This window comes from Scardinius erythrophthalmus, assembly GCF_964197995.2.
Source record: "Scardinius erythrophthalmus genome assembly, chromosome: 14".
NCBI lineage: Eukaryota > Metazoa > Chordata > Actinopteri > Cypriniformes > Leuciscidae > Scardinius > Scardinius erythrophthalmus.
Genome location: NC_138234.1, coordinates 28,725,864 through 28,870,042, shown reverse-complemented (window position 1 = coordinate 28,870,042; position 144,179 = coordinate 28,725,864). Strand labels below are relative to the sequence as shown.

The 144,179-nt window shown below is 38.5% G+C and overlaps 1 protein-coding gene and 1 long non-coding RNA gene across 16 annotated transcripts; one reads left to right on the top strand and one right to left on the bottom strand.

Moving 5' to 3' along the window:
• Positions 1-53,414: 53,414 nt before the first annotated feature.
• abi3bpb (ABI family, member 3 (NESH) binding protein b) lies at positions 53,415-108,319 on the bottom strand. Of its 15 annotated transcripts, none has more exons than XM_081385587.1 (22): positions 80,691-80,933; positions 75,045-75,220; positions 72,874-72,942; positions 72,559-72,691; positions 70,576-70,757; positions 70,431-70,483; positions 69,516-69,552; positions 68,717-68,788; positions 68,446-68,520; positions 66,511-66,711; positions 64,976-65,146; positions 64,346-64,411; positions 60,838-60,906; positions 60,516-60,623; positions 60,255-60,344; positions 59,918-60,127; positions 58,944-59,049; positions 58,258-58,337; positions 56,637-56,666; positions 55,875-56,033; positions 55,660-55,782; positions 53,415-54,783 (listed from the first exon to the last, which is right to left on the bottom strand). In XM_081385587.1, exons 1-22 carry the CDS (start codon positions 80,783-80,785, stop codon positions 54,668-54,670), a joined length of 2,421 nt encoding a protein of 806 aa, XP_081241713.1. In that variant the 5' UTR covers positions 80,786-80,933; the 3' UTR covers positions 53,415-54,667. The 15 variants fall into 15 exon arrangements, with proteins under 15 accessions (XP_081241713.1, XP_081241705.1, XP_081241712.1 ...); XM_081385579.1 differs by having other exon boundaries at positions 60,516-60,626; positions 80,691-80,927; XM_081385586.1 differs by having other exon boundaries at positions 60,516-60,626; positions 75,045-75,224; positions 80,695-80,927.
• Positions 93,161-101,359, top strand: LOC308702610. Its single transcript, XR_014031627.1, has 5 exons — positions 93,161-93,359; positions 95,055-95,315; positions 99,550-99,584; positions 99,782-100,046; positions 100,397-101,359. It is a non-coding gene; the product is annotated as an uncharacterized lncRNA (long non-coding RNA).
• Positions 108,320-144,179: the final 35,860 nt, after the last annotated feature.

Below are 144,179 nucleotides of genomic sequence, written 5' to 3'. Positions count from 1 at the left end.
GAGCCAGATTGCATAGTGGGTGTGAGCACAAACCCCCTTGGTGATTTATATAGGCGACTACCGAAGTGTTGTCCGTATGTACGAGCACATGGTGTCCCCTGAGCTCTGTGATGAAGCTCCTCAGAGCCCGGAAAACAGCCAACATCTCCAGGCGATTTATATGCCATGAACGATGATGGTCTTCCCACAGACCTTGAGATGAGCGACCCTCCAGAATCGCTCCCCAACCCATGAGGGAAGCATCTGTCGTTAGCAGTTTGCGACGACAAGGAGGTCCCAACACCGGGCCTTGGGACAGGAACCAGGGTTTCTTCCACATAACCAAGGCACGTAGGCATCGCCGCGTGACCTTGATTGTGCGAAATGGGTTGCCCCTCGGGGAGAACCCCCTGGTCCTGAGCCACCACTGCAGGGGCCTCATGTACAACAGTCCAAAAGGTATCACATTGGAAGCTTCTGCCATGAGAACCAACAGTCTCTGGAACTGTTTGGCAGTGAGTAGCTGGCCTAGCTTCACACATTTCACAGCTGCAAGGAGGGACTCTATGCGTGGAGGAGACAGGCACGCCTGCATCAGCACTGAGTCCCAAACTACGCCCAAAAAAGTGGTCCTCTGGAGAGGAGTGAGCACACTCTTCTTGGCGTTCAGCCGTAACCCCAACTCTTTCATATGTGCAAGAACGACATCTCGATGTTGAACTGCCAACTGATGCGACTGAGCTAAAATCAACCAATCGTCGGTATAGTTCATTATGCGAATGCCCTGGAGGCGCAGAGGCGCCAGAGCTGCATCCACGCATTTTGTGAAAGTGCGGGGTGATAGTGCTAGACCGAATGGAAGAACTCGATATTGGTATGCTTTGCCCCCGAAAGCAAACCTCAGGAACTTCCAGTGACAAGGACTGATAGAGATATGGAAATATGCGTCTTTGAGATCTATCGTGACAAACCAGTCCTCGGACCTGATTTGTGGCACGATCTGTCTCAGTTTTAACATCTTGAATTTGAGTTGCATCACAGACTCGTTCAGAACTCGAAGATCCAGAATGGGACGCAAACCCCCGTCCTTTTTTGGAACTATGAAATACCGACTGTAGAACCCGGTTTCCCTGTTGGAGGGAGGTACATATTCTATGGCCCCCTTCTCTAACAGAGTGTTCACTTCTTGTTCCATAACCAGAACCTGCTCGGGGTCCACCACTGTGGGTAGGACCCCCATAAACCGAGGTGGGCGAAAGCCAAACTGTATTTGATACCCTTTCCCTACGGTCTGCAGGACCCAACGAGAAACATTTGGCAGTAGCTTCCACGCTGCCAAAGATTCCACTAAAGGTATCAGTCTCTCGAGACTGACTACTGGGTTTTGTTGTTGTTGAGTAGTCGGTTCGTCGCCCTGTAACGGCGCACCAGCAGGGAACGACTGAACGGACTGCTCTAACACCCTCCTCAGAGGGGGCGGGCATCCCGAGGCCACTACGTTTCCGGGTGGTCCTTGAGATATGTGCTCGCCGGAGACCGCTGCGCCCTGAAACACCGAAGGTGGCAGGGTTGGCAGAACGGTCCCCTGAGGGCACCAAAGAGAAACGGGCACCGTAAGAGGAGGTGTCGACCGCTCTACTTCGGGGGGGACTACCCTCATGGTCCTGAGCCCTCGAGCGTCAGGATCTTTTCCCCGCAGCCTTCTTAGCGGTAATAACGGTCCTCAGATCCGCTCTACCCTTCGAAGGCTGGGGTTGAGAACGTCCTCCCTGTCCCCAAGATCTTTGTGGGGGAGCACGGGAGGAAACGCTCTGCTTTTGAGATGCCCTATGGTAGCTCGAAGTCTGAGGCTGTTCCCGCACGGCAGCCTCAGTATGTGAGCGACGGGGGAGCAATTTTTGGAACGCTGCAGCGTGTTTAGAAGCTTCTTGAAATTTCTCAACTGCAGTGTTGACAGCGTCACCAAATAACCCAGACGTAGCAACTGGTGCATCCATTAATAAGTTCTTCTCCTTATCTTGAATGTTGCTTAAATTGAGCCACAGATGCCTCTCAGTAGCCACCAGGGCTGCCATAGACCGGCCGATAGATTTAGCCATCTCCCTTGTTGTGAGATCTGATATTATCTCAACTCCTGATTAGCCTTATAGTAACTAAAGTTATCTATAATAGCCTTGCGCTGTCAGGTCAGATTTATAGGGTTGCTTTCCTTTGGCTTGTCTAATACATATCAGCAAATCTAGGAATATTAATACCCTAAAGTAAACAATACAAGACTTTTTGTATCAAACCTATAGATCAAAGTTCATGCTTACCTTCCAGCAGAATTTCATCCAAGGTCGGCTTCGTTGAAGATGAGCACTCTTATATTTTATTATAAATCTGCTCTGCTGCTATCTGATATAAAACTATATTGTGAAGAGCTGAGAATATGAAATAGAACAGTACTTGTCTTTATAAAATAAAATTTATTTATACAAAAGATTAAGATACTGGTTATACAATACAAAAATGGTTAGCAAATCAACAAAAGGTTACAGGTTGTAATAATTGCAGCTCTATCCGGTTTCAGGGCAGTCCTGAGTACGGATTCACAATGACTAAAATACCTTATATTCAGTAGCAGCAATATTGAATTACTTGTTCTCGTCCGAGGTCTACAAGTTAAAATATTCAGCGGAGCCAGATCAATCAAAGAGTCTGAAATATAAGCTGAAAAGGTGTTAAGTCCTTTTCAGGGCTAAAAGACAGCAAAATCAAAAAGCAAAGCCTCATACAGAAGCACTCATATATATAGGAACGTTTTGTTACATCAGTTCCTGTGCCTAGTGTTAGGTTGTTTCCCACAAGAAGTGAAAACATGTGACATCCATAATTCATGCAACAATGTGACTTTTAGTACTCCATTTGTGGCAGGTCTAATGAGATATATCCTGCCTGCAGGTGGCTGATTAATTCATTTGAGCTCGTCCTATCAGTGAGCTGTAGTAGCGCATATAAAAAAGCTGGTTAGAGTGTATGGTGCCATGAGGCACCGCCCCTTCCCGTGTCGTCATTCAGGGCGACATGCAAGCTTTCGCGGCTGGCATTCGGCTGAGGTTGTACTCTTGATGGTCAGAGTATGGTTGTTTATACTTCATGTCCGGAATGCTTAGTTATTGCCGACGCGCACGTTGTTCACCTGATAGATGGGATGAGCCCACATGCATGTTGTCTGCCTGACTGAGTTAGTCCCCAGAGATCGCACCTAAAAGGTATGTAGTTTTAAAATTGCGCCTACGTTAAATGGCAATCTGTTGAGAGAAACAGCTTTTATTAATTGTTAGCAGTTAAATCACAGAGTTTGTCTGATTGTTTATTTGTAAATTTATAGATGTAGTACGGACCAACGGGTCGCATCTGCACCACCGATTAGTTTCTGTGCGGTTGACTGCGTGGGACTATTTCTGGAGGCGCTGCTGCTTTGCTGCTCTGCTGCTCTGCTGCTTTGCTGCTCTGCTGCTCTGCTGCTTTGCTGCTTTTGCTGTTACTTTGATCCGCTGTGGACAAAGGACTGAAAACACTGTCCTTTGTGTTTATTTTAGTGTGTGTCTTCATGTGAGCCCTTTATTTCGGGGTTGTCTCTGTGTCCTGTGACACCAGGAAAGTTTTCTTTTCATTTGTATTAGTTTTTATTTTGTATTTTGACTCAGAATTTTGTAATATGTTTAACGTGAAACTGAACATCTCTACTCCAATTTCTGTCTCTTGGAGTGACAGTTCTGAGTGTGTTTCAACAGTGACAGTTCTGAGTGTGTTTCAACAGTGACAATTCTGAGTGTGTTTCAACATTGAAAATTCTGAGTGTGTTTCAACAGTGACAATTCTGAGTGTGTTTCAACAGTGACAATTCTGAGTGTGTTTCAATAGTGACAGTTCTGAGTGTGTTTCAACAGTGACAATTCTGAGTGTGTTTCAACCGTGACAATTCTGAGTGTGTTTCAACAGTGACATTTCTGTTCCAGGAGCTGAGTGCACAAAGCAGGGGCGGATTGTTGGTGGTGGTCTCCCTCACGAGTGTGGTGTGCTGAGTGGTGTGAGTGTGTGTACTTGTGTGAGTGTATATGCACAGGCGTACGGAAAAGGTGACTTGTCGTGGAGGCCTTATGTGCCCTTATCCACTGCTCTGCCTCGGCTCCTGTCCTGCTGACTCAGGTCGCTCCATGTGTGCTCGTGGAACCACAAAATTGTCTACATTGAGTGCTGTTGATGTTTGTGCATTTTATATTGATTATTTATCTTTAATAAAACAAATTTATATTTTTGTACCCACGTCTCCTGCCGCCTTACTGTGGACGAACCTGTGTTTCCTTAAATAACAAACTATATTTTATTGTCCCTGGCAAGATTCCAGGGTGGCGTAGTCGTTAGCAGAGATAATTTATGCTTAAAATCATTTCATCCCATCCTCGTGCCGCTACACATTGTTTTAACTCTTAGAATTCTGTTACCACAAATGTGTATTCATCTCAGCATTCTTTCTACCTTTCCTTCTTTTCCATCGTGGGAATCGTTGTGTATGTGTTCTAGAGTATAGATTTGGAAATGGGGATGTATTTGTTAGCGCATCATACATTTCATTGCTTATAGCATCTTCTCTTGCACCCTCAAAACTGGACAATTGCAGTGTTTGTTCCATCATCGGGACGGAAGAAACCGCATTGCGTGCTTCCAAACCCTGATGACAGACATCGGGTCTATCAGGTAAGGGCTGAGATAGGGCAGAGCCCGTCTCAGACCCCGCTGATAGATCCATTTGCGAGCCCCAGGACTGAGATCGCCTCAGTGCCTCGGCAGCAGCGGGACCCGAGCCCTGGGGAACGCGAGCTTCCCGGAAGAAACTCAGCCGGGATCGGAGCGAGCGCATGGGCAGCGCCTCACAATGCACACAGCCAGCAGCCTCGAGTGCTGACTGGGCATGCTCCTCTCCCAAACAAACAATGCACAGAACGTGAGTGTCCCTACCCGTAATAAAACGCGGGCAGGGATGCACACACATTCTGAACTGATCGCTGGATTGCATAATGGTGACAAGACAACAATAAATAGACAGAGACAGATTTCACATAAAGCGCTACTGAAGACACAGAAGCTTTCGCTTTCTGTTTTTGGGCAGGCTTTATAGTTTCCTGGTATGTGACGTCACCCGCCTCTGACGTTCCGCCACGCCATTGGACTGATTTTACATGTGCTTCAAGACATCATCACGCAAAGCATTCCCATAGCGTCAATCTCGACGCAACGCGAGTTCCATTGAAAGGGAACCCGGGATTTTCTTTAAGCCCCGATCTTTATAAGTTGGGGTGTGTCAGTGAGCAACATGGCGGAATACCACAATACTAAAAGGTATTTAGCAGTGATATTGTCAGGCTTTTCTATTTACAGCGAATGAAGCTAATTGCCGGCACAGAATATGATGCATTATAATATGACAATGTAATACGTAACGGCAAAGTTTGCAGTGGCTTCATAAATTAATTTAAAACAAAAAAGCAAAGCACACCTGATGCACCTGATTATTTGTTCTTAATTTTTTAGAACTAGAGTTTAAGAACCTTGCTGTATTTTTGTGTAATTAATTAAGAGAAAGTACACCGCCATCTTACTCCGACAAAAGTGACTTGAACACACCTGCTGTCGTAAACACGACTTATCACCTCGTAAGTAGGCTACTCGAACTTCCCAGGAGGACTTGAATGCACCATAACACTGCTCGTCAATTTCAAAATGTTTGAGATGACCAATCAAATCAAAATAGGCGGGCTTTATGTTCACAGAATGCCTCGAGCCGAGCCGACCGTGAATTCCAGCGCTCTCAAGAAGATAGAGAGAAGGTGATGGAGATGAGAGAGAAAGAGCAGGTATTGTATACTGTGCCCAGGATGATGTTAACATTATTACAATGTATTCCTATTTAACACAGATATACTGTATGTTCTTTGCTAATTACAGTGGAAACTAAACTCAATTTAACAAACAAGCACCTATTAAATAGATTGCCATTTTTATTGTATAGGCTAAATATAGGCTAGGCTATATATTTGTATACCTTGAATGTGTTTGAATATTGAACCATTAATTGAAGTTGAACAGATTAGTCCAAAAACATTGATTAATTCAGAAAAGAAACAAGTTGCTGAAACCGTTCTTTGATGCTCATGGATTGCATTGGCATTTGACTGAAATGTAACATCTATGCAAAATAATCCTTGTAACATTTCTCATTTAAGGCCATTCCTGTTTGGAATATGTGATTGTGTATTGTCAACAATAAGCATAAACATTCTGAATTTCCATTTTGCAGTGTGGATCATTCATTGCAACATTTAAACTGATTATCATGTTTAAGAATCTATAATCTTCTTGACAAATAATTTATGCCACTGCCCACTGACATGCTCCTAAAGCTACTATTATCAAAAAATGCCTTCAAACATCTTAAAATGCATGTGTAGATCAGGAAAATTAGGCATGTCCTCAGAGATTTGTCGGCTGCACATCCATGATGTGAATCTCCCCTTCCACCACATCCCAAATGTGCTCTACTGGATTGAGACTGTGGAGGCCATTTGAGAATTGTGAACTCACTGTCATTTTCAAGAATGTTGCAGCAGAAATCGAGACTCGCCAGATTACAATCTTCTATTCTCCAAATTTGGTGAACCCAAACAAATTGTAGCCTCAGTTTCATGTTCTCAGCTGACAGGAGTGGCACCAGTGTGTCCCGGTGTGTGCTGTAGCTCATCTGATTCAAGGTTCGACGTGTTGTGTGTGTTTAAAGATGCTCTTCTGCAGACCTCGGTGGTAACAAGTGCTTATTTGAGTTACTGTTGCCTTTCTATCGCCTCAAACCAGTCTGGTCGTTGTCCTCTGACCTCTGGCATCAAGAAGGTATTTTCGCCAGCAAAACTGCTGCTCACTGTATATTTACTCTTTTTTAGAAAATTCTCTGTAAACTCTAGATAAAGTTGCCCTTGAAAATCCCAGTAGATCAACAGTTTCTGAAATACTCAGACCAGCCCATTTGGCACCAACAACCATGCCACATTCAAATACACTTAAATCACCTTTCATCCCTGTTCCGATGCTCAGTTTGAACTTCAGCATATTGTCTTGACCATGTGTGCACGCCTAAATGCATTGAGTTGCTGCCATGTGATTGGCTGATTAGATATTTGTGTTAACAAGCAGCTGAACAGGTGTACCTAATGTAGTGGTCGGTGAGTGTATATCACACTCATCTCCCTCATAGAACCAGAAGTGTGCCCACAACATATTATAATGCTACTCTATCAGTCCAGAGTTGTTTTGAGAAATTCTTTCTCTTCATTGTACAGGATATTACAGTCTTAGCAGTCGCCACAGTCAGTCAGCTCCTGAGCGCAAGTCATGAGATGTACTCTTCTGTCGACCATGCTGCAATAAATGAGTAACAAAACATTTCACTGACACTGACATACAGAACCATCTCAACCAAATTCATAAGCACTTTCTTTTTGACCTGCTGTCTGACTTTGGATTGTGTTTGTTTAGACTAACACAGACTCTACAGAAACTCTCTCTGCGTGAGGAGTCAAATCCATTGCTGGTGCAACCGAACATGGCAGTGCTGTCACTGAAGGGGCAAACTCCAATCCGACAAGTGCAATTAACCTCTTTTAAAGGCAAGTTTTTGGCCATTTTGAAGCTTTAATATACAACAGAAGGTACATTCACGCAATGTCGAAAATTAAGAGATTACGAAATTAAGAGAGTCCTTGTAGAACTGGTAACTACATGTAAACTATTGTACTATTGTACCGGTATTGTACCCATTGTAACTTAATTTTAGTATTAATAATGTTGCATAGAAATGCATGATTCGGAGTCCAAGGATGTGAACATTTCACAATATTATTGTTTTTACTGTATTTTTGATCAAATAAATGCAAACTTTGTGAGCATAAGAGGCATCCAAAACCCTGAAAAATTCTATTCAAAACTTTTAACAGGTAATGTGGGTAAAGCTAAAATAAATATCATTTTGGACAGTTAGCGTGTTCCTAACAGTCATATTTATCTTCATTTCTTCAGGGCAGAGTGATACCTTTTCACCTGACAGAATAAAACTGGATACGACACAAGCTGAGATTTCCAAAGATAACATTGACCTTCAAATGAAAGTCAATTTCAGTGAAGGTCTACTTTCCCCCTTGTTTTATTTTGTGATTATTCCACATGAAATTATCGGTTGAAAGTGATATTTTAACTATAGTAACTTTTTTCACTCTTTCTGTAGATTTTGATAAAGATGTTGGGTTTGTCCTCTATGATAGTGATCAGTTCTTTCAGTCAAAAAGCTTTCAACCTTCTCTGGATACCAAGAGAAGAGTAATATCTGCTAACCTTCAAGAAAATCTTGGATTTGACCACATTGAGTTTGCATTCACACCATCGGTGAGCAGCTAGTCCAACATCACACTCTGGGCACACTTTTGTGGATTGCACCTTGCTGTAGCTTATTAATAATGAATAGAATAAAGAATAAAGAAAAAAAAAAACTTTCTCAGGCCTTACACTCTTAAAAAGAAAGGTTCAAAAAGGGTTTTTAAATTTTTTTAAAAAAATTTTAGTGATGCCATAGGAAAAAAAAAAGTTTGGTTCTGTGAATAGTTCTTAACTGTTTTTCTTCTTAGTGTGAAGAACATTTTAATATTCTAAATAAACTTTTTATACCATAAATAACCTTTTGTGCAATGGAAAGGAAGAACCTTTTGTGCAATGGAAAGGTTCCATGGATCCATAGATGCCAATAAAGAACCTTTTTTTTAAGAGTGTACCGCAGGAAGGAAGCATTTTTCTAAATAACTATAAAGTGATGTTCCTCGTTATCAAACACATTGAAAGAGGTCGGCACAAGTATGGTGTTCATGAATTAATACATTGTTGAACTTTCAGGTCGATGTCACACTATCCCTCAATGACTTTGCATGTGTGTTTTGGAGTTACACTAAAAATGACTGGAGCACAGAAGGCTGCACCAAAACAAATAACACTTCAGGTCTTGCAGTATGCAGCTGTAATCCGAAAAAATTTGAAAATGCAAACTTTGCCATTCTGATGGTGAGATATTTGCAACAGGATGTAAATAATTGATATTTGACACTCTGAAAAAATAAAGGTGGTTTTCAGAGCAGTGCCATAGAAGATACATTTTTGCTTCACAAAATAGCCTTTAACTGAACAGTTCTTAAAAGAACCATTTATTTCTTAGTGTAAAGAACATTTTTTTAATAATCAAAAATAACCTTTTTTTCCACTACATAGAGCGTTCTGATCAACAGAAAGATTCCATGGAATGCCAATGAACCAAAGATGCCAATAAAGAAGCTTTATTTTTAAGACTGTAAAGTCTACACTCTCTTAAAAATAAAGGTTCTTTATTGGCTTTGGTGGTTCCATGAAGAACTTTTAACATCCATAGAACCTTTCAACATTCTTTATAGTGGAAAAAGGTTCTTCAGATTAAATGTACACTAAGAAAAAAATCGTTCTTTTTAATAATTCACTTTATTAAAAACCTAAAAGGGTTCTTCTTTGGCATCACTGCAAAAAAAAAAAAACAACTCTGGAACCTTACATTTTAAGAGTGTATGATGCTGTGAATTAATAGCAATTTAACTAGAATTTTATGCAGCTGCCTTTTTCTGCAGACATTTTATATCAACTATCAGTATTCTGAAGCCTTGCACTGGATCAGCATCACCGGCTGCGCTCTTTCTATATTGGGTCTGTTTGTCACAGCTGTGTACCAAATCACAACCAGGTAAAGGATTACACTGTTGCTTACACGGCTATTGGCAGAAATGGCTTTTTGCAGTGGTGAAGCATTTTTTATAGCTTATATTCATACACTTTCCTTTGCAGGAAGTCAAGAGGAGGCAATCCTACTCTGCTAATGGTGAACATCTGCACGAGCATGACGGTTTTCTACCTTCTCTTCATCTTCGGCATAAACAACCCCGTCCAACATCTGAGTGTGGCAAAGTTGTCTGATCAGAACATAGTTCCTGAGTCAGACCTTCACAAGTACCCAGATGAGGGTCCCTGTACAGCATTTACAGCTCTGCTTCAGTACTTCCTGTTGGCCACGTTCACTTGGAACACAATGTATGGCATTAATGTCTTCCTCATCTTCAAAAACGGAGTGTCTGGAACACCCCCATGGTTTCCAAAGGTCTCCTTGGCTACTGGATGGGGTACATTGAATTTATTTACAGTATGGGTTAAAACGATACATGTTTAAATGCAGGGCCGTAGCTAGAGGATTCGGGGCCCCTTGAAAAAATATTGATGTGGGCCCCCACCACCCTCCACCAATATCATATACTGTACAATTAGAGCTGTAAGGATATGCGATATGAAACCTAAATCGCGACACTTAGACCCACGAACCTGTGTCGCGGTGTGAGAAGGCAGAATCGCGACACACCCTTTCCAACTCCCAGAGTTATCCTTCCCGTCCAGATCCAATGCTACCACATCTTTAAATTACAATTATTTTAAGTTAACATTATAAAATATGTAGACCTACACCACAAAACTAGTTGAGGATAAATTCTTAACAATTGGGCAATCCGTTACGGACATGACCGCTCTGAAAGCGGCACTAAAAGACTGCTTTTCACAGAGACCTCTAAAATTTTCACAGAGACCTCAAACAGAAAGCACAAAGCCTTTCTATAAAGTGAATTTCGTTTTGTATTAATTATTTAGCATTATCTATTTTAACCATGCATTTCAAGCATGTTGACCCATTAGGTCTAGATAATCGCCAAAAGGTTTACAGTATGTTTACGAAGGTAACAAAGGTTGAGAGGCTTCAGAAATAACTCATCTTCCTTAAACTAAAAAACAATTAAACTAAAAAACAAGTCTTGCTTGAGTAGAAAAAAACACACTAATGACTCAGCGAGAAGATATTATAAAACTGCATTTCAAATAATTGTTTAATTTTATTGATCAAGTTGCTTTATTGCATTGTACATGACTGAATAAAAAAAAAAAATCCGTATTTTCTAACTACTTTTCCAAAAAAGAAAGAAAGAAAGAAAGGTAATGTATTGTAAAGGTAAAGGTAGTGTAATGTATACACCTTGTGTATATTGTTATCAACCAAAATTTTAAAGAAAATTGCAAAATAGTTTTTTGCCTATTTCACCCATCCCTGCATCCTTAGACTAAACCCTAAATATGAAATAATATTCCCAGTGTTAACAATCACACTAATATACAATGCCATTAAGTGTCAATAAATATTTTTCTCTTTAGGTCTACCAGCTGTTATTGTTGGTATCTCATTGGGTTTCACCTACAGTGTGAAGGAGCCTTTAGGTTATCGCCAAGAAGAGTTGTAAGTAACAGATATTTCAATTTGTAAAACTTAAATTTATTACTTTAATGCCCAGTTTCACAGACAAGGCTTAAGCCTAATCTCAGACTAAAATGCATGTTTGAGCTGTTTTAACTGAAAGCAACTTGCACTAACATATCTTAAAATATGTCAGTGCCATTGTTTTGTCTAAGGGTGCTTTCACACCTGCCTCATTTAGTTTGGTTGAATCGCACTAGAGTTCGTTTTCCCCATTGGTGCGGTTCGTTTGGGCAGGTGTGAATGCGGCAATCGCACTCGGGTGCGCACCAAAAGCGGACCAAACAAGCGTACCGAGACCTCCTCGAATAGGTGGTCTCGGTACGCTTTGAAACGAACTCTGTAGTGATTCGTTTGTGGTGAGAATGTGGTCCAACCTCGAACAGAACCAACTGCCAAACAACTGCGCATTTTTGGACTAAACCAGTTGCCGTAGTCAGCTGCGCTAGGCATTATGGGATGAGGAGAAATGTTTTGCACTTTAAGCAAGCTTGCAGCTTGCAGCTTGCAGCTTGCAGACAAACTTGGAGTTGTGAGGAGGTGCGGAGCCTGATAGAAATTATTAACATTATTTTCAAGCCGCATCCTCGCTTCATTCTCAAATATTATTGTTTGTCTAAAGTGGTGTAGACTATATAATAAAATATGACCAAGGATACAATCAGCCCACGCAGTCGTCTCTCCATAGTAAACAGCGGCGTGTTGTCTGCCGGATTTTCCACCTCTTTGTTTACTTCTGGGAGTTCTGTTGGAATTTTCCTGCACGTTAATTCTGAACAATCGAAGTGCAGTTATGGAAATGCATTCAAGACACATCTGGGCAACGAGTGATGTGGGTGTTGTCACGTGACTGCATTTTGTTTTGTTTTGTTTTATCAACTCATAAATTGATTTGGACCAGAGCGATCAGTGTGGTGTGAAAAGGAACCCAAACGCCTGAAAAATGCTACAAAGTATGATTTTTCGCCCTTGGTCTGGACCAAATGAACCGAACTACAGATGTGAAAGCACCCTAAAGATGCACACTAATGTTTTAGTCAAAAGTCTTGTAGACACATATTTAGTATGTGTTTTGTGGCCTTATTTCAGAGACTTAAATTTTATTTTTTTCAATAACCATGCATAAACATTTACATTTCATTTAGCAGACGCTTTTATCCAAAGTGACTTACAAATGAGGAGAGCAGTAGAAGGAATTAAACTAACTATAGGACAACAATATGCAAGTGCTGTGACCTTTCCCAGTTTCCCCATGTCTTTAAAAAAAAAAAAAAAAGATTTAGAATAGAAGAGAAAAGAAAAGAATGTGTAAGCATCAATGGATCAAGTGTTGCCAAAAAAGATGCGTCTTCAACTGTTTCTTGAAAATGGCTAAAGACTCAAAGTAGCTCGAGTTGGGCAGGTCATTCCACCAGCAGGGAACAGTCAAGGTGAAGGTCAGAGAAAGAGATTTTGTGCCTCTTTGAGATGGCACCACGAGGCGATGTTCACTTGCAGAACGCAACTGGACGTGACGACCTCCTGAACATCAGTGATGTAAGAAAGACAGCGGTCATTAACGACGAGCTACTGAGACTGAAGGTAGATATAGCAGCTCTGCAAGAAACACGCCTGGGTGAATCGGGATCTTTGAAAGAGAAGGATTACACCTTCTTCTGGCAAGGAAAGAGTGCTGAGGACCGCAGAAAGCACAGAGTAGGGTTTGCAGTGAGGAACACCTTGTTGGAGATGGTTGAACTAGGTGACAAAGGATCAGAATGCCTGCTAATTCTCTGCCTCCATACCTTTAAGGGGCCACAGTTACACTCATCAGTGCCTATGCCCCAACCTTGACCTCCATACCTGAGGCAAAAGACGAGTTCTACACCAACATGAATGACGCCATCAAGAACATCCACAGCAGAAGCTTCCTCCTTGGGTTCCTTCGGAGTTGGCAAGATAAACGAGAACAGGCAGCGCCTGTTGGAGCTTTGCTCTTAGCATGGCCTCTGCGTGACCAACTCCTATTTCCAGACAAAGCCACAACACAGAGTGTCATGGTGGCACCCTCGATCCAAGCACTGGCACCAGCTAGACATGGTCATCGTCAGACGTACAAGCCTCAAGTATGTGCTTCTCGCCCGCTCATACCACAGTGCTGACTGCGACTCCGATCACTCACTGGTATGCTGCAAGATCAAGCTGCTACCAAAGAAACTCCACCGCTTCAAACAAGAAGGGAAGCCATGCATTGACACGACTAAGATGCAACATCCAGAGAAGCTTGAGGAATTCACAAAGTCTCTTGAGGATGCTCTGTCAGTAGGCTACCCATATAACACTGCTTTCATGTCATGGAACCACCTGGGTGAGGCAATTCAGAAATCAGCTCTTGCTACCTATGGGAGAAAGACCTTCAAGGACTGCAACTGGTTTGATGTTGCGGAGGTGTAACTGGCCCCTGTTATTGAAGCAAAGCGTGCTGCCCTTGCTGAATACAAGCGCTCACCAGGCTGAAAAGCCCTTCAAGCACTCATATCAGCCAGGAGCAAAGTACAGCAGACAGCAAGAAGATGCACCAACGAGTACTGGTAGGAGCTCAGTCATGATATTCAGAATGCAGCAGCAACAGGTATCATCAGGGGCATGTACAAGGGCATCAAGAAAGCTCTCGGACCAACTCAAAACTGCACCCTGAAAACCAGCTGCGGAAAGGTGATCACCGACAAAACCAAGCAGATGGAGAGATGGGTGGAACACTATTCAGAGCTCTACTCCAGAGAGAACATTGTTGTCACCTCAGCACTGGACGTCATCAATCCTCTACCCACCATGGAGGAGTTAGACGCTGAACCAACACTGGCAGAACTCAGCAAGGCTATCAACCGCTTAGCCTGCAGCAAAGCCCCTGGGAATGATGGCATCTCCAGAGACCTGATCAGGCACTGCAAGACCACCCTTTTGCAGCCTCTATTTAACATCCTTTGCCAGTGTTGCAGTGAAGGTGGTGATTCACAAGACATGAGAAACACCAAGATTGTCACCCTGTACAGGAACAAAGGCGACAGGAGCGACTGCAACAACTACAGAGGCATCTCCCTCTTGAGCATCGTGGGCAAACTGTATGCAAGAGTGATGTTTGTGCGTCTTCAACAGCTGGCAGAACGTGTTTACCCGAGTCCCAATGTGGCTTTCGTGCAGAACATTCTACAGTGGACATGATCTTCTACCTTCGCCAACTACAGGAGAAGTGCAGGGAACAGCAGAAGCCCCTCTATGTCACCTTCATAGACTTGACTAAGGCCTTCGACCTGGTTAGCCGGGATGGGCTCTTCAACATCCTCCTGAAGATCGGATGCCCACCGAAGCTTCACAGCATGATCAGATCTTTTCACGACGGTATGAAGGCAACCATCCAGTACGATGGCAGCATGTCCGAACCATTTGATATCAAAAGCGGCATGAAGCAAGGCTGTGTCCTTGCTCCAACCCTCTTCGGCATCCTCTTCTCCCTTCTTCCGAAACATGCTTTCAGGAATTCAACCGAAGGGGTGTACATGCACACAAGATCAGATGGCAGACTCTACAACATTGCAAGACTCAGAGCAAAATCCAAGGTGCGTGAGATCATCATTGGAGATATGGTCTTTGCCGATGACGCAGCAGTCACCTCTCACACTGAACAAGATCTACAGTGTCTGATGGACAGATTCTCCCAGGCCTGCAAAGACTTCAGTCTAACCATCAGCCTAAAGAAGACCAACGTGCTGGGCCAAGATGTGGACACACCACCTGTCATTACCATCAACAAATACGAACTTGAAGTGGTCCACCAGTTCACCTACCTTGGTTCCACCATCAGCGACAACCTGTCTTTAGCCCTCTCGGGACGGATTGGGCGGTACCGCCCAAAATGGCATCCTTTTACAAATGTGTAATTATCTTAAAAACTATTAATGATAGAGAGATGCGGTCTTTAACGACGAGCTACTGAGACTGAAGGTAGATATAGCAGCTCTGCAAGAAACACGCCTGGGTGAATCGGGATCTTTGAAAGAGAAGGATTACACCTTCTTCTGGCAAGGAAAGAGTGCTGAGGACCGCAGAAAGCACAGAGTAGGGTTTGCAGTGAGGAACACCTTGTTGGAGATGGTTGAACTAGGTGACAAAGGATCAGTATATTCCACACGCAAAGACCAATGGAAAAATTGCCGCTGGGAGGAATATTTTTCTTACCCAATCAGAAGAAGGTTACCATGACTTATTCTAGCTAATCAGAGGACTCTGTAGCCTTGCAATGGGTGGTACTATAGTAAGTGATATGATGCAAACAGCCGCGTCGAGTGGAGAAGGAGACAGAGCGAACGGAGCAGCGTATTATACACAGAGATTTATATGAGAGACAGAACGATTATAATATTTATATATATTAGCTTTATTTAATATTTATAGCATATTAGCAATTATAGCATTATTATTTTATAGTTTTAGCACTTGTATGATGGCAAGCAGTGAAAGATTTACCTCAGAACAAGCTCTGGAACAATTACTGGAAAGTGACGTGGATAAATCCGAAGCTGACAGCTTTTTGAAAAAAAACGCTGTATATAAAGTTCATTATTTCATTGTTCTTTACACTTTTGATTGAACAATTACAAATATCTGTCTAGCAAAGGGTTTGAAAAATATATGTTTTGTTCAAAAACTGTTCTCTGTTGTGTGAGGTGTGATTTTCAGTAATAAATGACTAAAATAAAATTTTCGTTTTTGAAATTCTCTAGTTTATTGTAAATTTTTTACTCATACATCCTTTATAAACACATTACATGCATTCTTATGTTAGCTTAGGGTCTTCTGAATCCATAGATACCAAACACATGATGTTCCATCTCCATTAAATATGGTTTATAAGCCCAAATGTAAAAATAGAGAAAACGGACCAAAAAGGGCTTAGTCCCCAGAGGGTTAGATGCGGAAATCAACAAACGCATCGGAAAGGCCACAACAACCCTAGGACGACTGACCACTCGCGTCTGGGAGAACCCCAAGCTGACCACTCAAACCAAGATGCCAGTGTACAAAGCCTGCATAGTCAGCACCCTCCTGTATGGGAGTGAATCCTGGAAAACATATGCCAAGCAAGAGCAGAAGCTGAAAAGTTACCACATGCAATGTCTCCGCCGCATCCTTAGCATCAGCTGGAACAAGGTTCCCAGGTTCTTGCCATTGTCGGCCTCCCCACCATGTACACGCTGCTCAGACTGCAGTGGCTTGGCCACGTGCGCCGTATGGAAGACGAGCGGATACCCAAGGACATCCTTTGTAGTGAACTGGCATTCGGCAAAAGACCCCAAGGTCTCCCCCAGCTGAGATATAAAGATGTCTGCAAGCGTGACATGAAAGCCCTGGACATCAACACAGAGATCTGGGAGGACACTGCAGCTAACCGCAGCAACTGGCACTGCCTGCTCAAATAACAGCTAAATACAGGCGAGGAGAAGATCTTGAAACTAGCAGAAGAGAGGAGATCCAGGGGGAAGGCACGCGTGCACACGGACAGCCACCCACGACCAACTGCATCTGCACTTTGTGCAGCAAAGACTGTCACTCCCGCATCGGTCTCACCAGCCACCGACGATCAGAGGTGTAAAATACTTGAGTAATTTTATTTGATTACTGTACTTAAGTATTATTTTTGGGGATTTTTACTTTACTTGAGTACAATTAATAATCAATACTTTTACTTTTACTTAATTAGATTTTTTAAGAAGAAAAAAAAGTACTTTTTACTCCTTACAATTTTATTTACAGTCAAAAAGTACTTCTTTTTTGGAGATCACTTCATTCTATTTTCCCTTGCTATTACCAAACCAATTGAATTGCGCTAATGCACAGTTTAATTTAAATGTTATTTATTCTGCCAATGGGATTCGTTTTCACATTCCATGAAATTGGTCAGACATGTTCATTGGTCCTTTGGAAGTGATGTCATGTCACATCTATTATCACATTGCACAGCACCTTGACCTGGAAATTAGAGAAATTATAACAGTCAATCAGTGGAAGAAAATGGAGGAAGAACGTGATTCAGCTGCGAACACGGTCCAAAATCAGCCACAGGATCAAGAGCACCCGTGCCCGTACCTTAGCGAATTATTTTCTTTTAGTGGTAAAAGCATGTTTAGTGGATTGTTTAAAGCATGTTGCATACTGGCATTAGATAGTAGTCTTATAGTTTGATAATTAAATACAATTAAATACAAACAGTTCTAAAGCAGGATAAAACTTTGTATGTGCTTCATTCACTTCATGTTTTTAGAGATTAAAAGCTTAAACAAGAATCTCTAGTTTTCATTCTTGCTGTTACTTTTACTTCTTTAATACTCAAGTACAATTTTAATGTGGTACTTTTTTACTTTTACTCAAGTACGATTCTGGCTAGATACTTTTACTTTTAATTGAGTAAAATTTTCCCTCAGTACTTGTACTTTCACTTGAGTAACATTTTTGAGTACTTTTTACACCTCTGCCGACGATGCTGTTTTAGTCGCAACACCACAAACTCTTAGGGCGCAATATCCATGGTTGACAACGACCGAAGGAGGCCTACTACTACTTTTGTTCTATACCTGTAAGATTTTCATTCAACTTCAAAACACAAATGAAGATCATTTTAAAGGCACAATATGCAAGAATTGTACCTTAATATAACAGCTTCAAAGTCATTTCGGTGGTAAACAAACTCATAGTAGGGTGAATCATCCTGGTAGTAAAGATTGGGGGGGACGCCGCTGGAAAAACCAGCAATGCAAGTTTGAGAGGGACAAATCGACAAATCTCGCGAGAATCACGACTTGCTTTACGGCAACAACGTCACACACATCAACAACAACATGAAGCATGAAGATACTTGCGCGCATTTCAGACGTGATTCTTTGAAGACTCGACAATGGAAAAAACAAAGAAAGCGCGGTCAGAAGAGTGTAGGAAAAGGAAGAGAGAATCTGACCGTGTGAGGAACCGGACAAGAGTCCCACTCGGTCAGGCTTTCACTCGTTGGCGCGAGCTAAAAAGCTGCACTGGATGCAACAGCGATGCTGACCTAACGATATTGTTGATGGACTAGTAAGTTAATCTCTTATTTGTAAACGACGCTGTTGACGTTGATTCCTGCGATTATCATGAGAACAGTTGTCAATATCTCACACAATTATCAGGACATAAATAAGCCTAGAGGTTGTAAATAGTGTAAACGAGCACAATTTACAAACTATTATGATAAATTGCAATAATCATGTCTAATGACATCATAACGGCCAATGTTATGAAATAATGCGACGTACATTTAACTTTATTGATGTCATCTGGCATTTTGCAATGTTTACATTACAATCAAAAACATTATGTCAAGTCTAACACTTGACATAAACTTATTATTATCCTATTACCATCATCAGTAGTTCAGTAGACTATGCAATATGCAGTAGCCTAATATTTGTATGAATTCGTAAAACATTACCTGGTCAATATCTTCGGAGTCTATCTGTGCCTGTTCCATGCCCGACGCTTCTATCCTACCGAACAGGTACCGGCGTACAGTGAGGGGGTGGGTATTTACGACAGTATTCCAAGTGCAAGTATTCCACAGCGACTCTAGGGGTCGCTGTTTGACAAAAACACAATTTCTGCATAGTGTGCCTTTAATGACAAATGATATATTTCTGTCCCTCCAGTGACAGTCTATGCAACAACCACTTTGACACTTCAAAAAGTTCATAAAGAGATCGTAAAACGTATCCATATGAATTGAGTCAAAATTTAGTGCGAATATTCAATGATGAATGAATTGAATTTAGGCTTTTATTCACATATAAATATTAACATATTTAAATTTTTTCTAACTCATAACATTCAAGAATGAACCTCATTGGTTCTCTCTGAACCTCAAACGTGCTGCATAACGTGATGATGAATGAGTATATGTGAATAAAAGACTAAATTAAATCTGTTCATCATATAAAGCGATGGAGTCTAACTAACCCTTTAAATGTTTTAAATAATATATACTGCAGTGATATAGCATTGTTCTCTCTGGATTTTAGTCATTCAGTTGTCTCTCTTCTTTGATGCAGTTGCTGGCTGGCTTCACTGGACCACAAACAGAAGTTCAGTATGTGGAAACCCATGTTTTGGGGATTCTTGCTCCCATTAATGCTCATGCTGCTCTCAAGCATGGCAATACTGGTGCACTTCTCTCACAACATCTGCAGGACCAACCCTAACTTAAACAGGTATGTTTACTTTGGGACAAGAAAAGCTCAGTTATCAGTTATCAACCAAAAGGCATTTATGAGAATATATTTAACCAATAACACTGTTGCTGTTTAGATCACGGAAAACTCCTCTAAAGAAGAAGATTTTGAGTAGTTTCTCTCTGGCAGTGATGCTCGGCCTGTCCTGGGTCACCGGTTACATTTTGATCATCACCCATGAAACAAATCTCAAACTTATTCTGAGTGTGGTTTTCTGTCTCTTAAACACAACACAGGTGTGTTAATGCACATTGCACAAAAATGCACAAAATCTTATAATGGATTATAAATGAAATCAGCAATGTTTCTGTTTTTCTTTTTTATTTCCAAAGGGTGTTCAGATATTTATTTTATTCACTCTGAGGCCGTTATTAAACTAAAAACCAGCATTTCTGGACGATCTGTGTGCATCAAACATAGGCTTTCATAAAGGGAAGACTTTCCATTTATGAAAAAAATAAAGCAACGAAAGTTGATCCACTGATTCCGAATTGTCCTGATGGGCCATCAAAGGTAATAACCAAAAGATGATTATTTTGAGACTTAATTTAATTTGATTCCTGCAATGAATGATGACAAGTAGGAATTATGAGCTTAAGTCAGATATTTTTTCTTGGTGTTCGTACTAGCAATTTTATGTGTATGTGTTAATTTTGTGTGGGTGTGTGTATATATATATATATATATATATATATATATATATATATATATATATATTTATATATACACAATGTTTTATTGTATGTACATGTCATTAGGAGCTTTTGGGGCTTTGTTCACACTGTACACAAAACTGATTTGGCTGATTTAAATTTTTAGGACTGTTATGAAATCTGACCTGCTAATTACAAAAGTATTAGTAGGCTATTCACCACGTAATGAATGTCATATAGTTCACATGAAAATGTGCCACATTCCAAATGATGATAAAAACTGCTTGAAATCTGATGTGAGAGTGACACACATTGAAAATAACAACAACAACAATAAATAAAGCTTTGTTAACACCAAAAGTCTTATATATATGTATATATATATATATTGCTAAAATATTTGTTGTTGGACATTAGATGTGCCTTATTGAGAATTCTAAACCTACAAGTAAGTGTATTTTATGATAGCAATAACTGTAAAGTGACTATTGTAATGGGGTAATCAAATGTAGGCTAATATACTGTAGGCCAATTAATAAGTTCAGATTCATCTTACCAGTTAAAATTTAGTCAGTGCTTTTGTTTTTATTTTAATTTTGTGATTTTAACTTCTGCATTAAAAGCTTTTTTGTTTTAGATTGTAATGTTCTAATGTTCTTTTAACAACCATAAAATGTACTACAGCTGCCAAACAAAACCTGAGAGAAATGTATTCATACAATTTTAATGAGGTTATAATTATTTCATTGGCTTTATTTGCCGTTCAAATGAAAGAAACTAAAATTGTTTAGATCTGTTAGATCAACAAAGCTTGACGACTACTTCAAGTTTATTGTCAGCTGCCAGGTCAATTTTTTTTTTTGCCATGTTTGATTTGCTCTAATGTAAAATAATATAAATGTACTGTGAACACACCAATCTTCACACCAAGTTTGGCTCATTGCTTCTTTTTTACTAATCACTGTTGACATATATTAAACATTGATGAAATGACACATAGACTGTTGGGTCTGAATTCATGTTTTCATGATCTTAATGAGATCACTATGAGAGTTTAGGAATTTCATTACTTTAGTAACCAGAGCAATTTTAGTTTAAATCATATTAGTGGTTAGGAAGTTTCTGTAATACGGCCTTTCTGTAATACCCTAAAGCCAAGTCAGGAGAACGTTTCCACCAGGGGGAGCCATTTACAAGAACATACTTTTGTGATGCCTATAGAAGCTACATAAAGTGTGGTTGATCCTAGTTTGCATTATTATTTCAAATCATATCTGATGCAGATCAATTTTGCATTGAGACAATTAAAGCTAAACATATGGGAAGTTGCTGTCACGCAGTTCATTAGAAAAGAACATCTTTAACCTTTTAAATGCTATATTTTATATATATATATATACGCTATATCTAATCAATAAAATTGTGGCAACAGATTACAAGCAATATTATTAATTAAATTTAACAAATTAGAATTGAGTAATAATTAATCAAATTAATTCCTTAAAAGCTAACCATTTAAAATAATTTCCAACAATTTTTTTTTAAACAATTTTTTTTTATTGCCAACATTGAAGACACCTGATGTTAACAAGCAGAATCACTGAAGGAGAAAAACGTAATGGTAAGTTACCATTATGGTGATCAGTGTTTGTTTTAGTTGGGCTCTTGACCTTAAATCATTGACTTTAGATTTTGTTTGGCTGCTGTACCTGAGTTATAACAGCCAGATGAACAAAGAGAAAATGTGATCTGATGGTGTTGGTTGTGTTTTAACATAATCATTATTTCACAATCATTTGACCTGAATCTGAATTTGATTAATTATTACTCAATTCTAATTTGTTAAATTTAATTAATAATATTTCTTGTAATCTTTTGCCACAATTTTATTGGTTAGATATGGCGTATTCATTTTTACAGTGTATGTCTGTAGAGAGAGAGAGAGAGAGAGAGAGATTTTGAGATTTTTAGAGATTTTGCTCTTCTATGCTAGGGGGGAAAAAAACATGGTGAGGTTATTCATAGTTCTTGGTATTAGCAAGTGCCGAGGTTTTGGAGCAAGTGCCAGACCACTCTGGTTGTTTTTTGTTATTTTCTGTCCTCACAGAGAAGGCAAATATTACTCTCGTCCTACAGTTTAGCATTTAAATAAAACTGTTCTGTATAACTCATAATTCACTATTTATAGTTGGTAGTCCACACAGACGAAAGCGTTTTCTCTTCCTTTGTAGACGATGACCTCATGGCCGTCGTCAGAGCGGTTCTGACCTGTTCAGCCATGTGTGTAAATGCTAAAATACGAATGGTAAATTGACCCTGGTCAGAATGTCTCTCTCCCTGTGAAACAAGTAATTCCCTTCGTCTGCCGCAAGAGAGTGCACATATTCTGTTCCAGTCAACATCTAAAGAAATATTAATTTCAATGAACTTCATACACACGTTTGTCACCCATGTTGTCAAACAAACAGGAAAACATGAAGGTATGCTGATTAAATTGCATCTATAAATAGCAGGCCTTCCCTCTTGAATATAAAAATTAAGTGTTTTCTGCCTCTCTAGATTTGAATCCTGTAGTTTTCAGGATTGATTTTGAAGAGCCAACTGGCTAAGAACTCCAATTATGTGAACTAGTTGTTTAAACGTGCTCTGGATAGTATTGGGATGTCTGGATGAGAGCACAAAGCACCGGGTTCTCCTTTCTGGACCGCTGGTTTTTACCACTGTTGGGTACGTACTGACCACAAGGTTTTAGAAAACAGCTGACAACACTTTTTTGGGGCCTGTTTTGTTCACACCTCACGATTTATTGCAAAGATAATTAGATTTCCTTCTGTAAGCTACTAAGTTCCTGAATGTACGTGTCTTTCTGAGAGAGCACCGTGTTCTGGGAATTCCTGGCTATCATGTGTCTCTGTGATCTCAATTCATGACGGTAAGTACCGTCACACTCAACAGTCAAACGTACGCTCGTTCAAAATATACTGGCCTTTGTCAGCGTGAGGGATTTGTGTTGGCACACATTTTGATGGCTTATGAGAGGGCAAAAGATTTCCTGTCAGTATGGTGGTTCTTTTAATGGCCTTTTTAATGACTATGACTTGGTTCCGGGATTTTTTTCTGTACAAGGGTCATACGATTGTTTTTTGACTGGTTATATGATATGAAAGTTATGAATATGAATATATATGTGTGTGTGTGTGTGTGTGTGTGTGTGTATATATATATATATATATATATATATATATATATATATATATATATATATATAAAGTATATACTGTTTGAAAAGTGGGCTGCATTTCCCAAAAACATCGTAAGCCTAAATAAATTGTAGAACCATTGACACCAATGGCTACTCACATAGACTAAAAGTTACCTCTGTTTTTGGAACTGAAAGTTAAAAGTATAGTTCAAATTCTGTCATCATTTACTCTCCCTCAAGTTGTTACAAACCTGTATTAATTTCTTTCTTCTGTTGAACACAAAATAATATATTTTGAAGAATATGGTAACCAAACAGTTGATGGGCCCCATTGACTTCCATAGTATGAAAAAAAGAAAAAATAGTTTCAAACCATCAAATGGTGAAATAACACTATAGGGATGAAAGGTGACTATAGCCTGGTTTATTTTACGGCTGTGATTACGGCTAGTCATTATTCACTTTCAAATTAGATCATTCATATGCTTAAAAATGAGTGGATTTAATCAAAGTCTTACCAACACCAGAAGCCTAAAGGCCTGTTCACACCAAGAACAATAACTATAAAGGTAATTATTATGATATTAGCATCCACACCAAGGATAACTTTCTGTTTTATTCTAAATGTGTGCTGTAGTTTTGTCGCCTGTCGCTTTAAATGCTGGAGCTCTTTAAAGTCGGTGGATTCTGATTGGCTGTCTATGGTTTTATTGCTCATCAGCTGGAAAAAATATAATTCTGTGAAAGTGATTCCAGCGATAATGTTCCTCTGTGTTGTTATCATTACAGTTGTGGTGAGGACTTCCCTATACTTATAGAATTAGAACTATTATTCAAACTTTCTTGCTATAGTTAACATCATTGGTGTGAACAGGCCTTAAGTGGAGATTCTTCATACAAAGCATTTATACAAGTATGTGAGTATTCAACCACTACTTGAGGTTTAGAGCAGTTTAGTGCCAGAGATGGTGTAAAGTGTGTTGTTTTGGCCACCTTATGTACATGACCAACTTTATCTGGATAGGTAATGTCAAGTTTTTTTCTGCTGTGGTTCAGGCATCAAGCATAAACAAGTTTTGATAATGCAGGGCTGCTTCATAACTGAGTCATTCAGTCATCTTCGCCAAATATCCCAGTGTTTGTTATGGTTGCACAGCAGGGGGCTCAGTTCTGGGCTCAGGACCAGATACCCAAGAATTAGGGTTCACAGGAATGTCTGGATCTATAAGTTCGTGTGCATGTATGTGTTTGTGTTTTTGGCTGTAGTTCAGCATGTTGTTCCAATACTTTGTTGCTGAGATATGTGGGCCTCTGAGCTTGTGAATCAGTGGGAAAGGATGGGAAGGAACCTCTCCTGCTGTGTTTCTTTTGTTGGCATTTATTCAGGTTCTCAACCTTTGTTGTCTTTCTCTTCCTAGCTGTTCTTCTCCTTTCCAATCTGATAAATTATCCAATAAGCAATGTATGTTAAACACAAGTTTGAAAATCCATATTTCAGTGCATATTTTTCCCATGCCACAATTCATGACGGGCCAGCAAATGCTGTTTGACATCAGCCTATAAAGACTTAGTTGAAGCAGACCACATCTCCTCAAAGTTCTTCATTGTTTTAGAGAGACTGCTGAAACTTTCCAGTATCAGGACAACATAAGAGCATCCAAGGTAAAGAAAGGGGAAAAAACTGTTTAAAAATATGTGACTCTTTTTATTCATGTTTGTTACACTATTTTCAACAAAAGTTTACCAGCATTGTCCAATTGTCCTTCACACACAGTCATCATGAGGGTCTGTGGGGGTTCTCTCTATGACATCATTTCCTGTTTTTTCTTTCTTAAACTGCATGTTTGTGCCGAAGTTTTTTAAATATTTATATCTTCAAACAGCTTCACTGCTTTTTTTTAATAATAAAAGATTAAACCAGACTATTTGGGTTCTGACACAATATTTTTGTCAGTTACTCTAGTCAGATTATGTGTTTTTGAGGCAGATACATTTTTTATCCAATTAGAAAACATGTGCATAAGCTACCATGGAAACACATTTACCGAATAAAATCAAAAAGTAATGCGACTTTGCACGATGGGACAGCATAACTGGACTAACCAGTGCACCGATCTCATTGCACAGCATATGAAATGCTATTTCGGTAATTCTAAAATGACAATGCCAAAGTCTGTCTTCAAAGTGGCTTAGTATAATTTCCTCCCAGAACTATCTTACACGACTGTGTTCCCAAACATCAGGCATCCACCTCTGAAAGTAAGAAAACATGACCGCGTTTATTGCATTTCATCTGCTTGCTCTAAGGTGCAAGTAATTCATTATATAAAAAATAGGCCCACAGAGGCTTCTCCTGCAGAAAATTACATTTTCTTAGTGAGAGTTTATCAGGAAGTGTCAAATTTGTTCTCTTCGTCTCAAATGTTTTTTGCAATATGCCAAATTTGTCTGGAAACATATATACTATCTGCACCATTACCTCAAAATTGTAATGTACAAGTGAAATCTAAGTGAAGGTTGATATTAGCGTAATTTGGGCTGGCAAAGTGTGTTTACCCGGCTGTAAAAGTGGCCTACCTCAGGCTGTCAGCCCAACTGCTTCCCACTTCCTGATCTGTCAATACTTTTCTTTACTCTCAACTTACTTCTTACCTCTTGGCTAAAATTAGAGCAAGAGTGGTAAAATAGCAAAGGAAGGAAAAAGAAAACATTTCCTTCATTTACCAAGGAATTTAGTTTGACCCAAAAGTTTTGTGCTCTGTAGCACACAGCTTTGCTAAATGTTGATGGCACGTGGAGGGAAGATGACCTCACGTGCGCTCATGGAGACAAAACGTGTGTCTGAGAGAGACCACCACACTTCTCTCAGGACGCAGGGAGAGGGAGAGATTTGAACTGATAAGATAGTCAAGAAAGTTTGATTTGGACTGTGCGGTCAGCCTGGAGTGAAACTCCAACTGCCATTGAGATGAATGCTAATGCTAGCTGATTTTTCCAGGTATTATGAACTCCTTTCTTCGACCAGTATGAATTTCTCATGCTGGTTTATACTGGCTAGCGCTGGTTTGGTGCAAGTTACATGGTCTTTCTGCTAAAGCTGATTGACTGAGGGAGAACTTGCTAGTTAAGCCAGATCAGTTGGACACACCAGAACATTAGCATCACATGCATCCAAAACACAACATACACAGGGTTTGCTGCTCTCCTTTTTGCACGCGTTGAAATTAGACCACCCGGGCTTACTCCAGTTTTACCAGCTGTTCTGTACATAAACATAAAATGTTAAAAATAATAGAGATGAAGTGTTAGATTTGTTATTATTGGATGCTGTTGCCGAGCACATGCTGATTCCCAATTGGCCACGGTCTGATTGACACGTCCTCCTGCTTCATCCCAGATAGTGATACATTTGGTTTGTTTGGAGCTTCTGTCCCAATGGACCTCCACTCAGAGCATGGGCTGATGTATGGCATATCACGGATAGACATTGGGGAATGGAAAGAGTGAAAGATAGAGACAGAAACTGCTCGGATCTCTCAGAGTATTTCTAGCTTAGTGAGGAGTGATATTATGTGACTCTGGAGCCTTGGAGTCGGAATACTTACAGTATAATAATTCCCCGAAAGCCATGACAATTGGGTCTTCTTATAGGTGTTGAGTTCCAAGAAACATAACAATGAGAGTTTCCTCTAAAAGTTGGTACTGAAAATTCACTGACCTCCCAGGAGCGTTTTGTCGCATTACACCGTGTCCTAACTAGACGCGTTGCGATTCCAGCGACAAATAATTTGTCTGTCCACACTAGACGCGACAGCGATATGCGTAAAAATCAATCAAAACCCACAGCCTATCAGAACAGCGTGTGGGCGGGATCTCGCGGCAAGTGCACAGCACCAGAGAGTAATCTTGACAGCAATCGCAAGAAAATGGATTAATAGGCTACATAATCAAATATTACACAATTTAAACATTATTAAAAATACATAGGCTACTGAGTTACTAAAACAACCTTGGGACCTTCCATTTTTGTGCCAGTTTCCCAGGAAGTGACGATTTTGTTCTCTTCAACACATTGGATGGAAACGCTGCTTTACAATTTTACGCATAAGTTAAATTCGCAACTTTGGATGGAAACATAGATAATGAGAACTGAAGGGTATCGTAAGATGATGTGCAAGCGTGAATGAAAAGAACCCAACCAAAGCTCCTTTCCTTTGTTTTTTTATTGAGGCACACTCTCATTGGTCAGGTTCTTTCTTGAAGCGAGATGGCTGACTGCTCAACTGATTTGCATTAGCAGGGCAATTAAAGGAGAGATGTTCTTTCTCATGATCCAGATCTGCTGATTATCCACCTTTGGCCTTTGATTCAGATTTGTACTCAGATAAATCTCCCTCTTTGGCTGTAGAAGGACTCACCTTGATGACTGCCCTCCAATCCTGCTTTGTGGATCAGTGAGCTTCAACAAGGTCGCTTTAAGAAAAGGATAATCTCATGGTTTACGGCGCCTAATAAGGCCAAATAAGTGGAAATGTGTGACAGTTGTATTTCTGAGGAGGACTGCTGCCCATTTTCATATATTAGCCTTCTCTAAGCCCTTTCATTGTGTACCGTTGAGATGATAGATCATCCCTTGCTTTATTTTCATCCCTTGATTTGACGTTAAAGCCTCTGGGACTCAGTAAGCCATGTGCAGCGCAGTGAAAGACAAGCTCTGGCTCACTAAAAATGCTACATCTCTTAAAATATATTCCATTATTCAATGCCTCATAGACATTCGAGAAGCTAGTTTATGCAAAGAGATGTATGTGTTGCCAGAGATACTCTGTTGCACCTGCTTGAGCTCATCTTTAGTGGTTAAAGCTTAGGTTTATTTTTATGTGTTTGGTTAAGCTATTTTGGACATGAATGTATTATATGTTATGAGGTGAACGAATGCTTGGCTGGTCACCATGTTGAGTGCTTGACAAAGAAAGTTGGATGGCGGGAGCTTCATTACTGTGATGTAGATTAATGGCTTCTTGTTCTTGGTGTTGTGTTGGAGTCGTGACGAAATGCGATTGATAGTTATAGTGTGTATTTATGGCTAGTGGTGAAGTATATAATGTGTTTAACTCTTTCCCCGTCATTGATGGAAATTTCTGTCATTTATGAGACAACACTTACCCGACGTTGACGGAATTTTCCAGCTTTCCGTGTTTTCACTGTTATTCGATAGGGGGTGCTATTACGCAACTTCTGAAAGAGTACTGAATCTTCTGATCAAAAGACATTTGAAGAAGAAGCAGAAACAAGCGATGGCATATGCAGATGCATAAAATAATGCGATCAACAACATTAAACAGCATATAAATCAAAACTTAGTTATCAAATGAAATGTCAACCCAGGCAAAAAGGTATCAAGTGAGTTTGGATAGCAGCTTAGATCAATGGGTTTCGGAAGAAATGTTTGAGTTTATAGTGAGATCTTTGGACTGCAGTCAGTATTAAGATCTTCCATGAAACTCTTGAAAAAATTTTCATTTGAACAGTGTTATTATTCCATCTATAGTATACAAAATGGTTGCTCATAAACTAAAAAAGTAGGTTTTTCGGAGAATTCAAAATGGCGGACAAATTTTCATGACAGAAAATGACGTCATAAGCCTGGAACACACCAAGCCGATGGTCGGCCGTCGGGCAGTTTCCGTGCGTCGGCCGACTAAATCTTCTCGGTGTGTTCCGCACCGTCGGCTGAAATTGGTCCTCGTCGGCTTTGTAACGGCCGATTCGACATGTTGAATCGGCGTCGGGCCGTCGGTGAAAGAGGGAACTCTGATTGGCTGTAACGAGTCAGTGCACGAGAATAATAGCAAAACAGCGAGCAAAGTCAAAACGGTACAGATAGTTCGGCTGTTCTAATGTTACGTCATCTTACCTGAGTGTTCCTTGGCGAATATTTCAATATTAACACTAGAAGAGTGGAATAAAGAAAGTGTTTAGCAGGTTTGATATTCAAAACGGTAAGCGCGCACTGCTTTGTTTACGTTTGTGTATCTGCAGCCGGCAGCGTCCGTTTCCCTTTTTGAATGATGAATATAGACGAATATATCGGCAAAAATAGACCGTTGTCTCATTTACACGCAGGCGCAGAACACGCTTTCTAGCTGACAGTCGGCAGTAGTTCTCTCTGTGTGTTCAAGTGCAGCTTTTTACCCCGACGCGAGGCGACAACACAGTTGGCTTTCATCAGCGCTAGTTCGTCGGCGTCGGCTTGGTGTGTTCCAGGCTATAGGGTGCAATCGAATCGGCTTAAGCTACTTTAGACAGTTGGAGACTCCAAATTTGCTATGGTGACAGTTCAGACTGTCCTCTTTCAGTGTGCCAAACTTAATAACTTTCCCGCAAGCAGTTCTATGGGCTGGCATAGACTCCCAGAGCGGAAGAAGAAGAAGAAGAAGAAACAGAAGAATAACAATACAGTAAGAACGGCAACAGATACAATAGGTGCCTGGCCCCTATAATGATGTACTGTGCTCCTGGCAATGAGAAGAAAAAGTGTGCTTGTTAATTTTAGGTCATAAATAAAGCCCATTAATCTGTCCTCTCCACTCTCTGTGGTTAAAGGAGAAGATTCTTAAGAATTAAAGTATTCTTGGCAGGTATTGTTTATCTCTCTCATTTTCACATACACATGGCCTTCCTTCCCCTCATTCTCAATTGATACTGCTGAGAGCTTCATTGAATTGGCAGAGTCTTATTGTGTTCACTAAACAGATGAGGAACCCCTCATTTCACTGTTTGGCATCTGGAGATCTGAGGCAGACGGTCTCACAGATGATGGATGGCTGAAAGTCTCATCCAAGACTTACAGGACAGGTATACATCATCAACACCTAATAACCACCCTCACATCACTATTGTTACCAGGAGTCTTAATACTTGTAATGAATGGAAAAAGTATGTTTTGATAAAATTTTTATCGCGTATAAAATTTAAACTCAATGAAAAAATCTTACAAATACAGTGTTGCTTAACTTAACTTTTATAATTTCAAAATAGAACAACATTTCCTTTAGCAAATTACATTTTTCAGCAACATGAGTTCATCTTGCAATTCTGATTTTATTTTCTTGCAATTGCAGGTTTATACCTCACAATTCTGACTTTTTTCTTGCAATTTTGACTTTATATCTAACCTTGCAACTGCAAGAAATAAGTCAGAATTATAAAACTAAAAATATAGTCAGAATTTCAACATATGAACTCGCAATTGTGCAAAAAAAGTCAGATTTGGTTTTATTTCTTGCAATTCTGATTTTATTTCTTGCAATTGCGTGTTTATAACTCACAATTGTGTGTTTAATGCAGTTATGAGTATATATCTTGCAGTTCTGACTTTATTTCCCCCAATTCTGAGTTTATATCTTGCAATTCTGACTTTATATCTAAACTCACAAATGTAAGCAGTGGAACTAACAATAGGACAACAATATGCAAGTGCTATGACTCTTCCCAGTTTAATCTAACGCAGTACATGTACTTTTTTCTTTCTTTTTTTTTAAAGATAATAGAATAGAAGATAAAGTATTAGTATTAATGGATCAGGTGTTGCCGAGTGAATGGATTTTTTTTCATTGAATGGTGGTTGTGTCCACACACTGCAAAGACACATTTATATGCAAAAGTGAATTTTGCATCCGATGACCCCTTTAAATGAACAGATTTATTTTAGCATCAGTTCAATTTTGCCCTAGTTAAATGATGTAGGGCAGGATTAAACTACTAACCTTGATATAACACAGACTTCTTTCCCAGCTGTCAACCTAAGGACTGCACAGATCTTCCAGTATTAGCTGGTTATGTCGAAGTCAGACACTGAAAAGCAGATGTTTGTGCAATATTTATGTGTTCACATCATTCATCAGGGGAGAGCCGCAGATTAATATAGGAAATTTAGATGAATGAGCAAGTAGAGAAAGACATTTAGGACCTTTAGCATGCATGTTGTATAGCTGCTTCCAAATCCATCTGGATTTTGTCCTTGTCGCTCAACGCTCGCCAGTCATTTTGAGGTGAGCACGGTATCTAAGGTTTATTTTATGTTGAGCATCCCATAATGCAGGATTATCCAATCATGAGCTCAACGAAAAATAGTTGAGATCACGCCAGGTCGTAATTACAAGATGGCAACGCTATCAACACCAAAATGAATCAGCAGTGGTCACATGGTACAAGTCAGAACTACAAGTCAGAACAAGAGTTCTTTGGACCCCATTGACTTTCATTTTATGGACAAAAATAGGCGACTGTGACATCATAACAGCTCATCTTCTTAATTTCAAAATATAGTCAGCACTTCATGATGTTATGCGAATGGGGTCCCTGTGGATGTGTTGTAATGCTACGCCACCCATTGCTCTGAACCCCTTCTCCGAAGTCGAGACCACACAACACTGTCCCGCTGCCAGCTTTTCTGCTTCCTCCATCAACAGAGTGCAGCAATACTGCTTCTCTCTGAGGGTTTCTTTTCCTCAGTGTAATGATAAACCTCCCTCTCAGTTTTTCCCTTTTGGAAACCAACACAATCTTTCTGTGTTTTCTTGGACTAGATGCTAAATTTCGTTTTGATTTGTTCATAAAGCAATGGGGTGAGAAAGTCAAAGATGAATAAAATGTATTTTGTTTTCTTGTTTTCTTGTAGTGCCTGCGACGAATGATGTTTTAGGTGATTCTAGGTCTGTAGATACAGTGCAATTTGGGAGTAATTGCGCACAGCTGTTCCTCGCAGGACTGTTGTTGTGGTGTTTAAGCGCAGGGAAACGACATCAATCATCAGTGATCGTGGGTCCTTCTCAGTGACAGTGTAAATTGAGCTGTAACATCAAGTCAGTGCTTGTCATTAAATTATCCAGAAAACGATTTCTTATTTGCTTTCATTTACACACACACACACACACACACACACACACACACACACACACACACACACACACACACACACACACACACACACACACACGCACGCTTCACAGACAAAATAATCACATTTTAAAATATATCAAAAATAATTATTTTACAATGTTTCACAATATTACTTTTTTTTAATCAAAAAGCACAACATTGGTGAGAGAATTCAAAAAAATGAAATCTTACCGACCCCAACCCTTTCAACAGTATTGTGTAAATACAGTCGTGGCCAAAATTTTTTGCAGTGACATACATTTTGTGTTTCACAAAGTCTGCTGCTTCAGTTGTTGTGGTGTTGAGTCACATTGTTTCTAGATTAGATGCATTTTAAATAATGGTTAAAAGCTTCATTGGCCAAAAAAATTACACAAATTTCACAGTTTTTGGCACAAAATGACCAGCTACCATAAATTCACTAATTATATCGGTAACACTTTACAATACGGGTGCAATAATAAGCATTAATTCATGCTTAACTAATGCACAGATAATCATGTGTTAATGTATGACTCATGAAGAACTAGACCATTAATTAATGATAACTGCATCAGCAACTAATAAAGATTCTAAATGATTAATAGATTAAGTAATATATGAATTGTTATTAATTAAATGTGTCATAATGTATTAATTCCTTAATAACTTATGCTAATGGCATATTACTTAACAATTAGTTAATAGTCATGTGCCTCAACAAGTAAAGTCATAACATAATGATACATTTGCAAATCATTAGTTAATGATTAATTAAAGCAGACAACTGGAAGTTGAAGTACATTGCTTTGACCAACTGTGGTAATTAACACATTAATTTGCACTTTTAGTTAATAAAATAAGCATTGCAACTGAAAGAAACATTTACCGGATCAAGAACTTCAAGAAGAGAGCTTCAACTGCACTGAAGAAGGACATCCCAGAGTGTCCAGAAAGTACCAGGACCGTCTACTCCTATAGGAATTATGTCACCACTAGTGCAGAGTTTCCTCAATTTCGAGCATCTGCACACACAGTGAGGCCAAGACTTTAGGACAACAGCCTGATGTCAAGAAGGGCAGCAAAGAATCCTCTCCAAGAAAATCATCAAGGACAGACTGAATTTCAACAGGAAGTACAAGGATTGGACAGCAGAAGATGTTTTCTCTGATGAGACATCTGGAAAATCGACCATGTAGTGCCAACAATGAAGCATCCTGAGACCATGGGTCTCCAGGGTTGCTTTTCATCTAAGGGAATGGGCTCTCTCACATTTCTGTCCAAAATTACTGCCAGAATGGTATCAAAAAATCCTGAAATTTCTCCCAGTGATTCAGGATCAATTTGGTGAGGCCAGCTCACCCTGTGGTCTGTGTGGGTCCTAACACCCCAGTATAGTGATGGGGACACTATACTGTAACAAGCACCATCCTTCCGATGAGACGTTAAACCGAGGTCCTGAATCTCTGTGGTCATTAAAAATCATAAGATGTTCTTCGAAAAAGAGTTGGGGTGTAACCCCGGCATCCTGGCCAAATTTGCCCACTGGATTCTGCCCATAATCATGGCCTCCTAATCATCCCCATATACAGGCTACTGATTGGCTTCATCACTCTATGCACATTGGTGGTGGTTGAGGAGATCCCCCCTTCTATATGTAAAGTGCTTTGAGTGCAGAGAAAAACGCTATAAAAAATGTTACGAATAATTATTATTTTGTCACAAGGTAAGAGTGATAATGAAGTGGCTCAGAGATTATTACATTGAAATTTTGGATCTGTGGCCAGGCAACTCTCCAGATCTTAATCCCATAGAGAACCTGTGAACAATCCTCAAAAGGGCAAATGTACAAGTAGAAGATCACAAATTGTGTTCAACTCCGAGCACTAATAAGGTAAGAATGGATCACCATCAGTCAGGATTTGGCATAGAAGCTGATATCCAGCATGCCAGAGTGAACTGCAGTCAGACTTTATGAAGAAGAAGAGTCAATACTGCACATATTAACTCTTTGCATATATTGAATGTTTTTGCCTATATAAGCCTTAAAACTTGTGAAATGCACATCATTTCCATTACAAATACTGAAGCCTCAGGTTTTTGGAAACAATAAATTTATGTCACTGCCAATACTTTCGGCCACGGCTATTTTAAAATCCCAATTTTGTGTTGTTTTCAAGCATTACTGAAGGGTACATAAGTGATAAAAAGATTGGGAACCACTGAATTACTACGTGCAGTGACATTTCCCTCTGTAACAGCTAGGTGTAATTAATTTCATTTCCTGCTCCTGAAAAGTAATGGATCACAGAGCTCTAACTTCATTTGCTATGTTTCCTGTTCGTTCTCGCTGATATTTACAGGTGGAGCTGGTGAATTAGAGCTTTGTTTGTGTTCTGGTTTGGTTTAACATCTTGTCAGCCAGCGTTTCAGTGAGTATTCATCAACAGAGTGAGATGAGAAGCTTTCCAAAGTGGAGAGATTCCCTTGGCTAAAACCACCTGACAAGTGATGGTGTTTAATTTCCTGGTTCCCACCACAATCCTCGCTCTGTCAAGCTGAGACCCTGGGAAAAAAATAGTACGATTTATTGTGGTTTCTGTATGTGTTTTTATATACAATTATATTACGGTATCTAATATAATAATATGTAATTCAGCCATTATATGAATTTTGGGAAACGCAAGGCCGCAAAGAATCCATCTGTTGTATCCTTCATTGCACGGCAACGGATGCATTTGAAGGAGCTTTCGAATTGGGACGCAGCTTTTATGAATGGGCCATTGAATCATTGGTTCACCCGACTGATTCGCTCAAAATGTGGATTCATTCAGAAACTAAATTCCGCTGTGTGTTGCTTGGAGATGCACAACAGTTCTGCTCTGGCTTTATAGGTAATATTTTCAGTGGCAAAATTGAGCTATTTATTGAACTTTTGTGTTATATCAATATTACACTTGCACTCGTTCTATTCGGGACAAAAACAGCACTCATGGGATACTGTGCGTGTTACTCGTATTGCTTAACTCTCTCATATGAAGCATTTTTTCCCTGATATCTTGAATTTTAAGGGCCATTCTAACGGCATTCTATAGGCTACATCAGGCTGTGAGCTGTTGCCCTGGTTCATGTTCGTCACCAATCAACTTTATAAAATGTAAGATGAACTACATGTCATATGCGGGATGGGACGACATATGCGGGATGGGACGGGTGCGTTAAATGCGTTAAAGGATTCGTCCACTTCAGAATTAAAGTTTCCTGATTTTTCTCCATATTGTGGACTTCAACGGCTATCAACGGGTTGAAAATCCAAATTGCAGTTTCAGTGCAGCTTCAAAGGCTCTACACGATCCCAGCCGAGGAATAAGGGTCTTATCTAGCGAAACGATCTGTCATTTTCAAAAAAACAAAAAAAACAAAAACAAAAAAACAAGACTGAAAGACTGAAACTGCAATTTGGACCTTCAAACCGTTGGTCTCTGTTGAAGTCCACTATATAGAGAAAAATCCTGGAATATTTTCCTCAAAAACCTTAATTTCTTTTCGACTGAAGAAAGAAAGACATGAATATCTTGAATGACGTTGAGGTGAGTAAATTATCAGGAAGTTTTAATTCGGAAGTGAACTACTCCTTTAATGATTTTAACGTGTTATTTCCCCCCCAAAACTAATTATTTAAATTAATGCATTAAATCGACAGCCCTATGATGTGACAAATCTTCGGCAGTGTATCAGATGTCGATGTTTGGGGTTTGTATTTTGAGGCGAAGTGATGTTGGGGTCATATGGAGTTATAGCAGCAGTTTGTTCATTTATAGGACTTTTGAATGGGGTCTTAGGCCAAAGTAGTAATGTACTCATAAACCAGGAGGGTCAGGACAGCCTCAGGCTTACGTTTTTCCCGGTACCTTGGCCTATGTGGGTCTCTGAGGCCTATTGCTGTGGTAAAAGGACATGATATTTCATCCAGGTTTTCTCTCCAATGTCCTGGTAATAAAAGACTGATTCAGCATGCCTCATTAGATGAGGCTGAAGGCCGGCTGGTATGGCTAATGCTCCCTGTATTGTTTGGCTAAAGGAACATTCAGTGTATAAACTTGTTTATGGTGCTTGTCACTGCATTTTTTTTAACAGGGGTGGTACTTTTTAGATGTTTGGAACATATTTGATATGACTTCTGAGATCTGCCTAGTTAATTTATGGGTTTGGAGAGGTCTGCGTTCTCTACCTCAATGGGCTCCTTCTTTTATAGGCTCATGCTTGTTAGCTTTACAAAAAAATTGACAGATATTAGGAGGTGTTTGCTTGTGTTGCCCACCTCTAATGAAGCTGAATCTGAGGACACTCAGTATGTTTTTGCCGATGCTGTAACATTTTCCCCAGAGGGCCGTCTGTTGACAGACCATTTATCTTGGCAAACAGGAAAAGGTGTTTTTTTTCACTTGTCAAACGATGTCCTCCTTCGCTTTATATTCTTCCCCCAAGGTGTGTTTGTCATCTTTAAGGAGGCCCTGCTGAGATTTTTATTCGATACATCTGAAAGCTCTCTGAGGTAAACCGCATATTTAAGAAGCCAACCCGACCGCTGTAACCCACCTTCAGCATAAACTTACCTCCAAACCCCAACACAGCAGTGTATTTTGATATTGCAAGTGCTTGTGGAGAGTAAAACTTGCCCGCAAGCCAGCGTGATAACATCGGTTTGTGTGTTTAGGGTCGTTTTGGAGACATTTGTATGTTAAAAAGCACAGTTGGAGCCATGAGCCTCTAAGACTCAGACCAATATTAGACCCCTCGAGGCCCAGATCCATATCAAAACTAAAACACTCAAGGCCCAGATCCAAACCAAGACCTGTCAGTTTTATAGAACTGAAATAAAGAAAATGCAGCACTCATTACATATACCCATAAGTTTTCCCTTTTCAATGCTTCCTTTTTTCCATACATCACCACCTACTAAAATCTAATTAGTTTACTGAACAGTAATTTGCCTCCTGTGAGATCCTACAGTGTACAGCTTAAAGTAGCTTGGTAATAATAATAATTCATTACATTTACATAGCGCTTTTCTTGGCACTCAAAGTGCTTTACATAGGGGGGGAATCTCCTCAACCATCACCAATGTGCAGCATCCACCTGGATGATGCGACGGCAGCCATATTGCGCCAGAACGCCCACCACACACCAGCTTACTGGTGGAGAGGAGTCCGAGACAGAGTGATGAAGACAATTAATATATTTATATATATGGGGATGATTAGGAGGTCATGATGGACAGAGGCCACTGGGCAAATTTGGCCAGGATGCCGGGGTTACACCCCTACTCTTTCGAAAGACATCCTGGGATTCTTTTATGACCACAGAGAGTCAGGACCTCGGTTTAACGTATCATCCGAAGTAAAAAGATCGAGAACCACTGATTTAAATCAAGGGGATTTAAGGTTTCACAATGGAAGGCCGCATGCCAGACACTTTCAGTGACTCCTGCTGAATGATGAAGATACCCTGCTGACTTGCGGTTGAGGTAATTTTCACCTTTAATACGCTGGAATTAGACTGCGGTCTTGTCCGAGACCATAAGCCGAGACCCAGATCCAGACCAAGACACTGAGTAATGAGACCCACACCACGGTCACATTAATGTGGTCTTGAGATATCTCACAAAACCACAACGTCAAGACTCTGATTCAAAGCATGGTCATTTAAAACTCTTAATTGGAAAGATTGGTACCTGACATGCTAATGGAAAACATTTGGGATGTTCCAGCAATGACTGTGTGGTTCTTGTTCATTTCAATGCTGTCTAAGCGCTCTGATGAGCTGGAGTATAGGTGTGGAGACAGTTAGATGGCAGGACCGAAGCCAGTGTGGTTTCTGCGGCAGACCTACTCTGACAGGTATCAACATATGAAGTTGAACAAGAAAAAAGGGGGATAAAGCAAGTGCGCTAGTGCTAAGAGGTTATTTATGCTATCAACATGAACTGAATAGGCTCTTTGGATTGAAATAATGTCACATAGCTGTATACCTGTTCTAATGCGTCTAATGTCTGACTTCTGGACAGGCTTGTCAAAGTTCAGGGGATTTTAATAATTCTGGTATGGTGAAATTGTGGTGCGGTTTTGGCCTTCTCTCTCCAAGCGTTGCCTGCCATGATTGTGAGGTTCATTCCTTCCTGATGATAATTGCTTTCATCTTGTATCGTGACTGTTTTCAATTCATCACGGTCCTGTCAGCTCAACCAGGTTCACAGAAGTTGCAGGAGTCCCATAAGTCTTTTTTACTGCTGTGGTCTAGGTGTGTAATTAATAAACACTTGTTTTGGGCTCCATTATCTTGTTAAAGTAATTATTTACTTCTTTTAAAATTCTCATTTTTTTTCCTTACTCATGCTTTCACATTCAGGAGTTTTTTGTAACAAGGGCAATTTTCACTTGTATTTTATTTGGATTTGGATTTACGTTTTCAAAGATTTGTTGAGGTTTGGTCTGTTACAGTGTGACATTTTTGTCATTGTGTTACACTACAGTTAAAAAATTTGGGGTTGGTAACATTTTTTTAAATGGTTTTTGAAAAAGAAGTCTCTAATGTACACAGAGGTTACATTTATTTGATCAAAAATACAGTAAAACCGGTAATATTGAGAATTTAAAATAATTCGAATTTTAACATGAATTTATTCCTGTGATGCAAAGCTGAATTTTCAGCATCATTACTCCAGTCTTCTAGCCTGGGTTTCCCCATGCTGCCTTGCACGCAGCGCAATTTTATTCACGCTGCTAGGCAGCCTGGATTCCATGGACCAGACTTTCCCCTCAAAAAGGGAACCAATCACAGAACGGGGAGGGAGCAGTAAGACGATGACGACGTCTATGCGACACACCGAAGCAGTTTGTTTATATCTATGGATCCAACATGGCAGCAGACGCGAAGTTACCTTTTGATGCAGCCTTAGATAGTGTTCTTGTAGTTTAGAACACTATCTAAGTTTATTTCGTCTTCTTCCTCGTCGAATTTCTGCCGCTCTACATACGTCATCTGGTATAATTGAAACGATTGGCTATGAGCTACGTACAGGCGCATTTGATAGACATTCGTAGCGCCCAATAAACGGCTCTGGGCATTCGTAAACCACGCCTCAAATACGAGAAAATGAACTTATGGTTCCCAGACCACGTCTCAATGAGAAAGAGGTCTGACGTTAGCCAGGCTACCAGTCTTCAGTGTCACATGATCTTTCAGAAATCATTCTAATATGATGATTTGCTGCTCAATAATCATTTCTTATTATTATCAATGTTAAAAACAAGTTGTGCTGCTTAAAGGGATAGTTCACCCGAAAATGTAATTAATTACTCACCCTCATGTCGTTCCAAACCCGTAAGACTTTTGTTCCTCTTCAGAACACAAATGAAGATCTTTTTGATGAAATCTGTGAGCTTTCTGTTCCTCCATTGACAGCAACTACCATTTTCAAACCCTAGAAAGGTGGTACAGACATCATTAAAGTAATCTTTGTGACTCCAGTGGTTTAACCTCAACTTTATGAAGCTTCACAAGTGGTTTGTTTGCGCAAAAAACATAATTAACCACTCCAAACGCATGTTCACGCAACAACGTCTGGTAAACTGGTAACATATTTATTAAATAAAGTATGCACAGACAATACTGGACCATGAATAAATGGATGAGGAACTAAAATACACATGGTTATGAACTCAAATACAGACAGGTGACGACTAATGAATCAAATGATGAATAACCATAGTTACTAATGACAAACGGGAACATTGGAACACAGGAAACAGGAAACAAAAATGAGTGAACTAAAAGTCCTTGAAAATGAAACTAAGACAAACTAAACTGAACATACTTAAGGCAAAATCAGATGTAGAACTGCAATGTTACTGTAACAGAACTGGTATATCTGGGACTGACATATTCCAATTCCAGTGTTTGAATATGAAAGTGACTACTAAATGACTAAATAGCTAATAATGAAACACATTCTGGGTTTTAAAATGAGACTTTCCTTGTCATGCATCAGTTTTCTTGCCAAATGCAGGATTTTTTTTCCATTCAGTTATTTTCCATCTACTGTAGATCCCATGAATCTATAAGGAGTACATTTTAGGGTCTTTCCATTATTTTAATTGAGAACATGTTTAAAAAAGTAAAGTTGATGTGGATTTTTTTTCTACAATAAATACTTGTACAGAGACGACTATAAGTAGGTCCATTTGGTGGCTGATTTTTCCAAACATGGCGAATCTGTAGCACTTTCAACATTGGTTTGTTTGACATAAAATATTGGCTCAACCAATGCAGAGTGTTTTTTTTTTTTTTTTGTCCAATTTTACAGCATGACAGTCTGTGGACACTATGAACATTTCCCAGAGAGCAACATAGTGTTGGCCCACATCTGGTACACGTGGATTCCACACGGCCCAGATGTGGGGCGGATCTGGGCCGAAACTATGTTGCAGTCTGGGTTGGAATGACGAAGAAATTAATTTAATCAGTACAGTGAGTGGAAATGCTGATTCATGTTGATTCAAATTACCTAGTAAAAAAAATTCAGCTGGTCCAGAGGGCAGAGCAGCAAATGTATCAGCTCCATTAAAGACTTGCTGGCTTAGCATATGCATAATGAATTATTTTAAGCAGCTCACTTTATTTTTTCTGTCTCTGTCCTCCTGTCTTTTTCCTCTGGCAGCTGACACAAAAGGATGGAGGACAAACAGGAAGACAGATTTTTCCTTGCAGTACCTTGGAAAGAATGAATCTGAAGAAACATATGTTGGGTGATGAAGCTGGTGCCTCTTCCAGTTTGAGAAGGTGACTTTTACAGCACAAGAAGAATGTGCCAACTTAAGCCAAAGAGTGCATTTAATGTAATTTTATTATTTATTGTATTTTAAATATTCACCTCACTATTTTTACATCACGGTAACAGGGTTGACGTTTTAATATAGTCTTTCCAACAAATTAAAATAACAAGATAAAGGAGTTTGCTTCTTGAAAGTATGATGATTTCATTAATGTAATGGCACATTTTCTTTCACATTTCATTTGTTTTAAATTATACACAAATTTAAGATAAAAGTGTGATAGTAACAGGGTTGACATTTTAGTATTGTCTTACTGGCAAACTAAAAAACAAACAAGATAAAGACACTTAACTTTCTTGAAGAGTTCACTTATTCAAAGGTTCATTATGGTAATGACTCATTTATTTTTAATTTATTTTTAATTTATAGAACAAAAATAAAAACATGATGGTAACAGAGTTGACTTTTAGCAGTGTATAGCTGAAAAAAAACTAAAAAACTAAACAAGATTCAGATACTTTCTTGAAGAGTTAACCTTTTGAACATATGATGGTGTCATTAGTAATGTTTTTTTAATATATTTAAAAAAAATGTATAGAACAATTTAAGATAAAAATCTTCAAGTTTTTAAGTCTAATAGCAGTCTGAAAATGCATTTAGTTTTCCATCAACAAAAACGTTCAAATAAAAAGAATTGGATTTTTAGAGAAACCAACTAAAAATAGTCATGTTTACACTAATCTATGTAAGGGAAATAAATGGCACCCATTCTGTAGAACGACCCTGTAACTCAAGAGGGCCTAAAAAAGACTCCATTATGTTTACACGGGAACAACTGATGCTTATTTCTGGATAGATGTGCCTGCAGGAGAAACATGGAGGTTTCTGTTGGAAAGATTTACCTTGCAGTCTATCAGGAGTATCAATGTTGTCCACAGTCCTGTCTCCATCTCAGTACATGACGTTCCTCAGAGACGTGTCCTGTTCAAGGATTGATGTCTCGTGATAGAATCTGGTCTGTTCATTACGATACAGTCAGGGTGAGTGAAAAACATCTCCCTTTGCAAATACACAGTTACTCACCACCTTTGGTGTGTTCTAGGGTGACTTATAGATCAAAAGATTTTGGCAGAGAAAAGAATAAATATGGTTACTTTTCAATGTCTGTCAATGGAAAAACATGCTAGCATGCTAACCAGCCAAACCTTGACCCTTTGTCTGGAACTACATGTAATTCATTGCGGTAAGCGACATGCGTTTTAGTAGTCGATGATAATTTGTTCTAACGATTCCTCCTGATGTTGACTTGAAGAGTTGGCCAAATGTGTCAGCTCTTCCTGAAAGAGTCCGTCAGTGGACGTCAGTGAAGTACCAGGATCATTCGAAACGAAAGATGACGTTCATAGTGAACCCTGAAACAAAGGCGCTTTAATGTTGAGGGACTTTACCCTTCACTTTCAATTCAATGATTCGCTTGCTGTGCATTTGGATGAAGTACTGATGGAGGGTTAAATGAATCAGATTGGCCAGTAACATCAACAAACCATTTTCCCTTCACACCTCAGTGCTGCTGGCCTCATAAATTGAGACTTTGAATTCTTGCACACATGGCTTTTTGCTTGCCAGTAGTCAATATGACTATGAAATGTCTGAAATAAGAGCCTTCATTGAACAGTTTGAGAGTTCATGCAGGCTGCCAAACGCATTGCTTGATGGTCTATTCCCCTCTCGCTCTCACTTACCCTGGTGGTCTTTGAAGCAAACTTCATAAGTTTTTCTTTGCTAGAGGGTGGTGACAAGGTTTGAATCTCCTCTCCAATTCAATATGTACATATCACATTACTCTCCAATGACATACTTGCATGTTGCAGAGTGCAAAATAAAAAACAAAGAAGCGGTACCTTCTTATTTCAATGGACTATTTTTCTTAGCAGAAGAACATTTAGGCATGACCGTGTACGTATTTAGTAAGTCCAAATAAGTACTAACTACTTTGCCCTTTACGTTTTTTTTTGTTTTTTTTTTTTTGATAATGACCATCTTACAGTACATTATGCCTTACATATAATCAAATGTTTCTGGCTAACATTGCCAGATTCCATGTATACTGCTTTAATCAACCACGGGGCTATTAAAACAGCGAAACATTCGAATCTCTTAAAAGATGACTGATCTAAGGATGGCGAGGCAGTGCATGCAGTCCATTCATCAGCAGTAATTACATTATATCACAAGCATGCAAGCCACAAGGCCCCTCTCACTTATGTAACCATCAGTAGTTTCCCCCTCTCTCTATGCCTAAATAAGTACCATGCATGCATGTCTGCAATCCCGTAGATATCGGGAATCATTAACATTGTCATTCAACATTATAAAGACGGTTTGGGAACACAGGACAGCATGTTCTTGTTGGGGTGCAAATTCATTCTCCATTGTTCCTGAGTTTGAATTACAGAACAATTTAAGATAAAATATGCTTCTAACAGGTTTGATGTTTTAATAATGTCTTACCGACAATATAAAAACAAAAACAAAATGAAGATACTTAACTTTCTTGAGGAGTTCACTTCTTGAAAGTATGATGGTGTGGTAGTTTTTTTTTTTTTCAGTGTTTTATTTATTTATTTGGAGAACAATTTAAGATAAAAATATAATGGTAACAGGGTTGATGTTTTAATTTTATTTTACTGACAAAAAACAAGATAAAGATACATTGCTTTTTTCGAACAGTTAATTTCTTGAATGTATGATGTGTCATTATAATATTTTTTTTATTTATAAAACAATTTAAGATTAAATATGTTGATAACAGGGTTGACGTAAACTAGTGACACAACTTCAAGCCTTAAAGTTAAATATGTGTCTTCAAGTTTAATAATACTTTGTCAAATAAATATATATTTTGATTTCATCAAAATCAAAAAGGAATATTAGCTAAATACAGGGGTAAGAATGTAGTGGAATCATGAACATCGTCATTCAACATTACAAGGACGGTCTGCGAACACAGGACAGCATGTTCTTGTTAAGGAGCGAATTCACGCCCCCTTGTTCCTGAGTCACGAATTGAACCCGAGTCTTGTAAGATGGCAGAGAATCTATCATTTTGTATCATTACTTTCTTCTTTCTTTGATGTGTCCTGTTCTTTTACCAACTGAAAGACCTCTAATTTGATCTGCAGACAGCCATCTTAAGTTTGTAAATGGACCGTACCTTTTCTCGATTTATGCGCAATTGAACCGGATCAGAATAGTGCAATTTAGCAAATCTGTTTTCTATATTAGGGAATGTACGGAAACAAACAACGATTCGAAATCACAAGCATATGTAGAGAGGACTTTCTGCTCCTTCACCAATGTCGAATTTGTAACTTCTGAGCATAAAGCTATGACTTGTGCCAAAAGTCAAGATTTCAATCGGTCAAAGGCCTCATTGCCTGATTGTATTGACAGCCAGGTTGGCGGGCACAGAGATGGCCTGCAACTGCAGAGCTCATCAGGTGAAGAGATATTCAGAGGATTTGTTTCCTTCTTCTTTTGTCTGTTTAAACAATTAAGGCCTGGACATGACAGAGAATTGGACGGGCGTCCCCTTCGAGGTCTCTGGTGTAAGATCCCACTCCAGCCGTGATTAAGTGATGTCTTTTGGAGTGCCGGTTTAGTTATTTCTTTTGTTTTGGGCTCCAAGGAAAATCTCCACCAGAGCAGATGGTGGGGTAGGCAGGAGTGAAAGGGAGATGAAGGAAAGCGAGAGAGAGGTGACACATTTTCTCCGGGAAACCTCGGAGGGCTCATCACAGCCTGCTGATCTTCCAACTGCTTCAGAATATTTTAGTGTTTTTCCTTCTTATTGGGACCTAAGAAACTTGCAGAGTTGCAGTCCAGTACATTGCAAGTCCAATAATCATGTCAGATATTATCTACAGCTTCTACTTCCAGAAATATATAACTTTAAAGATCAGGAAGAGTTGAAATGATGCAGTTGTAAAGGGACAAACGATGCAAATAATTTTTTGTTGGTCAGTTTACACATGACTGGAAAATGGCTTAAGTGAAGGTTTAGTTCACATATATCAAATTTACAGGAGCTGTAACAAAATAAAATTTACTTTAAAGGCATAGTTCCCTTTAACTTTGAAATTTCGTACAATGAATTATGACGGGAACTTTCAAGCTTCTAAAAAAGCACAAAAGCACCATAAAACTATCAAAAGTACTTCACATGACTCTTGCAATGTATTCCAAATCTTTTAAACCATGTGAAGATTTTGTAAAAAAAAAAAAATGAAATTCAAATCATCATTCATTGATAATCTAAACATTTTTTGTGAAAAGTTGTCCTGTGCGAGACCTATTGTATGACTCGTGTATTGTATATTGTATATCCCTCGAATTGCATATGGACCACTATTTTTTTTTTAATTGTATAGTGCGTTTTCATACATTTTTTAAACTTGACATCCCCAGTCAATATTCACTTTTATTATATTGTAAACAGGATTGTCTTCAAAATTGTACATTTTGTGTTCCACAGAAGATGGAAAGTCATACGAATTTGATGACAGATTTTTCATTTCACCCAAAAATGTAAATTCTGTCATCATTTACATTTCTGAAGAGACTCGGTCGCTTTTATATGATGAACAGATTGAATTTAGACTTTTATTCACATATAAACATTCATCAACTCACATATCAATTATGGTAAACGGAAGCTCAAGCATGTTCGCTTGACATGCGAGAACCAAAGAATTCTCGTGTTATGCAGCACATTTGAGCTTCCACAAGAACCAATGAGGTTCATTCTCATGTTACACAGCACATTTGAGCTTCTCCAAGAACCAATTAGGTTAATTCTCATGTTACGCAGCACGTTTGAGCTTCTCCAAGAAACATTGAGGTTCATTCTCATGTTACGCAGCACGTTTGAGCTTCTCCAAGAACCATTGAGGTTCATTCTCATGTTACGCAGCACGTTTGAGCTTCTGCGAGAACCAATGAGTTTCATTCTTATGTTATGCAGCACGTTTGAGCTTCCGCAAGAGGTTTGTTCTCGCACGTCAAGCAGGTTTGGCTGACCTTCTTTTTATGTTCCCTGATCAATTTTTAAATGTGAAAAAAAGAGCCTAATTTAAATCTTTTCATCATATAAAGATCTCAGTCTCTTCAGAAAATTGGACTAAACTGTTCAATTCATATGGGTTTGTTTTACGAGTCAAAGTGGTAGTTGCTTAACTGTCAATGGAGGGACAGAAAGCTCTCAGATTTCATCAAAAAGATCTTAATTTGTGTTCCAAAAATAAGCGAAAGTCTTATGGGTTTGGAACAACATGAGGGTGAGTAATTAATGACACCTTTTTGGGTGAACTATCCCTTTAAAGTCGGCATTAAACGGAAGTTGCGATAGTCTTTTCTAATTCTTCCCTATTGTGACGTATATCCTTCTTGAACAAGAAAATATAATTGGTTGGATGGTTGTGGTTTGCTATTGGTCGATCTCATATGTGACAGGTTGTCCCGCCCTCGTGCCAGTACATGCATCATCAGAGAAGAGATGTCACTGCAAGAGGGAGAGGAAGTTATTTTGATGACATGAATAAAAAAAAAAGTATAATAAATACTGCAGCATTCCATAAAAAAACAAGAATTGTCAATCTTGTTGTTTTTAAAGCATGCCATAAAACATCTAGTTTTATAGTTTTTGTACATCCAGAGTTTTTAGTATTTGCATTTTGCTTTTGAAGGATATAACTCCAACTTCCTCTTTCGGAACCTACTCCTACTGCTTTGTGTAATGTAAGCCACTACTGTTCTCCATCATCCTCTCTTTCTTTCTGGCTTCTGGCAGAGGTCTTGTGAAGAATTGCTGTCCACTTTTGGCCTTCAGACCAGGCCAGAAAACAGGTGGTGAAGCCATCTCCAACAGCTTTTCTTTCGATTTAGCTCTCTGCGTAAACGAAAACGAGCCATGTGGCGTGCAGAGGCGCGCTGAAGGTGAAGGCAGGGCTGGGTCAGCACGGGCACAGGATGGAGAAAGTCTTTCAGGAAATTCCTGCGCAGAACAAAACGTTTGACACAAAGCCTGGTCTTAAAACCAATTGCTACATTTCTCTCCCTTTCGCTCTCACACTCTTTCTCTCCAGCGTTTTCCGTGCCATCTGTTTGATTTTCATTTTTTACGTACGAAGAAACCCAATGCCCCTTTTTTTAATCATACTGAGCAGTGCTGCATTGCAAACAGCACTGACCTTTTTACAGGCCCTAACTTTGCTGTTACTGGAGGCCTTCTTGCTAAACGATTTGAACACACATGATGGTAATTGACAGCGTATGTTCTTGTTGAAGTGCAATATGGAAACTATTCCTTCTCTCAAATTTAATTTCAAATCACAGGTGTCCAAATACATGAGATTCTGTGGAGTGTTCCTTCATTCCAGTTGATGGGGTCAAGCGAATAAAGGGGGTGGGTGGGGGGGGGGGGTAATAACAGATGCAGTCACTCTGAAATGACTCCCCCAGAGTACTGTGGATTGGAAATATCTGAAAAATCTCGCTCTGGCTCGCCCCAATGTCATTTATAAGAATTCAAGTGAGTGGCGAATCATACCACTATGGTTCTGGGCTAATGAATGCAGTCCTCAGTGTGAACTATTCACCTTACAATGAAAAAATAACTTCTTAAATGTTCATTTTAATTATTTTTTGAAAATTTAATTAGTGTTCTTTTCAAGTGAAAACATATCTAAATAAATCCTTAAAACATTAAATAAAAAGGTTTTTTTTGGTGTATGGAAACCAGCAATACATGTCCTAAAAACTGATCTTTTCAGCAGGACCCTGTCAAGTGTTCAGGCATTCGTTTGGGGAAGAAGTAATTTCAATGACGTCACATTAGGAAAAACTACGAAGACAGCTCTTGACCTACATGTCAGATAAAGAAATTGAATTAAAGATCATCTTGTAGCGTCTGGTGGAAAGATGGTCAGAAGCAATTTTGTTTAGCATGTAAATCAGGTCAACAAATGATCTTTCTGGACACAGTGTTCCTTTGTTAAAGGAACACGCTGACTTTTTGGGACTTTAGCTTATTCACCGTATCCCCCAGAGTTAGATGAGTCCATACATACCCTTCTCATCTCTGTGCGTGCCGTAACTCTGTCTGACGCATCCACCGCTAGCCTAGCTTAGCACAAAGACTGGAGGTAAACGGCTCCAGCTAGCATACTGCTCCCAATAAGTGACAAAATAACGCCAACATTCAACACTATACAAATCACAACATGTAAACAGGAAAATGTTGGCGTTATTTTGTCACTTTTTGGGAGCAGTATGCTAGCTGGAGCTGTTTACCTCCAGTCTTTGTGCTAAGCTAGACTAGCGGTGGGTGCATCAGACAGAATTACGGCACGCACGGAGATGAAAAGGGTATGTATAGACTTATCTAACTCTGGGGGATAAGGTGAATAAGTTAAAGTCTCAAAAAGTCGGCGTGTTCCTTTAACTGACAAGTGGAAGATAAGTATTTTTCTTATGTTGAAGCATGTGTGGCATTTTTTTAATCCTTAAATTCAGACTTCTTTGAAGGTTTGTTTTCCCTGACCCAGTCTATCTTGCACTTCGGCATCTAGAAAACACCACTGCATTCATCGCATCCATTCTCACAGAAGTGAAAATTGTTAAATTTTAATGAAGTTAGTGAACATGTCACTGGGTGTTAGCGTCATTTTATCATGATCTGTCTGCATACTCGATTCTGATTGGCTGGAAGGTGGCTGTTAGCTTGGTCCATTTAGATGTCGGAACTAGGTCTTTCTTCAACTTCCTGTACTTTTAAGTCTCAGGGATTGTTTTTTATCTACCAGCTTTTAAACACATTAAATCTGTCTTGAAACTTCTTTTTTTTTTTTTTTTGAAGAAACACCCAGCTAAACAGTCTACTACACAAAGCATCTTTTGTCCATCAGGTCATTCAGAAAAGACTTTGGATGCTAAACGCAGAGCTAGAATGTTGCTGGTAGTCATCTGAGGTGAAAATAAGAGCGGTTTCCATCTTCTTTCTCTTTCACATGATTAATGTGCTATAGGAGTATGAGCTTTGGCTTCAACAAATCGCATGCTCTGACTGGATCGATGGAAATAAGTTTTGTGTTGAAAAGCAAATAACATTGTGTTTATGTATGTGTGTGCCATTTCTCTGCAGGAGGGGATTCTCAAGACATTGTTTTGGAAACACTGACTCTGTCTGTTTTTCTTTCAGGTTGACATGCCTATCCCACCGGGTTGAGATTTGACAAATTACATTGAGTGTTGTGGAGGAAATACCCTGATCGTCTTGGTGTCGGGATTCCCTGAGTGAGGGAGCTGATGGAGAGATGGCCTGCTTGGAGAAGACACCTGGTTCTCAAGAAAGCGTGTGAGAGAAAGACAGAGAAGAAACAAGATTGATGGTCCTTGTCTCTGTGTTGATTGGCTGGGTGATCGGTGAGTTGTGTTCATCAGGATGGTAATGGTATTACCGCTCTCTCTCCTGTTTTCATCTCTTCCAGCTCTCAGATCATTTAGCATTAATTGTCCCAGATTCTGACCAGGTTGATTTACTTTAGGGGGCATTTGGCATTTCAGAGGGGACACACATTTGTCTCGTTACCCTACATTATCCAATTTATCCACAATTCATAACATTGAGCAGTGGTGTAGCACTGTTATTATTATTAGTTATTATATAATTAGTTATTATACTAATATAGAATCTTCCGCAGGTGTTTTACATGTATTTTGGAATCATGCATTGCATTATGTTGTGTTTTAGGGTTGACGGAAATTTCCGTAAAATTACTGGGTAATGTTCTGGCAGAAAATGACCTGTACTTTTACTATTTTTGTTTTTTTACAGTGTAGTAGTAGTAGTAGCAGTATTAGCATACTGGAATAATAACGATATATACAATAAATATGAATATATGCAATGTTGTCAATAGTAATTTTTATAATGTTGGTAGTACTGTTATATACTATGTAATTTATTATTGTTATTTTTTTTAATTATGATTACCAACAACATTACCTTGAATACAAAAAAAAATCATTATAAAAACAAAATTATATATAATAAATTGGCATTTTATGCCAAAATAGTTCAGTTTAATGATTTATATAAGTTTTTTTTTTTTTTTTTTTTTTTTTTTTTCACAAAACATGTTGCACTAATGAAATTGCAATTTAATTTTTCAATTTCCTTGAAATGCAATTTAATAAATTCCTCTTCCTGTCATTCAAAGTCAAATTCCAATGTAACATCCTGTGAGATATGGCCATTTCCCTTTAAATTCACACTATTAAATGGTGCAAGCGTCTTTGTTTGTGTATGTGTGACTATGGTTACATTTAATGGGATGAATCATTTGATCACAGAATAAGAGGATAACAGTGAGAAGATTAATAATCAAACAGTACAGGTATGTCCGGTACAGCTGTGGGACAGAAAGTTTTCCTTTGGCTTTAGTACATTTCTCAAATGACTTTCTTGAATTTAATTCCAGGGTGGATTAGCAGAATGTTTGTGGTGCTTATGAGTGTTTGAAGCGTTTATAAAGAACACTCTCACTAACAATATTTCCATCTTGGAAGCATCTTATGAACAAAATGCACATGCACATCTGGTTTTAAGTCTTTGAGGACGAAAAGAAGAAAACAAACGGACACTGCACTCTGCAAAGAAAAAAACCCACATGGCCGATGCAAAAAGCTGAGAAACTTGTTTCAAAACAGGATGAGATAAATGACAAAACTAGTGAAGGATAGTTTTGTGTTACAGGCTGAATCTTTTCATTGCTCATCCGTCTTGTTCACAGACCATATGCTACATATATCACAAGCTTCAATCCAATTGGCTGGTTTTCTGGTAATTCCAGGAGTTAGGGTCAAAGGGTCAAAGTTTGGCTAGTTAGGACATGGTCGTGAGTATATGTAACTACACCATCTGGTTCTGAAAAACATCTTACTCCATTGGAAATATGCTGAGCTGGTTATTATGTGTATGTGTGTCTGTGGTTAAAACCAAATATATATTCACTTCACCACAACTTATCAAGGACATTTAGTGACAAGGACACTCACATGCACACATTAAAAATGAGACCACTCCAGTGAGCCATGAAAATTACCACAGCACGTTTTCATTTGCTCTGTGGGGTTTATTTTGGTTCGGTCTGAAAGTCAGCAGATTCATTCCTCTTCCCTATCCATATTCGCCAAAAACCCTTTGGTTTGTGCGCACAGACTTTGCGCGTGCTTTAAGATTTTGAATAAATCTCATTAAATGATTGGGCAATTAATGAATCTAAATGATCACAATTAAAGGGTTTGTTCAACCAAAAAATAGAATGATCCCATAATTTACTCCCCTTCAAGCCATCCTAGGTGTATATTACTTTCTTTTCTTGTCAGCCAAACACAATGGGAGTTATATTAAAAAATATCCTGCCTCTTCCATGCTGTATAATGGGAGTGAATAGTAACTGAGATTTTGAAGCCCAAAAAAGCGCATCCATCCATCCATCCATCATAAATGTAATACATTTGGCTCCAGTGTGTAAATAAAGGCCTTCTGAAAGAAGCCATGTGTTTTTGTAGGAAAAATATCCATATTTATAACTTTATGAACTATAATCACTGGCTTCCGGTAACAGCTGTACACTAGTCTAGTTCTAGCGGAAGAGTGATCTCTGGCCCGACGCATGACGTATTACGACGCAGTAAACATTATAACAATTTTAGAAATTTCTAATTTCGCACCCAATCCCACCTTTGAATAAATAATAATAATAATTTAATAGTTTTATTTTGCTTGCTGCCAGGATGAAGGGAAAACAATGTAGCCGCCTTGCTAAATGGCAATTTTAAAATGTCCAAATGGCCGCCAAATAATTGTGGCAACAATCCTTTGATTTTCCTGCCGGATTTGAGTACTTTAGCTACCCTCAGGCTTATATTGAGTGATCAACTGTATACACTCAAACTAAAGCTCAATCTGGCAACCAAAGTCTCGTCAGTAAACCCAGAGCTTCTTTAATAACAAACCAATGTGTATTTGTGACCGTTCCCGAGATCCTCCCAGCACGTGTCGGGACCTAAGTTGGACACTGGACTTGTTGCAGGAAGCTTAATTCTTGCTGACAGCCCAGGCACGGACCAAGCAGCGGCTACTTTGAACACAGCTGTGAGAAGAGCGAGGCATTAAAGCGAGCTCTAAAGTTTGCAGAGAGAGAGAGAGAGACAGAGCTGTTGATTTGTGTGAACGCCTCACTGTCGAAAACAGCCAAGTAAAGATGTGAGGGTGGCCTGCAGTCGATGAGTTTAGGTAAAACTTCTCGTAATCTGCAGCTTTATACAGTCGAAGCTGTTCATGACCTCGTCACCCCATTTAAATTCATTCCTTCATTGTCTTCCTGTAAACCTTCAATCCTAATCTGGACTTTAGACCCATGTCCCCACAACCAGAGCATTGGTTGCCCAGTCTGTAGCCGTCATACATCAGTAAATTGGTTAGAAACATTAGGTTGCATAAAAGCAACGTTTTTATGTGAATAAAGTTGTGGAAAATGGTGACCAAACAGATTGTTTTGCCATTTTTGCTGATTTGGACACAGTCTGTTGGCTTTTAATTGTCTTAAACCAAAACTAACGTTTATATCTTTCTATCTTTCTCTTATACGCGCCTCCTTTTTCTTTTGGTTGGAAACCTAATAAAGTCACCGAGAGGCATTTTGAAGTTTATAGTCTTTTTTTTTCCTCTCTAGCTTTGTGGTTTTCAGAGAATGTCCCTGTATTTGGTTTGGCAGGGCAAACTCCTCTCTTTTTCTAGCTCTGGAAAAGTATAGTAATGCAGTAAAGCATGTATTGATATTTATTTTTATAATTTGGGTTGGTGAGATGGGGCAAGTTGAGAAGAGTTTAATGGTGTTCAAATTCCGAAGGGTCAAAGAGACCCAAGTGTTAACAGACCCACCTGAGAGACTGCGTTTCATTGTATTCTCTAGAAATCCATTCAAAAATAGTGCAACAACAAAGACGGGACACAGAGGATTAAAAAAGAAACAAAACTTCTGTTTTTTATTATTGTAAAATACATACAGAAGAGAACAAATCCAGAACAACAACAACAAACAACAGTTTCATCTTACAAACATATTCCATGAAAATACGGATAAGCCAGAGAAACTCTGCCAAGGGATTGGCAGGGACATAACTGTACAAAATATGGGACCCAGACAAGCTCTCCTTGAAGTATCTTAATGATCTTCAAGACTCCTTGAATGTATTCAGTGGGTTAACGCTAAAAAAAAGCGAGATTTATTTTTAAAAACTTGTGTCGTGTTTCACAAGCTTGAGGGGAAAGGATCTTTAATTCTCTCATAGGTTTCCTGAAAAAATACTCTCTCCATATACATATAAATACATTTGTGCTGTGCAAATTGCAAGAGTAAGGTCATCCTTACGATCTAGAACCATTAAATATACCAGGACATACATTGGAAGACAACAGCCATGGTACAAAACATCTGAGTGAATGAGAATTTGCATGTTTTGTGTGTGTAGATTTGTGTGTGCATGTAAAGAATATGATTATGTTCATCCCATTGTAAACATAGACGTGTTGTCGTCTTGAGTCCATTCTTTCTATTCTAGTGTGGGTAAAGCTGACTTGTTGAGCCAGTACAATGTGTTTGTAAAAGCAACATAGCGAAGAGTCCCAGCTATACATATAATCTGACATAACAGAGACCTAAACTAATACAGCTGCCTCTGGTGGTAGACAAAAGCCTAAAGACAAAAGGCTGTCTTTAAAGCGCTTAATAAAAGCCTGGCCCATTCTCACTGGAAGAAAGCCAATGAAGAAACCACAAACTTTGATAAATAATATTACACAAAATATCAAAATAGTTTCAGGGAGCCAGCTTCCCAATATTTAAACAAGTATTTTTTACCTTTCTTTTTTTGTTCATCACTTCAATGTATCCGGTGTTTTTCTCATAATGAACTTTTTTTTTTTAACCTTTGTTCTAGTTACTGTACGATAAATAAAAAGATGAGGCATTGTTTTGCTATTACATGTTACAAATGCCCTCAAAAGTATTCCCTGACTCTTTGATCCTGTACACTATTATACATGGTACGAACTTTTGGTGATGTAGGCTGAGGAGTGACCGAACTCACCATCATTGGTGGGGGGGAAACAGTAAAAAAAAAAAAAAAAACTGTCATGTGACATTAGCAGGCACCGACCCCAACCAATGAGAGTTGCTCTTCAGGGTTCCGTCGGGACACTTGCTCCGGTCCTACCATTTCCCTGGAATCGGCGTACCGCACTCGTACCATGCAACGTAGGTGATGTGGGAGTTTCCACCTATCTGGCCGAAGTGGACTGGCTCTTGTCTCATTGCTCTGTAGAAACCTGAAAATAATCAAGAAAAGCATTAGCCAAGTAATTGGTTGCATCCAAACGTGCATACTTCCTTACTATTTAGTAGGCGAAAAACAGTATGTAACAAATTGATTATGTCCGAATTCACAGTACTCATAAAAGAGTAGGCAAAAAGTATCCGGATGACCAACTTCTACCAGCGAGATTCGGAAGTGTGCATATAATCCACATGAGGCCACAGAGAGGTTTATGAGTGGAAGTGAAGCGACACAATACCCTCATGTTTGAAACCGGTAAGATGTTCTTTAACGCCACGTCGGAATTACCGTAATTACAATTATTATAACTTATGAATTCTGCATTTTCTAAGAGCTCCCACTTGACCACTGCAGGTTAATTTGGCCGTTTGATAGTGTTAGTGTCAAAGAAATGTATAATTCCGAGTCTGAGGATGTGAAAAGATTAGAACGTCAACAGGTCGTTGCCTCATAATTATGTTTATTACGACATGGTGTCGACGCAGCAAAAGTCTGCATGGGGACTGAAGATTTCAAGCTAAGGTATGAGTTTCATAAAAGTGGTTTATATGACTTGTATATCAATATCTATACTGTATATAATATATCTATTACTGTAAATTAAGTTTTCAGAAGTCAATAGATTTGTGTGAATAGCCAAAATTAATTCATTTTCACTGATGGTCTTCCCCTCTAGAGCTGTTAACTGCTGTGAATGGATCATTGATTCAGTGAGTTCAGAAGCGGCTCAATGCAATTTCACAATGAATCATTCAGAAGAGTTTTGTGAACTGGATCAACTGGTTTTAAAAGAAAGCTTCATTCTGGGTTTGGAACTTCAAAAAGGTAACAGTAACATTATATCAGTGTTTTTTTGCAGATATAATACCTTCCCTGGCTGGTAGCTGGTCTGCAGGAAGCTGAGTTCCTGTTCTGCCATCCAGGAATGAGTCCACAAACTGGCAGTGGTCTTCACCGTGACCCGTCTGGTCTCCAATATTGTAGAATTTACCTAAAGGAACAGAGAAGAAAAGAGCTACCAATGCATAATCTATTCCCGCATAAAATGAACCCAATGTATGGATCAGTTTTCAGAAGACTGACCGTTGAGGGAGTTGCTCAGGTAGATCTTGTACCGAAGGGAGTTGCAGAGTTGGATGCCAACAAATTTGCGGTACCACGTCCTCTTCACATACTGCTTCCCGTTGCACTCGGAGTAGGAGTCGGTTTTGAAGGGGAACTGGGTCCAAATGGCATCTTTACCTGAAAAGCATGCCGAGAAACCCCAAGATGTTATTTTACGAACTGACAAGGCCAGATATTATGTTCTGGCACAGATCGAGCAAAACAATGTTTCTTTCAGTGGTCTTTTGAAAAGATTACTGGAGTACAGACCCTGTTTTTGTTTATACACGTGTTAGAAAAGGCTTGCTGGACACTAAGAGCCGAGGGGCTGCTCCATTAGTCTGTGTTTCCATTGGCTCCTGTCATAACCTTGTCTTACTATTGGCTGACTTTGCTCTCTATATCCATTGTTCATTACAATCAATTTCGTGTGGAATAGACAATACACAGGAAGAAGTCAAGGGAGATTCTTGCAATTCACTAAGTGCAAGAAGGCAACCAAGGCCCTTATTTGAGAATAGGGATTGAAGAGGATGGTGTTATCCATTTGCCACTCTTGAGTAAATGTTTTATCTGGCTGAGATCTTGGTATGGAAGAAGTGAACTCATAGGAAGTCTCCACAGCTCCTTTACTCGTTCGTTTTCTTTCCTCTACTAGGACTGCTCATTACATTATCCATTTATTCAACAGATAGGAATTTGTCACCTGAGAGAAATAGGGTGCAAAGCAGAAACACGTACCTGAGACGTTCTCGCTCACTCGCGGATCCGCTGCAAGAGAAAACAAGGATCAAATGAGGAGAAATTAGAAATTATGGTTTTGTTTTACAGCCACCTGGTCATAGAGACGATCAAAATGATCTGTAGCCCGCAGGAAAGTTAAAGACACAAATCGGCCAACTCTGCATTGGCTATCCATGGGTGGGCAGAGTGCCTTGAGCAAAAAAAAACAAAAGTACAATAAATTCCAACAAGCAGAAAATACTGTGCTTATTTTGAATCTCCCTTATGAAGAGAGATCAGCTGGCATGAACTAACCTGCTGGATCTGCCAAAGCTATAGGGGAGAGACTGAGCCTCAGGGGCTTTGGCGGTAAAATCTCATCATTCAGTTTTCCTCTATTTCTTTCCCGTCATCGCACATATGGACTCTCTTTCCTTCGCCCTGCTTTCCATTCTGTTGCTAGACTTTCTTTATGCAGGCCAGACGAGGTTTAAAACTAAAGCCTCCTCCCATAAAACGTGGAAGATATGGGTCTTTATTTGTTCCTTATTTATGATATGTTGTTAGTGAGCTTGTAAGACAGGGAAAGGTTGGCTGTGTGACAACACTCCATGGGTGCATCAGCAGGCAGTGATGGGGCTTAACGTTACGACAGTGCGGGGACATGCTGGAGTCATTATGTTAACTACTAGCAACTCATTACATGTACTGTATCTCTAAGAGATAAAGGAGAGGTCACAAATATTGGCTGACTTGCACAAGCCATGGAAAAGCAATTTGCAGCGTTTCTCTGGGGTTATTTGCATTGTATGCCTAATGTTTGACTTCAAAAACATATTTTATTTTAATACTGGGATTTGTTTAGAATACGACTACTCATGGTTAAACTATTGCCGAAATAAACAAACATTCAGATAGCTCTAGGACATCTATTTCACATTAAATTGTGCATATGACAAGATAAGATAAGATCAAAATTATTTTGGAAATAAAGGGTCTGTGATGTAGGAGCGTCCACAACAAAGAAAAGGAAAAATCTTTTTTTCCTCCTAGTTTAAAACACATGTACCAAAAAAAAAAAAAAATGTTTTTTTGTATTCATGGTTTTATATGGTTTTAAAACAACTTTTATACCATTTATAAGAACGTTTAAATGTAATTACCCCACAAAATGTAATGTAACCATCAAGTAAAAAACAACAACAACAACATACATTATTCAAGGAGTAAGGAAAAATCTTAAGTAAATGTTCACATTTTAAGTTTTTAAATCTACTTTTTTAATATAAAATGTAGGAATGTCCTGAGTCGATCTCAAGGATCTGACTGACTGGGACTAAAGGACTGAAAGACTGGCATTGGGATCGGTGGCAAAAAAATAAATTAAATAAAATAACTTGATCGGGACATCCCTAATAAAAAGTATATATATTTTTAAATATCATCAATGATTAATTCAGAAAAGTCATTAAGTTTTCCAGGAAGTTGCACCACATGAAGTTTTACAACCGGAACTAAGCTTGCCTTTTCCTAAAAGGGTCAAATGAAATGAAATTTGGGGGACAAAAGTTGTTCAAATAAGCAGTAAGTATATTTTGTTAAAATGTTTTTAATTAAGAATTAAGAGAAAACGCATTACCAGACTCCGTGTTGAAAGACACCGGTTCACTGGGTGGCCCTTCACCAAGCTCATTCTTGGGCTTCACCTTGAATTCGTAACTGTAAGGTAAGAAAAACAGAGGTGATGGGACATTACGTTTCTGCTTTGATCCACATAAAACCATTAAGTATATTCATTTCAGATCTTATGTTATGCTTCTGACAGTGTTCTGACAGTGCTTCTGAGTTTGCTTAATCCAAAATTATTAAAATGGACTTCTGTATTGGAATCCTGGTGGGTTGTTGTCAAATTCGGAGTAAAATGAGGTTCTTATTTCCCGTCTTTTGAGCCCTGACACTTGATATATTTATTCTGCAGAGACTGAGGACTCAAATCCTATGCCCCCCTTCTAATGGATCCTCCATGTGTGATGTAGAGACATAACCAAGGCCCACGTGCCTTGAGAAGCAGTCCATAGGAAGCCCTGGTTTATATTGTGTCACCAGATCTTGAGCCTATATTCAGCCTCATTAAAAAGCTAGCAAGCGTGACGGCTCCCCTACAGCCAGACCACAGCGCACACATTCAACACCTTGTCCAGACCTCAGGATGCGTGCAAGTCTTAACACCCCTGGTATTTGACACCCACATCAACTAAAATACATCTATCAAATTCAGCAGAGTGCCTTAAATAGAGAGGTTGGCGTTCTGCATTGAGACTGTACCTGCTCTCTGGTTTGAGGTTCTCCACCGCCGTATGAGTCTGGTTGGTGGTCAGAATAGAAACCTGTTCACCATCAGGACCTTTAGTTGTTGAGATAACCTCATATTCTGTGAAAAGTCAAATGACAAGGAAATGGGTAAGGGACTGACTGGTCACAGTTTGGTTACACCAAAGTTGAGAGTTAGTTTCTGACAGTTCAAAGTTGAGGGTTAGTGTTTTACCAATCAAAGCCAAAGTTTAGTGTTTGACCCATTAAAGTCAAGGGTTAGTGTTTTATAGATCAAAGTCAAGGGTTAGTGTTTGACTGATCAAAGTTGACCAATTACAGTGCAAGGTTAGAGTTTGACAGATCAATGTTGACCAAAGTAGAGGGTTAGTGTTTGACTGATCAAAGTTGACCAATCACGGTAGAAGATTAATGTTTGATCAGTCAAAGACAACGGTTAGTGTTTGACTGATCAAATTCAAGGGTTAGTGTTTTACTCAAAGTCAGTGTTTGTTTGACTAATCACAGTCAATGCTAGTGTCTGACTCATCTAAGTCATGGGTTAGTTTTTGACACATCAAAGTTGACCAATCAAAGTAAAGGGTTTGTGTTTTACCAATCACCGTCGTCAGATAGGTTAGTGTTTGACTGATCACAGTTGTGGGTTAGTGTTTGACCAATCAAAGCCGCGGGTTAGTTTTTGACTCATAAAAATTGACAAATGAAAGTAGAGGGTTTGTGTTTGATCAGTCAGAATTATGAGTTAGTGTTTGACAGATCACAGTCTTGGGTTGGTGTTTGACTGATCAAATCCAGGTATTAGTGTTTGAGTCATACCCTAACTTTTGACTTTGATCCATCAAAGACAAGGTCAAATTTCATTCTAACACCACAACATATTGCGCATTCCATTCCTCAGATACAAATGGGTATAACCCAACAGACATTAGACTTTGGGTTTCCTTTGATAATCCATCCCTCTGTCCTACCTGTTGTTTCATTATCGGTTTTCTCCCAGTCGAGAATAATGAAGGAGGGGCATCCTTCCACGGTTACAACGGTGAGGTTGGATGGGGCTGTTCTTGGAGGGTTGGTGACATTTTGTTCTCCACCCTCCTCCTCAGGGAAGTAACTCAGAGAGGTGGTGATGGAGCAGGGCTCATCTGGCTTCTTATCTGTCTTATAGACCACATGTGGAGCTGGACAACAACACATTTGTGTTTAAATTCAGACACTTATCTTCTTTGCTTTGGCTCTGAAACTCAAATTAGCATCATTCAGAGTTCTTGGCATGCACGGCTACAGTGATTAAGAAAGTCTCGTTACCAATGTAGCGTTCTTTGCCCAGGGCATCAACTTTAGAAGCAGGAACAGAGCTGAATACTGAAGAGTTCTCCCAGGTCTCAAATCGGGGTGCTAGGACACCAAAAATATGAACAGTGTCAATAATTTCAAACCAGTGGTTAACAGATTGTTACCACCATGGTATTTTTATACACCACGTGAAAATGTATTAAAAGAATGTCTAACCTTCAGCAGAATATTGAAGAATATTATAAAGAAAAGAAAAAAACCCTGAAGACAAACCTGTCACTGCAGGAGCAGTTGTCTTTGGTTTGAATGGTTTTGCTGTAACTGGTAGCAGCTTGGGTTTCAAGATAGAATCTTTGTCCTGATTCAGGCCTGTTATCTTGTCTGCTGTGTTAATGAGTTAATGATTAATGAGTGAGTGAATACATTAAATGTTTTAAACATAACATCTTCCTAAGTTGTTCAGTGTTAACTGGCAGAAAAGCCTGTAAAACATTTTTAATTCACATTTTTGTAGTCTAAGGGTCAATTGTTATGACAAAATAATTTTTTGCTCCTTTTTGGTTGTACTTTTAAGTTCAGTTAACTTTTTACCCACCTAATCCTCCAGGCTTGCCCACAAGATTAGGCTTTTTTGGTGGAATAGGAAGGCGTGCAGCTGGAGAACCTGCAAAGATGGAAGTGAAAGTGATGAAGTGAAGTCAGGCCAGAATCAAGTTTCCTCTCCCTTTTCCAGTAATAAATGAACAAACAAGGATGCGCTAAGTCAAAAAATTGCACCAGAAACACAGCAGTAAGAGGTCAGAAGTAGCCCTTCCATCTATTTGCCACACAACCCACTTATTATCTACCTTTTACCTCTTGGTCATATTTTTAAGATATTTTGTATTAATTTCCACTGCTACATGGATGACACTCAGCTCTATTTGTCCTCCTAGCCTAATTATACTCATTGTTCTTCTTCCCTCTTGAACAGTTTAGATGAGATCTAATCCCCATTCTCCTGCAGTTTTCTCAAGCTAAATACTGATACAACTGAGGTTCTTCTTGTTGGAACTAAATCCAATCTGGCAAAATTTGACAGCTTTTCACTTACTATTTATATTTCCATAATTTCACTGTCTTCTCAGATTAAGAGTTTGGGTGCCATACTTGATAGTAGCTTGTCTTTTGAAAGACATGTTAATAATGTCACTCAGTCCACATATTTCCACTTACGGAACATCAGTCGTCTTGGTCCATTTCTTATACCCACTACCGCAGCTATTCTTGTACATGATAGTTACTTCACGGATTGATTACTGTAACTCTCTCCTATTTGGGCTACATCTAAATCTTCTTCATAGTTGGTCCAAAACTCAGCCGCCCGCATAATTACTTGAACCTCTTCCATTGAGCACATCTCTCCTGTGATTTATCAATTACACTGGCTTCCTGTTAAATATTGTGTAGAGGAAGAGATTCAGCTTTTTACTTTTAAAGCTCTGCACAATCCTGTACCCTCATATCACTCTGACTTGCTTCACATTTATACTCCCACCCGCACTCTTAAATATTCCTCATCTGTTTCCCTTGTTAACCAGCTGTTCGATTAACCACTATGGGATCCAGAGCGTTCAACTCTGTTGCTCCTCGTCTCTGGAACTCTCTTCCACAATTTGTATGTGAAAGTGATCTCCATTACTTTTAAACCATGTCTTAAAACTCCATCTTTTTAATTAATTTTAATTTATGGATTAGGCTATCTTAATGCTGATGTTGCTTTGATTGTATTGCTTTCTTGTATTTCATGACTGTCATTAAGTTGTAAGATGTCCTCGATTGTTTTGAAAGGCGCCTATAAATAAAATGCATTACTATTATTATTATCCTGCTCATGCTCTCTTAACCTAAGATTTAATTCTCATGAAAAACAGTGGAACACATCACTACCAGCCTCAACTTGGTTTAGCTAATTTTTCAGCAAAGCAAAAGGCAATACGAGTTTAATGCAAAAGTTCCCTTTCTTATTATTTTTTGGGGTTGAATGAGTTTCACACCTCTTCGATTTTAGGTGATTTTTTTTTTCCTCTTTCAGCTTTTAAAGATTTATATTTTGCGTTTTTGCCTTTATTATGATAGGACAGTTACAGACAGGAAGCAAAGTAGGAGAGAGAGAGAGGGGGACAGGATCAGGAAAGATCCACGGGTCGGGACTTGAACTTGGGTCGCCCGAAGCGCAACAGCGCTGTCGGCACACTGCCCACGAGCCTATCGGCGTCAACGGCTTTCAGCTTTTAAGAAATTGACATCTTAATAAAAAGGAAAGGGAAATAAATCCAATAAGCCAATTTGAAAATGGAAAGGACAAGAAATCTTCTAATATGAAAAAAAAAAGTGATTTTCAAATCCTTGATCTATGGAAACTAAAGTATCAAACTGACTATGATTGTTTACTTTTGAGAACCTGCAATTTGGATGCTTTGCTAAATGGGAGGAGCAGATTGTTCAAACTCTAAGTTAATTGGAAATGAGAGAAAATTGCTTGTTTTCTTTCTCATTGCATGGATCAAGTCTAACCATTGGCACTTCATCCACCTTTCAAGCCTTCAGTTCTCAGTGCCATCTTGGAGTACAGCCAAAAAGCAAACAGACTAGAACATGTGGGCCCTTCCCAGGAAAACTGATTCAATTTACATCCAAGGAACCAGTTGTGAAACCCTCAGTTCATCACAGGGCAATCAAACACAGCTCAGCTCACTAAACCCTATGGTACGAGTTAAAATTGCAAAGCTGGGTGGTGAAAAAGCCAAGCTTTACAGAAAATAAAACTAAAGACCAACAGATGTCATACTTTTACAGAGGGAAAGCAATTTCCAGAGAGGTAGCTGAGGTTTTCGGTGGTGATGCCCAATGTTTTGGGTGATCTGAAACTCTTGTGGTATCATTACATTGGTTAGAAAATTTCAGGCAATCACTGTCAAGCAAATCTGCCATAAGACCCCTCTTTAATGAGAGCCACCACTGATCTCCACAGATCTCTGGCTTTTGATCAGAAGATAGAGAATCCATGCCAACAAACTGTGCTAATTTAAATGATCCGTTTTGTTGTATTCCACTGTCTTTGCACAAGCTATATGACGTGACATCACTTTGCAGACCTGGGATTGTTTTGTTTGTCATCAAATGATCAAATAATAGGGAAGAGTATGAACAGGCAAATATCCAAACATTTAGTGTAGTCGTACGTACTTTTTGGAAATTTAAATATCGCAGTGGTGGAGTCATAATGCATAGTCTTGGAAAGTACGCCGTATTGCAAAAGTCTGCTGCGTCTTCCAAAACCAAGTCTAGTCAGAACCGATACGCCGTGTGAATTGAGTTCACCGCATATTTGTATGACGTCAACTAGTTCACTTCATAGCGCTAAAGCAATTCTTAGTAAGGTGCCCTTGAATTTTGCCATTTGTGTTGAAAATAACAGTAATGTGAATTAATAGGTTGTGGATAAATACAAAAATGTTGTCATCTTTCAGCCTTTTTTGTTTTTGCTACACAAATAAACAATATGGCATATTGAAAAAGACCTCATACCACATGGAAGCTCATGACTACTATAAAGCATGCAAGTAGTCATGCACACAATGAACTTTAACCAGAAGCAGCTACAGTCCTCTGCAGAAGGGAGTTTCAAACATTATTGCTGAAATGCACAAATAAAAGAGCCACAGAATGTTATGAGACAGTTTAGGACATTGCGGTGGGTTTCTGTGTCCTCCAAAAGACATGTTTTTCTCTTGAAAATAAATGTCCTACAGCACCATGATGGTTTAGAAATGAAAGAAACCAATCTGGGGAAAAGCTTTGACAATTACACCACAAAGCTCGCGGCAGCTTGGGATCTGCATAAGCTTGCAAAACGACAACAAACGTTGAAGACAACAGGCAGATTTGCGAGCAAATGGGTTGACTGGTGAATGAGTGGATGGATGAATGGACAGACACGAGTTTACAGGAGATTATGGATGGGAAGGACACCAACATGGGCATATGGGCTGCGTCACAAACAATATTTCTGCAGGTTAATGATGGCTAACACACAAACAGGACGAGTTGGCTCTGTTTACCCATTCTTGGTCTGGACCAGATGACTGGTTTGGGGAGAGAAAGTCCCTTATGGTGCTCACCGTTAACTGTTGGAGGGGAAAAGAGTGGATGTTATGGAGAAAAGGAAGAATAAGGTAGCATCATGTTGGTTTTGCTGAGATGCACTGCAGCTGAAGAAAACTGGGGTTTACATAGAGAGTTATAGGCGGCCGCTCAACTGCCTGAGGGGAAGAGAGGCTTTTCAAGATCAGATTAGTGCAAATGCTGGCGGTCTGCTTGCCCATCGGGCTAAATCACACATACTTTGCTGACAGTAAAACTGTCAGGTGTGACAGAGTATGATAGCTGGTTTGAACACACACACACACACCACATGTTTCAAAGGAAAAAAAATGGGCTCTTGAAGAGAAAATGCCCCAAGAGAACTGCAACCAAATGGCATTGTGCTGACAGGGAAGAATGCAGAGCAAAAGAAAAGAAAATCATTTTCTTAAGTAATATTATTATTTTTCTTAACTGTTTTTTTTTTTTTTTAGTTAGGTAAAAATAAATAAATAAAAAAGAAAAGCAGAAGAGAAAACACACACACAAAAAAAAGAGTAGAGAAATAAAAAGACTAGCATAAGAGGGGTAAGAGTAATGTCTTTTACCCCCATATCTTCTGGAGGAGTCGCCGGGCCTGGGGGAAGAATGTCTCATGTCATTAGGGAGAGAGAAAGGGTTTCTGCTCCGTGACGTGTGGTTCCTGGTGGTCCCTGTTAGGACCGAATCGATGGGTTTGGATGGAAGAGAAGAGATGGAGTCTCTCCGGATGCTCTTACCTAGATAAAAAACAACAGCAGCTTTTGTTATGCCTTGTCGGCTTTAGGAAGTGAAGTGCATGCTGGGGCAGATACTGTACAATTATGTAAGGGCTGCTATGTGTTAAAAAGTTTTTCTATCTGTGGGCTGATGAGAGATGTCAAAGTTAGCTAGTTGTGTTTCAACATACCATCAAGAAATTTAAGTTTTCTTTAAGTGTTGATTCAGATCTTCAAATGCTAAATTAAACTGTATAGTACATTCTTTCACTAAAAGGAAAATGACATTCATGAATCATGACACCAAAACAAGTGATCTGCCTTGCTAGCCTAGCATCCTAACTGAAATTACCTTCTGATTTGGAACACTTTCCATCGGTAGCAACTTTGCACATCATACAAATACCGTTTCACACGCAAAGTACAATAGAGACCCAACATAAAATTGATTTCAATAGTCTCATGCTAGCATGTTGCTAAGCTAACAGTGCAACATTTCCATAAACATAAAAATATAGAGTAATATAACTACATTTCAGTTTTTAATTGATACTTTTCAGTACTTAAATAATAATACCTAATTATACCATTCCTACTATCACTTGATTTGCATAGTTATATGTTTTCCACATAGGATGTATGCTAGCATGTAGCATACATTTTGGAACGCTTACAATGTGTAAAAAATACTGTCTTTGTTGGAAGCTTACTACATTGTTTAAGGTAAAACTGGATGATTGTGTGAATTTATCAATAATAATTTCATTGTTCTGACTACAGTAAGGCTAAATCTGATGTGTTGGTGGTTGAATTAAAGTGCAGCAGTGCATTCCTGTGAAGACAAAACATGGTGTAGGGGAGGATACAGGAAAGCTGTGACTTCAGACAATAACACAGACATGATATACACCGATGGACAGTTGTGATAGCTTGCCTGACAGAGCAAATAAATGAGAGGATTATATGAACTGATGTAACCGGTTCTTGCTGTTTTTACTGGCCGTCTCGCTCACACAGACTAGAGACAGCTCTTCCTGTAATCCATTGAGCCGGAGTGTGAAATAATGTCTGTTTGTGGCTGAAGTTACCGAATGACTGCGTTTGATTGAAACGTGGTTTGAACATCCATTAATTTCCTGTGTATCACTTTTCTCCAAAAGCACCCGAAAAAAAAAAAAAATAGGAGAATGAATTGAATAAAGCTTTGAAGTCTGATATTCTGGTGTTTAGACTAAGTTTGCAGTGGTAGAACATGTAGCCAAAGGTTGAACGGCAAAATTCCAAGTATCTGTGTGGTGAATAGTGAATCACTAACGCAATATGTTATTTTCTCATTACCTGTCAACCGTCAACTTAAAAAAATAAGAAGGAAACATAGGAATTACCAGAGGAACTATGTGGCATCTGAGTGGCACTAGGTGCCCTGGTTTGAGGGCGTCCGTGTAGGGGTGTCCGGGTACTGCTGGGTAAGGAATTGGGGGTAGGGGTGACTGAAGGACGGGAGGGTTTAGTGGGTAGGTGTTGGGGAAGGACAGGAGGGATCTCCACCAGCTGAGAGGAGTCATTTCTAACATGGCTGTTTGAATCTGTTTAGGAGAAAGGAGCAGATGAGCCCTCCATGCTGGAAAAACCAAGTCATTCCAGCTCAAGATGGTCTAGTTGGTCAACCAGTTGAAGATGGATCCTGATTAACCAGCTCACCAGTTTAACCAGTGTTCAAGCAGCTTAATCCAGGGTAACCTACGAGGCCCCACCAGGTGGTAGGATGACTGGTAATCCAACTAGACCGGCCTGTACCAGCTGTTTGGACCACCTTGAACTGGTTTTATCTGGATTTTCCAGTAGGACTGACTGTTGAGACCATGATTAGAGGAGTATTACAGGGTGGACTTTAGATTAATGTTGTTAAGACTGTTTGGAAGTTGTTTGCATTGCATCGATATTAAGCTTGTTTGTAAGAGTTTCTCAGTTCCATTCCATCGAGTTCAGATGGAACGGACGCTTAAGTGTCTGTTATCGATGTTGAGCACTTGTCTTGACAGTTTTGCCTAGGGGGTTGAGAATTAACTTGTTGACTTTGGTCTCATAATCAGTTTGGCACACAGAGATGTAATGTTATCTTATCCAGAGTTCAGAGACAGAGGAAGACAGGAAAGGAAGTGGGACTCCCAGATTTCTGCCTTTCCCTGCTAGAACTAATAACATGGGACTGATTCTTTCTCTGCATGCAGTGACTTCATGCAGACTGAACGAAGGCCAGCAGACCAAAATGCAAAAAACTCTGAAAATGAATGAAAGGGTTGAGGAAATCAGGTAAAGATGATGGAAGATGAAAAAACAGATGAGGTTCAGAAAAAGAGGATGAAGAGTGAACCTATGAAAAAAGCTGATAGTAAAAACAAACTGATATCAGTCTTTGTACAGTATCGTAATAGTGTACTGATTAAATTTGGTACATGAGTGCTGACTGACACGCTGGATTTTACTGACTACTAAAATTTTTATATCATAATACGACCTTATGACCTTACTCTGCCAATACAATGGTAAAGTGATGATTATATGATGATACCATGGTACACAATTGTGGTTACCATGTTCAATACATATAATTAAAAAATTTACATATAAATTACATATCATTTTTATTTAGTGGAATAAGATTTAATAGAGCCATCATTTGATGTTAAATTTACCACTATATATACACAATTATTTTATTAATTAATAATTGTGGGGTAGTTTGAGGTATTTATCACTTATTGGGTTCCGTTTGGAAACATTCAGTATTAACATTATGGGAAATATTCAGTGACACAGAGGAACAAAGAGAAAAAAATGGCAGAAATAAAGACATAAGAGTGTCATTTATGGCCACAGTAATGAGGAAACCAAACATTTTAACAGTTATGATGTGATTGACAGGTGATGAAATGATAGGGGACTGAATGGGCAGAGATGAGTGTGACAGAGAGAGAGCTGATTGGTGGACACAGAATCTGACTGGTGCTGATGGGTGGAGCGTGAGCAGGCCTACAGAGACTGCGCCAATGCGTGACCATGCGTGACCGCAGAGGGGTTTCGCTGCACAGCACCCTGGGAAAACTTACACTCACACCTCCTCCTCACTGTGGAGGCGACCGGTCAGGAATCCTCATCACGGCAGGATTGGGACTTTCTAACTCAACGTTCTTACAAGGCATGCCAGCATGCAGCCAATCATAACAGCGGATGTCTTTAATCCCCGCCCACACCCAGCAAAGCGATTACCAACTGACTGCTCATAAGCAAAACTTCAAAACAAAATTTCTCTCGGTTACCCAATGGGAGCTGAGGCCATTTTGGCTCATTGGCTCTTGGAGCAGCCACAGTTCCTTGCTGACCCATTGGTGGAGCTGTGGGAAATAATGCAATGTTTCGTAAATGGAAAAAAATAAAAAATTAGAGAGAAAAAGTGAGCAGGCATCCCCAACAAGGCTCTTGAGAGGGAGAGAGTATTAAATGTCTTTACTGTGAGCATGACTTCGATTGACTGCAATAAAACCCTGTATGAAAGAAGAGTGCAAACAGAAAGAGTGAGGGGAAAATTACCAAAAGATGTCTTGGGACCTCCATTAACGCCTGTATTTTTGGGCGATCCTGGCTGGCTTATGTTGGGTATACCTAGAAAGAAGATTGTGAAGGAGGAAACCAACACAAAACACTTTCAAACAGATAGGAAAAAAAGAACAGTACTGAAAGTAGTTTGACCCATTTTACACATGGACTGAAACAATCTGTCATGATTTACTCTTACTTACTTGCAAGTAATCATCCAGCATACATTGACCAGGATTTGTCAAGGTATAAAAAAAGGCTTTCAAGATTTAAAATGACAAAAAGCACCTTTAAAAACACCCAAAAGCCTTCTGGTAGATTGCTTCCCAAGGAGTAAACAATGTCACTTTGCTATCAAAACATTGCTTTGTTTGTTTGAGGATTCCGACCAGCCCAGCGTGGCAACACTACCTCAACCAATGGTGTGAGTTTGGGGCGGAGCTATCTGTTTGTTCGACTAATGGCAGATTGTTGCCATCAGAACCACAGAAATTACACAGTTCACCTAAATTTCAGTTTGTTCCCCACACCAGGCCACCTGAATACTAAAAGTGCCCCCAAACTACTTTTCTTGATATTTGATAAAGGTGCTTTGTTTTTAAAGTTCGAAAGCCCATCATTATATGGTTTTATTGTATGGAAAAGAACAGTGTTTTTTTTTTGTTTTTTTTTAAGGAAGAAGAAAAGCCATACGAGTTTGAAATGACATAGGGTGAGTAAATGATGACAGAATTCTCTTGTTTTCTTTACTACACAAGGGGCAATTCTTAAAAGTAGTAGTTGATGGTCTTACCATGTCGAGGTGGGAACAGACTGCTGTGAGGTCCAGCCTGTAAAAAGAGGGTTACACACATTTTTTTTCTACCCTCTTTAAAAATGAAGTGTAGAGTGAAAGAACACAGAACAGCGTTCTGTCTTCATTTCATGTAAAAGAACTCTGCAATCAGGGTCTCTTCCACCGTGTCTAAAGTGTTCCTGAAATGCCCTGACAGGCATGTATTATTTCTTGCCTCCACTGAGAAGATTGAATACCTTACACACATACAACAACTGGATTCTTGACTTAAGAGATTGAGAATATGTGAGAAAGAGTTTGCTCGCAGGCACAGTTCTTTATGTCCATGACAGTTCATAAATAGACCAGAAAGCACAACAAACTAAGAAAGGTAATCTTGCCAAAGCATGGTGGGAGACCAGATAACCATCTTAAGCAAGCTTAGACCCGCAAACCAGACTTGTTTAAACTGCTTTTTTTTCAGCAGGGATGGAAGAGAAAATGTCAAAAAGTAAGATAATAGAGTGCTAGCATTATATTATTTGCTTATTTTAAAATATTTAAATTTTCCGAGGTGGTACCAGGGCATTGTAATGTGGTTATGGTGGTGTTTTGGGTGGTTATCAGGGCATTGCTAGTGGCTTCACCTGTTGCTTACTCATTACTTAAATCAAAAGTTTCCACCCCTAAAATCTCTATGATATTCTAGTTTGATTTTTTTGTGACCGCTGTGTTGTTGTTTTTTTGCACCAATGCCCCATACAAAATAAAAAGATATTTTTGTCTCAGAATGTGAACATGGTTTGAATTAAATAACGGAGACATCACACAAACTCTTAAAGTTGTGCATGGCATGTGGTTTTGCCTGTTAAAGTCATTAGGTTGACAGTCCTTTACACTATATAAAAGTTGTTATGAAACAACACTACATACCAAAGTCTTGACAAGGGGTCTGTTCGGCTTGTAGGTTATCTGGAAGTTTTTGTCTGAAAACAAAACAGTGGCAATGCAAGTTAGACTTGATCATCTTTCAGCTTCTCAGACAAAACCTTGAATGGATGTTTAGGGTATCTGTTACCTCCCATGTTGGTGTTGTGGATCACTGGCTTGCTCCACATTCCACTACGGTCGTCTTTGTTGGATCGGACGCCAAATTCATAGGGTGTGTTGGGCTTGAGGTTGTCGATTACGGTATCAGAGGTGGGGCAGGTTTGGTAGATCCACTTCCTGTTTCTTTCTCTATAGCGGATGGTGTAATGCCTGGTTCAAAGACACGTTGGTTATCTAAAAGGCTCAAGAGTCATTTGTACACCGTTTTGGCTAGTCATAATCAATCATTAAATTATGTAGTAGGGCTGTCAATAGATTATTTTAATCGCACACTTATCGTGAAATTAAGCATACACCATTTATCTTGTTCAACACATTCATTTTCTCATCATTTGCCAGCAAAGTAAACCATCAGATTCAAGGCGATTCTCACAAAACTGTATTTTCTGCAAGCTTTTTTCAAGGTAAATTTAGATGTCTTTCCAAAAGGACACTTGGAGATTCCAAAAGGACACCAAATAACCAATATAAGGAGTCCATATAATTCATAAATGTATGCACAGCAAAGCACCCATGAAAAACATTACAGTAAAAAAAAAAAAAAAAACTTTTTAGAATTCACAGTACGTGTACAATGCATCAGCAAAGAGCTTGTTTACATTTTAGACAAGTCAAGGTGTGATACCAAACAGGTTTGTGAATCAATATAACGGACTCACACATGTGACTCCTGTACGTCACCGTAATCGTTTTTACCTTGATTGCAATCCTCATCTATCAAAACTTTAGCGATTAAGACAATGGTTTGCTTTATCCAGCCGAGAAACGTAGTTTGCGTATCATCTGGCCACACAGCAGTGGGATGTTTGGGCATTCCTTTCTGTCTGTATTTCACACAGCACAATGCATGAGGGCTCGCGCTTCTCAGAAACAGAGTTTTAAAGCGAAACACACTGGAATGAATAATTCCTTGAAAATGCAACATGAGTCTATTCTCTCTGCCATCTCTGATGTAATCAGCATGGTTTTCTTTATCCGCGCTGTTTTGGTCTGATTGTTTGAATGATTCACTTACTCAATCATTGGACTGAAAGAGTTTAGCAGTTTAAAAGTGATCTGATCACAAATAGAGAAGTGAAATCAGGTCAAAGGGTTTGAATAGAAATTTTCACCAACCATGTGTTTGCGCCATTGTAGATGCAATGTGATAAACTCCCGGCTTCTAAGATCGTCTTACTACGTGACGTAAATTACTTTAATGATGCAATTTCACGTGCTTCAATCATTTATTTGCGGTAAATTATTTTAACGCGTTAAGGATTTTAAATTAATCGCATGAGTTAACGTATTAATGTTGACACCCCTAAAACTTAGTAAACTGGTTTTCTGTCACCATAGCAGTTGTCAGACATTAAACAAAGGAGCTGATGTTAGGTTTAAGAGCACTGGTACACGTCTTTAGCTCCCAACTGTTTTCGTCCAGGTCAACATTTCCAATGGCCTTTCCAAAAGTCTCCCCTTAACGGGGGGGGGGGGGGGGGGCACATATTTCTCTATATGAAAACCAGAGCGATTTAGGGAGGCTGAGAGCATGTCAGTGCGTCCCAACAGTGCCTGTATCCTCAAAAAGCATTTAAACATGTAGACACACACTACACCTGCAGTGGCAGGGATCCATATCCCACACTTTTTGTTCCCTCTGCATAGAAAAACATCACACTCATTGAATGGCTCTCTCGGTTGCAACATAAATCTAGTATCCTGTCAGTGCAATGAGAGCATTGCATAAAAACCTGCACTGCACTGCAACGCTTCTGAGGATGGGACCCCTAAATACTGGAGACAGGGTGTCATGATATTTCATTATCTTTTTTTCCCCATGTTTTTCAGGTTAAATGGCCCCTAAATATGAAGTGGAGTGAATTAAGTCTTCCTCAGGGATTTAGGACACTCAAACGGAACATGTTGGTGGAGGAAAAAGTAAAATCCAGATGTTGTGTGTGTAACTCACCCGTCCTCCAAGCAGTCGTTCATGATGTTTCCCTCGTAGGGTGTCTTTAAGTAGGTTCCCCAGGATAGTAGCACAGATGTCGGCGTGACAGAATCAATCACCAGGTGAAGAGGTTTGTCCAGGTTCACCTTACCTGTTACAAACCAGTAATCAAATTTAGCAGTGGAATTTGTTTTCTAGTTAATGCTAAGTGAAGGTTTTCAAACATTCCCACTGGTTCTATAGCACATCTGTTGCATATTTTCCACTAAACACATCCTGTCATGGACTGGTTCGGTTTTTCGATTGCCAATACTTTTTTAAAATGCATGCTACCTGTGCAATGCTTCTTCACATCATTGGTTGGGATGGGCTGAACAGCCACCAGATACTTGGGTTCAGCATCTGTGAAAGCAAGCATCTCAAGTTATTTAGGAGTTCAAAGAAAACCATAAAAAGGGCAATTTCATGGTGCAATGCAAGTTCCTTTCATGAACTTCCGGACAACATAAACAAAATAAGCAAGAAAAGAAATGTATAGGAGTCAACAAAAGGACCCCTGTGTGTCAAGGTGAAGTCTCATAAAATTTGATAAATGTACCTTTTTTATGACATGACAAAGTTGATTTGGTTGTAAAAAAAATACATTTTACTCAGATATTGTTTGTTACACCAGATGATCACACAACTCATTAAATTTAATATTGTGTTTAAAATGGTATAATATTTAGTTCTAAGAACTTTATGTATATAAAGAAAAGATTCATCCTTTTCTTTATCTTGTACACTGTTATTTGTCACTGACACAATTCCAAAAGATTCTGGTGGATATTTATTTAGTAAAATGTCTCGAGTTGATTAATGTGAAGTTTTTCACACAGTTTATAGCTCTGTGATGACAATGGTTTGCTAAACATCCGTGTTTCCAATGTAACCAAATTAAACAGCACATTTGCCAAAATTTGATTTGTGGGGTGATAACTGTTAAAAAGGCATACATAACAAACTTATGAATATGTACACAGGAAAACTCATTAGACAAAAAAAAAGAAGAAAAAAAAGAAAAAAAGAAGAAGAAGTCCATTAGGGTGATACAAAATGTGCCAGTTCCAAAGTCCACAACAATCTGGACATTTATGAGTGCATGTGCATGTGGCATGTCAGGTTGGGAAGAGGCCAATAACTGCTTTCGCCTTTCGGCCATCTGTTGTGCACGTGTATCATATTGAAATCTCAGCACACACTGTAAATTCAAGAGCAATGATCCCTCTGTCTGTGGCCAATATTGAATAATGATGTGACTGTGTGTTCCTATGCTGAATTGCATAGGTAAAAAAGCCAAAAACTCAGAGGCCCTTCCTTTTGGAACAAACAATTCTTTGTTTTCAAGCTTCTGGATAAGCATTGATGTATCATTTTGTTCTGTTTGCGTCAGTGCTTTTCATTGTGGAGAACTTCAAAGGCTTTGACTTGGAGGTTGACTCTTGAGATCTTGTCCACTACAATTTTAAATCACATGTTGTTTGTCATCGCCCACAATTGGATTTTCAAGGATATAAAAATTCTGTCCGACACTGATGAGCAGATAATTATTTTCATGTTAGGGCCGATAACTATGGAAGCTTATTTCTACCATGGAATATTATGGATATTTGTGACTTATCTTACAATTCAGACTTTTTTTCTCACAATTGCGAGATAATAAACTCGCAATTACGAGGTATAAAGTCAGAATTGTGGGATATAATCTCGCAATTGAGAGAAATTTGATAGCAATTCTGACTTTTTCTCTCACAATTTTGACTTTCTTCTTGCAATTGCAAGTTTATATCCTGCTTCTTATCTCAGAATTGTGAGATATAAACTCGCAATTGCGAGTTATAAAGTCCAATTCTGAGGAAAAAAAATATTATTAGGGCTTGGGCCCTGTATCAAAGATGCAATATCAAAAAACTGTCCGATGACCAATATGTTATCAATAAATCCACAAGCAACTGAACTCTACCTGCAGAAGCAAAATGAAGCATCTGGCATGAACCCATTTAGTAAAAACTTACATTAGCTTTAGGGTCCCTCTGACCTGGCCCTAACCTATACAAAATGAACTCTGGGATTGTAGCTCCTAGGGGAATGATGATGAATGGACCACAGGTCCATACATAAAATAATTGTGGTTAGCCTTACTGGGAGTAATATGTGACCTTTTTACCTTGTCAAACGTGATCTGTTGCTTTTGTGTGTTGACAAATGTTGTGGTTACCAAAGCTTTAACAAATAGCATTCATTTTGGGTTTAATTACAGTTTATGCTTTCAAATAATGGAAGAGTTGGCGCAAACATAGGTGTGCAAATCAAGACGGTGGTTTTGTTGGGTTAAGGAATCAACAATTTGTGGTTACTCCTCCAGTCCCATGCTAACCCACAAAACAACATTAGTGATTGTTTTGTGGGCTTCCTTCAGGCTCTTGAGTGAAATAACAGCTGAGTGTGGTTATACTCTAACTCACCAATCTCGGTCTCATAGGGTTCCCCGTTTTCTGGAAGTTGGATGAACTGTTTGGAGAACATGCTGGAACCATAGCCTAAGATGTAGCCCTCAAGTTTGATGTCAGGGTTGGGACGAACAAACTTCAAAACTATGGTATCCCCAGTGGCGTTGATCCGAACCTTCATATTCTGTCTTCTTACTGTGCGGAGGAAAAAGTAGTGTTTGTAATACTTTTAATTGGCTTCAGGAACAGTGCTGCAACTCTTCAAACACTCTGTGTTTCTTTGTTTGACATTCAATGGCAGGAAAAAGGAATTGCACAAAAATAGTGACTTTCAGAACACGGCAATGAATAAATGATTAATTACTGAAAGAGTAAAGAGTAAGACATTATGTTTCCCATGTGTTGGATGGGGTTTGTGAATTTATGGGGTTTACTGATTTATGTGGCCAAAGGGGGAGTGCACTTTTGAGGAGTGCAAAAGTGTGTGCCATGAAAAAATTCGTTGAGGTAAATCAAGGACAATTGCTTTCACAGTTGAGCTCCTCATCGCTTCACTCAAAGCACAGTAGCATATGGACCTCCAATATTCCGCAGCATTATATTTAACAGAATTATGAGGCTTTGAACAGTTTCAGAATATGACACTGACACACATTTAAAGTGATTTGATCATTATCTTTTCATACCTGCGCCAAGCAATTCCTTATAAATTTCCTCCTTTTATACCAGCGTCATCTTTCACTGCCATTTCATTGGATAATTTGCAGCATGGAAAATGTTTCTAGTCAGTTTCAGGCCCATTCTAAATCCAATAAGCCACCAGGCTGGGTTGAGATTTTTCCGCTTCCACCTTTTTCCCATCAATCAGAACTGTTTAACGATTATGCTGAGTTAAAGAGGCCACGAATCGTCCTCCTTAAACTGATTTAAGCTGGTTGGTCTCGGCCTTTGGAAAGTGATGTGTGTATTTAACTTTATAAGTAATTGCAAGCTTGGCAGGTCAAGCTCATCGCCCCAATCTGTCAGTCACAGTGAAGCACCAAACTTAACTGGAGATCTCATTAATCAGGCTCATTAAAGGGACAGTTCACCCAAAAATGAAAATTCTGTCATTATTTACTCACCCTCATGTCATTTCAAAATCATTTGATGTCTGTAGAGTAAAATATTTAAAGTTCTGAAAAATCTTCACAGCGACATTTCATAGTGACCACCAAAAAAGCACCATAAAAGAGGTTCATATAATAGTGAACAGCATTACACCAAGTTTCCTTAAATCATATGACAGCTTTGTGTGAGAAAGTTGAGTCATTATTCATGGTTTAGTAAGCTGTTAAGAACTGCTGTAATTAGATCATTGATTCAATGAGTTGAAAGCAATAACTGGATCAGTGAAAGAATATTTACATTTAGCCTATTCTTTTGAATGATCTAGTTTATCCATTCACGAATGAATCATTCACTCCGGCTTGTGAAATGGATAAACAGAACATTGAAAAGAACAGACTAAATGAAAAAAAATATGAATTCATTGTTCCTGTTCTTGAGTTCAACTCATTGATTCAGTTACAATCGTTCTAGAGTTAACTGCTCACCGGAGGGGAATATTTTCAGTAAATAATGACTTAAATTTGGGGTTTCCTCACATAAAGCTATTGTATGACTTCAGAAGACTTGGAATATAGAACATGAATCTGATGGACCACTTTTATGATACATTTTTTATAATATTTGGATGTAAGTCACTATGAACTGATTTTGTTTGGAAATAATCTGTTTTATTGCAAGCTTTTTGTGTTTCCAAACTGTCTAAGAAGACACCTTTCAGATCCCACTAGCAGAAAGGTGAAACATCTACAACATGATTCAGTAACTCGTCTTCTTAATCTTTAGAAATCAGTTAAACAAACACAAGAGAGGAAGTGTGTGTGGTCAGGGAAGCTGCTGAATTTGTACAAGGGAAAAATACACACTTCTGAATCACTGGGATCATTGTAAAATAAACTCCTTAGTGGAGAGAACTTTAAGATGAACTCTACTTTAGGTGTTACATTACAAAAATGTACCGTATAACTTTGATAAACTATAATTAAAAGGCAGGCACAGTCTTGTTTCTTTATCAGATGTCTTTTTAAGTTGCTAAATTGTGTCAGTGTAGCTTTAGACTGGGGCCAAGGCTCTGAGTCACGGACAAGGCTGGACACTTGCGGTTGAGTGGTGTTGTTGGTTTATCTGTTCACACCAGCTTGTCACCACAGAGGTTTTAAAAGCCGTAGCTGAGAGATATTTTCCGTTCCCAAAATGTAATAGCTTTACATCTGACAAGAATCGTAAAATGTTGCTTTGCAGTTACAAGAGTTTTACCATACCAGTGGAGAAGGGCTGGACAATGGTTTAACCTCTACGGTCAAGGGAAAACACAATCACATTTTTCAAGGGAACCATGCTGGTCAAATCATGAATCATTTTGAAAGCCTCAGAATCTGAAACACATTCTTATTATAAAATGAACAAGCCAAAACATTTAAACTTTGAAAGAAAAAAACATTTCCCATTCCTAATGAATCCAATTACTTGACTAATAATACGTTTTTAGCCAAGTCATGTTGTGCACTTCACTTTGCGAAGTAAACAAAATTATCATTGAGTAATTGGTATTTTTTGCACCAAAGTTCAATTGAAAATTTGGTTTCCAGTCACTTGGATTGATTCTTTCATATGTTTTTCAATACAAAGATTTGATGTTGTACCTTAAAAAGCCAGAAACGCAGAGGGTGGGCGAATAGCTATGGAGGGGAAGCAGAGGGGGAAGGTATATCTCATTTGACACCACTGACAAGCGTAATCATGCATGCTCTTTCCTGGCTCTGATGTTGAATGATTTCCAGGTTCAGACTGATCAGTCAAAGACCAGCCCCAAGCTGTGTTCTGTCAGATACGGTTCGTTTTTGGCTTTATGCATGAATACGGTCCAGTTTTTATTGGACGTCTGGCACTTGTTCCACTTAAAACATAATTTACAAACACACTGATTTCTAGAAGGGTCAGTTTGATTCACAGCATTCCTCCTGGACTGAAGCCATGCTACACAAGGCACTTGCCAAGTCTGCATTCAAAATCAGTCCAATTTATCAAATCAATCTCAAACGATTTCAGTTGTTTTTCCCCCTTCATGTTCAAGGCTTTAAATAAGCAAATTCAAAAAAAACTAAAACTGATCTTTGGCTTTACAATGAATGACCACCAAAGGGTTAGTTCACTGCAAAAAAAAAAAAAAAAAAAAGATGAAAATTCTATCACTATTTACTCACCCTCATGTCCTCCAAATCAAATCTGTATGACTTTTTTTTTTTTTTTTTGTCTATACAATGAACATCAGTCCATTGTATCAGAACATCAGAACATCAGTTGTTTTGTCATTGAATTGGCAAAAACTGTTGAAACATTCTTAATTTGCAGACAAAAAAGGCATGCAATGGAACGACATGAGAGTAAGCAAATTCATTTTTGGGTGAGCTATTTCTTTAAGTCAGCACTTTTCATGGAAAATGTAGAAATCTGGTCCTTCTGCAGAACTCCAGGCTCTTTTGCACCCCATTAAAGGACAAACATGACCCAAATATCCAAGGAGATTATTTAAAAATGGCACTAAACTTCAGAAGAAGCAAATCACCTGAGGGCGCGGGGGGAACGTAAATCTAATGTTTTCCCGTACATCAGCAAATCATTCGTCTTTCAGGCACATTTACAACAGTCCTGATCTCTGCACTCAACAGCTGTTCCCATCTCCCCTTCACCCCCCAAATCCTTTCATCCACTCTGTCTTGTTCTGACTTTTCAGAGGTATTCATCTAGACACATTTTGATATTAACAACCAGTATTAGTAGCATACAGACAACCCTTGATTGCTATCACCACTCCTAAACACATGCTCATTTCAAAATTCAATGTTTGTTTCCCCAATAACATTGGGCTGCAGTTCCAAGAGTGCATTGTGAACCTCTATGGCTTGCTTTTACAGTACAGCTGCCTGCACATGTGTTGTTAAGCTGTCTTTGCCCCACGGCAACTCGAAGTACAGTAACAAGTAAAAGCTATGTCTAAGTCGAGCGAAAATGCAGACAGCTCAGACTGCTGTTTCCTTTTAAGGCGTCAATTATCAATTCATCATTCATGCTGAACAAACTTAAACCAGATTAAGATGGTTTGCTGGTTTTAACAGGTTTAAGATGGTTAAGATGGCAAATTTGGTCCTAGAGAGCCGCTGTCCTGCAGAGTTTAGCTCCAACTCTAATTCAAAAACACTTGAACAAGATAATCAATGTCTTCGGGATTACAAAGGCTATAGGCTGGTGAGGGTTTTTTTCAGGGTTGGAGCCAAAATCTGTAGGATAGCGGCTCTCTAGGACTGAACTTGCCTACCCCTGGTCTAGCTGGTCTCCCAGTCTGGCCAAGCTTGTCCAACCTGGTCTAGCTGGTCTCCTAGTCTGGCCAAGCTTGTCCAACCTGGTTTAGCTGGTCCCCCGACTTGACCAAGCTGGTGTACAGCGGTTTCACAGAAGTGGTCTCCAAGCAAAACAAGCTGAAAAGTGCCCAAAACCACTCTAAAACCAGCAAACTACACCAGAGCAATCAGATAAGCGTGTTTCTTTTCAGCAAGAATGAGATATTTTCAATATGTCTTCACTCTTGTTGAACTCATCCCCACCCGGTAATTTAAACTGTCTTTTTGTCCAGTCAACATCCATAAGGAAACGAAGTTGGCCAACGAAGTATAAACACAGAACGCTGCTGGGCTGATTGACTAGCTGTGATGAATGACGCTCAGTACAAGAGAAAGGGCATTGAGCCAGCGCAGACATTCTTCCCCTCTGGAGATGGAGGTGGTTTTTAATAGCTGATGAACGAGTGCTGATAGTGAACCGAGAGCTTGTATTACTAATGCCATAGCTAATCTGAGCCCACAGGGATGCTGGGGGAATGAGATCTTGCACAGAAACACGCCACATATGCACGGACAACACTAGCACTAAGAAGGATGGTGTTGGAAGATATTTAGACACATACACAAATGCACTTTGAACAGGATGCCAAGGTGCAATGTATTCATTCTGCATTTACACATGCACTAGACTAGAACACACACAATCAAACACCTTCATGGAATATATACATACACACATACATGCACAAAATAAACTGTGATTTTGGCCAGAAAGACTGGCTGGTTTCTCAAGTTGGACTCTGGACAATGGCAGACAGATTGCACGTGTCTAATTTTCCAGCACCTTTCAGGCTCCAGTTATCCTTTTTTCTCTCTCGCTTTTGCAGAGTTTGGCTTCGCCCCATCTATAATCATGCGAGACTGACTGCTGCATATAAATCCCATAATACACACTCAGTTCTGCTCATGCATGCCCAAATGCACCTGCAAGTGCAAGATTTATTGCATGTTCTTAACAGGTTAATGATAATGAAATTTGTCCTATAGTTAAAGCTTAACACCTGCAACTCCAATAATAAATCTTTAACTATTGCTATCCTAATTATATGTGAACTACTGCAGAAATGCATGGCATTCTCAAACACAAACAGGTGCATCACAAAAATTAAACACGAGTGCCCCTGTTCTGCGAGCATTAGGCACCGTGGTGCTGAACTTGCCTCTGACTCTTTGCGCGGAGCTGCATGCGAGGAGGAGAATTCCTGCAAGCGTCAGAAGGAAGCCCAAGTGAAGGACAGTGCTGCCTGCCATGGTGCTCTGCTCCAATAGAGAAGGGATGCTGCCTGATTTCTCTAAGACAGTTGCTGCTGGTTCTTCTGCTTGAGTTGGTGTCAGGTCAGGACTTCTTGAGCTCACTGAGTGCCTCTGCTGAGTGATAGACAGTGCGAGGAGTCCTCTAGGATGTATAGTGACCAGGGAGGGAGGAGATTGCTGATGTGTGCCTCAATCACACCCACCTTCACAAATCCACACACACACACACACATGTGTGGGGGCATGGCTTTCATTTACTGGGCTTGCTCGACCACACACTCTCACTTTTTCTTCCATCAAGGATTTTTTCCTGCAGCTTGTGTGTTTGTGGGTGTGCATGTCTGTGCTTGTGTAAGGCTGTTTCCTCCAAAATCTGATTGGACCTAATACATGGACTTGGGGCATCCATACAATGGTAAATAGCCTAAAGGGAGTCTGGGTTAAAGGAGGACAATGAATGATAGAGTACATGAGCAGGACATAAGACGGACCAGCAGATGGCATATGCCTCTCTTGATCCAGTGAGTTGACCTGGTGGAAAGTACAGTATCCCTCTATTTCATCATCACGGACAGAAGCACTTGTCTATCTGCGGCCATTGCTAACCGCTGCACATTACGTCTCGTCTAGCTGGCCATCCAGCCCCACACTTCTTGCCAAACAACTTAACCTCCAGGGACATAGGAGGAAATTTTGGAGGGGGTGGGGGTGGGGGGGGGGGAAAGTGATCATAATGAAAGTGCTTCCGACACGTGCCATTGCATGCGACATGCAAAGGAAAGCACTCGTTCCAGTGAGTCTCGTCTGACCCACAGGATGTGAACAAAGACATATTCATGAATCAAGCTGCCCAAAAATTATGCAACTACAGCCTGTCTCCTACTACATCATCAGGACAGGGCACCTTAAAACAAGAAATCTACTTTAGAACGTCCCGTGCTCCGAGAAGAATTATTTTAAAGAGCATTACAAGTAAAAAAATAAAATAAAACAACAACAACAACAACAACAAAAAAACGAAAGTACAATTTGGAAAACCACTCCCTATCATGACTCAAACAAAACGTCACTCATTTGCAGCTGTGATCATGTCTAGGACTGCTTGCTTTACCAGCACAACAGTTTACAACAAAGTGAGTTGCCAGAATCAACTCAACAGGCCGTGCGATGCCTTTGGCTAGAGCTTTAACCCCACATACATCTTTCTGGTGCATATATAAAAATGGTTTCTACAGCTGGTACCACTCTGAGTCTCTGTGATTACCTTGTAAATTCTTAATGAGTTACTTCAAAAGACCGAGCTGGATAGGGCTGAGGCTTGGACAAATTAGAGAAGACTTGTAGACCAGAATCAGGTCATTACAGCTTTGTTTTTCATACCTGAAAACATGTTGACCTGTAACCCTTCTTAGGAACATGCTACAAATTGTTATGCTGCCATTTAACTGCCTAACAATTACTCTGAGGTCAAGCGGCTCACCTTTCAACTGAGAAATGGATTTTGCAATGTTTCAGGTTGAATCGTGGTATGTCACTTTTTAATATAACTTAAAAATTGCATAATAAAATAAATAATTGAAAAAATATTCAATAGCATACTTTTGTTGTTGTTTACTTTTCTGTAATATCAAGAACTGTGAAATTTTACACATATTGGTCTCGACTGCAGAAATTGTGTCTATACTACCAGAGGAACACACACATATGACACACAGTCTGCTCATGGCCTCTCCTGTTACATATCAAGATGATGAGTGTTGAAACTACAGGAAAGACATGACGGGCTCCATGCAGTGTGTATGTCATAGAAATCATGGCTTATATAACAGCTTCACCATGCCTGGCCTGCAAATCGAGCTTCTAAGAAGGGAAAATCATTCTTAGCCTTACAATGCAGCCATTGTCTTTTAGCCTTGAGCAAATGGCATCAGTTTAAGGAGTGTGACGTGGATCTATGAAATCTTTCTAAAAAGGAAACAAACATTTAAAGCCTCCCCTCCAGCATCCCCTGCTATATGTACAGTGTATAACAGATTATATAAATGAGATGTTCCATGACCTAACTGTCAGGTTGAGTTGCCTTCTTCACAGGTATCACTGTCACAGGCTGTACTAATGCTGCTCAGGTTTGGGCTTGTTCCATTGTATTCCACATGGATGTGAAGTTAAAGCTGTTTTTTCTCTGAACATTTGAACTGCATGGCTTACATTACTGCAAAAATGGCCAATGAAAACGTCACCTCTTGTTAATGGCACATTTCTGATTCTGGAATCTTGGCACACATCAAGCAATTCCTCAGATTTCAAGGCCTGTTTGATATAAAGATGTGTACATAGAAGCATTGTTAGTCCCATCTGTGAGACATTTTATGCTAAAATGAAGCCCAGCTCAAAGTGGCTCCAAATTACTCCAGCAAACGTTCAAAAACACTCTTTCACCAACCTCCAGACACTTGATTTACCCGTAAATTAATTCAACTAGAGAAAAGAGATGTTGCAGAACTGACTTTTAAATGCTAGATACTAAAAAGCTTATTTTTCTGGTTATACTTTTGATCTGAGAAGGAAAATTGAACTGTATATTAGTGCAAATGTTCAACCATTTATGTCAAAACACTGGAAAATTTTGCTTTATCATCTGGAAAGGTTCTAATGTGCGTGTTTGGCTTCATGTGCATCTTCAAAACTGAAAAGCCACTGAAATTCCCTGCTGAGTCACATAAACCATCATTTCTTACATCACCCTCTGAGGAAAACACTCACCTGTTTTGTGACATCCATTCATCATTTGTCTGCTCCTACCCTCCAGTGTTGTCTCTCTGACCCAGAAGCAACACACTGATCACAAAGAAATCCAGCATGTACTCATGAACATTAACCTCTATTCTTAAACCATCAATCATTGTATTCTATCTGCCAGTGTATTACAGATCATGTTCTTCAGCACATAACCCAGCTGTTACCTTAGGCATCACCATGGGCTGCACATTTGAGCAAGGATTAGAACAGAACAGAACAGAACAGACTGTTACAGCTGGAAGTTGTTGTACATAAATAATTTCTTGTGAGCGGATGGTGGCCATGACAGGTTTATGTTTTGTTTTGGTGAATGAAAATGAGATGACGGCATGGTCTTCGCAGGAACCAGCCAGTGTTCGAATTGTATCATAGCTCAAGAGGTTTCCCAACCTTACTCCAAAATCCAGGGCTGGAAATGGGGGGTAACGCAGAGTCCATGGAATCCAGGCGTTCCGCACGAGTTCAGCACAAAACATAGCGCAATTAAATTGCATAATTAATCATTAAATGTGAACTATACAGGTTTTTTTTAGCTTAATTTACCTTAACTGAACAGCTTCGGAGTCATTGGAATGGTTATATGACTTTTTTCGGGTTGAATGGTGGTCTTCTCGCACCACCCTAGCGCCTTTGAGCGGAAAAAACACCCTTGCAATTTTGGGCCTGTGGCCCAAAAGCGAGAAAACAGCGAAGAAATTGCCAAAACTGCATAGCACCGCTTTAAAATATCACGATCTGGTTCCAAACATCCACGCGATCTTACCAAGGGGGTAATCCAGTACCCGGAAAGCGTACCTTCCCCGGAGGCCGCCATTGGTTAGCAAGCAATCACCTGCAGTTAGCATTCCATTGACTCCCATTCATTTTGGCGTCACTTTGACAGCGAACAACTTTACATCTGAGGTGTTTAAAGACTCTATTTATCCATTGTTTATTTCTAAAGAAACACGACAATGTATAAAAGGCTCCATTACCTTGTATCTTACGTTATGGCCCCGTAGAAGTAGTTTTTATAAAAATAGGCTAACGATTACATCATAACCACGCGACTCTCAGTCGCACAGTAGAGAAAATACCGTATAGACAGGAGGAGAAGCTCGCGGGCAATCGGGGGGATGTGGAGGCATAAAGTCTGATAAAGTCAAGGGAGAAGCCCATAGAGAGTCATAAAGTTTCTCCTGCTCCTAGCTCATGGACACCTCCTACTCACGCTCTCCGTCTCTGCAAGTTTCGGAAGGGAATGATTCAGATTTCTCTTGGCACAGCTACTAGAAGACAGACGGGTTGCTCACGTCACATCTATGTCGTCAAGCTCAGTTTGAGTCTGCGCAGTACGCTCAGCCATCAGGAAGTGAGTGCTTCTAATTGACTTCACTTTTCTCCATTGAAGTCTATGGGGTCGCTGTGTCCATTTCTTTTACTGTCTATGGATCTTAGTGCTTGAAGTGGGCCGGTACGCACCGGTATCGCAGGACCGGCACTTCTATATTTGAAGTTGTATACCCTCACTTTTTCTTGCGTGCCGGCACTTCTCGCATGTTGCCGTTCTCTAACAGAAACATAAAATCAGGCAAATTAATTCATTGTAGACATCGCACTCAAAATTGTGATAAGATTTGCGCGAGCCATTGATAAAATGTACAACCCATTTTAATTCTATTGAGAATGTAGTAAAATGCTGTGGAGAAAGTCAAACATGATCTAAAAACAGCCACTAAAAAACTGATGAAACGAGGGGAAAACATCTTCCTGCAAGCTATTAAAACTTCTCATGACCATCTTTACTATAATTTATCAAGTTCTATTGTTTTTATTGTAGTAGGCTACATTTGAACTAACTTGTTGTAGAATTTATAATAAATAATCTGTTAAGGGAATACCGGTAGACTTTTGAAAAGTTAAAAAGAAAGAAAAAGTTAAAATGTGAGCCATCAATGGTTTACCTGTAATTATATCCTTATTGTAACGAATGCTATATTAAACAATTACAATAACTACTTTTTCATAGGGCCAAGTACAAGTTAGAATCAAGAGCTTTAAAGTATGGACCTTCTTGAATTATTGACTAAACAATTGGTTTTCCTCATGTGTAAAATGTGTTCTGCTAATATGACAGATATGCCTATTGGGAAAATACAAGATAATACAATTAATGAAAGGAACTAAAATTAAAAAAAAAAGTAAGCAAATTTTGAAAATTTTAAGCAATGATAATTTGACTTCCCATGGCACTTTGTAAACAAGTGATTGTTACAGTATCAACCAACTTTGCAAGTGTGGGCCATTTTGCAAAAATAAAGCAAAAAACAAATAAATAAACCTCACGAGGGAGCATTTCCTGCTACCCCGTTAAACGGTTCGCACTTTAACCCCCCAATGTTCAAACCCAAACTACAGCCTTGCCACCGAGGGAGACAACCAGTTCCCCCCTCTCAAACAGAAGTGAACAAAATAGATTAAATCACCTTTTGAAAGTAACTTGATGCTTCAAATAAAGATATCGATTACATCGTTACACCAGTAGGTGGAGACAAGTGACTGTTAAAAAATGTACTTGTCATTGAATCATTCATTCAAAAGATTTGTTCAAAAACGCTATTCATCTAGCAATGAAACAAGTGGCATCTTTATAATTGAGTCCTTGAACCATGTAAAAAATTTTTTTTAAATCATTCAAATTAATTACAAATATTTTTGTAAATAGACTGCAGCAACTAACATTATGCCAGAACCTCTAGTAAATTACTTCTTTTTTTTTTTTTTTTGTCTATTCAGAATTGTGGGAGAATTGTAATTAATATTTAAATTAAATTAAAAAAAATAATAATAATTATGATTGTCTGTTTCCAGAATCTTGCAACTCAATGAGTAGTAGTTTAAGAAAAACAATGCTTTATCCAAAAAGGTTTATCCAAATTATTTTGCATTTTAGAATGGTCATCAGTTTCCCTTCCCTTAAAACTGGATTCACCTTTAAATGTTTAATAATTGTTGATTTTAAGTACTAAACTGAGAGGCTGCCATCCACAATATTCCTTAGTTTTCTTGGACAACCCGAGGACAAATGTATTTGAAAGGTTTGTGTGACCTGTTCAATTCTGTATGTACCACATATGCAGATTCCTAGACAATGTATCTTTAATTCGGCCAAAATCAAACAGGCAATTTTAAGTAGAGATTCTGTTGAATAAACATATTTGTGCCACACACAATTAATAAATGCTGTTCATTGACCTTTCATGTGCCTGTCTTGATAATTAAGAAAATATTGTTTGGAGGAAACATGGAATTGACCTGTTTAATGCTATTATAGATCATATAATATTTCATTTTTAAGTACACCTGAGAAGTCATTAAATGTAAAAAAAAAAAAAAAAAAAAAATCCTTTCATATTTGGAGGGGATGGGGCATTTTATTACCATTAATGCTTGGATAACATACATCTCCTTCTATTAGAAATATGGCTATTGCAGTGGCTGTGATATACGTAACCCTACCAACATCCGTTGCCATAATCCCCATTGTTAAATTAACACTGCTCTGTGTTTATATGAGTCCACACTCAGAGTGTTATAAGTAACACTGAAGCAGTGTTAAAGTTAATGAGATAATTAAGTGATTAATTGAGTGATTATTGACCATTATTGAAGACACCTGATGTTAACAAGCAGAATCACTGAAGGAGAAAATCACAAATGTTAAGTCACCATTATGGTGATCAGTGTATGCTTTAGTTGGGCTCATGACCTTTAAATAATTAACTTTAGATTTAGTTTGGCTGTTCTAACTGAGTTATAACAGCCAGATGATCAAAGAGAAAAGGTGAAATGATGGTGTTGGTTGTGTTTTAACATCAATATTTCACAATCATTTGACCTGAATCACTGAACTCGTATAGAGCCTATAGTTTCTGACTTATTTTTACTTGAACAGCATAATAGTTTAACAAATTATTTCTTAAAAGCTGTTCTTACACAATTTTTTTTTTTTTTTTTTTAGACACAGACATCAAGAATCAGCCTGTGAATCTCAACAATGGTGACAATTATAAAGCATGTTGCAGTGCACTCTGGGTCCCACCAATCAAAACTCATTCATGGCTCCAAACATGCATTGCTGCATGAATAAATAATGAGCTTATGTTTAGAGTTGATCTCTTTATCTGAATATATGGTTTGTCACCATTGCTGAGATTCATTCACTAATTCTTGATGTCTGTGTGTGCCTACATGAAAGATTTGTTAAGAATCTTGTTTTGTTGTTGTTGTTGTAGTATCAAAACAACTATTAAGAAATCATATGAAAAAAAACTTAAAATGAAAACTTTATGGACATACAAAATTGATTTCATATCACCAATGAAAAATGTTATGAATGTCAAGCAAATTATAAGGGCAATAATGCAACAGTATTTTTAAAGCAAGCACCTTCATTTTTTTCCATTCTTGTCCCTTAATTCTTAAGGGTGTCAGGGAGCCCCCCTCAGCTCGAACACTACAAGGACCATACGTACATCTGGAACTGGCTGAAGAGAAACGTCCAGAGCTCCTTTGCAGGAACGGCATGCTGGGTATTTTCCACCTCTTTATTTGCATGTCCTGGGGAAAAGACGATCATTGAGTGAATGTAGGTCAGAGTGTCTTTTCGCTCCGCTTTTGAGATCCAGATGAGACCTAATTCCTGTGGGGTTTAACGCCTATTAATGTTCTGGACATCTTGTGCATAAATGTGTGGACGTTACACGTTCCACATGTTCATGGTGGTGAAAGAGGCTGCGATGCGTCAGACTTTAATTTCTCTCGCTTGAGGGGCCCGGCTCACACTGAGACTCTTAGCACACTTAACACTATCGACAGGAGTGTGCTCACTAAAACCCACGTGTGCAGATGACAAGACACATTTCATGGAAGGGTGACATCTAAAACTTTTAAACAGCTTATACTACCAACATATGATTGCAAAAAGTTTAATAATGACCAGTTACAGTTTAACATATTTAGTTACTAAATATTTCAATACTTGTATAGAAATATTTATTTACATTATATATTTATGTATTTATTAGAGATTTTGCTTGGAGGCACATGACTCCCAAACCCTTTATTTACAATATATTTTCATCTTATACATAATTATAATGGCATAAGGCTTCAACTTCAATATGTGATCACAGTTTTACGATCAATACATTCCAGTGAAGTTTTGTTAGGAATACAAAAACTGAACTGAGTTTTAAAGTAATATAGAAACACCTGTTCAATCATGTGATCGCTGGAGCATTGCAGTATAGGTTTTAATCCAGAAGTCTGCACATTTAGATAAATACTAGTGGATTTTCATGTTTATTTGTAGTAGCATCTTCATTCTTAACTATTTTCCACTAAATTACACTAATTTACACTTATTACACTAATTACACTAATTACCGTCGCTCTTGAGCCGGTTTGACCAGCGAAGAAGAGCGATGTAACATTCCTCCAAGTGCCATTTATGAGCTGTGTCCTAATTCAGAGGCTGCATCCTTCGAAGTATGTGGACTTCAAGTGCCACGCCTACGAAGTCCACAAAGTGTTGAACCGAGGGATGCTAAATGGGACATAATGGGTTAAATTCCCCTCTGAGAAATATAAATACTCCCCCAATTTGTGTTTTCGGCGCCAGGCCTGCCACGTGTCTAATCAAGTTATGTTCCAAATTTGAAGTTGATATCACAAACATGTTTCTGTGAGATTTTTGAGTAGATTTTTTTGTCACAAATTAAAATATTTGGAACTTTACGTCTCAGACCTTTCCAACGGTATGTGTTTTTAAAGATTTGATAATAAAATAGTACAGTAAATTTGGTAAAATTTTAAAAATGACACCACCCACGAGGGGGAGTCGTCCGCTAAAAGATCTTAAAGTACCGTTTTCAAGGTAATGCAATGTGCAGTCTCAAAATAGTTTTCAGGATGAATTTTGAGTGTTTGAGCTCTCGAGTGAGACCTAATTTATGATGACTTGTAAAATATGTGATAGGAAAAAAAGGCCAACTGACCGTTAACATACAAAGCAACAAATATCTATTTTCTGCCTTGTTATGTGATCAGAACCAATGTAAGATTAGTAAATGAATGAAGAAAAAAATTATGAATTCATATACAAGATACAATATACTTCTTATTTAGTGTAAAATTGTCACATATGGCAAAACTAGTTCAAGAAAGCAATATACCTCAAAATTTCAGAAGATGCTTTCTTTGGGCGATTCGGGAAATGCGTGCAGTTGTAACCCATATGGGCTGGTCTTGAACAGTTTAGCCTAATCTGCTTTTGTTCACTCACTTATGAATGTCACATATTGACTTTTCTCGTGGTGCTTTGTTGGTCAACCTTTGATGGTAGGCTGAGGTTGGTTGTTGTCAAAATTTGAGCAGTGTAGCATTTGTTTGCTTAAAAGTCTGCCTCTTTTAATTTCAGTGGTGACCTAGAATCTATATCACACCACATCTAGATGCTCCCAAATTAGGCTCTGTCAACAAATCCATCTGCAAGTAATGTTTGGGACAGTTTATTGAGGAGCATCTGGACTTGTTATCGTTTCGTTTAGATGATTCATCTCTCATAATAGCGGCCTATACAGCTCAAATGGAAGTAATTTAAAGCAACCTTGCTGTGTTGTAAAATTTTTGTTTGTTTAAGAGTTTTGTTTGAGGCACTTAGTATCCTTAGTCTCTTCCTGTTGAAGTCAGAATAAGATCCTATAGTCCTTTTGCTAGTCATCAAACGTCTGGCTACATGAGACTACAATGATGGTATCTTATGCATCACACTTTGTGATTTATCATACAACCTTTCAATTACCACTTCTAAGCCACAACCATCCCATGATACTTATGAGCCATATGATTATCAGATAATGATTTCAGGATACTGAAACATGAGTCCCACCTCACATATAGAAGCACTGACACGAAATCTAGCGTCAAACATGAATGTTCCCCTCATTTCCCACATAGTGCAGGCATAGAAAATCCTTATCTATGATCCGCTGCCAAAACCTCTTCATTCGGTGGAGTCATAAATTGCATTGTCTGAAGACACCCATAACAAAGCCACTGCAGCCATTTCAATGTTTAATGGGAAGTTTCTCACAACTCAGTTTTCTTCCTTTTCTTGTTAAATGTTCCAAGGTTTCACTCACTATGACCTTGGCCATCACCCATGACCATCCATAACATCGTTTTAGGCCAGAGGTTGTATTTCTGTTAGATGGACCAGAGAAATTGCCTAGCAATGAAAAGGAAAGACTGATGAGTTAGGATGTTTTTAAAAGCCCATTAAACTGACTTGGCATCATACATTTTTTAGGATTCTTTGATGAATATAAAGTCATCAAAATATAATTTCCAATACCAAATATTTGTAAATATTCCAACTCTAGTCCTTAGACTCTCAACCGAGAGTTACAAAAGTTCCCAATCCAAACCATAAGGTCCACATATTGAATGCATCTAAAAATGTTCCTAATTTCTCCTAAACATGATGCACAAACACTGATTGCTGAAGAATTTCAGGCATGTTATTTTAATCTGGCAGAGATTTAAGTATTTGCTATGTTAATTCTTGCACCATAAAGGACACACACCTTTTAAACATGTTTTGTTGTCAGTTAAAACCAGCTGTCGGTACATAATATTCCACTGACTGTGTGCTAATCGGTCCCGAAGTACTGAAATCACAGCAATCTCTTGCCTGGAGCAATTTCTAGGAATTATTTGGCTACGTCATGTTGTACCAGAACAGATCTCAATCAATTATAAAGAAGTATCATTTACTATTGGTTGTTACCCAAGAATTTTCTGAAATGTCTTGTGGAGCTTTATGGAAGCAACATTTTTTTTTTTTTTTGATGTTCCATGAATAGAGAAACGGCCAAGGACAAAATGCTCTCACTCACATTTCACATTTCCACTTGGCATTGAAATTTGTTTGTTATATATAAAAAAGAATAAGTATCTGAGCATGTGCGGTATTGCCAGTACTGATTTGAAAATTATGATAGCCTACATTTTGATCAGTTATGATACACATTCTAGCAACAGCAATAAAAAAGTGCTGAAATATTATGCATGTTATTCATGGTCCTCAGTGTATAGAATCATTAAACTTTGATGTTATGCATTTCATATATACTTATCCAGCATACTTCACCTTTAAGGCTTGAAAACACTTTCTAGTAATTTAGGATCCTGTTTTCAAGTGCTCTAGGGAAGTTCCTACTTTTGAGTTCGGAAATTACAACATGATTTGCGTTCAAGTGATTTTGTTTTTAGATAAGATAGATGTTTTCCAAAAAACCTGATAGTTTTTAATTCTAATGTAACATAAATAGATGCACATTTGGTTAAATCTGTGTATTCTATTATTCCTAGGCTATAGCAGAGAGTGATGGGAAATGTAGTCTTGTTGCATAATGTTGCCTCCTCATAAACCAGATAAATGAGTGTTTACTGGCTATCATCAATGCTATTCTTCATTAATGGTTCAGGAAATGTGTAAAAGCGAAATTGTACTATCAACATTTATAATTATTATATTTAATAATGATTTGCTTCATTGTGTTTTTTTAAATGACGTGCACAACCTGGAAACGTCAAGGCTTGAAGAAAGTGTTTTTAATGGTATTTTGAGTTTATGGTAGTGTTCATTTGCACTTGGCACGACCATTGTGACATGCTTAAACACACTAGAAAATTTAAATATGCAATGTAACAGAAGAAGTCAGTGACAGATAATTTCTTCCGTACTGTGACGTACATCCAAGTGAAATGGATTATCAAAAAAAAGTAAAACATGTAGGGTGGGGACTTGGTTATATCCCTTGGTTGTTGATTGGATAGAAGCATATCTGAATATAAAAAAGGGGTGGAGTTTGTGATTGTGATTGAAGTGATTGGAGAAGTCCAGCATATGTCACCAAAGTGAAGTCTGTCGTTTCACCGGAATGGTTCACAATAACATTATTAAGATGCATTTTATGATATCATTTTATGTTTCCATTTCATTTCAACTTTAAAGAATGTCCATGCTGCTCTTTTCCTTTGAAGCTCCAAAAACCACCATAAAAGTAGCCCATATTACTTGTGTGCTATATTCTTCAAATGCCATAGAGAAGAAAGATTTGGCTTTGGAACGACATTAAGTTCAGTACCTGATGACAGAACTTTCATTTTTAGCTTAACTATGCTTTTAAACCTCTCAGTGAAAAAACAAAACAAAAACAGAAGCAGGAAGAGATTTTAATCTCTCTACCATCATAAATCCAGACACTACTTTAAAACCTGTTATCTTGGGTGTTTTTGAGGAAAGGATGGTTAACTGTTATCGTGTGTTTTTCTTATCTGCAGGAATGACTAACCCCTCAGCCGCTGTGTAGGCTAAATTGCAGATGTAGCTCAGTGCTTGGATTACGATTAGCTATCATAGATTTCCCTGCACTGCATCCAGAAAGTGATGCAGGTTCACGTCAGTGAGTGGGCTCTGTTCGTCAGAAGCTTGTTAAATGCCTGCTGTGATGAAGCTGAGCTTCTGTGTGCACTGCTAGTAAAACACTGGCTATTTATTAGTTGAATTGCCGCCCAATTTTTGTAATAATATGGCTATTTGTAGCCTGTTAAATTCTGTATTCATTCAATAACTCTCATATCTTTACACTTTTATTCAATGGAAAAGAGCAGCATGAACATTCTTAAAAATTTCTTCTTCATACAGGTTTGGAATGACATGAGAGTAAGTAATTTATATTTTTAGTTTGCTTTAATATGTTTCTTTAAAGCTCTTTTTAAAAACAGAAGCAATATCTTGGAGTGTTTTTGAGGCAAGGACTATTGAGCCCATCATGTGTGTTTTTCTTATCAACAGTCATTACTAACCCCATGGCAGCTGTAGAGTGACTTGCAGCTGTAGATCAGCATTTGGGTTATGATTAGCTATCATAGGTTTCCCTGCAGTGCATCCAAAAAGTTATGCAAGTGGATGTCAAAGAGTAAGATGCTTGTTAAATGCCTGCTGTGATGAAGCTGAATTTCTGGACAAATTTATTAGTTGCGTTACAATCCAATTTCTGTAATATCCTCCTGGGACCCAGAAAAAAAAAAGTTTTTTGAATTTAGTTTTTTTCCATGTCACCACACTGTTTAGAGCACAATAAACAAATGGTAAAAAAACATTTTTGAAAAATAATATTTTATTCATACGTTATGCTATGTCCTCTGTAGTGGACGCCAGGACTAAGTTGTTTAAAAAATAAAATGACATGAAATTATATGTATAGGCAAAAACAATGGGATTTTTTTTTTCAATCACCAATAAATTTGGGGGTTTCAGGATTTTTTCAACCAAAATTTGTATAAAGATTTTTCTCAACTATGTTATGAAAGAAATAATGGAATGAATTGATACACCATTTTACTTTATGCAATATGTGGGTAAAATGTCCATAAATTAATATTCCCATTCAATGCAATGTATATATAAACTGTATTTAATTTGCACCTTAATGTGTTCTTGGAGCAACATTTAATGAAAAAAGAAGTGTAATAATTGGAGTATTAATTGGCAACATTTTAATAATAATATCTAATATTTCATAGGAATATTGATGTATAATTTATTTCCATATTCACTTGTTGTGTCTCAGAAAATGCCTGATAAACATGATTTAAGTCCTGATGTCCTCTACAGTGGACATGTATGAAATCAATGCCCTGTTCTGTAACAGAAAATATTTTTTTATTTGAAACCCCTTAACATTTTCCTGAGATGTTGTTCTATGAAATACAATTTGAAAAGTAGTCCAATTTAAATTATAATTACAATATATTATCATATTTCCATAAGAATGCTACATTTGATCACTAAATTAATGTCAGACATTTTTAAAGACCAAGGAGAAGTTGTTTTCATGGTGAAACCTCCAAACATTTGGTGTCTCTGAAAAGTCCTGAATCTGCTCTTTACAGGACACCCAGGTTGTGTCATGTGACATGTATGATGTCAGAGAAATTCACTAAAATATAATGTCCACTATAGTGGACAAAAGTCTATTCTTGGGTCCCAGGAGGATATTGCTGCAATTTCTAGTCAAGTTTGCCTGCTTGTGGGAAAATGTGGGTGTATTTTGTGGCGGGTGAGCAAAGACAGATCCAGTAGGTCTAGTGTCAGCCCTCAGAGAGACTTTTTAATTTGACATATACATGTATCACGATTATGTTCAGTTAGTTTCCAGTAAGTAATCATCTTTGTCCTACCTCCTCTCTACACCACGCTTGGAAGCGTGACAGAATAACCGGTCCCAATAATATTATGCAGCAAATTTCACTGCTGTAGCCCAGGAAGGACTTTTTTTCTTCTTCCCCCCCCCCCCCCAGCTCACCCAATGCTTTCGTTTTAATGATGAGATGTTGAAATCTTCTTTTTGGATAGGAGCACATTTTTATTCCCCTTTGGATTTACCAAAAGTGAGGCCGTTCTCCGGTGTGTGGAGTGCGTGTATGCCAGGGAAATGTCGCTCCCACCTTGCACCAGTCACCACGCCAAGTCCGGCCAACCTTCACCCTGCACCGCGGATAAGAAGTCAGAGCCCACCGCAGATGAGGAGCTAACGCCTGCCTGGTGGATGTGCCTGTGATGAGGACAGTGCTGACCATCGTCCCGGAGATGAAGCCCCACAGTGAGTCTGACCAGGTGTGTGAACCGGCAACACTAATAATTCTACTGCTTGTTTTCAAATTTCTTTGCCAAAGGTTCGGTTGTGCCCTTCATGGCCACAGTTCACATCCTTTATGGACATAAACAATAGGATCTCCTGCACAGATGGTGTTAATTACTTAACCAACATAAACCCGTTGTATCATAGAGGCACCAGCAGTTATGTAACAGTGTTGAAGGCCTGGTAGGGAAACCCCTTTAAGTGATTGAATTGGGACAGAAAAGGTAATTCAATTGATGATTGAATGTTGAAGCTCGCTGACAGAATTTTGACAAAAATCCAGGGTTTTTTCAATCATCTCTCCAGGGTGAGGATGTAGAGGGACACTTGTTTTTTTCAGTTTCATTATTGCTGTTCCAAACAGCACAACCTGCCAGTCGTAGATAGTTTCCAACCACCGTAAGATCGATATGATCCAGCCAAATGCAGCACCTGCTCCAGCCAGTGGATTTTGACGTTTTACTTAAACAAATTCTCAATCCTGTTTCAACCGGCTGTCACACTAGAACGGTAGCCACTGTCGGTTTCACATGGATGGATGGGGCTGGTTGGCAAACGTCTTGAAGGCCCCATGTTTGGGTTCATGAAAGGTGTTTGTCTCGTATGTGATCTTTGGAATCAAATCAAGATTTATTGCCATCTTGCATTGTGTGAGATAAATGAAGTAGGTCTGGAGACCATATGTTTACAGTGATCTCAGACGTAAAACTTGTCAAATGGAAAACAATCAATACAAGACGTATCACACTTTACAGGTACCAGACATTTGGACTTAGATGTATTTGCTGGACAAAAGTACCATGACTGAAATGAGAGACTTTGCAGACTTTGACATGTATTAATTGCAGGTAAACCAAGATAAACAATCTTTATATACAACTGGATATTTATAATATGCGTTTTTGAGAAGCAGAAAGGTCAAAGAATTGGAAACACAGGAGAAATGAGGGAATGCTGTTCTGTAAATGTCAGGGAGGTTGTTAACCAAAGCTGTTAACAGCCACAGGAATATTTCTCTCATATCATCAAACCTGTATGTCTTTTTCTAAAGAACAACAGGATACAAAGAGTTATATCTGACATCTGCTTGATGAAACCATGGGACGAGTTGCACAAAGCCTCTAAATCCAGGAATATCTTCAAATTCCTCTATAGGTAAAATATGCAGAGCAGAATGGCTAATAGCTTTTTTACGTGAAGGTGCTCATTCCACATTCTTCTCAACATGTAAGAGCCTCATAAGTAACGTTATAGTATACATCCAAATTTTAAGATGATTATTTTGGTTACAGTGGTATCCTTTAAGAGAGGCTTGTACATGTGTTGCAAAGTAATCTGACAAAACCTTACAACCATATATAACAATATGGGAAACCACAAAACATAATGTTATACATCGCAAATGCCAATGAAAACAACTTGATGCGGGGGGAAAAATGGTGGTCTCCAAAAGAAGAACATTTCCTCTAGAGCCAAGTTTCAGTAATGCCTCTATTCCACAGAGATGTCTTGTATGTATTTATACAGCTGATGTTTTCTCAGCTCATGAGATTTACATTTTCCTGCTGCTGCACAATAGGTTTTTCATTGCTATTGCCAGGTTTCCTTCTAAAGATAGTCAAACTAGCTTGAAAAATTGTGTTTCTCAGGATGAGTCCATGTTATTGGCTACTCAATCAAAGTTAATCAAGGACAGCTATTAGTGGAGGAAGCTCATTTGAAATGTAGCTTGCCAAGCCGATCATGATTTACTGCTTTTTAAAGAAAGAAGTTGAAAGCAGCAATGCAGAGGACTGAGCTGAATAGAAAGTAGCAGGAAATTAAATGCACAGATGTAACATTAACATCAAACATCAGCTTAAAGGTCAAGAGAACGGATGTACTAATTAAACATGCTCTCTTAAACTGTACTTCCTCTCATATGTAGCATTGGAAAGTCCAGGTTAATGGGTTAATTTAGTTAGTTAATTGCACTTGTTTAAAAGAAAGTCTCTACATGGCCATTTGTGGGAAAAAAAAGGGAAATACTCCAAGCAAAACTACATTTGATAACATGGGCTTATTGGAAAAGTGTACCTCTACATACAATTCATCGCAGTTTCCAGCAGGAGTGTAACAATACATCGATATGGATAGATGCATCGATTAAACGTCTAACAATACGATGCATCGATGCCACATGTGAAATATCGATATGAGGTTCTATGTATTTTCGACATTTTCGTTTGCACACCATACTGTCTAACTGTCTGAAATAGACGTCTAACAAGATTGACTGAACCCCAAACACCTTTTGTCACAAAAGCTGGTATTGTTCACTGTCAAGGCATCGCGGGTTCATGTTTTACAGCAGAAACCGACAAGCACCTTTGTTGTTTGCGAACACAACCTGATAAGTCCGTTTTAGCAAATCAGCACGCAGTATTCAGGTCAGGTGACAAGGCTGTTAGTCACTTCGAAAAGATGCGCTAGCTGAGAGTTTCATCAAAGCTGACTAAAAGTGATCGAGGAGTTATTACTTAATCAAAACAACCCAGCTGCAGTTTGACTGATAGTTATCTGTTTTTGAAAATTAACTCGTCTGTTATAAATGTCCCAAATGGGAGAGGGTGTGCAATTTTCAAAGAGTTTAATTAAACGTTCATGTTATACATTTTGGTTGCATTTGTGAGCTAATAAAAAGGTAACTGGTTGTGTAAACTTGGCAGATGATATCTAAATATCGATAAATCAATCGATATAGCCCTGAATCGAATCGACACGTATCGTCAAATATCGTATCGCTGACTGAGAGAATCGATATATATCGTATCGTGACACAAAGAATAACATAAATTTCAACACATTTAAATGCAGTTTAGTGTGATAGTAATGTTAGACCAAATGAAACAGCGCTGCGTTACCTCACAAGTTTAATTTGTCTAAGAAACTGACCTGTGAGTAGTAATTCTGCACTCGCGCGTAGTTCGGTAGAATGAAATGTCCATATTCCTTTATATCCGCGGGACTCGCCTCGCGTGTGGAGCTGATAGCTGTCTCTTAGCAATCCCGACCTGCTTCATATCACAGTCGTGATAAAAACATTGATGTATTTACTCATCCATAAACATTATTAGATCGGTCGGCTTGACGTTGACGACAAGATCCATAATTCTTAGCAAATGTTACGTCATCAAACTATGCCTTTGTTATTGTAAGAGGTTAGCGACCCCTAGCGGCGAAAAAAATTACATAGTGTACGTTTAAGTGAGTTATTTATTGATAAATGTCAGTAAGACTAAAGAATTGATTTTAAACCATCCAGAACCCCTAACAGAAATAATGTTATGTGATCAACCTGTTGAAATTGTGAAGACTTTTAAGTATTTGGGAACTATTATTGACAGTAAATTGAATTTTTCTGAAAATGTGGATCTTGTATGTAAGAAAGCAAATCAGAGGTTATTCCCGTTATATGGAAACTGCGAGAATTGTCTGTAAGTTTGGTTGTTTTGCAAAGAGTTTTATGTCGGTTTAAGTGAGAGTGTTTTAGGGTATAACATAACTGTGTGTTTCAGATTAACTAATATTATTTTTGCAGGAATGTCGCCACAGGCATGTTTTTCCAATGAGCCTGAAGTCTGCTCGCGTAATGAGTTTGGTGTGACGTTTTGAAATTCATTGATGTCTGGAATTGATGAAACAAAAGGTGTTTAGAGATTGCGGTTAAGACATTTTAGAATGTTCTTGGAGCTTGGTGAATGCTATGATGTTACCACCACACATAATGTATCTAAGATGTGTGTTTCCTTTCTGGTGCCAGGATGTAAAGAAACGTTTGTTTTGAATTAAGAGCATTGGGGTTTTTCAGATAGAACAGGGGTGCAGGAAGATGTTTTGGAATGGGGGTTCTGAAGGGCAGAGAAGGGGGGGAGGGGATATATAAAGAAATAGTATTTAAAACAACTCAGTGCCATGAAGCAGAACAATCAATTTGCTTAAATAAATGGAGCATACAGTAGGTATATGTGTCTATAAATATGCCTACATTTTGACAGAACATATGATACTTGCAAATGTAATGCAACAAGGAAACTTAAGTTAATACAAATTACTATTTAAAATAATTGGCTATTGAGGTATTTTTTTCATGCAATAAGTGAGCCAGCACGCCATCAGGAAGTAAACAATAATGAATAAATAATAAAAACTCTTGTGCCTACCTTGCAGATTTACCAGGTGACAGCAAGTCACCGTCTTAATGAGTAAGTCATTGAATCATTCATTCACATTGATTCGTTCACAAACACTGATTCATTCAGGAGCTAAACATGTTCAGAGACGCAAAAACGATTATAATGTACCTTTGTTTGGAACTATTTTCGTTGAAGGAGCAAACACAGACAATATGTGTCTAAAATGTAATTTATAATATTAACTTCTTATAACCTGTTAATTTCAGACCCTGGTGTGTTTCAATCAAGATGTTGCAGTGTTGCATTGCCTCACGCGCCCCCTTCTGGATTGGAGTGTGGATTGCCTGTGACTGAACTTATTCGATGTGCGACTGCATACACCGAACAGTGACGTCCGTACCGTACGGTTCAGGACGAATACATGTACTGTAAAATTACACCCCTGTATACAAAATATGAATTTATTAACCAGTGAAAACAGGGGGTGCTCCACAGAAGAAAACAGTCATACAGGTTTGGAACGACATGAGGGTAAGTAAATGATGACAGAATGTCCTTTTTTTTGGAAGAACTAAGGTCACGATATGTAAGAAAAGCTAACAGACCAGTGCCAGGTTGAAACGCCTCTCCAGAGATGAGTTCACACTTGATTTATGGGGGTATCGGGTAGTATAGAACAGGCATCTATGCTTTCTGAAGTAATGAGATCTACATAAGTCAGTCTTGAGAGAAAACTTGGCAGTGGACTTTGACCTGAATCATGTTTGATTTTGTTTGGTGTCTTATGTTAAAAATCAGTTGAAACTCTTTGTTGCTTTTCACATCTTTACCTTACCATCATTTCCATCTCTCTTTCCTCGTCATTTATGCTTTTCTGACAGGCCAATGTGCTGTCAGTTCGGTGGGTTTTACAGTCAGCTAGAGCTCCAGAAGTTTGGCGCGCTCCAGCTCGCAGTTTATAGCAGAGTCTGCAGGAGCCATTATGGCCGCCCCGGACTGGCCAAGCCCCAACAGCAATGCACAGCGGATCAAAGGCCGTTACGCAATGATGTATTTAAGTTCCTGACAATATTTGGGTTTCTTTTTGGACTTTTGGACTTTTTGGTGGTGTTTTGACTCTTGGACAAATGTGTATGAAGGATTATCTTGCATGTGAGCTCTAGATGTGGACCAGGTTGGTCTGTTGTCAAGTTTTGAAAATGCAGTAATAGAGAATCAAACCCCAGCATTGAACTGTATGAAGTGAGATCACGGCTAAAGCATGCTGGGAAGCCACAAATATCTCTCACAGCGGGACCAAAAATTAAGTGGCCCATTCCTTACCCCACCCCAAGAGTTTTGCATTGAGTCTCAATATAATCTAACATTACATAAGAGGCTGCTCTCCCAGAGCAACTGATAAACACACCTCCTAGAATAAGAGCATCTTGTTTAGTACGCCAGAAAGGTTGCATGAGGAAAATTATGATCATTATTGATGCTTTTATTTATATTAATATTGTTATCATATAATATTCATGTGTTAATGCATTTTTTTTGTCTGAATCAATTTAGAATAATTCAAAACGCAATTCATGCATACAACGATTTGAATACACCTCTTGTATGATGCACATGTTTTTAATTTCTGAATTCAAATTCATTGTGTCATTGGGGGAGCCTCATTTAATTTATGGAATTATTGAAAAGATTACTTTATTAAGTAGATTAATAATAAATAATATAGTCATGTGGTGCAACCCACATGCAGAAAAAGAGGTGTTTATGACAGGTTGTAAAATGTCAATGGGTTTAAAATAAATAAATTGAATGATTTGAAAATTATTAAAGTGCCGCTATTATGCAATTTGAAAGTTTCCTAATGTTGTTTTGGAGTTTCATACAACAGATTTACATGCATCAAAGGTCAAAAAAACATTTAATTTTCTCATAATATACATTTGCACATCACCATATTTTCAATGATTCTCAAACGACTGGTCAAATTAATCAATCTCTCTAAATCCCTCCTTTCCGCAAGCTACTCTGCTCTGATTGGCCAGACAGCTCAGTCTGTTGTTATTGGTTTACAATCGAAAACAAAAACGCCCATTGTCATAACAACGTCAGCTGTCCTGAGGCTTCCTACACCGTAAACTAAAGACAGTAACAAACAATGACGTCGATTTGACCATATCAATGCGAGCGCGAGCGCGAGTCCGATGATGAAACATTGGAAGAACTAGTTATTCAACCCGAGGACGACACCATCACAAGGACGACTCGAGCAGGACTCAGTGTTTCTCAGTGATACACTACTCAGTTTGAGGTACATTATGAGATGTTGCAACTGTAATTCCTCACCATCAGCATTAACAAGTGCATGTCCATCAACAAACCGATTATTTTACTTGTACTTATTTATTTACCGAGTATTTTTCTAATTTATTGCGGTGAACGTGGGAACTGTATCAATAACAGTGCATGTATGCAATAGATTAGCCGAGCTCTAGCGTGAATGACTGATGTGAATGACTGATGTAACATAAATGTTGGTAAAACAAATCTCGCTCCATGCTTAATATTTACTCAAAGTATTGAGAACGACAGACAATCTGCATTAATAGACACTGTTATAGTTAATAGTGGTCCACAACTGATTAGTAGAAGTTTTCAGTAAGACAGTGATAACGTGAGTTAGCCAGTTAGCAGGAGACCTACACAATATAAAACTCAAAACTAATTATTTTGAACACCATCTTTCAAGAGCTAGCGGTTTGCGAATCCTGCATTGAACTCCGAGATTTAAGAAGCAGTCGTCAGTAAAATAAAGGGAACACAGCAAAAGTTTAGGATTATACTGCTGTGGTATCGTGTTAAAGATGAATTTTAACCACTGATTCTTCACATGCTCGTCCTTGGGCAGTGGAAAAAAAAGGGCTTTACCTTCACATTGTAGAGCACAGCGTCTTCTTGACATGATGCTGTTCAGCATCCACAGGAATCAGCTGTTGGTTTGAGGTTCAAGTTTTCCCTGGTGTCTGTGTGCGCAATAAATGGGCGGAGACAATATGCTAATGTTTCATCTTGACGTCACAACGAAACGGCTTATGACTCGTTTGAAAAACAATTCATTTCATTGACTCAGAGTCGACTCTTACTTTTGAAAGACTATAACTTTATATACGGTGCACTTTCAGATTTAAAACTTTGCAGGATGTTTTCATTCACTAATAACTATGTTACACACTACATGAAAGGTAATTTTCAAAAATCCATAATAAGGGCCCTCTACGATTCTGTAATTTTTGATTACGCTTTACCTGATAGTTACACCACATGACATTTTTAGAGCCATTAAAAATAAACCATACAAAACCATCCGAAATTAATAAAAATAGTATATATTTGAGAATACATCACGTTTATAGAAAATTTAAACGATTGCTCTTTTTTTTTTTACGTGGACTCTTATTTCTCATCGACCTTGATACTGTCACTTACGTAATGCTGAAACCATGAGCTCATAATGGCAACACATTACATAATTTAACAAAACATTGAGTATATGTCTGCATAACAGCTGTCATTTACATTATCGTCATCCTTTTTCCTCTGAACGACGCTGTTATTTTAGTTATGGCGTTTACAGCAGCATGTCTTACTACATATGCGTCAGATACAGATAAATAGCTTTCATAAAGCTGCCAGCATGATGGCATGCTTTAGATCTTCTTAAAATGTTTGGACGGATGCTGGACTTTCGGCTGCCCTCCAATCAGGGATACTGGAAGCCAAGGAACATAGAACAAACGCACACAGCATGTAGAGCGAAACATTGCTTTTGCAGGCCCCCATTGCCACGCCGCACCGTCTTTTCCACAGGCACCCGTCCAGTGGAAATGTTATCTGCACAGATACTTATAGCACACATCAGTCAGTGTGATCGAAGTCTCATAAGGAATTTTCTTCAAATATGAACCATTAAAAAGCAGTTAAGTGCAGTTAAGGAAACAGTTTGGGAATATTCTAACTCTAAGGAGCTTTGGTTGGATTCAAGAGGCCATTGATTTTCAAACTTCGATTGAGTTCCTCCTGTTGCTTTGGTCTCGTCGTACACTTTTGTTTTCCAATAGACAGTTCTATGCTGTCCTTCAAGAAAGTTGTGGGTGTCACAACAGTTCGTAAACAGTCTCCTCACGTGGACAGAGGTGGGATTCTGCAATGGAGTGTAGGAAAACGAGAGTGCGAGAGAAGGGGAAAAAGTGGAGACCTCTCAAGTGCTTCTTTCCACAGGAAGCAGAGTTCAATTAGGTGTGGCCCACGTGCGTCCTTCAAAGAAAAAAAAAATCTAAATAGGATGTTTTGGATGTTGCAATGGAGACCGACCAGAGCCAAAATCTGTCACAGGCCAAATAGAGTACTGGTGGAGTGGAAAGACAAAACAAAACAGATCCAAACAAGTTTTAGAGGAGTTTTGATTGGCCATAATTCATTATACTAATTGATTATAACTTAAGTAAGCCAAATGCTAAACCAGATGGGGATTTTTGTTTAAATTTGCTTCCGATTCTTCATATTCCACTTAACGATTCTAGTTCCTAAACGATTTAGAGAAAGCATTCCACCTCATAATTGGTCCTTATACTACAAATGCTAATCTTGATAACATATTTTTGCTTTTATGTAAAATACCAATCATTAATTTTCTGAAGGTCACCTAACTACATGCCAAATAGCTCTCATTAATTTCCAACTTCATGTCAACTAACTAGTATTAGTAGACTGTTATGATGGGGTTATGGTTATGATTAGTAGAATAAGTTGACATGTACTTGTAAAGTTATGTATAGTCTGTGGAATTAAGCAGACAGTCTACTAATAGGCCTTCTCTAATGAGAGTTAGTTGACATGTAGATGCAAAATTATTTATAGTTAGTAGAATGTCTAAAATGTACTATCAAAATAAAATATGATCTTACTCTTTATATTTATAAAAAAAAAAAAAAATACCCCAAAATAAAATATTCACTCACGTTGTTGGAAACCCATAGAACTATACGATTTTGAAGAAAATTAATTAATTCAGTTCCTCTAAAAGAAAAGATTCACACAGTATTTACGCTGATTTAAGCCTTACATTAACATAACGTAGATACTGTATGCTATTTATATACTGTATTTCTAATTGGACGTGACTCAAATTACTTGCTGTAAGGACTCAGGAACCATTCCAAACGATTCAGTTAGCAGGCTAATGAATCAATAAACCAATTCAAATGATTAACTTTATTTGTGTAAATGTACTTTAAACTTTAACTTTAACTTTAAAAATGTACCAAGCACAATGTTCTCTCACCATTCCTGATTTCTAACACACATTCACGGCGTTCGGCTGGTCTTGAGGTTATCAGAGCAGAAACGAAAGCTGATGCTCTCTATGTGTTCTCCCATCGTCTCCAGTTGCATTCATATGTAAATTGCATGAGCTTATATCATCCATTAGATCGAAAGTAGGGCTGAACGATTAATCGCACATTACATGTAATCGCACTTAAATCGAGATGGCTTATCGCAAACGAGATGGCTTAACGCGATGTACGGCTCTGTAAACGCTGCTCCATCTGAAAGCATGACTTTGAGTCACTTATAACGTGCATTTGAAAAAGCAACACGCGTCAAACATCTTTCCAAAATATGAGAAGCATTAATGAACCTCTTGTCCAACAACAGACAACATTTAATAACATGCATTTACTCCAAACTCACTTCATAACGACAGTTGAGCTCCTCCTTCTGTGAGATGATGTGCCTTCTTACACAGAATAAGACAGTCGTGTATTTATAAGTCATGTTTAATCAAAGCGTTTCAATCTTCTGTTTATTCAGCTACAGCGATAGGGATTTCCTGGAATTATGCGCATTATTGTACTTCTGTGGCGGGGCATATTTATGAGCCATTCCACCGAATGGGTGACATTTATGTCCCCAGAACATCATATGTAAAAAATTGCATGAAAATTAACTCTAAAATACATTTTATTATTAAGCAAAATGTCCTGCATATTAAGCTAACTACAAATTATAAAATTTATAATTAAAAACATTAATAAAAACTACATAGAACACAAAAAAATAGCATTTTCTGCATGTCCCCACTCTCTGTCTCTAAAATTTGCCATGAAATATAATGATTAAAATCCTTCAGAAATCTTAAGTTTTGGGGATTGTTGTATGACTTAATATCCAATGTATTTAAAATATTTGTTTATTTTTATGAGAAAAAAATATTTTATCTAATATTTTAGATAAAATACACATTTTAGTCATGTCCCCGGGTTTTCACTCAGTCCTGTTACCCTTACACATCCCCCCCTCTGAAAAACTTGGAATATTCCACAAGACACATTTTCAACAGGAAGTTGCATCATCTTGATCTTCTAAAGGCAATGGGAAGATCATAAGTTAGTCCTCTTATTTTAATTTCTGTATATTTGATGAAATTGTAACTATGACTGAGAAGGTCAATCTCAACATACTATCCTGTTACCTAAATAATTTCTTAGAATGTATTTGTTTATTTTAAAGATATTAACTTTTGTTAAGTTACTAGAATTTGCTCAGTGTCCTCATGCTATTAGCATGTATGCTATGTGGCCATATGTCATGTATTTGAGAACTTTTTGCTTAAAAACTCAATCCTGTTACTTTCAGTCCTGTTACTTACATGAAAAAATAACAGGAGTGAGTTAACGTAACAGGAGTGAGTAGAGTCCTGTGTTTTGATGATTTAATACTGTAAATATTATTTCTCTTTCCACCTCATTTGCTGTGAAGTACTACTAGCATATAGTACATCACTTCAACATAGAAATCTAATGCACACACAGTCATGTACACTCTCTCTCGTGCACACACATATGGACACTCATTCCTGTTACCTGTTCCTCATTCCTGTTATGAAATAGTTCATTCCTGTTACCAAGTGTTCAGTCCTGTTACTATTATTTATTTATTTTCTAAAAAAATAAAGTTAAACCACTTTTTTTATCAGTTTTGTTTGGTCCATCATTTATACAATTGTTTAATAAATTAAATTATAAAAAAAAATTATAAACTTGAGGCTTCGGCCTTCTTTAAAATGAAAAAAATGGCTGTGTTTTTTATTAAAATACACTTTGCCTTAATATAGTGATTTTTTTGTCACAAATATCAGTTATTTGAACATATAACCAACAATATCTTTAAAATAAACACTTTCTTGTGGGGAAAACAAAGGAATAATTGACATGCTTTTAAACATGCTTTTTAAATGTCACATGAGTTTCGGTAACAGGACTGTGAAAACATGCATCCATCTTCTGCTTAGAAACCTTGTAAAAAATTACATAAAGTAGCCTGAGATTGACCAATACACATTTTGAATAGGTAAATATTTGAGTATTAGATTCAGTGTTGAAAAAAATAAAAAAATTAAGTTTAATTTTTAAGAGTTACAACAAGCAAATGTCACCCATTCGGATCGTGTTTGCATGAGAGCGCCTTCTGGCGTTCAAATGGGGCAGTATTTACTACCAATCAGCCGCACTCCACTGACATGCTGCGCATAAAATAATCGCAGCCTTTGCCGAATCGCGTGTGGTTTTATTGCGATTAATCTTTCAGTCCTAATCGAAAGATCTGAAAAAGCCTAAAGCCTAAAAACCAGGTGTAAACGGGAATGTGTCTCCCTCGTCTAATTGTGATCCGATCGCGCAAAAGCACCATAAGGGGTAAACAAGGCCCATTTCATTTCTGTTTTATCCACATCTGCGGATCCATTAACATAACCAAACGTCGTGAAAATAATTCGTTTCCAGGATTAAAAATAAAACATGGAACCAGTTCTGAATAAAAATTGTTCTCGATTTCCAACACTAGTATTCACTTTGAAACTAAGCCCAAGCTTTAAAGCGCAGTTCAAACTTAGCACTGACATCACTGCTTTCCAAAAAGCTCTCTTGCCTTTGCAGCCACCATCAGTACTAGGCTACATTAAACTATGTCACACTGTTGTTAAAGCACCTCTGAATGTTTAGAGTAACTATAAGCATTAATATTCACTGCTCATTAATAGAAAGCGCTTACTTAAACGATCGTTAACAGATTAGTGCGGATGGCCAAACATGGAAGTCTGAGAGAAAGAAGGCTTTTTCCACACCAATAGAACATGCTGTCCACCACTTAGACCAAAACAAAAAAAAAGACAATAAAAAATATATATATTTAACCCGGCTTCCTTCCAGAATCAATCAGGAAATCGTGCTGGAAAGCCGAAAGCCGTCTCGTTTTGACTGAGGGGATCATGTTTTTCACACATTTGATACAACCCAGCTGAGGGTTGGTTAAATACGTTGAAACAAACTTTCCATCTGTGTATGGAAATGTAATCACTATGGAAATAAACATTTGCTCTGGAAGGCAGTTTTAGAGGCTGTTCTGTTACCTTATCTGGGTAGAGGGTCGTAGTAGTACAAACGCGACGTTGCCAGCTGCTTCAAAACATCGCTGGTCATTGAGCCGCCATGCCGTGTGGTTTCTATTAGTTGTGCTCTTATCGAGATATCGCCGAGCTCAGGCTGATGTTGTGCTTTGAACTCTGGTTCTGGAGGGCAGTGGAGCCCGGAAAGTTGACGACTGAAATGCGAAACTGAGACTCACTAAACGCATGAGCCTCAGGGTAAAACTCACACTGAGATAAAACAGCAGGTTTAGAGAAGAGCGAATCAAAGCGCCTGTCGTGAAAGACATGTTAGGAAAAAATGTGAGAAAAGCGACACTTCAGCGCACGTACGTCTCGGGTCTGACTAGTTATGATTTATTATGCTTCCTTTTGTTCGCTGTTGGACTGTGTTTTCTGTTCATTCTCTGTAGTGGATGCAGGTCCAAGAGTATTTGACACACTGCTTTGCTAAAAATCGTTCAAAATAGTGCAATAAGCTCCTTTTTTATGTCACGAAACTAGAACAACACAACAGAATACGCGGGAAAAAGACATAAAGAAGCCATAAATGTTAGCTATTAAGTAGTGAGCTTTATTTCTCTTAGTTGTCATTGTTTTGTTGAATAATTAAAAGTTATGATTTTTATTTTATTATGTTATTTCCTGTAGGCCTATAATAAAAACTGCATAACTAATAAAAGTGAGAATAACACAAAAATAGGCCTAGATATTAGATAAAATATAATTATATAATATTTAAAAAAAAGCCAAATGGTTTTATTTGTATGTTAATAATAATAATAATAATAATAAATACAATTATTGTTTTATAGTTAATAGTTATCATTATTTCTTTTTATAAATAGTAGGCTATTATATTATACTGCGCAAATCTGTAGAAAAAAAAGTGCTAATTTTACAGACATTTTAAAACTAAAACCCAACACAATACAATGAATCATTCAAAATACAAGAAAAACACCTGTGAAAAATGTATGGAAAATTTCCTCATCTTAACACAGTACATTGGACCCTATTGTTACTGACTTTATTAATATTACATATTACGTTATATTAATAGTAGCCTATATATGAAATATTAGATTATGTTATTCCACATTTAAAAATGCATTTATGTATGTATGGATTTTTTTGTATGTATGGCCATTTTAAGGATTTTTGTATTCATGAAAAGAGTCAAGTCGCCTTTATTTATATAGTGATTTATACAATAGAGATTGTTGTGTTCAAAGCAGCTTTACAGTGATAAACAGGAAACTAATGATTCAATGATGCAAACACAGTACTGTAAAACAGCTCTCAAAAGAAACAGCGTCATTGTTTAGTGTTGAACAATATAATGATATGGATAATGATGAGAGGATGGTCAGTCTGGCTCAAATTTGCCACACACACAAAATGCAGTGCAATGAGAGACACTAAGAAAAACTTCAACAAATGTGAAGAAGTTAATGAGATTTCACAAACTAAAAGCCCCTGAATGAATCAACCTCTCCGAGTCCTTCCCTATACTGTTTCTCTTGTTGTTTTGGTCCATTACTGGCTTCCCCATCCCATAATTTCCCTCTACCCCCACGGAGGGAAATTCCAGACTTCACATTTAATCGCTTTCAAACACATTCACCTGCTTTGGCAATGCGATGACCAGATTCAGTCCAGAGGTGTGCGATTGTGTGTGTTTTCCCAAGCAAAAGCTCTTATACACTTGCAAGCTGATGGTTGCAATTGGAGCCATTCGGAGGTATCATTATGTTACTGAAGTTGGCAGCTTTACACCTCAGCTCCAGTCCCTCAGAGGGACATGCTTAAATGCTAAAAATTTCTCTCAGTAAGAGAAGAAACCTGACAAATTAAATGAGACGACGGGTTTCAGCCATTCTAAAGTTGGACATCCTGGTATTTAGATTCCTAAAGCATCCAGATCTGGAAAAGCAATTACTGGTAATGCTTTATAGTTTTTATTAATAATTTATATTAAAATTCTAAAATCCTAAGTATTAAAATTCTTAAAACTCGTAACTCATCCCACATGTGGAACATGAATGATGCCAAAATATAGCCACTTTTTCAAGTTTTTGTTTTGTTTTTTAAAAAATACTGTAAATCATAATTTACGTATACAAAGGTTCAATGGGGTTCTATATAAACTCAATGGTGCTTGACTAAATTTTAAAGAACCCTTTATGCCCAAAAAGTTAAAAGGAGAAATATAATACTTTAATTCATAAAATCTAATTAAAATTAAAAATGAATTAAAACAATATTAATTTGAACTAAATCCATAAGATGATACCATGATGGGAATACTTAAGTGGTTCTATATATGAGAAACTAATAGCTGGCCCAGATCCGGCCCACATCTGGTACACACTGAATCCACATGTACCAGATGTGGCCCGGATCTGGGCCGACACTATGTTGCTGTCTGGGTATTTAAAGAGAGACAGTCATGAGGGCTATGATATTGTCATTGTGATATCACGTCCATTTTTATTTTCTGCATGCTGGTTTCACCACATGACTTTGATTTAGCCCAAAAAAATTATTATTATTAATAATATATATATATAATATAATATAATAATTTAAAAGAAAAATGAGTTGTATCAACTTTCATTTTTTTTTATGTTTCTGGGGGTGGGGGGTGTCAGAAATGTAATAAAACACACTTATAGAAAAGGTGTATTCAAGTCAAACTGTATATGGATTGCATTTTATTGTTTTTTTGAATAAAATAATATATTGTCATGTCAACGACCCACCTGCTTTATTTCAGCTAGTATAACAGTTGAACATTTGCATTTATCAACATGCGTGCATCCATCACAATGGATTCTTTCCAAACAGTCTTGACACAAATCGCTCTGGGATCTAATGAGTACCAGGGTGGAAAAAGCGTTCCCGCTTGGATCCCAGCCTCCGCTGTTACCGCAGACTGATCGCTGGTGCGACTTTGTGCGATTTGTCCGTTAAACGACTTCAAGGCCTTCTCATAAGATCTGCTCTAGCTTACTGTAGCTGCGCGCACATTATTTTCTCATTAGCCTGGGCTCTGCTGTATTTATATCAACATTCTACTGTGACTAAACCAATTTTCCGACAATAAAAAAACGGGTAAATCTCTGTCACTTATCTTCATTCAACATTGTTACAATTATGCAGTCATTTGATCTTGATGTGTTGTTTTTTAAACTTCTCAGAGGAGGTTCTGCAGGCCTTTCGGAACAATCCACACTGACAGGAAACGTCCCGACGGGTCTTCAAAACATCCTTCTCTTTGAGCGATGCATTCAAACCCTTTCTCTACTGTATTGTGTGGCCGGTAACACAAGAAATCCCACCGGGGTGTTTTTCAGCTCGGCGATTGTGTAAGTTTTTCCGTGTTGACGAATATGTTCCATCATTTGCTCGCTTCTTGGTAAATTAATTGTGATGTGGTGTTGGTCAGGGGCTGATGCGAAGGTGACTGGCGTCGAAACAGCATCTTTCAGCAGGGTTGAGAGACAGAAAGATGTTTTTGTAGTCTTTCATCAACACTTGCTCTCCGGTTCCTTGACAGATGGAGCGCAACATGTCAACAGCAGGTTAAAGCGCTCATACAAACAAACGTGAGCTCGACGATTGCGCACTCATGTTGGCACAGTGCACACAAACACATATTTGCATGAGACTACAAACATGTCTGCACTGAATGATGGATATGGTACCTTTCCAAATCATAGAGCTTTATATCTAGCACACACAATACTTGGGCCAGTCCAAGGCCTTGAGGAGGGAAGTCTGCATGTCATTTGCTTGCTGGATCCGTTCGGCCAATAAACTGGCTCATAGCTTTGATTCTTCACGGGCACGTGAGAGGGGAACGAGAGAAATAGTCCAGCCACGTGCTGCTGTCTGGCTCTGTGCATCGGTCTCTGATCCGACACTGTAACTCTGCTTAGTATCACACACTGAAAATATGTACATTTTTTTTTCATGCGTTTCCATGTTTCTTTCTTTTTCTTCCCTTTTTGGCTAGATGTCTCTATGGACTTCCCCCCATATGGTCATTTTCATATCTGTCTGTCTGTCCTTTCGTACAACCTCCATCTATCTTCTAACCATTAAAGCCATAATGTAATAATAATAGCTGTATCTTAAATTGGAATTAGCCTATATAAGTGGATAATATCTTTATAAATGTATAGATATCTGGGGCCAGTTGTCCAAAAAGTTTTTTTTTTAATTTGTTTTTGCTATCAAGGATCAGGTAATCCATCTTGGTTTTGTGCATTTTTTTATTTTATTTTTTAAAGCGAATTAGATTGTATCACCCTGATCCAGATACACGCTTTTTTCGATTACCAAATCTGGATTAAAGGAACACTCCGACTTTTTGGGACTTTAGCTTATTCACAGTATCCCCCAGAGTTAGATAAGTCCATACATACCTTTTTCATTTCTGTGCGTTCTGTAAGTGTTATTTGACGCACCCACCGCTAGCCTAGCTTAGCACAAAGACTGGATGTAAATGGATAAGGTAGCATACTAATCCCAATAACACAGCTACTTGGGCGGAGTGGCTACTTTGTTTATGGAACCATCAACAGGGCGTCTTGTGTGCTGCGCTAATCACTCCGCCCAAGTAGCTGTGCTCCTACGCCTAGTGAGAATATAGTTCCCAGTATTTATACGATTAAAATGGTCTCTGTCTCATATAGCCTTGTTATTTGTACACGCTGTGACTATACAGATCACAACATGTAAATAGGAAAATGTTTGCATTATTTTGTCACTTATTGGGATTAGTATGCTACCTTATCCATTTACATCCAGTCTTTGTGCTAAGCTAGGCTAGCGGTGGGTGCATCAAATAACACTTACAGAACGCACAGAAATGAAAAAGGTATGTATGGACTTATCTAACTCTGGGGGATACTGTGAATAAGCTAAAGTCTCAAAAAGTCGGAGTGTTCCTTTAATAGTGCTCCACGGAGCCCCTAAAGGGACATAGTGATGAAAAAAATATGGGATGGAAAACATTTTTTTTTCAATGTTTTTGCGTTCTCAGAAAAGTTTCGCATAGCTTTCACCCGAGAAACTTTGCATTCGCTCGCAAATAACTTTTGACTGGTTCATCTTTTATGATTGTGCCAATGCAGTTTACAAACAGTGATAAAAAACTCTTTAAATTAAATATAATTTTTTTTTTTCTATATTTACAGCTGTTTGGGGATTATTTTATGGCGCCAAAATCTATTTTTTTACTTTACTGTAGGCTACAAAAAGGCTCAAGAACTAGCCTAATGTCTGCTTCTAATTTATTACTTCAACAGTTGAACTAATCAAGAGCAAATTTTAGAACTAATTTTGACCAGTTTTGATACATTTTCGTTCCTGAAATCCATCTTTCTGCTGGGACCAGTATAATCCTGATTTTTCTGTATCAAAGTTATCCCAATCTTACTAAAATATTTTTAACAACACAAACTGATGATTTGATCCAGATCAAAACCAGGATTGGATTTTGTGATCTAATCTGATTTCAGAATCCTGTTTTTTCTTATGAACAACCCGTTTTCAAGATTTGATCCAATCCGATAGCCGAAATCCGATCAGATTACTTTTTAACAACTGGCCTTAGATGAGACAGTTTCATTCTGGAATTAGATATGACAAAAAATATGACTTAATTCATTATAATAATAAATTATTATTGACAGCATGAAATTGAAAGAAATCACACAATTATATAACTTGTAATGACAAACCGCTGCATTTAAATAAATGGTTTTTAAAAAGAATGGGCTGGGTTTAGATTATCTGTGAATCAATTTCTACAGTATATGAACCTACAAACCAAATCACTAAAATGAATCACAATTCCTAACGCCACATTTGAGAAGAAAGCGCCTGATGGATTGCTTCAGCTTGCAAAAAAATGATAAAAAATACAATTGCTGAGCAAGTAGCTCTTTGCAAAAGCTACACTAGTTTTGTTCATCCATCCATCCATCCGTCTGTCTGTATAACTCTTTGTTCCTTGCGTGCCAAATACTAAGCAACTGTACTTGGAGTTAATTGCTTCCATACAATAAAAACACCTGCATGAAATGACTGCTCCCTAAAACAGGCCGAGTGGAGACCCGTCTCTGAGTAACTACACGGATAAACAAACAATCAGGCACAGTCATCATCTTATGGGCAAATCTGGACTGAGGTTTCTGTGCTTTTGTTGTACTTAAGAGTGTTGAGTGCCCAGCATGTGAAAATTAGTGCAACTGATTATCCAGTTTGGCTGCTAGTGCCATAAATGTCATTCACATATTAAACTGTGTAAATACAGAGCCCCCCAGTGGCAGGAATGGTTTAATGCATATAATGAATTAAACCTTTTTTTTTTTTTTACATAGGCTACTAATAATGAATAAAATATAATGCAATGCATATACATGGACAGTTTGGTCTAGTGATAAAAATGTCAAATGCTTTTTCCAACGAGTTTTATTATCTTCATACACTTTTCTTAAAACACTTTTGCACAAATCCACCAAATAATTGATAGTTGCGGTTGAAAATCTCCGGTTGCAGTGATGGTTAAATCAGATTAACGGCTGGGTTGCAGTCTCAGCAGAGCACGGAGAAATCAGGATGGATAGGATGCAAGAAAGATACATCATTCACCTGTGCATTAAAAATCGTCTTTCAGCACCACATGCCGTCAGCATTCTGAACAGGCTTTTCCCAAACTTTCCAGAGACTCCCACTGAGATCCATCCGTCACGCATCCATCTCCACATGATAATCAAAGCATGGGATGCGCACTGCAAACACATCTGTCCACGATTGTGCAAAGTGACAACGGATCAATCACATATGCAGCCAGGTTTTGATTGCTGGCCCCAAAAGCAAGTCTTCCTTCAAGGATTTCATTGTATCCTCAGCTGTGCAAACTCAGCATTCACGACCTTAACTTCTGCAAGTCAAGATTCAGACGTGTGCACAATGCACATCAATCAACAAACGGGAAGCCCAAACATCTCCAAGTTTTACAAATAAACAGCCGAGGGAATGTGGTTACTAATCCTAGCGCTAAGGGTGTGATGAGTCAGCTTCGCCTTACACCCCGTGACATTTCCACGCTACATAAATGAATGATTCACCCGTCCAGTTGCTGTGGTGAATATTCCTCTTTCCCACACGCCGATTTGATGTCACTATCCACTTTTAGAGGCGCATGATTTGAAACGCTGCCACTTCTCAGACACTCCCGGCCGGTGTTGTGCATGCGTTTCCATGGCTCTGCTGTAATGGTTCACAGGGGGAGTCGGTTCTTGGATGGGGGCTAACTGTAAACGTGTTGTGGTTTTGGAGGTCCGAGTAACATTTCTTGCATTTCATCCGCTGGAGGCAATTGCCGGCAGGGCCAGTACTGAGTGAGGGCTCGGATCAGCAACATAAGGCCTGCCATTTTTCCAGAATCACACAACAGCTGAGTTACTTACGGTTTTCATGAAGGATGAGGACAGAGAGTTGGCTCATAAGATATCCCAAGGAAGCTGCCTCACCATTTCCACATAACAGTGGCTCTCCTCTCGAGAAGTGGGAGATTCCCTCTTTCTCCATCTGTACGGGCTGAGCTCAAAAAGACACACATCACAGGCATTGAACACTCAAAGGTTAAGTCACTTGTTCCATGGCAGAGTTACCTTATACGCCCGATACTGGCACAAGAAGTTTTATTGATGCCACTTGCTGAGTGTCTTCTGGACAACGTTTAAAAAGAGTTGGCAGAGAGAGGGATGAAGAGAAGGACAGAGGTGGTGGTGAAGATAAAGGAGGTGTCTGAGGAAAACTTGTCTGCTCCTTGACCTTGAATTTCCAGTCCATCTCAGGATCAGGAGTAATTGAAACCAAGGGAAGTTCTGCAATTGCTTTACTTTTTCCACAGTCACGGTCAAACCAGTATTGCATAACCTTGGCTTGGTGAGATGGCACTGTGAACCAGGTTGTGTTTAGCATGCATCATCAAAAAGTGAGAGGAAGTGAGAGTTTGTTTTTGTACAATTCCCAAAAGTTTGTAGTTTGTTGTGTAATCAAGGGGACCTTCCTTAAAGGGGAAATCCGTGTTCTTTTGGGGGATTCCATCACCATTGTGCCCTTTAACAAGGTTCAAATTACTCATGTCTCGGTTTTCATCACGGTTTTAGGGTCACGGTTTCGGTACGGTTTGGTATGTGATATGTTCAGGGGAAAAAAGGACCACTGATACAAAGATACATATAAAATAAACAGTGCTTTTCAGGTTATTTAGGTATCTAACTAGTTTTTAAGTACAGAAATTGAGTAATCAAATGTAAAATAACATTGCATATAATCTTCACTGTATACATTTAATAAATGTTAATCATTATTAAAGTTACAAAAGCTATATTCAGTCAAGAGCAGTAAGTGATTTCCTTGTCTTTTGATGTTTGATTAACTTTAAAAACACAGACAGCAGGAATATTAGGCTACTGTCACTTTAAGACATACAGTAGCTAATGCACAGATCCAAAATACTGATACTGTTACATATGCGTTGTAATTCTCGACTGTTTACGCTAACTTAAGACATAACCTACTATGTTTGCTAGGATACACGCCAAGATGGGCATGTTGGCAAATTTTTCAAGACTTGAACTCAATATTTGTGCACTGTCTGAGATGCGGCTTTCCATGTGCGCGCTTTGGATGAGTATGCACACATATGTTCTTACAGTGCACAAGTTCTCTTTCGTGTCTTCTTCTTATATTGTCAAGGCTTAAATGAGTTTGGATAGCAACGTGCTGTTCAGGTCTCACCTGCGCTCGCGCACTATCAACACCAGGGTGATGACGGCGTAAATGACTGGTCATATTAGCACATACGGCACTCCTATTTAACAAAGTTTACATAGAGTGACTGTTTTGTCCACGTTTTTTTTTTTTTTGGATAATCTTGATTTTTGATTTCTTATCCTGTTGCGCCCTCTATAGGCCATGACCAGAAACCAGTCTACATCAAGCTTAAAGCGTCATGGCAGAGCATTAAAGTCGGCTAATTGACTAGTCTGTGCAACCTTACCATCCATTGACAGAAACATACATTAGCCTAAGTCTGTCTGTCTGTTTTACACAAACCATTGTTATTTTCAACAAACCATATTATAGATGCATATGCATCATCAGATTAAAGATGAACCGTGTTGCAAGTGCATGCCAAACCATTGGTGGAGATCTGTATGGTTAAACATGTTTTACAGAGAACTGTTACACCCCTAGTAAGGTGTATTGGAGCTGTAACTAAACTCTGCAGGACGGTGGCCCTCCAGGAGCATGGGTTGACACCTCTGCTTAAGACAAAAGCTGATTAGGCTGTACTATTTAGAATATCTGGGAATATTATAGGTTCAAACCCTGCAAGGGATGATCCATGAACTCAACATTGTGCCCTGGTGCAAAGCACCCAAAGCTTAGGTCGTTTTGTAGAAACAGTGGATGCAAATTCTTGTCCACTTGGCTGGAAACCATTGCCAAGAATCACCACTGCCGACAGTGAAAACAATGGTGCCATGGCGTCTTCGGATAATGGTTGTATTCTACATGTCAACCACTACTATCTTTCAAAAATGCAATTTACTAACCTGCGGACAATACATGGTTGTGCCGTCTAAGGTTAAGACTGCTTCAAACTAAAACTTTGGACTTATCGCACTGGGAAAAGCCTCAGCTAAATGACAAACGGGTTAATAGCCACCTCCTTCAGTTGTCATTGAGTAATATTTTGGCAGACGCCTAGCACGTCTGGCCAAAGACGCAAATGTTATCTTAAAGACCTGAACATAATGTAGAGGTTAATCTGACAAAGAGAAATTGAAAATAAGCCTACAAAAAACTGCTTAATGAAAGCCAATTAAACCTTGGAACCTTCACTGCAAATAAAATTAGCTCTAATCCAACCTTTAAAGCATTTTGCACACAGTTGATGTTACTTGTGCATGTAATTTCTGGTGCGTACAACATTTATTTACAGTTAAATCAAATCATTGTGCACTATTCTTTATTCGAAAAATAGAACTTGTGCTGTGACCACCATGAAAATTATTGTGGAAATCAATACAATTTAAAATATACATAAATAGAACAATGTGTTGTGATAATGGACGTTAACATTTAGAATAAATACATTTAATACACTTGTGTGTGTGGCAAGTGTTTTACAAAAGTAGAAAAATTTACCACTGCAGGAGAGTCACTAAACACAAAACACATTCCTAAAGTTGAAATCAATTATGTATAATAATCACAAATAAAATTAGCCACAAGGGCCAAAAAAACATTAAATGTTAAAGTTGCAAATATAAATATGGAACTACTTTTTTTTGTATTCATTAAAATAGTATAGCTATTGCGAAACGTTCTCTCTTCAGTCAGTCCATGTTTCAAGACAATTATGTCTCACATTGCAAATAAAAACGAAGAGTAAGAATCAAAGTAAAGGCACTGACAAATGAAAAACCATAAGAAAGAAATACAGGCTTTCCATTGCAAAAGAGAGGAACCAACATGATGCCCGGACGTATAGTTGTGTTATCTGGTGTTGTCAAGTGACGCGATACTGTATGCGTCAATCACGTGTCTATAAATATGGCCTTGACATTGCAGTAATAAATCAGCCCATTGGTAAAAACAGTAAACATAATCACAAATACATTGCTTTTCTACATTAGATCACAATCTGTCCATCCATCATTGTGACGGTTGCTCACTTCTCCATAAATGATTCAAATCAAATCTTTAGTCCATTTACTTTCTCCGCAAACTATCTTCCTGCAAATTCCACCATGGCAGAAGAGGACATCTTCTTGCATTCAAGAAAAAAGGCAAGTGTCTGTTGAGAAAAAACAATATCTATTGATGCAGTGTCAAGGAAAAAAGATTTTGAAGGCTGTCAATTTTTTTCAAGTAGAGTACCTTGGGTTTAGTTTGCAACTCTAATTACAAGAGCTCTCTCGTCTGGCATCAAGCGCCCTACAATGAAGACATACAACATAAAAAGTACAAAAATGAAGACAAAGCAATACAACTTATTCATTAGAGTGACCGTTTTTCCTGCTTGAGGAAAGCAGTCTGTTTTAATGTGACACTGAATAAGTCAGTACGTCAACTATCATTGTCTTGACTGACGGCTTGAAATGAACTCCGAACTGAAGCTTTTCTGCCAGGGTTGAGTCTAAGAACCAAAGAATGTTCATGGTTTGCTTTCAGACATGTGTTATGTGATCTATTTTACATTTATATATGTGTATACTTGTGTTTCCATGTGTTAGTCTTGTTTATCAAACTCTGTTCCAAAACCTAGTGAGCTGCCTTGCTGTCTACCGACTAAATAGGCAGCATAAGTAAATGGAACAGTTCCAAATAGGCAGTTCCAGTAAATGGAACCTTCTAAGGGCCAATTTTGAATGTTCCGCAAGTGAAGCACATAGAAGACTTACAATCAGGTGTTAACATGACGCTAGCTTAGAAATACATAGCACACACAAATACGGAGTAAAATAGGACTTTTTCAACAATATTTTTCTGGTACGGAATGAATTATGGCAATAAGAACGCAGCACATTTAAGTTGCCTCCTGTTTAGAATAGCCCTCGCATTGGGAAGTCGCCTACAAAGACCTAAAATGCCTCCCTCCTACGTAGGAAGCTTACTAGGTTTTGGAACATAGCCTGAGTGTGTGTGGACTGGCTCCAAAATACAGTGAGTGATCTGCCCTGTGCTTGCAGCTGGTATGACAGTTAACCATTACTCAATCCCAGCATTCATTTTTCAGTCTGGTACACTCCACCTGTCTGGAACTCTATACGGCACCTGGCACAGGTAGAACACCCACGAAACGGGCCTGCTGTCTGAATTTGTCTTGCCATGCCATTGTAGCTCAGAACATTGAGCTCTTTTGAAGACGTATTAACTACCAGTGCACAAAGAGTTCAATTCATATCCAGAAACGGACTGTCTCGAAAAAAGACATACTTCAAGATTCAAAAGAAACAAATCCCTGCTCTTCAAAGGCATGAAAACAATTTTTCAGTTTAGTATTAAATACTGCTTTTGGATCTGAGCAGTGGCACCAGTTCTGAGTCTATAAAACTCCATTAATACATTTTATTATCATATGATTGTGTCAATAATCACTTTTCACCACTATATGTCACATATGTTGCCAGTGAATTTATAATCATTTAAAATTCTCTTCATGCGGGGTTGGCAATCTTTTTGACATGATGTGCCGTTGTTAAATTTTCTTTTAATTACAGTTTTAAAGTTTAGTTCCAAAACCCTGTAATTTTTAAACCATCCTAAAGTCCTTGATTGGCTGGTTCAGGAGTGTTTGGATGGATAAACTGATAGACACAGACAGGCAGACAGATGAAGATAGATAGATAGATGGATGGATGGATGGATGGATGGATGGATGGATGGATGGATGGATGGATGGATGGATGGATGGATGGATGGATGGATGGATGGATGGATGGATGGATGGATGGATGGATGGATGGATGGATGGATGGATGGATGGATGGATGGACTGAGAGACAGACAGACCTGTTCAACCTTAGTTTCTTTATCAAAAATAAATGAACTATTTTTACCCAATTTTCCTGTTATAAAAAAAAAAATATATATTTTAGCATAATGTCTCATGAACAACAGACCAATCTGTGCCTTCCAGCTTAAGCGCAGTGCTTTCATTTGATCACACTTGTGTTTGGCTTCCAATAGAGCTCATAAACGTACCTCTTGCTCATAACTTGTTACTGAGAGAGAGGCTGTTTGGCATGCAGAAGCAAATGACCAATTTCTTAAATAAACAACATTAACATTAATATCTATAATATTAATCTCTCTTGCTGTTTTTACTCGCGCGCCAGTGGTTCCCCCTCCGGCACTGGCACCCGTGCCTAAGGTTACCAACCCCTGTTCTATAGAATTGACTGATTTATGTTTATATGCTGCTGAGGTCATGCTTTACTGAAGGACAAGGGAAGTTCGCCTTCCAGTAAGTGATGCATTTAGTGGTTTTGCAGTCTGTTATTTTGGCTCGTGACTCTTACTGATCATCAAAGTGCATGTTACAGAAAAGTTTTGGGTTCAAAACAAGTTAACGCAGCATAAGTGATGTGCAGACGATTACCACGTAAAATAATTCTGACTTGTTTCTCAGTTTTTAAAACAAACAAAAATTGTGTTTACAGCAATGTACTTACAATGGAAGTCTGTGGGGCAAGACACTCAGTAGAGTGCGAGGAATAAATGTGCATTTGTGTATTGCAGTTGAAACGGAATTCTTCCGTACAGAAATATGTTATTGAAAATGTAAATTGTATAATTCTCTGCAAACGTCTTGCCCTATAGATTACAGTGTGACTGCAAATGCATATTTTGCTCATTTATACAAACTGAAGGACGAGCCAAAATATTTTCTGTGGTCATCGGCAATATTTCACAGACGCTTTCCGTTGAGCTTAAGTTATATGGAAACCAGAACATTCTGATGGTGCACGTGTATCATTGGTTTGGGTTTGAACTTACCCTTGATGCTGTTGGAGAAAATTAGCAAACTGGCGGTCCTTGGCATACAGCTCGATAATTCGAATACGGTCCTGGATTTCCTGTCATGAGAGCGGGAAGGTGAAAGAGAGGGAGAAGAAGATAGACAGTTATGTAACAACAGGAGCTGACCTCTCCACCCCAGTTCTCCTTTTACTTCTAGACGTCTAGACCACTTTAAACGAAGAGCTTCTTCAATTACAGGCACTTTTTCATCCCAGCAATTGATTTCTATTCAAACTAATAAGTTTAAGCTTTTTTCATTTGCTTACATCACATCTTGGAAACTTTTTAGATGCATTCAAAATTTATTTTGGCAAATTTTATTTATACATTTGAATTCTTTACTCTTGTTCCAGACTTCCAATCTTAATATGAAACCCAGTCATAAAGATATTGTTACAATTTTACAAATAACTTTTTGATAATCAATTCAATTCATTGCGCTTTTATTAGCTTACTTTTGACAAAACTTTTGCTGCAACCGTGTGACTTTTTGTTGACTTTTTATGTCGGAAAGATGTATTTTAAAATTTTTCGTCAACTGAACAATCAACAACCAAATTCAATATAGCATATCATTTGAGCTGTACTTCCATCCCACAAAACCTTGTACTAGACTTTCAATCTTAAAAATGCGAAACTCCATCTTAAAACTATTGTTACATTTTCCAAAATTGTTCGTATGAATTCATACGAAATAGCCAGTTCGTAAAAAAGTTACGTTTTCTTATCAATTCAATTTATAATCAATTCAATTTCTTGCACATTTATTAGCATAGTTTTGACAGCCCTTTTGCAGCATCCCTGTTTCACATGACTTTTTGTTGATTTTATAATGTCGGAAAGATGTATTTTTAATTATTCGTCAACTGAACAATCAGCAACCAGATTCAATATAACACATCATGTGAGCTGTACTTCCAATCCATCCCTTCATTTTTCTAGACGTTCAATTCTAAAATATAAAACTCCCTCATAAAAATATTGTTATATTTTACATTTTTTAATTATTTTTTTTAACATATATTTGTACTTGCATAACTATGATAATTAAAAAAACAAGTAGAAGTTTAGCACCCATTAATGCTCCACCAAATGTTTTATGGTTAAACTGAATTGCAGGTGTTAGTGAATAAAAGACAATTTTCCTCTAAAACTGTTTAGTGCCTTCAGTTCTGACTGTTACATAAGAACTATGATTTATCTACCCATAAAGTATTGTTTTCCAAAGAAGACATGCCTGACCATTCTCCATTGTTCAATGTTGCCAGGATATTCTCCATTGTGAATATATCAGTCACGCAGACTATGACAGTTTCATTGCTACAGGAACAGAGCTTTAGTTGAAGGACATGGAGTGTTTTTAGGAATGTTTTTGAGGAATACTCTATGTAAACATGTGGCACAGTGAACGCTATTAAAACTTTAAGTAATTCTGCAGACCACTTGCATAAACACACAACTGTACAGCTGTATGAGCGCCCTTTATTAGTGCATTTATAATTCGTAACTATTTTATTTTAATTAAGTTTTTTATGTTAATTTGTACAATCTCATTCGTACGATCTACGTACACCCGATTAATGGTTATGTTTAGGGGTGGACCTTCATGCTTACTTTTTCCTAAAAATCGTAATTTAAAAAAAAGTTACTATTTTAGGCGGCGAAAATTTTGTATGAATTTGTATAAAGTTTCGTACAAATTCATACGAAATTGTCACATCATTTTCTACACCTTGAATTTCTTATCACTTCAATTTATAAACAATTTAATTTGTTGCACCTGTGTTTGCTTAGTTTTTACAAAACATTTGCTTCAACACTGTTTCGCACGACTTTTTGTTGGCTTACTATGTTTACTTTAATTATTCGCCAACTGAGCGATCAACTACCAGTTTCAATATACTGTACTATCATCCCATCTCTTCATTTTTACAAGGTGGCAATTTCATATGAACTTAGACAACTTTTTTTTTTTTTTAATTCATATGAAATCGTCACCTTGTAAAACAGTTACATTTCGTTTTATCATCAATTCAATTGCACTTTTAGCTTAGTTTTGACAAAACTCTTGCTGCATCGCTGTGATGCGTATGACTAAAACTAAACTATTCGTCAACTAAATAATAAGAGCTGTACTTCCATCACATAAAACCTTGTTTCCTTGTCAAATGAAATGTGTCATTTTTTAAGGTCTATTAACGTACACACAAATGCATTATTTGCATTATGCATTACCTCTTTCGTCAGTTCACTGTTCTCATAAATGTGTCGTATTTCCTCACTGCTGAAGTCCGTGGACATCTCAGCGCTGCCGGTGCTGTACGCAGGGGTATCTGGGTAACGGCGGTAGTACCGATTACAGCCTGTAGTTGCTTCGCTTTCAAACATGGGATTGTACTTAGTAGCTCTTTCTAGAGATGGCACGTTCTTTGCATATCTGTGGAAATGTCAGGAAACAAAAGTCAGAATATAGACAACAACATCAATGCATCAGAAAAAAAAAAAGAGCCTTGGTGCTAATTTCGGAAACACGGGTTTGAATCTAATGCAAAACATGTTGCACTTCCTGTATAATATCATCTCTCTACTATATCTGTCAATAAATTAAAGGGATGGTTCAGAGTAATTTCAACCTAGGGTCCTTTGCACCCCCCCCCCAGAGATCAGCCGAATGGCTTAGTGCAGGCACTAATGGATCCAAGGATGTATCTCGTAAATTACCCCACTAATAATGCCCGGAATGGACCAAACTTCTACAGTAGTACATAGGTTCTGTACTCATAAAACGAGGCATTGGGAAGTTTGTAAGTACATCAGGAGTTTATTTAAATAACACTTGCCTGATGACTTATGTTACCGCTAACCCGGAACGTCGAGGTCACTTCCGTGATTTGGGGAAAGCCCATAAAAGTCCTGGCAGAAAGTGATGATTTTTTATAATTTTTTCCGAAATGTTGACAACTTAGTGTTAACTTATAATTGTTGCAAACTGGCACTACCTACAAAATATTAGTGCATTCCTGGAACTGGGCGTCGTTACACTATATCCTTATGCATCGCTTTCTGCCAGGACTTTTAGATTTTACGGGCCAAATCACAGAAGTGACCTCGACGTGCGGGTTAGCGGTAGCATTAGCCATCAGGCAAGTGGTATTTAAATAAACTCCTGATGTACTTACAAACTTTCCAATGCCTCGTTTTATGAGTACAGAACCTATTTGTACTACTGTAGAAGTTTGGCACCATTCTGGGCATTATTAGTGGGGTAATTTACGAGATACTACCTTGGATCCATTAGCGCCTGCACTAAGCCATTCGGCTGATATCTCAAAATAAGCTAAATAGGGGGGGGGGGGGGGGGTGTTTGGCTCGAGGTCATGGTTCACAGGACCGTAGGTTGAAATTACTCCGAACCATCCGTTTAATAATTAAATAATCTAATAAAAAAACAAGTGTGGATATGAAAGTATTTTTGAAGACAATGACCAAAAAGATAATTAGATCGCTTCTAAAATGGCAAAATTGTGCAAAAACTCCAACGGTTTGTATCTGGAGCCGAAGATGCCCTTGCCGTGGGCTTGTAAAAGTAGGAGATCGTCCCACCTATTTATATCTGCCCAAAGGTCAGATAGTGGAGCCACGGAAAAAGCGAGTGGATAATCTCAGCCTGAGTGAGAGCGGCTCAATGTTCTACTGTCCTGGCATTCATTCCTCTATAACCTGTTGATCAGGATCACTGATAGAATCCCCTGCAGAGACGTTACGTCATCTTATGTCTGCCAAGATTTCCCTGTTCGCCCTGGTGTTGGTGAACCAAGTATGCATTATGTTTACAGACAAAGTCTAGATGCAAAAGAGAGATAAATTTATTGTTTTAATAAATAAACAAATAAATACATAAATAATTGTATACTATTTTATAATACTTATCATGATAATGATCATAATAGCATTATTATTAGTGGTTTTGGCTCTCATTTTGATTGATTATGGTTGTGTTGTAAGTATTTGCAGCACATGTGTCGTCAAACTGATAAAGATATTTTCTTAATTTGCTGGTGTTTTTTTCTATTTGCATGTGTTTTCTTCAGTTGCACCATGATGAGCTCTCTTGTCCTCCGTAATTTGGACACTTTAACCACACTAACAAGTGTATGAATGAATGAATATTAATTATAATATGTGCATTTTTATTATTATTGTTAATATTATTATTATTACCATCATCTCATTTCGAGTTATTACAAGCCCGTATACAATGACCCCAAAAGGTATCTGGACAGCCACACTTACATAAGTGTGTATAGCATCGTATATAATATATGAATGTCATATTAACTTTTAAAATTTCTAACTTGACTTGTCTGAGTCATTTTTGCAGCTTTTAATCGACTGGTCCCATGGTCATTTTTAGTGCATGTTATTAGTCAGGTCTAGTTCATCACAATATTTACACGTTTTATAAATGTTTCGTATCAAATTCAGTCACAGTTATCTAATACAGTGTGGATTAAGTGTCCAAATACTTCTTGGGGGTATTGCATGTTAACTAGACCCGATGGATATAAAAGAAAATTGGCATATCACCATATCAGCATAATGATGTATTTGGATACAAAATGTTCAAGACATAGCTTATGAGAGGAACAAAACGATAATTGATCCAACCTGCACAGCACATCAGAGGATTTAATTTGTAATGACCAAAGAGAACACATTTTGTGTTCCGGCCTATTGGTACAACAAGGCCATAAAAACAAAATATGCATGTTTGTGCCATAAAATATTTCCATGCCCTCCATATGTATATTCCAGAGCACAGATTATTTGGTTCCTTTTTTAACCAGGTGAGAAAACCAAATGTCATATTTTTTAAAGCTATTAAACATGTTAGGATACACACTTTTTTCTTTCTTTCTTTTGGAGCCTCAAAAGAAACACATTTCAGAGTTGTATATATTCACAGCATGCATTCACAGCACTGATAGAATGAGTCATGCTTCAAATGTGCTTTACAACACCATACAAGTAATTTAAATTAATTGAACTGGTCTTAATAATCTACTAAGGTTTGTAGTCCACTAAGGAGTTCTGCTTGTTCCGAAGTTAATAGAAAAACGAAAGCCTCTTAATGTCATCCAAAAATATGATCTTATATTGTATTTGGAGCAAGTATGTGTTTGTTATGCTGTAAGCACAGTTTGTACCGTAAAGGGTCTTCTGAATCATCCGTGTCATACTGGTCTCGCAGAGTCCTGGCGAGGAAAAAGATCACGCCCGACGCCACGAGGAGGAACCCTGCGACCGAGGCAATGGCGATGCCAACCACCAGCGGTTCTGACACATACTCCTCGCAGTGTTCACCTCGATACCACCAGTTTTCACCGACTCGACACCTAAAACAAGTGACACGCAGGTTAGTGAATTTCATTTTTGGCCGTACTGTTCCTTTAAGAGTTGTTTTTACAGCACACACCTGCAGATGGCTCCCTTGCCAGGTATGATGTCACATTTCCCATCATTCTGGCAGAAGTCTTGCTGTATGTCACAGATACTCTGACATGGCAGCCCGTCCACGCTAAAATAGCCAGCATTACAAACGCACTCCGCCTCGCCTGACCAGCGGTTGACTAAACACTGGGAGAACTCATTACACGCTTGGAATTTACACGCATCAGCCTGATCACCTACCGGAAAGAAAAAGACAAGTTGTACATACATATACGCTCACACCAATAATGGTGATGAATTTTAAATTATGTAAATAGGATTAGCACAGACAGTGTTCGCAACATTGTTAAAGAAAACAAAAAGCTTGAACTAAAACTATTAAAAATATTTTTAGTATTTGATAATCTGAAATGAATCTTATATTAAAAACTTAAACTAATTATTAGAATTAAATAAAATGTAGAAATTAGAAATGTTTACCTGTATAATAATATATAAATAATAATAAAACAACACTGGTTTGTGTTAAAAAAGGGGGAGTTTTAAACTCATTTGGTTTCATTTGTTTTTGAAATGTCATGTTGTGTAACATCAAGTAAAAAAAGCAATGAAATATTTTCTTAAAAACTTAAATACATGCCAGTGTATTCAAATTTATTATTATTTGCAAAAATAAAATATATTTTTTCCAGATAAAATATATGTATATATATATATATTTTTACAAATATCATGAATTATTAATACAAAAATAATTCGGTTTTCAGAGTCGCACCACATGACATTTTATACCTTAAAACTTTGTTTTGTTTTTTTTGTTTAAACAATATTTAATAAAAGATTGTTCCAATTCCAAACATGCTCATCATACGTGTATTCAAGTCACTGTTTGTATGAATTGATTTATGTATTTTTAAATAAGTGCAAAAAATATCTAAGCAAAAACATGAACATGTCATCTATTTATTGGATCTAGAGTCAAGGTGGAATACATACAATGACATTACAAGTATAGATGTCAGTTGGGAAACGTGACTATTCCTGTATAAGCAACTGTAATGTATTATAATGCATTACAAATGTGGTGTCAAAACAAAGCTAATTTTCTGATTCGAAGGCTTCAGCATTTGGCCTTTAGAGATGCTGTGTGTTGACAAAGGAGCTCAGACAGAATTACATGCCCACACACAGGGACACAAACAAATATGACTCACTTGTCTGGTGCGTTGAGAGCTGCACGTCTCACTAGAACAAATCGTCTCTAATCTGTCTGCAGTACAGAATCAATCCTCCTATCGCTCATCCTAACAAGGCCTAACGTTTTCCAAAGCCAGACTGGAATAACCCTAACCTCTATCGAAGAAACCTGCTCAATATTGAGGTGTATCTGTAAAATACCAAGGTGTATCTGTAAAATCAAAACTTGCTGGCAAAATTCCAATGTGTTTCTAGGATTGATATTTGATTGTTTGCTTGTTTTGGGTCGTTGCAAATTGACAAAGCAAAAGAGCCCACCCCTAAATCTGTCCAATTATCTATGAGATTAAGTCTATGAGATTTTTCACCCATTTTAAAGCCTGTTCGATTAGAATTATTCAGTAGTATTTTAGTACTGGTATCAATTGAAGAAATGTTGGCTCCTGTTACATATATGAGTCACAAAGCCTCCCTGTGTAGCACAGTAAAACAATTATACTAATAGCAAAACAAAACTATTCTTACTCATAGTCTTAGACAAATTAAACATAAGTGGTGCACAAACTGTGATCTATATCTAATAGTACTAAATCCCAGTCATGTCTGGATCTAATTTTTGGTCTTAAAAATTACTTCAAATTGGCAGAAAATGCTTAATATGGCAGGGATCTATCCTTTAAAAAAATCTAATAATATTTAGTGAATATTGTTGGCCTCAGGAAATGGCAAAAATTCGCTGATGTCGTTAGCTAAATTTATTTTCTGTGTTTTGTTTGTGTATATGTAAGTCCTTTGAAGTACCTGATTCAACATCCAATGAATACTTGTCTATTGCTAGATTCATGGTTTGGTAAGCGGTATTACAGAAGTCCTCTAAGATCAGGTACACTGCTGTTGTCACTCCATTGGGAACTGGCTTGCCAAACTTCATCCTGCTGTTTACCACAATGCTGCCATTCCTGAAGTTTAAAATCTCTAAATTCTGGAAATTGCTGAGGTTGGATTGTAGATATGGCACGAGCTAGAAAAATTGAAAAGAAAAATTTAAAGTGTATTCCAGAGAGCAGCAATACATGGCAGAGTCACACATACGTAGTTACGTTAATGGAAGTCAAGAAGGTAACTGAAGGTTCTAATTCCATCAGTTATCTCATTAGTTAGAGTTCATAAAGACAACTATGTTAATGGAGTTAACGGATCGTATGCAAAGCCCCTAACAAACTCTCCTGATGTTCTACAACAACAAACATCAACAAATCTAAACTGGCGTTGTCCTGTGTGTAAGTTTAGAATGTGCTTTACGAAATAGTAAATAGTAATTTTTTCATCATTGATGATATATTATATTATGAAAATATTTGTCATATTTTCCACCATTCACCATTCACTTCCCTTCTATGACAAAGTTAAATGGTTACTGAGGCTATCAGTCCCAAACATTCCATCTAACATCCCTCTGGGTTCCATAAGGTCGTTACTGCCTAGGAACATGTTTAAAGACAGTTGTCATTAACGACTCATTGCCTTCTTACTGACGCTTTGCTTTCCATAAAGTAGAGCAAGGTAAATACCTAATAACTTTTAATTCCTAGCTAATTGGCTATGGCTACTTCTAAACACCAAATATAGGATCACAGAATTAATGTGACAAATATATCTTACCAGCTCCAGAAACTGCTGCTCAAGAGCCTTGTACTCAGTAGAGCTCTTGTTGAACAGATCTTCTGAAAACCTCATGTTGGTGACCCTGAGGCTGAAAAACACTATTAATGCCCTTCCAGGACTGGCTGGCAAGGCAATACTTGCCAAGTCAGTCTCACGAGCGAACCCACTACCGTCATCTTCACCATGGCTTGGTCCATCAAACGGGAAGATGTCAATTGAAACTTTAAATTCTGTTATATTGGGGTTAACTGGAGGAGGAACTTTCATAGTAGTACTGTCAGAGTCCACTAGTTCGGTAGGTAGGGTGAGGCCTGTGATGTCAGATATTGACCCTGCTGTGTGTTCTTGTACTGAGTTGTCTGAAGTTTCTTCAGGATTAACTATCTTGTCGGTAGGTCTGAACGTTGGTTTATAAAATGATGGTACACTGGTGGAACTAACAGTCTCCAAATGTTCTGAAACATCTGGAATGAGAGACATTGTGGATGAACTAAATATTGTAGTTGAATTCCCATCGTCAAAATTCTCTGATGAAACAGGCTCCTCTGCAACAGTTGCAACATAAGTGTGCACCACATCAGTTGGAGTTTCTGAAGTCATCTCTTGCAGAACCGAATGCGTGGTTGATTGGGTAGGTAGAGGTTCTGTGGTTGATTCTGGTAGAGGTTCATCCTCATCTATTGATGAATGTGATATCCGAGTGAACGGAGAGTCCTTTTCAGGAGACAGGGAAGCTGAATGATCTAAACTTGGTCCATCAGTGGATATTGTTGTTGGGGCTGTTGTTGCGACCAAGATCTCATCCCCAACTAAATCCTCTTCCGAGAGTTTAGTCACTGGGCTTTCCGTAGGCTCAAGCTTGATTCTTTCTATCTTCTCATCTAGAATCTTGACTTCTTCATCAAATCCTTCCACCTCTGTCCATAAGAGTACAGGTAATTCTGTGATACCTTTGGTTACAGGCTCAACAGCTTCTGAATAAGTGGTAGAACCTTCCTCAGAAACTGTATCAATGTCTAGGATTACAGGTAACTGCGTGGTTGAAGGGATTTCATTTGACTTTGTTGTGGAGGCCAGTGTTACAACTGATGCACCCACAGTTTCCTGACTCTGCTTGTTGTCTGTTGAAGTAGTATACTTATTCGTAGCTACTGCTGTGCTTGGTGGGATCAAATTGGGCATAACAAGTCGTTCTGTATAGTCTTTGTCAGTGGGTGAATTGACTGTATCAGGACTTTGTGTTGCATCTACATCTTGAGCTTCTGCTGAAGTGTAGACATGTAGCAAGGGTCGATTGGTCATATGTGTGCCCACAGTGGTAGATTCATCTGGAAAATAGTCATCATATTGTTCAGGGGCTACTTGGGTCTGCAAAGAAAGCTCGACAGTTAAAGTCTCCATAGTCAGAAAAACTGGGGCTTGGTCAGTTGTTGTGTAGTGAGGATGGGTACGAATGTCTTGTGTCACAAGAACCCTGTCCAAGAATGTCTCATCAGGTGGAAGATCTTGGTGAGGAGGTTCAAGCTGTTCCTCTATAGATTCCTGATCTTCCTGAGGTTGGTGTACCTCATCCTCGTTGTCATCATCATCATCCTCATCATCAGTCAAGACTTCTTGTGGTGTTCCTGACACCCAAGGCCAGATGTCAGGACCTAAGTGATCCCCAGAGAAACCTGAGCCCGAGCCCAAGTCTATAAAATCACTCTGAGAAGTCACCTCAACATCAGGAGGTTCTACAGGAGAAACTGGTGTCTCTTCTATTTTGTGAGGTGACTCTGTAGGTAAGGCAACTCCAGTTATCGTGCCTGTGATAGGACTGATTGTAGTTGCAGTCTGTAAGAATCCCTCTTCTTCAAGAATACCATCGTCTGAAACAAGATCACAACATTTTTAGAACCATGTTACTGTCTTTAATGGGGAAATAATTCACAAGAGATAATACTTACTCTCCGCACCAGGAGCAGGTGCACTGCTTGAGGTCTCAAATTTAGAGGTAAGTTCAATGTCCAAATTCTTCAAAGACACTTCTGCGGGAGATAGAGTGGTACTTTCCTCAAAGATGATTACATCATTTGCATTTGTGTCCTTATTTTGTCCATCCATCCAGGTATCAAAAGTGTGAACAGGGTTAAAGAAGTCATTGTTTGCAATGAAGATGTCATTGTTGGATAATTCCTGCCCAGGAACATCTGGAGGTTTCTCAGAGGCAAGAACATTATCCTAGGATTTAATGATAAGTTAGTTAGTTAGTTAGTTAGTTAGTTAATTATTTACTATTGACTGTTGATTTATATTTAAAGGTATAGCGGAGGATGTTTTACTTCCTGGTGGGTAACCTATACTATTGGTCCTCCTAATTGTCAATCATTCTGGTGAATCAATCAAACTTTTCAAAAAGTGGAGAGGGCGGGTCTTATCTAAAATTTGGAAAGATCCTCCGCTATACCTTTAAGACTTAAAGATACGCCAAAAAGATAAGCCAAAAGCCCTTTTAACTTTCAATACTGAGGCCTACGTCCACTGAATGTATTTATGTGTCTCACTCCTTGACCATCAAAAAAGGTGGGCAGAGTGAAAAAAAGTACACTTATGGTGTAAGTGGAACACATTTTCCTTAAACTTCTCATTGAGTTACACTAGAAAAACATTTTTTCCAGAGAAATGTCAGTGGAAAAAAATGCATAAACATAGTAAAAATGTTTTTTTTTTTTGTTTTTTTTTTTTTAAATCACACATGCACATGATATTCACACCATCCAGAGGATCTGTTCCAAAATGGGCCATTGGATGATGCATAATGAGTGAGGTTCTACTGGAACTAGATCACCGTCAGTTGCACACATTGGCCTCATTCATGAAACACGAGCAGAACAAATTTCTGTGTAAATCATTCGTAAAACCATTCTTACGTAAGCTGTCACATTCAATTCAGTGCGACAATTTACATAAGAATGGTCTCATGACCAATTTACACAGAAATTAGTAATGCTCGTATTTCTTGAATTAGGTCCATTGATCATTTAATACCGGACAAATGGCTTGACTGTCTACAAAATATCATATAGAACTAGTTTTGTTCACCCTACCAGTTAGGTTTCTAATTTGCCTTAAAAGCTGATCACACAAACTAATATCCATCTTAAACAGGATAAATCAGATAAGGCATCAACCTCTTGCATTGACTCTTAGTAACTAACATGCATTTTTGGATGCAAGTATAATATAACCTGAGAGAGAGAACACATGTTTCCAAATCCAGACATGGACATAAAGCTCCAGCCAAAACAAGACAGTAAATCTACTTAATAAGGGTATTGAAAAAAGTGCCAGTTTTGTCAAATGTAAGAGGAAAACCCGAGAGTAAATTCTAAGATTATTGCCATGTTTGGTATCCAATGTGTCTTTCTAATTAAACTACAGACTCCTCGGCCTCTGCAATAAATATATGTCACACTGAGATTAAAAACAGATTCTTTTCAATATTTCATAGTGCCTGAGCTAAACAATTTTCATAAAATAGCATGTATACTTGTGTCTAGAGAATACTTGAGCTGGAAAATTGACTTGAATAGTTTTACAGACCTGCCGTATTATCCCATAGCTGTGCTATAATCTGTTTTAATGACATGCTATGAAAACCAAATTTATGTGCAAGGTAATCGTTCTTATCATGTAACAACAAAAACCTACATGTGATTGCTATTAGTGTGACTCATATTTCATTTAACAGCTTTGGAAGGATTCACATTCACACTTGAAAGTGATTGCATTGCAATGAGGTGAAGAAAAAAACCCTGATTGCTAAACTGCTGCTCTGAATAGGGATTCTGGACTGGACAGTCATGGTTACCAGTTTACTGGGTGGTCCTGCCAATGACCATTGACTCACCATCATGTCATTGGAGTCAAGCGGTCTGCTGGTTGGTTTGGAAGGCAGCAATGTCTCCACTGTGAAGCCAAAACAGAGACAAATCATATCAAATTATACTTTAAACTGCTCAAGCACAGTTCATACCCATACTGGTGTCCCTTCAAGAGAGATTGGCTCTGAGGGCGGCAAGATTAGTCTGCCAAAACCAGAGATAAGAACCATGAAGGTTCCTTCTGTTAAAACCGCATACAGCCAAGTAGATATCCCACCATTGTCAACATACTGCATTTCAGGTTCATTTAGCTACAATTTACCACTGTGACAGAACACATACTTGAACCTAAATGTTTATAAGAAACCTCAGTAAGAAGCATTCAATTCAATGGTCTTGGGTTCCCTATAATGAATCCACAATGTGCCTCAATTTCTTTGAGAACGTCTTACCATTTTCCAGTTGCAAAGAATCAGGGTCCACATCCAGAGTGGTGTTTCTGATGAAATTCTCCTTGTGGAGGGCTTCGGTGATGTAATTTCGGAAGTCTGTGATTGTGTGGACCACAGTGGGAAGCTCATCGGGATCTGTGAAGGAGTTCTCAACCATGTTGGAATGCAAGTTTATGTAATCCATGGTCTCGTTACTTATTCCCGCACCATCACCTTCAAGAACCACAGCGTAGTGCACCACCACTGCCAGGCCTCTGAGGAATGAAAAGAAAACAGTGACTCTTTGCTGTCAAAAAACAACATAATATGCTACGTCAAGGGCTTTACTAAGTGTAAACTGGCCCCAATACTGGTGCTGTTATGCATGAAATGACTGCAACATTTAGAAATAAATTACCAGCTTAATCTACAGAGCAGGAGTTGGAGTTTATCATGGTGGAGCTTGCCATCTGTTCATTGATGTTTCGTCATATTTGATTGTTATATTTAACCAGTTGTACATCAGTTGTAAAGTAAAATATGAAAATAATAGCTTACAGGTAACCGTTAGATGGCCTGCTGGTTTTAGCTGGTTTAAAATGGTCTAGTTGTTCTGCCAGAACTACCAAGCTGGTGTTAAGCCAGTCTGACTAGTCTCCCAGCCTGCTTGTCTTTCGGTCTGACCAGCTGAAAAGTGCCCAAAATATATTTAAAACCACCAAAACAGACCAACTTAACTAGTATGGACAGGCTAAGAGACACTTTAGGCCAGTTTAAGCTGTTTATGTTTTGTAGCAGAGTGGCTAAAATAAAATTCCAGTCTATAGGGGCTTTTGCACCGGGTAGTTCAAGGAACTTATTTCTAGGAACTAGCCACCAGGGTGGTTCCCTGAGAACTAATGGTTCCCCTAGGAACATTTTCCTGGTTGCATTCGCACCACCAGTAGGAACTCTGAAGTGACGTAAGCTGCGCTTGTTGTTGTGACTTTTACTTTGACGGCGTGGCGGACCTTTATTTTGACATCATTGAGAACGCCAGCCAGAGCCACACAGTGCTCGCATTCTCCATGTTCATTAGTTTATGATCTGTCTTATGCGTTATTAGATAGAACTGTTATACATAGAAAGTAGACAGTAATGGAAATGTATTAGTGTATGCCGTTAGATTGTCCAGTGTTGCTAGCTGAGCAGAAATACATAATCATGTTTCGCTTGGTCCCCTCAAAGTTGCGTTGGATTTTCTCCTCAGCGTAAAGGTTAAGAGGCCCGTCTATCACTGTTTTCCATGTTCTTAAAGTTAATTTCTGTAGTAAATATATAGGCTATAATCTTTGTTTTTAAACAGCCTTTTTAAAAATGGCGGGTGCTGGTGTTTTACGTGCGTTCGGCCAATAAGCGTATACTAACGTCACGGATACTTCCTATAGTGCTGGTTTAGACCCTATTCTGAAGTAGGAGTTCCTCAAAAAAGAGTTCCTAGAACTAAAATTGTTCCTAGTTCTTGCAGTGCGAAAGCCCCTTATTATCAAGCTAGCAACCAAAGAATATTCCCAGAATATTCAGCTGCCAGCTGTTGGTTACTAGGGGAAATAAAAAAAGAATGACCTAGATTTTGTTTTGTTCACGTTTCTACAAGAGTTAGAACACCTGATGAGTTTACGACCAGATAAATTTTCTCTCCCATAATAATCTCCACAAGGATTCAATTCCAGAAATGCTAATAAGCTTTATGTTGCATTAAGTGAGAACATCTCTGTTCTCAGGTGGTTTAAGGGGCCTCATGGAGCTCACAATATGCAGTTATCCATTGTGTGGTTTAACCGAGGCCTCACTGATAAACCACATGGAAACCTTGCCATGATGACATTTGAGAGCAGAGGACATTTAGCACCTAATCCCATCATGCTTGGCAGCTGGGCATGCATTTAGCACAGAGATTTATCCCACTTAAGGTGGCGATTGGCCAGATAAAATACCCCACTGAGACAGCGCATAAGATATATCACACCTAAATGAGTATGACCAACCTTTCAATCGATTGATTTCGCAAGGCTAATGAGGCTCCAAGCACATGACCTTACCAAGAAAACAGTGTGAACGTGATTTCAGAGCAATGCTTTAATAAAACACTACATTTGGTGGGTGGAAAATTCAGGCACATGAATTTCTCATTAGATGTTTTGGAGGAGATATGGGTCACGCAGCTGTGTGATATGGCAGGGTGGAGAGATGGATTTATCAGGTTCTGGTAAAACATTGCATAGTTATAGCCCAAATAATATTAATATCTGTTTTCTTCATTTTGATATGTGATTAACTGTGACTTATAAAATCAATGCATATAGATCCAGAGCCAAATAAAAGTTGGGATACTTACCCTTCAATGTCCTTCTGTGGCCTGGGATATTTTATTAAGAAAAAAATAATAATATAAACAAAAGAACATATTTTATTTTTCTATTTTTTATCTGTATGCACAATTAACTCGTAAATTACCATTAAAAAAAAACATACCTGAATTCAAGGACAAATATTTTCTTGAAACCTGGGAGCTTTTCAAAAACCTCTTCAATCTTCAACAAAAGAAAGGATAAGCTATAACTATACAATACAGTATATATAAACCCTCATGAACATGAGATTATAGATTTTAATAATTTAAAGGTGTCATGAACTGAAATTTTTGACATATACTATAAGAATATCCTGTTAGTTCCAGAACTGAAAACTTTCTTGTTAGTCCAAAAACAGCTTTTACTGTAACCAAGCCCAGTAGGATGAAAATAATCTGTTATGTAAACTGATTAAATTATATATAAGGCAATCAAAGAACACTCCCTTTACAATCACTGGAGCTGTCAATCAAACAGCACAAGTTTATCAGTGTCTGAGTTCTGGACTCTCATCAAAACTCCCATTATAACAAAATCCCTTTTATCTATAGTCTTTGGTTATAATCAACAAATCTCTATTTTGTGTTTGCACTGTTAGTTATAATGAAATCATTTGTTAGTGTGCAGAAATTGAGTTGCATTGATGAGATCATTGCATTCATGCGCTCAACATGTCTGTGATAGGCTACAATGTTAATCACTGCATCCATTCATGCCACCATCTAAATATAATGCTATACATCTAAATTTAATGTTATAATCAACACTTTTCACGATTTGTTAACCTTGAGAGCTGTAATAGTAAAATCGTGCTAAAGGTTTTCGAGAGAGTTCCACATGTAATACTAGCTATTTCATTTGCAAAGATGTTAGCCAATCACAGCTGACACGCCCCTCCAAACAGAGCGTTAAAATCAGAGGGCTAAAATCAGGGTAGGGAAAATACCTTTTATTTCTAAATTATGATGATTTTTTATGTAAAAATCATACTAACATTATTAGTGCACCCCAGGAAACATTATACAAAAATTAAACAGTGCAGTTAAGGACCCCTTTAAATGCTTCATTCCCCACATACTGTTTTCGCTTGTCACTCTATAGATGCAACTCACCTTTTCAATGAACAGCTCCGATAGATTTTGATAGTAGTAACTTGATGGATCTCTCAGAGCATCATCATAGCTTTCACCTCTTAGCTTAATACTCAGCTCCACAATATGGTCTCCGACAGGACGTATAGGTCGGACCACAGCGTCATCTATTTCATTTCCAATCTATATATTATTATTTTTTAAAGAAAAGTTTGAGAGGAACTCACAATTACTCAGTTAAACAAGCTATGTACAAAGTGTTAAGTTAAATAATTGTTATAATTATAAATTGAATGTGCTTACCACGTTGTTTTCATCTAAAATATCATTGGAAATGTCCTGTGGCAGAATTTGTAATGTGGAGGAGAAAGTCTTTTGAATAGTAGTTGTCAAGTCATTCAGTACAACAGTGATATCCTCCACTTTCGAGATAGGAGTTGGGGTGTCATCCTCTGCAGGTTGCAGTTTGACAACATTTATGTCAGGTGTTTCAGGTACAATCTCAGGCACCTCTGAAAGTTCAGATATCGACAAAGGTGTTTGAGATGTGACTTCAGGTGTCTCTGACATGGCTCCATTTGTTTTCACCATAACTTCAGGTGCTTGAGATATGACATTAGTTGTCTCTGTTATGACATCAGCTTCTGTAACAACCTTAGGTGTCTCTGTTGCAACTTCAGGTGTCTCATTTACATTTTCTGTGACTTCATGTATGATTTCCACCACAACTTTTTGTGTGTCCTCTAGAATTTTTGATGGATCTGTAACTTCATGTACGTCCTCATTTATGGCAGTAGTCAGTATATCTTTTTCTATCTCAGTAACAGTAAGGTCTTCAAAAACTTCAAAAAGTGTTTCCCCACCACCTTCAACCGTTTTAGGTGTTTCTTCTAGCTTATACTCCATGCCTTCGGTTACAAATGCTACAATGTCAGTTTCAGGGGTAACAATCTCAAAAGAGGTATCAAGTGTGGCCTTAGGTGTTATTCCAGTTGTGGCCACACTTGTGAACTTGGTAGAAGTTTCTGTGGACTTCTCTTTAACCAAAAACGTTTCAGTACTTTTCTCAGATGATTCCTCAAAGATGGCAGCTTCAGTTACATCCCCTAATTCAGCAGTAGCATCACTTTTTCCTCCCTCAAAATCTTGAAGTGAGTTTTCAAGAACTGTTACTTTGTCTGTGCCAGTGTCTTCAAATTCAACTCCAGTAACATCTGTTGCCTCTGTCATCATCTCACCAGATTTCGTAATGGCAGTTGTGTCCTCATCCACAAGTGCGTCTCTCTCAGTAAACACATCGGAAGCTTCTGTAGTTTCCTCAGTCACTTTGGCTATATTTCCAGCTGTCACCTCCGTAACTTCTGGGGTCTCAGTTATAATGTCCTCGTCCTTACCCAAATCATTCTCTTCAGCATCAGGAGTGACCTCTGTAGGCTCATGAGTTTCCTTCAACACTTCATGAGTACTCCCTGTCACGGTATCAGGAAGCTTTTCAACTGTTGTCATCTCTAGTGTAGGTTTGCCCTCTTTAGCGTAGGGTGTCTCTTCCTCATCTTTGTCAAGTAACGTTACAGTTGGAGTGTCTTCAAGTGTGTGCTCTGTTGATACAACAGACGTTTCTTCAAGTAGGTTTTCCACTGTATCATTTCTAGCAACCTCAGTTGATGTATATGCAGGTGTAAAGGGTGAGAGCATTTCTGGCACAGTGGTCACATATGTGATTTTGACAACATCCTTATCTGTCAAAGCTTTTGGCAACCCATTTGTGGGGGGAACCTCTGGCAGTTCTGTAGGAGTTGTCTGCATTGGTTCCTCTGGAAAGACATTCTGAACAGGAGATGTTTCTGTAGGAGAACCTACCGGAGGTCTATCAGCATCACTTTTTCCTCCTTCAAAATCTTGAAGTGAGTTTTCAAGAACTGTTACTTTGTCTGTGCCAATGTCTTCAAATTCAACTCCAGTAACATCTGTTGCCTCTGTCATCATCTCACCAGATTTTGTAATGGCAGTTGTGTCCTCATCCACAAGTACATCTCTCTCAGTAAACACATCGGAAGCTTCTGTAGCTTCCTCCGTCACTTTGGCTATATTTCCAGCTGTCACCTCCGTAACTTCTGGGGTCTTATTTATAATGTCCTCGTCCTTACCCAAATCATTCTCTTCAGCATCAGGAGTGACCTCTGTAGGCTCATGAGTTTCCTTCAACACTTCATGAGTACTCCCTGTCACAGTATCAGGAAGTTTTTCAACTGTTGTCATCTCTAGTGTAGGTTTGCCCTCTTTAGCGTAGGGTGTCTCTTCCTCATCTTTGTCAAGAAATGTTACAGTTGGAGTGTCTTCAAGTGTGTCCTCTGGTGATACAACAGACGTTTCTTCAAGTAGGTTTTCCACTGTATCATTTCTAGCAACCTCAGTTGATGCATATGCAGGTGTAAAGGGTGAGAACATTTCTGGCACAGTGGTCACATATGTGATTTTGACAACATCCTTATCTGTCAAAGCTTTTGGCAACCCATTTGTGGGGGGAACCTCTAGCAGTTCTGTAGGAGTTGTCTGCATTGGTTCCTCTGGTAAGACATTCTGAACAGGAGATATTTCTGTAGGAGAACCTACCGGAGGTCTATCAGCATCACTTTTTCCTCCTTCAAAATCTTGAAGTGAGTTTTCAAGAACTGTTACTTTGTCTGTGCCAATGTCTTCAAATTCAACTCCAGTAATATCTGTTGCCTCTGTCATCATCTCACCAGATTTTGTAATGGCAGTTGTGTCCTCATCCACAAGTGCATCTCTCTCAGTAAACACATCGGAAGCTTTTGTAGTTTCCTCTGTCACTTTGGCTATATTTCCAGCTGTCACCTCCGTAATTTCTTGGGTCTTAGTTATAATGTCCTCGTCCTTACCCAAATCATTCTCTTCAGCATCAGGAGTGACCTCTGTAGGCTCATGAGTTTCGTTCAACTCTTCATGAGGACTCCTTGTCACGTTATCAGGAAGTTTTTCAACTGTTGTCATCTCTAGTGTAGGTTTGCCCTCTTTAGCGTAGGGTGTCTCTTCCTCATCTTTGTCAAGTAATGTTACAGTTGCAGTGTCTTCCAGTGTGTCCTCTGTTGACACAACAGAAGTTTCTTCAAGTACATTGTCCACTGTATCATTTCTAGCAACTTCAGTTGATGTATATGCAGGTGTAAAGGGTGAGAGCATTTCTGGCACAGTGGTCACATATGTGATTTTGACAACATCCTTATCTGTCAAAGCTTTTGGCAACCCATTTGTGGGGGGAACCTCTAGCAGTTCTGTAGGAGTTGTCTGCTTTGGTTCCTCTGGTAAGACATTCTGAACAGGAGATATTTCTGTAGGAGAACCTACCGAAGGTCTATCAGTGGACATCTTTGTAGCTTCTGAGATAACATCAACATCTACATGCTGGATGGTAACAATGGCTGATTTAACAGGACTTTCAGTAACACCTTGTCCAACATCTAGTTCAGTTTCTGAAATAAAATGATCAATGTATTCTCTAGTGACTACTGAAGGGGTATTAGTACTTATTCCTGGTGAGTCCTCAAGGGTTGTAGGGAGATCGGTCTCATACTTTTCAGAGGTGAAACCACCCGGATTTCTACCAGGGGGCATCAATGTAACCTCTGACACAACATCAACTTCTACATATTGAATTGTAGCATCTAATGTTTTAACAGGACCTTCAGGACCCTGCCCAATGTCAAGTTTAGTTACTAAAATAAGCTCTTCAGTATATTCACTGGTGACTCCTGTAGGAGTATTGATAGTTATCCCTAGTGAGTCCTCAAAAGGTGTGGGAATATCATTATCATATTTTGCTGAAGTAGAATCTTCTGGATTTCTTTCAGTGGTCATCAATGTAGACTCTGAGACAATGTCAACCTCTTCATGTGGAATGGTAACATCCGCTGTCGTAACAAGACCCTCAGTGACATCCTGTTTCACAGTGATCTCATTTGTGAGTTCAGTAGGTGAACTAGTGCTTGTCCCCAGTGTGTCCTCAAAGGATGTGGGAATAACATACTCATATTTTCCGGAAGTAGAATATTCTGGAGGTACATCAGTGGTCGTTAATGTTGATTCAGAGACAATGTTCACCTTTTCATGCTGAATGGTAATAATTGCTGTGTTAATCGGACCAAGAGTAGCATCCAGTCCCACATCCGGTTTGGATTCTAAATTAAGTTCTTCAGTGAATTCCCTGGTGATTATTGTAGTGCTTATCCCAGGTGAATTCTCAAAGTTTGTGGGAATATCCTGCTCATATTTTTTTGAAGTAGAATCTTCTGGAGTTCTATCAGTGGTCAATAATGTAGACTCAGAGACAACATCAACTTCATGTTGAACGGTAACACCTGCTGTCTTAACCGGACCATCTGTAGCTTCCTGTCCTAACTCTGTTTCTGAATGAAGCACTTCAGTAGAGTCACTAATGTAGGTGACTATTGTAGGAATAGTAGTGCTTATTCCTGATGAGTCCTCAAAAGTCGTGGGAATCTCATAATCATACTTTCTCGTAGTAGACTCCTCTGGAGTTCTATCAGTGTTCATTAATTTAGACTCTGAGACTATGTCAACCTCTTCATGTTGAAAGGAGACACCTGTTGTCTTAAATGGACTATCGGTAGCATCGTGTCCCAACTCTGTTTCTGAATAAAGCTCTTCAGTAAAATCACTGGTGACCACTGTAGGAATAGTAGTGCTTATTCCTAGTGAATCCTCAAAGGTTGTGGGAATTTCATAATCATAGTTTCTTGAAGTAGACTCCTCTTGAGTTCTATCAGTGTTCATTAATTTAGACTCTGAGACTATGTCAACCTCTTCATGTTGAATGGTGACATCCAATGTTTTGACAGGACCCTCGGTAGCATCCAGTTTGACTTGCAGTTCAGTTTCTGAAACAGGTTTCCCAATGGCCTTACTTGTGAGTTCTAAAGGTGAACTAGTGCTTGTCCTTGGTGAAGCCTCAAAGGCTGTGATAAGATCAGGCTCAAGCGTCATTTGAAGCTCTGCAGCCATAGTGGTGATTAAGATTTGGTCTGCAATGGTCTGTGGTGTGGCATCCTGTGAATCTCTTACTGCCTCAGGAATCAGAATACTGACTGGGTGAGGAAAGAGAAAGAAAGAGAAGGAGGAAGTGGCAGAGTAAATGTACGTCATAAGAGGTAGTTTGAGTCATTTTTGAATTTCATTTTGTAAATTGGATCCATAAATTCTATGTCGTTAATTATCTTCAGGATTGCAGGGCAAAACTCCAAGTACCCTATTGTTAAGGCTAAGCCCATGCACAAATAATTAGTTACACTTGACTAAATGGCAGAACTTTGTCTGAGGATCCTGACACCTTTACTTCATTACAAACCACTGAGTACCTAAAAAGGATTAATGTCTATTCTGAGAGCAGTGTATATCTTGAGCTAGAGAGCACTAGGTCTCTGTTGATATGACTGCATGGTCTTATGCGGACATTTACAATACAGATGAATCAGAGCATAACTTTAATCAACAGACTGCAAAATCAGTCAATAGAAATAAGACTTTCTGGGCTTTAACTACTTATTTTGAAATATTTATAAACACAGGGAATGTGCATACAGATCCATTGTTTAAGAAGCATATTGTTTCAAAAAATGTTGTAAACTAGACTGACCTTGTTTGGTTGCGGCCACGTTTGCTTGTGTTGGCGCAGTAGTCGTTGTCTGATGTCTGTGAGAAGAAGATTATACATGATTTTAAAGGTCAGTAACATACCCCAAAACTAAAAATCTAACCTTCTTATTGGCAAATGAGTTTAGTTTTCCGTTTTAGGAAATGAACTGAACCATGAGGAGTGCTATGTCTCTAAAGCTAGCAGAAAGTGAACTGGCTTTAGCAGGGACTACAGGTAAGGTTACAATTTTTGCAGTCTGAAACCACGGGACTGTATTCAACTTTAACTAGTAATGGGTGTTTTTTTTCTGCAAAGCATCAGTGTGTGCTCAGAATTAGCTGCCTTAGCTGCCTGGCTAAAGAAAGAATTGGTGTTTCGGATATTCAATTAGTGATAGGGTTCGGTTACATACGTCACAATCTGAGTTCCACACTGGGCATTTGCATTTATATATATATTTAGGCTGCAGGACCGTACTAATTTATCTAACACTATGTTGTTTTGTGCCCTTTAGTTGCCTGGAAGTCCTACCTGCATTCAGGCTGCCATGGGCTGGTGGGTACACTATCATAAGACAAATATAGGAATTGTGTGATTACACTGTTACTTTGGAAACAGTGGGATGTGTTGTGGATTCTTGTTTTTTTTTTTTTTTTTTTTTTTTTTTTACACATAATTATGGTAAATATGGAGATGTGCTGTGTTAACAAAGTTTGGCTGCAATTTGTGTGTGATGAAATTCAACACAATGTAAAGCCTGAAATTAAAAGTATTTCGCTTACAATATTATCATATTTATG

What these genes read in the sequence shown, in the direction of transcription:
- abi3bpb (XM_081385579.1), bottom strand. Translation starts at nt 80,785, where the DNA reads ATGGCAGGCAGCACTGTCCTTCACTTGGGCTTCCTTCTGACGCTTGCA. An exon ending in CCACAACACCAACATGGGAG is followed by an intron (nt 70,484 to 70,575) that starts GTAACAGATACC and finishes TTTTGTTTTCAG; the next exon opens with ACAAAAACTTCCAGATAACC. An exon ending in AACCGATAATGAAACAACAG is followed by an intron (nt 59,050 to 59,917) that starts GTAGGACAGAGG and finishes GACTTTTCACAG; the next exon opens with AATATGAGGTTATCTCAACA.